We start from the raw sequence: 131,995 nt of genomic DNA, 5'->3' as shown, positions 1-131,995 counted from the left end.
TTCCACCACCCGCCTCACCCCCCCCCTTCCACCACCCACCTCACCCCCCCTTCCACCACCCACCTCACCCTCCCTCCCTTCCACCACCCACCTCACCCCCCCCTTCCACCACCCACCTCACCCCCCCTTCCACCACCCACCTTACTCCCCTTTCCACCACCCACCTCACCCCCCCCTTTCCACCACCCACCTCACCCACCTCATCTCCCCCCTTTTATCACCCACCTCATCTCCCCCCTTTTATCACCCACCTCGCCCCCCCTTCCACCGCCCCCTTGGCCCAAGAGTATATTTCTGAGGTGGGACTCAAATGTCAATCATGCCACCTTGCAGGGCTGAATTTTGTAGAAATGTATTTCCTTTTTTTCTTCTCATTTTATATAAAGCAAACATATGAAACCTCATGGCGCACATATGAACTGTAAGACGCAGGCAGCATCGGCTGGCTGGAGGCTGACAGACAGCCACAGAGCAGAGAGCACTGGACTAGTCAGCCGCCGCCGGACAACTGCCCATCTGGCACTAACAACATACAAACAAACCTACTACTACTACGACAATAAACGGCTAAGCAATCAGAGAGAGAATGAACCGAAGTGAATTTCTGAGCTGTGTTTAGAACTTGAACGTAACACAGAGTATTAAGTGGGGGGGTGTTAACAGGTGGCGAAGCTGCTACTCCATGCAGAAGACTGCCCTTTAGTGGCCGTACCCCGGTATCTTCCCCATCCCAACCCTGCTCTCAGGCACTGGGAAAGTATTGGCAGACTAGAATGCAAAATGCAATCCTGTCCTCAAAAACACTGTCAAGGGACTCCACTTCTCTCATTTGTCCCTGTGTGGGTGTGTGATTATGAGTCCCATAAGAATGCACATGGACTGTTTTTATTCTATTTATTTGGAAACCCAGTGAGGGGTGAAGAGATGTGACTTGAGGAGAAGCCATTTATGATTACCACATTGATGCTGCAGAGAATAACGGATTCAAATCCACAAAATGGTCGCCCAGCATCGGCCTGGAACTTCTATTAGCAATAATCACTATTGATTCTAAAGCTTTATGTACACCATTGTACGTGTTTTATAGACTGTGTGGATCTATTATTAAAAAAAAAAAAAACGTTTTTTTTTTTTAGTTTGGCTAAGAAAATATATATTTTTTCTCAGATATATAAATATGTATAAAACTGTGAAATTAATTGTGTATAATGGGTGAGTTTTAGGCTAGTTTTGCATGTAAACTTTTTGTTCAATTAAGGATAATTTCTTTTTTCTCTCGCTCTCAGGGTCTTTATAAAATGCATATTCAACACTTCATTTTCCTGAGTTGCAAGAAGTTCTTCCAAGTCATGATTTTATTTGTAATGCTTAACTGTCAATCACTACATTTAGCACTTGATTGTGAACTCAAATCAGGAGAACAGAGAAAATGAACTTGTGCTCAAATCCCCGTGGTTGAAAGCGTAGTCCAGACTATTTTCATCAACCCATAAACAAGGTGTTTTTCCTTTTTGTTTGTCTCCTTTTCATTCTTCATTTTTATCCCTCACTTCAAATTTCTGTCACCCTTGACCATATTATCCTCTCTCGTTTTGAAGAGGAAATCAAGTCGTGACTCTGTAAAAAAACAATTAAAGTGGCTGTCTGTGTCACTGTCTGACGTTCTGACCCGTTGTGAAAGGGAACTTTGCGTCGCTGCTACGGCCACACCAGAACTGACCCCATGAAAGGACCTGGATCAGAACCTTCAACGTTAGCTACACTGCTCCCTCCCTTCTGGTATTACGGCGCTTCAGAATCAGAAATGTAAGCTGTTCTGTATTGAAAAATTAAAGCAATAAAGATATATTAAGGAAAGGTGTGAATCAAACTGGCCTGGTGGTGTTTTTTGTCTAGCCCAAACCATCGATCACTGGTACGTGTTTCACACTGTGTGGCCCAGTACATGCTCTGCTTCGACAACACATTTGACACAACAGTTGTGATACCACAGTTTTGGCTTTACAAAAATAATGTACACAGCTGTTTTGGAGACACCTCACAATGATTTTTTTTGTATCACAACCATGGTGTCAAGTATGTGTACAACCTGATTACATGGCGTCAAGGTTCAAACCGAGTCAGGCCGAGGTACTATATGTTGGGCTGGCCTGCTTACACATCCACCATAGTTGCTGGAACAGTGTGAAAATAAAATATCCAAGCCAGCCAGCATATTACTTGATTTAGCCTTATCCTATACTGTGAATCAAGCATGTGTGTCTTGTAATCATGAATCCATGAATGTACGGCGCGAAGTGGCCATACTCAGTCAGCATTCACCCCAAAAATGTATTACTGTCTAGGGTCGTTCCACAAAATGAGTCCCTTTTTGGGTAGTGTAACTTTTTGGGGTAGGTCAACAAAAATGTTTTATTTCACCAAATTTTAACATTCATTCATGACCAGCATATGTTCAACTTAATAAAAAACATGTTTTCCTATCTCAATAGGTGAAATTATATGAAGTGCCTATTGAGGTAACAGGGTTGACGCTTTTATCTTAAATCAGTCGTGTGGAACACGGAGGGGCAAATGAATGCAAGCTTAACAATCCCATTTTTGGTGAAAACATTTCTAGCCTATCTATGGGTAACAGGGTTGACGTGATATGTTTGACCCCCTCAGTCTTTCACTACAAAACACCACGCACACCTCCAACTCAATCATCAAGTTTGCAGATGACACAACAGTAGTAGGACTGATTACCAACAATGACGAGAGCCTACAGGGAGGAGGTAAGGGCCCTGGAAGAATGGTGCCAGGAAAATAACCTCTTACTCAATGTCAACAAAACAAAGGAGCTGATTGTGGACCGCAGTGGAGAAGGTGGAAAGCTTCCCAAGTTCCTCGGCGTACACCTCACTGACGATCTGAAATGGTCCACCCACACAGACAGTGTGGTGGAGGCGCAACAGTGCCTTTTCAACCTCAGGAGGCTGAAGAAATTTGGCTTGGCCCCTAAAACCCTCACAAACTTTTACAGATGCACAATTGAGAACATCGGGCTGTATCACTGCCTGGTACGGCAACTGCACCCCTGGTCTGCCCAACGCATCACCAGGGGCAAACTACCTGCCCTTCAGGACACCTAGAGCACCCAATGTCACAAGAAGGCAAAAAGGACATCAACCACACGAGCGACGGCCTGTTCACCCCGCTATCATCCAGAAGGTGAGGACAGTACAGGTGCATCAAAACTGGGACTGTTGAGCTGAATATCAGGAGTGAGTCAATGAACTACACTTCCCAGAGTGCACCAGCAGCAGCAAACCGGCTGCTTGTCACCTGATCAATCATTTTCACTTATTTGGAGCACCTGTGAAGGCATGGAGGGCGTCAGTCATTCAGAAGAACAAACTTCAGAGGGAAAACTCCAAGTTCACTCACAGGTTCAGTCCAAAGACGCCAATGGTAAAAGGCTTAAATGATTAATTCATCTTAGTTATTTAGAATGTTACTTAAATGTTTAAACTAATTTAAGTTAATTAAAATGTTTAATTAAGATGGTAACTTTTTGTTCTATCTTTAAAGGTTTACAACCTAATTTACTGGCTAATTTACTGGATAATTTACTGGCTAATTTACTGGATAAATTACTGGACAGACCAACCAACTGAAGGCAAACTAAAAAATAAAAAAGATTGAGTTGGAAAATTGAGTTGTCCCTGTGTCCTTTGGATGGTGAACAAGAGGAGGACTTGACAGGTGTAAACCACGCAGAGCGGCCTGGCCCTGAGGATAAACGGCTTCAGATCCAGAAATAAGCTGTTGACGCAGAGGAAGTCAAGATGGCGGAAGATGCCCTGGGGAAGTCGGTCCAGCAGCTCAAAAAGGAGAGGACCACTGCAAAAAGCAGCTTCACCAGACAAGCCAACTTCATTTCAAGAGGAGCAAGCAGCATGCTTCAAGTGGAGTTAAAGGAGGAATTCGCTAAGCTTTCAGATTGTTTCAGAAAGATGCTCGATGCCAACGATGACTACAGGATTGGACTGGAGGCTGACATGACTGAGGATGAGGAACCAGGTCTTAATGAACAGCAAGAGGCTGACATTGATAGATCTGTAAATGAAGGTGAAACAAAGTTGGCGGAAATAAGAGACATTGTTCAAACAAACCTGTGGTCGAGGTATGGAAGGAGTGAACTTCTTGTGGCAATCCTGGAAGCAGAAAAAGCCAATGATAAAGCGGCTTATGTACCAGTGGAAAGTGCCAATTTAGAGGGCTATGAAGTGCACCTCGCTCTCTTGGACAAGAGGATAAAAGAGGCCATCTCAGCAATGTCATCATGGGAGCGATGGATCCCTGTAGAATTAAAGGACGAATTAGATGGAAGAGTCAAGGACGTAAGAGCATTATACTACAGGCTTGAGTTAAGGAGACCTGAATTTGCCACTGCACGGACGACCAATGAGCGAGGCACAGGAGTGAAACTACTACACCAACCGGCAACATCCACACCAATAGTGAGAATCAAGCCAATATCTCTACCTATCTTCAATGGAAGCAGGAGAGAATATCACAGATGGAGGAAAGACTGGGAAAGCCTGCAACAGCAGGGAGAGCCAACCGGATCAACTGAAGTTAAGAAAATTCAACTCCTGGAGAGTGTGGATGACAAAATCTCAAAAGACCTCAGACTTTCAACCTACACCACTGCCGATGACATGTTCAGAGTCCTGGAGAACAGGTATGGCAACAAGTCAACCATCATAGTGGAAATCCTGGAAGAGCTGGAGAAGATGCCACATGTGAAAGGGAACCAACCAAGAAAGGTCATTGATCTCATACAGTCAGTGGAGAAGGCTCTAGCAGATCTCACAGAGTTAGGAAACTCTGGAGCCATAAATAACCCACTGGTAATTAGATCCATTGAAAGCAAGTTGCCTGACTTCATTGAAAGAGACTGGGTTATGTTCATGGTTGAACCCAGAAACGATGTCACATCAGACAACCACTTTGTCATGCTCCTGAAATGTCAAGAAGGAATACTGGAGAGACTTGAACAGCTCAGAACTGAGGAGAAGGTGGAAAAATCAGATCGTTTGGACAAGAAGTATGACAGAAAGATTGCCTCAACAAAAACCACAAGGAAAGAAGAGCTTGATGAGGTATGTGGTGTATGTGGTGATAGTGGGCACAAAAACAAGATCTTCTTCTGTAGAAAGTTCAAAAGACTTAAGCTAGCGGAAAAGAAAACTGTATTAAGAAAGCTGGGAGCATGCAGAAAATGTCTCGGATGCCATGATGAAGATGGATACTGCAGAGACACTTTCCTATGCAGAAACAAAGACTGTAAAAGGGAAGGTGGTGCCCCAGACCACCATTTTTTCCTCTGCCCAAAAGGAGAAGTCAAAAGAGGGGAAGAGAGAAAGAGTGGAAGAGACGGCAAAGGTGAAAGCAAGCTAACGGAGGAACAAGAGAAGATCTTGTCTGAACTTTCCCAGGAAATGGCAGATCGATGCAGAAAGGCTTTCACCAACACCAACAAAACCGCAGTGACACTCGATGCTTCAGGCCAGTCTGAGCTACTGCAGAGAAATGGGCTCACTGAACTTCCTGTCATCATGATGTTGATGCAAGTCACGGCGAACGCAGGGCAGAAGATTGGGACTTTAATTGACCTTGCTTCAGACAAACTACATTACCCATAAGGCTGCTGAAAGACTGAGGTTAAGACATGAGAAGATAACCTTAGTTGTTCATGGGGTTGGTGGTATGACCATGAAAGTGAACACACTAAGGTATCTCCTCAAAGTCAGAGTCAAGACACCTAAAGGGACAGAGAGAGCTCATGAAATGGTCTGCTACGGCTTGGATGAAATCGCCAGAGTGCATCAAGTAATTGAACCTGAGAAGTTGAAAAAATTCTTCCCAGAAGTCAAACTTACAGAATTGGAAAGGCCAGAAGAGGTCGAACTTCTCATTAGCCACCGAGAGGGAAGACTCGCTCCCCAGAGGGTAAAAATCATGGGAGACCTCGTCTTGTGGGAGGGTCCATTGGGGAAAACAGTGGGTGGAGCACATCCAGACTTATTTGAAGAAGTGGAGGTTGCACTATATGAGTCCAAAACACACTTTGCTCGCTCCATGAGGACAGCAGCTGTCAAATATCAAGAAATCACAAGTCCAACAACTGACACAGCCCAGCTACAGCAGGAGGATGTGACTCTGACCAAATTTACAGCTGCCAGTAACCGTGAGTTCCTTGAGTGGTGGCACTGGGACAGCATCGGAGCTGCATGTGAGCCAAGATGTGGAGGATGCCGATGTGGAAACTGTCCACCGTTAGGAAAATAAATGACCCTGGCAGAGGAGAGGGAACTGGAGATCATTAAAGGAGGCCTCACCTACGAGAAGGGGGATGCTCACACACCGGCTCCACATTGGGATGCAAAGTATCCTTGGACGGTAGATCCAGCCTCTCTCCCGAATAACAAAAGTGCAGTCCAGGCTTGTTTCTTAAGGATGGAAAAACAACTAAGCAGAGAGCCAGACTGGAAAGTCGCATATGCTACCCAAATCCATGAAATGGTCGAGCGAGGCGCAGCCATAAAACTCACCAACAAAATCATGGACGAGTGGAATGGACCAGTGTGGTACGTAAGCCATCTGGTGGCACCAAACCCTCATTCGGTAACAACACCGGTTCGTATTGTATGGAATAGTAGCCAGAAATACAAAGGCGTGAGTATGAATGATCTTCTTCTGAAGGGACCAGACGTTCTCAACCCTATAAGAGCTGTCTTGCTGAGGTTCAGAGAGGGGACGTATGCATCTCTAGGAGACATCAAAAAGATGTACAACTCTGTATGGCTGAAGGAGCGTGAGATGCATCTTCACAGGTTCCTCTGGAGGGACAGCCCAGTTGAAGAGATAAGTGAATATGCAATAACCAGAGTCAACATTGGGGACAGACCTGCTGGTTGCATTGCTCAGTTGGCTATGAGAGAAACAGCACGCCTGCCCAACTTTCTTCACTTGGAGGATGAGCGCAGAGTCATTGAAGAGGACAGTTATGTGGATGACCTCTTAACCTCCCAAAATGACCTGGATAAACTTGACAAAATCACAGCAAATGTAGAAGAGATCTTGAAAGCTGGAGGGTTCTTCCTCAAACCATGGGTCCGGTCAGGGCAAAGTGGGAGGCAAGGAATGGAGGTGGAGGGTCTATCAAAGGCACAAAGTAAAACCTTAATTCTTCCAAATCAAATGAGGGACGAAGACAACAAAGCCTTGGGTATCGGCTACCGAATGGATGAAGACAAGCTCTACATGTTAACCTCAGTTAACTTTTCAAAAAGGAAAAAGAAGATATAATCTTCTCAAGGAGGAGGTGAGAACTGAGACACCTAACCCACTGACTAGGAGGGCCCTCTTAAGCCAAGTGGCTGGACTGTACGACCCAATTGGCTTAGTTACACCTGCCAAACAGAAGGGAGCAATTCTTGTTCGAAAAGCATTCCAAGAGGGAGGGGGTGGGAAACTAACCCAAGAAACCTGGGACCAACCTCTCTCAGAAAGCCTCAGGGAAGAAGCCATCCAGCTTTTTGAAGAATATGTGCAGCTTGGAGAGGTGAAATTCCACAGGAGCCTCACACCAGCTGGCTGGGAAGGGAAACCGTGGGGCATCACATTCTCTGATGGAAGTGATAAAACCTATGGAGCTGTGATGTACTTAAGATGGGAGACAAGTCAAGGCACTAAAGTTCGATTTGTTGAATCAAAAGCCAAGCTGACACCCCTGGATCAGAAGGGAAACGCTGTAAAAGCTGAAATCTGTGGTGCTGTCTTCGCAGCCAGGATCAGGAAGTATGTGGAAAAGCATGCTCGAATGAAGATCGAGAGATGGTTCCATCTACTTGACAGTCAAACGGTCTTGGGAGCCATTCAAAGAGTCAGTTATGGGTACAAAACCTTCTTTGCAAACAGAGTGGGTGAAATCCAGAAGGCTGGACAAGTGCAAGGTTGGTGGTGGATCCGTGGGGATCTAAACATAGCTGACATCATAACAAGAGGGGGTGCTCCTGAAGATTTGAAGGAGAATTCCACTTTGCAAGAGGGACCAGAGTTCCTAAAGTGGCCAGTGGAGGAGTGGCCTATAAAATCAGCTGGAGAGGTTGCAGCTCATGCCAGGGAGAGTGTAAACAAGCTCCAGAGGAAGGCATTCTCAGGTGCATTGACAAGAGCTGAAGCGAGAAGTAGTCAGCAGAAAGAAGACCTACAAGGCACTCGGGAAAGTCCAAAGAGTGAAACTCAAGAGGGAATACCTGTGGTGAACCCAACTCTTCTTAGAAGGAATCCCACTGGTTGGGTTAAAGATCTTGTGGAAGTAAGAAGATTCAGTAGCCTGTCCAAACTGGTGAGAGTCGTTGCCTGGGTTTGTCTAGCAGCCAAACAGTGGCTGAAGAGGAAGGGCCGGGCCCCTAAACAGGCAAAGAGGGAGGTAAGATCACCCAAGCAAGCTGTGCCGACTGTCAAAGAACATGAAGATGCACTCAAAGACCTTTTTCTCGCAGCTCAAGAAGGTACAGATTTTTCAGACACAACTCTAAGCAGACTGACAGTGTACAAAGATGTGAAGTCTGGGCTGCTAGTTTGTGGAGGCAGAATTCAGACATTCAACGAAGATAAGACAGCAGTGCCAGTTTTACCCTTTGACGCATGGGTGTCTACACTGCTGGTACAAGAATCCCACAAAGCAAACCACGAGGGAGTGGCAAGAACCCTTCTCCGGATGAGGAAGAAAGCCTGGGTAATAAAAGGCCGTAGACTTGCCAAGAAAATGGTTGACAGCTGTGTGGTCTGCAGGAAAAACAAGGCAAAACAGTGTCAACAAATCATGGCTGACCTGCCTCTAGAACGAACAGGCCCAGCTGCACCTTTTGAATTCACCGCCATGGACCTGTTCGGCCCTTATGAATTGAAAGATGAGGTCAAGAAGAGAACTAGACTCAAAGTATGGGGAATAGTCTTCTGCTGCATGGCTTCCCGAGCCATACACACTGAAGTGGTGAGTGACTTGTCATTCTACTACCCATTGAAGAACAAACAGAGGTGTGAAGGGCTTGTGACCTCTCTGGATTTGAAAAAAACCAGGAGCTCAAGTGGGAGGTGTTGAGCTGAATATCAGGAGTGAGTCAATGAACTACACTTCCCAGAGTGCACCAGCAGCAGCAAACCGGCTGCTTGTCACCTGATCAATCATTTTCACTTATTTGGAGCACCTGTGAAGGCATGGAGGGCGTCAGTCATTCAGAAGAACAAACTTCAGAGGGAAAACTCCAAGTTCACTCACAGGTTCAGTCCAAAGACGCCAATGGTAAAAGGCTTAAATGATTAATTCATCTTAGTTATTTAGAATGTTACTTAAATGTTTAAACTAATTTAAGTTAATTAAAATGTTTAATTAAGATAGAACAAAAAAGTTACCATCTTTAAAGGTTTACAACCTAATTTACTGGCTAATTTACTGGATAAATTACTGGACAGACCAACCAACTGAAGGCAAACTAAAAAATAAAAAAGATTGAGTTGGAAAATTGAGTTGTCCCTGTGTCCTTTGGATGGTGAACAAGAGGAGGACTTGACAGGGACAGAGAAACTGAAAAACAGCTTCTATCTCAAGGCCATCAGACTGTTAAATGGCCATCAGACTGTTAAATAGCCATCACTACTTTTAGATTTGTGTGTATTGTTGTGAATCGTTTTTAGATACTGCTGCGTTGTTAGATACTACTGCACTGTTGGAGCCAGGAAGCATTTCACTACACCCGCTAAATATGTATGTGACCAATAAAATTTGATTTGAAGAGTAGAACAGGGTTAGCCTTAGGAGGGTTTCCCAAACTCGGTCCTGGGGACCCCAAGGGGTGCATGTTTTGTTTATTGCCCTAGCACTGCACAGCTGATTTAAATAATCAACTAATCATCAAGCTTTGATCATTTGAATCAGCTTTGTAGTGTTAGAGCAAAAACCAAAATGTGCATCCCTTGGGGTCCTGAGGACTGAGTTTGGGAAACGCTGCCTTATAGGGGCAGGTTGTTTTTTTACCTTCAAATGCAACACTAATCACGTGAAATAAATAATAAACTTGTGGAATGACCTTCAAAATAACGAGGGCTTTACAATGATGGTCAAAACATGGGAGAAATCTTGGGGTAAAATGGGTTCAAAATCTTCAGAGAAGTCGGTGCACAGAGGGACACGTCAAAATGCTGAATTTTGGCACTTTAGCAAGTCTTTAATTCATATTAAAAATACGATTTATTGAATATTCCATGTGGTCTCTATATAAGGGCACTTTAATTTATAGCAGGCTTTTAAAATCCAATATTGGTGTACAATTTCTGCTTAAAATATCAAAGGGATGCAAAAGGGCCTCATTTCGTGGAACGACCCTCTCTCTAACCTGAATCGTTTGGTGATTTCTTGGACTAACAACTAAACAAAAGCGATACTCCAGGTTTTCCAACTCAGATCCTGTAAATACATAAATTATATTTGTGTGGTTTAGATATCATGCATATTAAAATGTGTAAATACACAACTCACTTTAATACACGTACACCATCCCACATGTCCAGAAAGATAAAGTACTGTTGATGATGGGCTGGGCAGAGGTGTTGCTTCTGGATGCGTTTGAGCGGATCATTTTGATCACCTTTCAAAGTGTGTTGCATTATGGGGATAAAAATTGTCCGACTTGCGTCTTCACGTCGACTGCATAAAAAAATGTGCTCAAAGGTCGAAGTTTTGACTGCAGCCGACTGCAGTTGCTCTTCATCACCTTCATCCTGCAGTCATCACCTGCATGGTGGGAGGCTCTACTGTCAACCAATCATTAGGGGGTTTTTGTTTGACCCACGCGAACATGACTTAAGACGTGACTGAAACAGGAACTTTCCCACAATTCATGTATTTTTTATTTATTTAACCTTAACTGACTTGCCTAGATAAGTAAAGAACAAATTCTTATTTATAATGACGGCCTACCAATTGTGTGCCGCCCTATGGAGCTCCCAATCATGGCCGGATATGATGCAGCCTGGATTCAAACCAGATACTGCAGTGATGCCTATGGCACTGAGATGCAGAGCCTTAGACCGCTGCGCCACTCGGGAGCCCGAGTTTTGTCTACAGTCGGTTGCTTTCACCTTACCACTCAAACAAGCCCACTCTCTCTGCCACAGTTTGAAGTGTGACCCTGCAGAGTCAGGATGATGGACAGATGCCCGGCCCCCTAACAACCAGCCTAGCAACCAACCAGAGACCAGGGCCCTAGGTGTGAAAGGACACTTTATGGCACCTAGCCTGCTAGGCTCCAGCGGGGGAAGGGTTGCCTACAGCAAAGGTTAGAAAGTTGGAGTTTCTCTCAGAGAGAGGTCTGTGAGATGGGGTGTTGAGAGTCACCGGCAGGGAATTCGTAACAATGTTCAGTGTCGGCTAGTGGGTGATGTCCTCCAGTACCCCTAGAGGTACACATTTTTGTTGTAGCCCCGGACAAACACCTCATTCGGCTTAAGGGCTTGATGATAGTTGAATCAGATAAGCTTGTACCCCCAACAGTACACCATTTTATTTTAGCCCCAGACAAGCACATCTAATTCAACAATCATCAAGCCCTTAAGTTGAATGAGGTGTTTGTGCGGGGCTCCTACTCTGACTCTTTGTGGATACGGCCCCTGCCTTTACTGTTACACTGTAGCTGATGACTGGTCCCCGATCTTGCTTGGTCCGCGAATCTATAATTTCGTTTGTTGATATTTTTTCTTCCAAAAATAATAATAGCTGGGCGTATTAATGTTATAAGCAATTTTACATTACTTTTCTCACTGCAAATTGTTTATAATAAGCCTTTAACGTTACGTAAACTAATAAAATGGACAAAATGTATACTCTGAGCCAGGCCCGGTAATCAATCAAAGATGTCGTACTTTTAAAAGTGTATTTACGTTTGAGCAATGCCAGCGCATTGCGGGTTGTTTGAATCCCGGCCCCTATGCAGTTATTACTCTACTAATTATACACTAATCAATTACTTATTTCATTGATCAAATTGGTCACACACATGGTTAGCAGATGTGATTGCGAGTATAGGGCAATGCTTTTGCTTCTAGATCCAACAGTGCAGCAGTATCTAACAGGTAATATCTAATCAATTCCACAACTAAACCTAATACACACAATCTAGTAAAGGAATGGGATGAGAATATATAAATATAAAATATATGTATGAGAGCGGCAAGATGCAATAGATAGTGAAGGTGTCCTGGAGGGCAGGTAGTTTGCCCCCGGTGATGTGTTGTGCAGACCACACCACCCTCTGGAGAGCCCTGTGGTTGTGGGCGGTGGAGTTGCCGTACCAGGAGGTGATACAGCCCGACAGGATGTTCTCAATTGTGTACCTGTCAAAGTTAGTGAGGGTTTTCAGGTGACAAGCCAAATTTTTTCTGCCTCCTGACGTTGAAGAAGCGCTGTTGTGCCTTCTTCACCACAGTGTCTGTGTGCTTGGACCATTTCAGTTTGTCGGTGATATGTACACCGAGGAACTTAACTTTCCAACTTCTCCACTGATGTCCCGTCGATGTGGATAGGGGGGTGCGCCGTTTCCTGAAGGCCACAATCATCTCTTTTGTTTTGCTGACATTGAGAGGATATTTTCCTGGCACCACACTCTGAGGGCCCTCACCTCCTCCCTGTAGGCCGTCTCGTCGTTGTTGGTAATCAAGCCTACCACTGTTGTGTCGTCTACAAACTTGATGATTGAGTTGGAGGCGTACATGGCCACGCAGTTGTGGATGAACAGGAGGGGGCTGAGAACACACCCTTGTGGGGCCCCAGTGTTGAGGATCAGCAGAGTGGAGATGTTGTTTCCTACCTTCACCACCTGGGGGCGGCCCGTCAGGAAGTCCAGGACCCAATTGCACAGGGCGGGGTCGAGACCCAGGGTCTCAAGCTTAATGACAAGTTTGGAGGGTACTATGGTGTTAAATGCTGAGCTGTAGTCAATGAACAGCATTCTTACATAGGTATTCCTCTTGTCCAGATGGGATAGGGCAGTGTGATGGTGATTGCATCGTCTGTGGACCTATTGGGGCGGTATGCAAATTGGAGTGGGTCTAGGGTGTCAGGTAGGGTGGCGGTGATATGATCCTTGACTAGTCTCTCAAAGCACTTCATGATGACGGAAGTGAGTGTTACAGGGCGGTAGTCATTTAGTTCAGTTAGTCTTCTTGGAAACAGGAACAATGGTGGCCATCTTGAAGCATGCGGGGACAGCAGACTGGGATAGGGAGAGATTGAATATGTCTGTAAACACACCAGCCAGCTGGTCTGCGCATGCTCTGAGGACGCGGCTGGGGATGCCGTCTGGGCCGGCAGCCTTGCGAGGGTTAACACGTTTAAATGTTTTACTCACGTCGGCCATGGAGAGCCCAGTCTTTGGTAGCGGGCCGTGTCAGTAGCAATGTATTGTCCTCAAAGCGCGCAAAGAAGTTAATTTGTCTGGGAGCAAGACATAACATATGTATTAGTTCACACTGTAGTAAATAAAAACAGACAGCATATTCTCATCTCCACTTTAATTTTTCTGTTTTCTACATCAAGATGTACCAGTCTCCAAATTGAACACTTCACTTACATACTCGGCAGAGGAAAAACAAATAATCATTCAAGTTTGCGACAATATCACAGAGAAAAGAATCTCCTTGAGATCCATCCATTCTCAAATGTTCATTAAAAAGCTCAGTGAAAGATGTCATGACTCAAACAATAGAAGGATATTAAACAGTAAATACATTTTTTTTTGGGGGGGGGGGGGGGGCGATTTAATTGGGAAAATGTTGTTTACATAAATTTGACAGTCCAGAGAACATTTAATTGCCTAACTGAGTCAGTGCCTAACAGTTAGCCCAAAGTCCCTCTCATAAGTTACTATGAACAGGCTATGGTACAGTAGTAAATGTACTGTGCCTCTAAAATGCACAAGTAGAAATGCAGTATAAAAACCCATTAGCCAGTTCACTCATATATATTCCCCAGTAGATACTATACACCAGTGTGCTGGAGCTTTATTCAGATTGCGGTCTTACAAAAGTAAAAAAATCTAATCCTGAATTCATACTTGTACTTGACGTAAATCGATTTTGGGAATATGAAGAATGCAAATGTCAAAAAAATAAATAAATAAAAAGGCACATTGAGGGAAAACTATGACAGTTCACCATATCCTCATTATGTTCACAGAATCATCAAAGATGGTCGAACGTTGCAGTGCATTACCAATAACAAGACTTGAAGCCAGGCCTCCTCTGTACCACCATGCAGAGGACAACAACGTGACAGAAACCCAAATGTGCAGATATTAAACGGTGCAAAACATAAAACAAATAAAAAGGGGTGTGTTATGGTTTTCCAGGACACCAAAATGAACAATCACTATTCTGCCTCAAAAGATATTCATAGGTGAAAAATGATGACAAGGCAGTCGCAACAAAACAGAAACCTAGAAGAAAAACCCTGAACTGTATCATCTCCCACTATCATTTACCCAGCTCTAAAACCAACCACTTCTGTCCACCATCCCCATCTCAATCCTCCCTATGCTTCAAGACATGCATCTTCGCAAAAACACACTCAAACTGCATTAAATGTTTCTTCATCACAACACCTCTGTGATAACGCTTCTTTTGACAGAATAATTAACAAATGGGACCGTTTGTTGTAATGTTTTATCTAGCTTAGCGGTAGAAACCAGTCTCTTGTGAAGAGGACGGCACTTGGTTCCGTGGTGAAAGAAGACTGTTGCCTTTCCACGGCTGGCAAGGGGAGGTATGGCTGTGTCAGGTGCCAAGCGCGAGTGAGAACTGGGCAGGGGCCTGGTCACTCGTCCGAACCAGCCGTGCGTTTTTGTGTCCTCTTGCGGGGAGACCGTTTGGGGGAGGCCTTGTCTAGGGAAACGAGAGGAGAGTTTTAGGAAATGTTTGCAGGTGATGTCCTTTTTAGATGTCACCCTTTGGATCAGACAAGCAGATCAACAAATACTTTGTTCATAGGCCAAGTCTAAAATAAACAACTAGCCGCACCTTGTAGATCTTTATAGATCGGATGAATTTAAGCAATATGGTTGAAGCTCCACAGACCTCGTTGCTATTACCCTGTTGCTTATATCCAACGGATCCTTTCAGATCTATGAGGAGTATCTCAGGGTAGGAGCTAGGGACTGAAGTCAGTGACCACAGCTGTTACACCCAAGGCTAACATGAACCAATGATTGAGATTGCATATTCAGAAGCGCTAATAATTACATTCACTGATGATTCAGAGGAAACATAAGAATTTTGCTCAACCACTACTCTACTGCTGCTCGCTCCTGAGAGAAACGGAAGCCTCACCTCGCCGACTCTGCACTGAAGACGCAAGGAAAAAGAGGGAGAGAGAGAGAAAAGTGTGAATGACCCCATGCACAGAAAGAGAACAGGTAGTTTCGAAACACGAGCCAAACACAGAAAACTCAAGAAGAGCCTTTAGCTAAATACACCCAGAGAAGACAACAGGCATCTATGAAACACTGCAATGTTATACAGCTATAGAGAGGAACATAGCAAGGAGGGGGCATCGCAGCTAGGATGTGTGTCACTTCTGTCCTCTTAAACACACATTTCATGAGACACTGTCACTTAAACAGATTTTGAACTTGTACTCAAGCAGACCAATTTAAGTTAGACCCATATATTTAACTTTACACTATTAGTAACCTAGGCAGAGCTGTTGAAGGTGCTGGCACCCCTGGAGCTAATGGCTAGCATAAACAGCTAGCTCCCCGTGGCCACTAGGTAGTATAACGTTGAGTGGTGTAGTGAGGACTTACTGATCTGATTGAGGGTCTCCTGGGGAATCCAGCTCATGTCCACGTCGTTGTGGCTGGATGTGCCCATCTCCACCTTGGCAGCTGGTCTCCTCCTCTGCACGGGGGGGACACAAGAGGAAGTTACTAAATTGACTTCCACTAGACTTCTACAGAAACCAAACCCTAAAACGATCTTGTATACCATAAACCCTTTTTCAGCATTTTCCCCTCAGTCTTCTGAAATGCTCTAGTGTGGGTTAGAGACTTGAACTTCCTCCATTCAACATTGAAACACAATCCTCAAAACTATCCACCACCCCATAACCTTTTTTTTCTTCATTTTTGACCCAGTAGTAGTAGTAGCGGAGCACGAAATGGCTGAAACTGAACTCGCCAAAAGTCGTAAATTGGCACTTAGTCTCCCTCTTTCCCCATCTACCTCGATGTTCATCAGAAAAGTGCTGTATTATCTCATATCCTTTTCTGGCACTCATTGTGCTCATCCTGAAAGAACATCAACTCATCAAATAATATCCATCTGAACTGAGAGAATCCCACCGTTGAATATGAACAGGCATCTCCTAATTAATTTCTCTCTGGACTGCTATCTACTGTCATCTCTGTATTAGGTGACACTTAGTGCTGGCTGAATGTTCTATGTAAATCTTGTCATGGAGCATTGCCTCAGCAGTAGTACATCTCTCTCTTTCGGTCTTCGTATCATTCTCGAGAAAATAACACAAACAAAGGAATGATATGCTTAATTCATTGTCTTTCCGTCTCCTGGATCCAGTGGCGTCGGCATTGTAGCTTTACCTTTCTGGACTCCAGCAGCTGATGAAGGCCTACCACCAGTAGCAGGCCCAGACCAGACAGGAACACATACATGAAGATCCTGAGGGTAGAGGAGAGAGAGAAAAGTTAAGACACGCTGCACCAACAGACCCCTGGTATGGCCGCCATCTCCAATAGAATGGTTTCATTTAGCACTTCTGAATGTTTTCCAACACAGGGCTAGTTCATATGGCCTCACGTCTCTCCATCCAGTCCATCCTCTCTCTCGGTGATGGTCACTGTCTGGTTGAACACAGCATCCTGGAACGTGTTACCCTGAGAGAGAGCGAGAGGATCAGATATCACCTCCAGCTGGTGAACTACGACCCCCCTTTATCTTCTCCGGGTTAATCTGAAAGTTTAACCTCGCATGCAAATAGTGGGAAGACTTCAACCACACACCATGAGTTAAACTAATTTCCTAATATAAAAACAATTGCCTAATGAAATATAGATAAGGAAACAGATAAGGAAACTGAGAAACCAAACCCATGACCATTCTTGATATGCAATCATTTGTGAAAAAGACAAAATGGCTGACTAAGCTGAGGCCCACTCACGTTGCTGTCTTTGTAGTTGAGGTTGATGACCAGGCCGAAGGGTCGCCCGCCCATGGGCTCGGCTGGGATGAAGGAGTACTCGAAGGTGGCCTGGCGCCCAGCTGGCACCACTATGCCCAGCTGCAGGGCTGTGAAGTTCTGGATGTAGAACTGGAAGTCCTGTGGGTAGCGAAAGGATGCATCCAGGGACTCCACCACAAAGTTGTCACTGCCCTTGTTGGTGAAGCCCATCAGGAACTTCACAATGTCGTTGGCTGGGAAGTCTGGAGGCAAACGCCAGGAGGAAGAGCAACAAAAGACTATAGTGGTGGCGTGATGGGGAATTTGAAGCATACACAGGCTTGTCGGAATATTAAGAATTCCTTTTCATTCAAGTCATTTAGCAATAAATGCACTCAAATATGGAGGTTGAAACAACATATTATAGACTATGCATCGTAGCTAAGTAAATCCATCTCCAAATACAAGTCAGTCTTAGCATTAAGTGAAAAAACACAGTTCATAACAATCATAATGACAAAAATGAAGTGCAAATTCAGATAGATATGTTGAGACGAGCCCCAATCTGTTCCCGTACCCCTACCGTCTCCCTTGACAAAGAGGATGGTGGTGTCAGCATTGGGGGAGGCATTCACTTCTCCTCCTACGGCTTCCTCCTCCTCTTCTTCTTTTTCTTCCGTCTAAAATATACAAATTAGACACTATTTTTTAGATGAAAAAAGCTAGGACAGATAGGGCCCATGTTAAAAAAACTAGGGAGGCGGCCAAAAGTAGCCTAATCTCTTACCAATTCGGTATTTTCATCATCTTCAACTTCGGCCTCATCATCCTCATCCTCTGTGTTCACGTCAACATCATCCACAGCATCTTCATCAGCTGCCTCCTCATCCTCTGTAGCATCCTGGGCTGCCACCAATGGCCCTGGATTGATTGTAAGGAAGTACATTGATTAAAATCTCACCAAATACATTTTATTATTATTTTCACACCAGGGCGCTTAGTTACATAGTTAATATTGTATCAAGGGTTAACAAATATTGTATTCATTACAGTTACAGGCCCTAGGCCTAACAAACGTAATTACATTTTCTTTCCTTTTCTGTTTCATTTCGTAAGCTTCTAAGACACTAAAGCAAAACACTGATATGATTGCCAGGCTTTGCCAACAATAGAGGGCTTCTGTGGCCAAGTTCTGAGGCTGCTTCTCCTAGACCAATAATGGACGTAAAGGAGCCTAACGTTACTCCCTATTGTCCAAGGAACTTACATGATCTGTTTATAGGCGAAATGCCCTGGAAGCCAAATCAGCCAAAAACTCCATCTAAACGTAAATCGCGTCTTAATTACGGTTCTAGAAAGCAAGTAGGCTGGTAAGGAAGGACACGTCAGTCTAGTTAGATAGCACACCGTTACGGATAAGCAAGACTAACTATTAAATAATATTTGCAAGGAATAGTTACTAAAAAAACGTGTAGCCAGTATCAACATCAATAAAACTACTAATTGACAAAGGCAGTAGCTACAATGTCCTACTAGCAGAAAATACAATTTGCACAAGAGCATGGAGTGGCCTTCCAAAGCTAACTTAACTAGCTACTGTAGCTAACTGTGACTGATGGCCAATGCTGTTTCTCTTCATCTAGTTAACTTAAGTCCAGTTCGATACTCACCTTTCATGATAATCGTTGCCGGGAAAGCTAGTAATACCAGCAAAAGCAGTTTAGGTAGAAATTGTACCATTTTGAAGCGAAATCCGTAAGCCTCCTTCCCGGTGAAATATTGCTTCACTAAATCTTACAGCTCCTTCCGACTGCTAAATTGAAATGCGCATGTCCACATCCGGGTAGTGCTAGATTCAAAATATACGTGCTCCGTCAGAGACATTAGAAAAGGAGGAGATAAGAATCCCGGCTGGTCATCATTTTATCTCCCTGAATTTACAAGCTGCTAAAAAAATCAAAAGGTACTCGATGATATTGGATATTAAACAACACCGTTCTTAAAGATCCTATTCTCATTGGAAACATGAGAAAGATATTTTTGCAAGAAAAGACTTGGGTCATGGAAGTAGATGGGATTTGAGTAGCCATTAAACGTGCCAAAGAGCTGATGCACCTAAAGAACCTTAGAGAAAAACTGTTGATGATCTTTTCTTTAGAAAACTGTCAAGCTATCTCAAGAAGAAGTCTGTATTTAAATCTTGACAACTAGAATTAGAACAGCTTTACACAGATCTGACAAAGATCAAGAGCGAAATGGATTGAAGAAGAGGGAAGAAACACTCATAATTTTTTTAGCACTTGAAAGAGAAACTACAAAAGAAAATCTATAACTGTACTCAAAATGAATGATGTGTTATGCAAAGAACCCATTACAATATCAACAATATCAACATATCAATTCCTTTTATGAAAACCTTTACAATTCACAGTTTCAGGAAGATGGTTGTGAAAGCTACATTTGCCACATTCAGAATTATGTCCCTGTAATTGAGGGTGATTTCCACTCAGTTTGCGATTCACCTGTGTCTATTGAAGAAATTAGAGAGGCTCTGAATTCAATGATAAAAGGGAAATCCCCAGGCCCTGATGGCCTGTCAGTTGAATTCTATAGACAGTTTTCGGAGTTACTAGAAGACCCGATTTTTAATATGTTTCAAGATTGCATTGAAAATGGTGAAATGGTCTCCACTATGAAACAGGTCCTTATTTCACTGATTCCGAAGCCTAATAAAGTCATTGACAATTGGAGACCAATTACTTTATTAAATATTGATTACAAATTGATTGCTCTGGTTTATGCCAAAAGATTAAAGAAAGGAATAGATGCCATTATAAATGAGACTCAAACAGGATTTATGAAGGGCCGTCACATATAAGCTCTAACATTCATTTAGTCTTGGACCTTCTAGATTATTCAGATGCAATTGACTGAGATGCGGTTGTCTTATTTCTGTAAAGCCTTTGACACAATTGAACATTCATTTCTCTTTCAGTCTCTTAAACTTTTTGGTTTCGGTGAACATTTTATCAAAGTCATTTGCATGTTTTACAAATATGTAAATAGTTCTGTGTTACTAAACCTTAATACATCCAAAAGATTCAGTATCAACAGAAGTGTACGACAGGAATGCCCAATTTCGGCATTTTATTCATTTTGGCTGTGGAACTTCTATCTCTTGATATTCTGAATAATGCAAATCTGCATGGCTTAACCATTTTTAACAAAGAAATACACATTTCCCAACTGGCTGATGATATTACTCTTTTTTTAAGAGACAAAGACCAGGTCGCCCTTAATGCGATCACTGCATTCTCTATTGCATCAGGATTAAAACGGAATGTTTCTAAATGTCAAATCTTATGACTCTGTTGACAAAGAAATAGAAAATATACAACTGCACTCTTTTCAGTCCTGACTTCAATTTGCTTGAAAATCAGAAACAAAGTTGGAAGGTCCCTTTCATCGATGATTCCCAACCAAATTTACTGAGCTTGAGCAGTTTTGACAAAACAATGGATATACACTGAGTGTACAAAACATTAGGAACACCTTTCTAATATTGAGTTTCACCTCCTTTTGCCCTCAGAACAGCCTCAGTTTATCGGGGCATGGACTCTACAAGGTGTCGAATGCATTTCACAGGGATGCTGGCCCACGTTGCCTCCAATTCTTCCCACAGTTGTGTCAAGTTGGATGTCCTTTGGGTGGTATACTTTTCTTGGTACACACGCCAAGCTGTTGAGCGTGACAATTCCAGCAGCGTCGCAGTTCTTGACACACTCAAACCGGTGTGTCTGTCACCTACTACCATACCTTGGTTCAAATGCACTTAAATCTTTTGTCTTGCCCAATCATGCTCTGAATAGCACATATTCACAATTCATGTCTCAATTGTCTCAAGGCTTAAAAATCCTTCTTTCTCCTCCACTTCATCTACAATGGTTGAAGTGGATTTAAAACTTCTTATGGATCAAATCCTGTTAACGGGATAGATTTGACAATATCTGGTGAAATTGCAGAGCGCAAAATTCAAATTACATTATTAGAAATATTTAACTTTCATGAAAATACAAGTGTTATACATCAAAATAAAGCTTAACTTCTTGTTATTCCAGCCGCTGTGTCAAATTTCAAAAAGGCTTTACGGCAAAAGCACACCATGCGATTATCTGAGGATAGCGCCCCGTATACAAACACATGAAAAACATTTTCCAACCAAACAGATGCATAACGAAAGTCAGAAATAGCAATAAAATAAATCACTTACCTTTGAAAATCTTCATTTTATTGCAATCCCAAATGTCTCAGTGACACAATGAATGGTCATTTTGTTCGATAAATTCCTTCTTTATATCCCCAAAATGTCCATTTATTTGGCGCTTTTGATTCAGAAATACACCGGTTCCAACTCGCCCAACATGACTACAATGTATCTAATAAGTTACCTGTAAACTTGGTCCAAACATTTCAAACAACGTTTGTAATCCAACCTCAGGTACCCTAAAATGTAAATAATCGATAAAATTTAAGATGGAATAAACTGTTTACAATACCGGAGAAAAACAACACAGAGCGCGCAGTCGTTCATGCACACCAAAAGACTAGAGTCCACCTGAGTGACACTTACAAAGAATAGGACTACTTCTTCATTTAAAAAAAAAACATTGAACAATTTCTAAAGACTGTTGACATCTAGTGGAAACCATAGGAACTGCAGCCTGGGCCCTAAAAAAAAAAATCAGGTTTCCCATAGAAAAGCATTGGAAAACACAATGACCTCAAAAAAAATGTTCCCTGGATGGATTGTGCTCGGGGTTTCGCCTGCCAAATCAGTTCTGTTATACTCACAGACATTATTTTAACAGTTTTAGAAACTTTAGAGTGTTTTCTATCCAATACTACCATGCATATGCATATCCTAGTCTCTGGGCCTGAGTAACAGGCAGTTTACTTTGGGCACCTCAGACATCCAAACTTCCAAATATTGCCCCCTAGCCTTAAGAAGTTTTAACAAGTGACATCAATAAGGAATCATAGCTTTCACCTGGATTCACCTGGTCAGTCTATGTCATGTTGCTAATGTTTTGTACACTCAGTGTATGTTGCCCTAAGAGTTGTGCAAAGTTCATAGAATCTTATTCAAAATTATTCAAAACTAATGACTGCCAAAGGTGCTTCCAACTCTGGGATGTGAACACATATGCAATCAAGACATTCATTTGGAAAATGTTATAATTGTTCCTTCACTTTAAAAATGTGTAGTAGGTTGTGTAGATCGGTAGGAAAGAAAATCAAATGTTTTCCCTTTATAGATGTAATTTTAAGGCAGCAAAATATGAAGTGCAAAGGGTGTGTAGCCTTACTAGCGAATATAATAAGCTTTTTAATAAGTCATGCTATTACCAACATACAAGCTCAATAACCTTAGACAAATGGTGGTCTTGTCAATTCAGTAATATTGTACATTTATGCACTGACCATGTATAATCCTTTGTAACACCTTTCAAAGGGTGTTTGAATTAACCAAATACAAAATCATTGTTGACAAAGCGTTTTTATTTTTCACACATGACACTGCAGTTAATGACAAAAAAATAAAACAAATGGTTAACTCAGGAAAAAGTGACATCTCACTAAAACTCAGTGATGGTGTACAAACTGAGTAAAACATTTTCTTTTATAGAGACATTTCAAAACGAAACTACTCGAAGCAATAAACCACTGGACAAAACAAATCTATGATGTTTCTTGCTGTCCCATTATTTTCTCTTCAAGGCCAATAAATATTACCATTTTATAAGTTAGCCATTTCTGTTTATTAGCTACCACATTCCATGATAACATGTAATCTACAATAACATGTTAAAGAGATCCCCAGCTACCATGTATCCAGAAACTATATCATTGAATGGCCACAGTAGGCCTAGTATTCAATAATCTTTGCACCCCTCAAGATATTACAGTATAAACCATTTATAACATGCACCAATACATGTACTGTTATTAGTGTCTGCAATCCTGAAGAGTAAAATAGGATAATCTGATACTTTATAGAAGCTTATACATCACAATACTGTTCACAATAGTTCAGAAATGTCAAGATTTGCAATCCAAATTCATACACCATTCTTGGGTGTTACTTGAAACTGTGCACATAGCAAAATATGACAACCATGTTGCCAGTTAGCTCTAAATTATGTGGACATAATCTAATCAAAGCCTGTGTGCGGCTTAACTGGTATATGAGATGTAAATAATCCACTAAACTCACAGAAACAGGTGAGATTGTGTGACTCGTTGACTATAGATTGCATCAACTATATTTATTTGTGGAGCTGGTTTAAACCAAACCCTTATGTCATCAGACAGAAACAGTACGAAGCGACGTGTTAATGAGATAACAAAAGCTAAACAGCTAACTTTCTGGCAATCACTGTCAGGATTTTATTGAAACATACATTTCTCCTCAACTCCCTCTCCCTTTCCCTCCTTTGTACATAAAACACAGTTAGTGTGGATGTCTAAATGCGAAACATAATAATAGAAATGAAATACAAAGGAGTATATGAAGAAGGCCCCATTCTGGTCCTGGAGGACTATGTTGGGCTCTATTCAAGCAAACCCGCTAAGCACTTTTCCAGGATAAGTCGAAAACATTATTGTTCTTGTGCTGCAAAACTGCACTTTTGGAATCATGAAGTCAACACAACACTGTTTACTGTGTGAAACGAACAGAAACTGCACTGCCTAACAAATTCAAATGGGCTTTCTATTGTGTGAAACATGATGTTTTCGACTGCATTCCATTGAATATGTATTTTTGTCGGCTAATGTTGTCTATTTGAGGGTTGCAATTCTCTGATTGAATTATATAAACAATTTTAATGAACTCTGATCACGTGGGGCAAGCCACCAATGCCTTAAATGAAACCAAAAGCAAAACGTATTACATGATTACTTTAAACATCATTTTCAGCGGATATTGTGGCTATGATAGTTTGTGCCTGTAGTCTAGACAAGGCAAATCGAACAACTCCATTCAATTAATGTATCTTACTGATGCAGCTCTCCAGGACCAAACTTAAAACAGACACTTGCGGAATGGACTCTGCCTACACCATGGTAAGGCTAGCCCTTGGGTCCATCTCAATAATCTAGAGTAGCCTCCTTTCCTCATCTCCTCTCCTTCATCTGTACTGACATGAAAAGAACTGGACTGGTGAAAGTCAATTTCCTAGTAGTCATGCAATCCACCTTATCCCTTCCACCTATTCAATCAGTGCAGATGGAGGAAAGGAGACAAGGGGAGAGGAAAGAAAACCACTTGAAGACTATTGAGATGCATCCCTTAGTTGAAGCACTCCACATAGTTGGCGGGGAGCATGCCTGATTTGCCGGTCCTCTGCACGGTGCCGTACATCCAGCCCTCGTCGATGGGCTGAGCGTTGACGATGACGTCACCGTCGCGGAAGGACACCTCGTCGTGGTCCTGCGCTGCGTAGTCGTACAACGCCCGGTACACTCTCTGAACGGGAGGAGTGGGAACAATGTTAATCATGTGGGTTTGTGTCTACAACGTTAATAGTACAACATAAATATCACGGCACACAAGTAGTGGATTGTGTGAATACGTTTTTGTTTCTTTTTGTTAACAAATATTTGACTGACATATTTCGGATAATTTCCTAATTGAATTGACCATGGCATACAAATAAGATCCTGTAGGAATTTAAAAAAATGACAATAATAGACTGCTTGCATTGGAACTCACCATGGTGACAGATGGGGGGGACTGCACAGACCTCACAGAGGACATGCTGGTCTGGTGCATGTAGCCATACCCATGCTGCTGCTGCTGAGCACTCTGATGGTATGCCCCAGGTAGCACAGGAGCTTGTAGTCAAAGACATACAGGTAGACACATAGACATTGATAACAACATTTTGAGACCTTTCATTTAGTACTCAAAACAGTTTTTTTGAGCAGGAATACCATCTCCTTTGAGTCGCACTGCGCATACTAGGTGATTGTTAGAACATCCCAAAGAAATCTAAATGGATCCATGCCATCCCCAGTTGACCTGGAAATCAATCAAATAGTTACTGACTGTTAAGTATGTCTGTGGGCAGGGAAGAGAACTGTGAGAGAGTTAGAATTAAAACAGTTAAACATCCCAACCATCGTCAAAACCCTAGGAGGCTTTCAAGCATTGGATTAGGGACTCCTGTGTACCTCATGTCAGTGGGCTGTTGGTCAGGTTGTATAGAGAAGGGCGAGGGAGGCATTCTATTGGTCAGACACGTGCTGGGAGAGGAGTTAGGTAAGAGGGGAATCAGGAGTCACACTGATAGTCAATGGGTGAATGAATCATGTCTACTTCTTCCACCGTATGTGTGTGTGTGTGTGTGTGTGTGTGTGTGTGTGTGTGTGTGTGTGTGTGTGTGTGTATATGTGTGTGTGTGTGTGTGTATGTGTGTGTGTGTGTGTGTATGTGTGTGTGTGTACACACGTGCTTGTTATTGGTGTGTTGACTCACAAGTTCAAGCATCTGTATGACCTAATATTTCAAAAATCAAATTTCTAAGTGTCTATATGTTTACATTTTTCTGACTGAGCTCTGACTACCTCTGTCCTGGGACTGCAGTGCGGAGCTGCTGCTGCAGACAGACAGGCTTTTGTCCCACAGGTCAGAGGCAGAGGCCAGTGAACTCACTGACTGGGCCTGCGAGTGTACCGACTGCTGAGACTGCTGCCGGGTGAGGCGGCTCGCACGCTCTGATGCACAGCCACAAGAGGGCGACAGAGACAGTAGGAAAAACAACAGTGAGGAAAATAACAGAACGAGGCAATGGAAAGAAAATAAACAGAGAACGTAAGGAGGAGGAAATGAATGTAGAATGTAGAAGAGATGAGTGGAGCAGGAGGAGGATACAGGAAAGTGTGGAGGGAGATGAAAGCATGTTGTAGGGTTTTGTAGTACCAGACAGTCTGTGAAGACTTTTAGACTGAATGTTATCCTCCACAGGGTCAAAGTCAAAGATGGAGCCTGGGTCTGTTCGCCACACCTTAAGGTCTTTGACAGGGGAAAGGTCAGGTAAAGGTAATTTAGACTTACAGAGAAAAGACCGGAAGAAAACAGGAATACAAAGGAACGGAAAACAGAAATCCACAGCTTAAGTCATGTAGATTACAGAGAGTAAACACATACAGTTTCGGGCCAGGTGAGTAGAGTCCAATGTGGAGCTTCCGTCTGCAGAGTGAGAAACTTGTCACAATGGATCTTTTCTGTTTCCACAAATGTAACGTGGACACATCTGGGCTTGGATCCTTGTTGTCACTGACACTAAACAACCCCTAATTGCTAGACACTAGACAGCAAATGTAATTGAAAAACGTTGTTCAAAGGACATCACAAATTCCCCTGACTCTTCAAAGATTAGATTAATTAATTTCCCTGACTTTAAGGTCAAATCCTTTTTGAGGACGTGTGGTGCCTGCCATTTTGTGTGCTGCTCACCTACGATGATGCCGCCGGGTCTCCTGTCCATCTCCACCACCTGTGGGTGCACTCCCTTGTAGGCTGCCTCGCTCATCATCAGCTTGTTCCGGTGGTGCATTCGCTCCATGCTTTGGTCCTCCATCACTGGGGTGCAGCCTCGGCCCCTAGTCCGCTCAAAGTCCTCGTGGTATTTCGCCTGTCAAAGCAAATATGGGTGGCACATTTTCAGCTTCACGATAACAAGTCAGAGTTTTATGTGGCAGCTTAATAAGAGGAATATTATTGATGTACATTGACACATTTGTGAAATCGTGTCACACCAGGCAAATCGTCTGTCAAACGCACAAAAACACATGTGCCGATGCCCACACACACACACACACACACACACACACACACACACACACACACACACACACACACACACACACACACACACACACACACACACACACACACACACACACACACACACACACACACACACACACACACACACACACACACACACACAAACAAACAACCAGTGTGCATTTTGGTCAGACAGAAAAGGGTGCATTTTGGTCAGTATGCAAAAAAACTACACACAAGTAACCATGTAAAAATATTTTTATTAGTAAAACACACACTCACAGACACGCTCACAAACACACGCTCATTAGGGCTCCCTCATGAATGGTAACAGCCATGCTGTTAACTCTTTAGCTCCGTGGGTTAAAAGTGCAGCAGTCCCACCCGCCGTGTGCTTGACACGTGTTAACTCGCTCCATGGTCTGCGCAACCGCCATGGTAACCTGAGCTCTACCATGGAGATATCGTTCTGGGACTTCCTGACACGCCTCAGTTCGGGCGTGTCCAACTCGTTGCAGGACCGGCCCTTCATCTCTTTCATCCCGCGCTGGTACTGCACCTGGAACACACAAAAGATAAGCATGGTCATCCTCACCAGCACACTCCCACCTGGGTTTGGTTCAATCTCTAATGTAGTGCCATTTCCACGACATAGGGCACTGCTTGCAGTCAGAGCCCACATACATGTTGCACAGGAGGTTACTGAACGATTTTAAGTGTGGCCCCCACGGACCTCGGTGAAGACCTGATGCGGCCCACGGGCCAAAATGAGTTTGATGCCCCTGATATGAAAGCTCATCTGACCAGAATCAGTGGTAATGACTGGAGTGGAATTTGTGGAATGGTTTGTCGTCATTCCATTCGCTCCGTTTCAGTCATTATTATATCCTCCCCTGATAGGTTGTCATTTCAGGTGCATCCTATGTGACTTGCCGAGCTGATGTTCTCCTGGTTCTGACGGACTCTCTCCAACTCTGGGGTGACTCCCACACTGGTGGCCTGCAGCTGCTTTTTATACTTCACCTGTGGTCACACGACATTCACACAACATTAAAACAACATTCACAAGTCAGAGTTTATCTGTCTCCACAACCAGAAAACCAGTTTGCAACCAGAATATTACATTATTATGACGTCCCATGCCAGATTTTGCCTCCAGGGTATCATTAGTGATTGGCAGCTGGGTGAAAACAGTGTCCCGGTTCAGTTGCCATGGCTCCAGAGGTCCTGGGCTGCCTGGCTGGGACCCTGTGTCCCTCCCGTCTGCTCTGCTCCCTCAATGGGGGATTGTTCAGCAAGGTCCACTAATGTCTGTAATGACTTAGACCAGGGCCAGTGTGAAAGGCTGTCTGTGTCAGGCGGGACAGGACAGAGTTTCAGACCAAAATAATGTTCAATAACAAACCAAGGGCTTTTGAGGAGTTTAAATGTAATGCCAGGAGCAAATTCAATGGTAGGCATTGTATCAGTAACTAAATGGTTGTTCAGTGTGTCTGCCGTTTGTCATTTTTAGTTTGCAGCAATGAAGCTGTAGAAAACCCAAACAAAACCAGATGAAACCAGATTTCAAAACAAGCCCTTCCTGTGAGGTCAAAGGTCAGACAAGGTTCTCACCGAGCTGATGTTCTCCTGGTTCCTGCGGACCCTCTCCGTGTCAAGGGTTTCCATGACTGCCGTCCCGCTCCCCACCCCCTCTCTGTATTTCACCTGGACATGGAACAGAGCCGTCACACAATCTTACAGTGGCACTGTTAACTTGCTCACCGTACAAATGTCATAAAAATTATTCCCATCAACACTCATCATAATATTGAAGACCTTGTTATAATAAGAAAGCCAAGTACATAAGAGATCTAGGTACAGATCTAGGTACAGATCTAGGTTCAGATCTAGGTACAGATCTAGGTACAGATCTAGGTACAGATCTAGGTTCAGATCTAGGTACAGATCTAGGTACAGATCTAGGTTCAGATCTAGGTTCAGATCTAGGTTCAGATCTAGGTTCAGATCTAGGTTCAGATCTAGGTACAGATCTAGGTACAGATCTAGGTACAGATCTAGGTTCAGATCTAGGTACAGATCTAGGTATAGATCTAGGTACAGATCTAGGTACAGTCTAACTTACAGCAACATACTGTAGTTCATAAGGTCCAAGGACTATATGTACAGTACATGGTTGTGTAGAACAAAGGATTACATCTTACATCACTGATTTTCTTTGTGTTCTCTCTTGCGAGGATGATTTCTGGCGTGTCGGTGACAGAAGACATCAGGCTTCTGTGCAGCTTTGAGTCCCAAGCGTACCGACACTGGAGGTTTAGAGCAAAAGGGCAACTGTGTGGACAGATAATACTGCATGTTATAAAAGTGTGTGTGTGTGCGTGTGTGTGCGTGTGTGTGTGTGTGTGTGTACTGTGTCCCTCACTGAGCTGATGTTTCTCTGGTTGTTCTTCACTCTCTCCATCTCGGGGGTGTCGAACCCATATGAACCCTTCAGCTTCTCTGCTTCATCCTTGTACTTCTTCTGCATAAAGCCGAGAGATTGACACTCCATTAAAGCACATATCCCATTCATTAGTGTAACATAAAGGGCTACTCATGGTGGCATGCAGTACTGAGAGGTAGCCCTACCTGACTGTAGACATCTTTCATGTAGGCGGCGTGCAGTAGTTCTGGTGTGTCCGTCACGGTACCGTACGAGCTCTCCCTCAGCTGGGCTGTCTGCTTGTAGGAGGCCTGAAAAAGTCAAACACAGACTAACACTTACAGTACACTAACAGACTTAGGTTAGCTTAGCAACAACAGGATATTAAAAGCATCATGACAGAAACACTGGTTTTCGTTTCCTGTTGCATAACATTTTGCTACTCTGTGCCCCAATGAACACGATCAAGGTCTCAAATGAAGGTTTTGTTTTAGAGTGAAACAAAATAGACGCAATATAGTCTCTAAAATGAATGTTTTATGAGGTGGTTTCATAAGACAGCGATGCAGACCGGCGATGCTTAGGCCCATCTATAAGTGATGAGGGAGGACCATACGTTGTCTGTGTGAGTTGCGGTTATGTAATGGAGCCCTGAGGCTGGACGGGTCCATCTGCTGCCTGTTATTTTACCTGATTATAATGACTGTGAAGCTGATTAGTATTACTGTGGGCAGGTCTGTAAAAGAGAGCAGGTGTTCTCAGATGGAACAAATTGCCACAAAGCAGATGTGATACTTTACTGCTGCGTCACATTTGAAATATTGAGAATTTAAAATATGACAAATGTGACTGGTTCCATTTCCGCCTCTAACCCTTTGGGGGCTCCTGTCTAGTTCAGAAGAGGCTGGTGGGAGCAGTTATAGGAGGAGAAGCTCATTGTAATGGCTGGAAAGGAATGAATGGAACGGGGGTCATGTGTTTGATGCGTTTGATGCCATTCCATTTATAACATTCCAGCCATTACAATGAACCCATCCTCCTATAACTCACCCCACCAGCCTCCTAGGGTCTACATATACCAAAGGCTTTGGATAGTTGTAAGCAATATGATGATGGCTCTACTTGGACAAAGTTGTAGGGGCTAAGTAGAGAAATGGAGCTGGGCCTAACTAGTGGTATGGGTTGGGCCCTACCTGGCTGGTTAACTAGTGGTATGGGTTGGGCCCTACCTGGCTGGTTAACTAGTGGTATGGGTTGGGCCCTACCTGGCTGGTTAACTAGTGGTATGGGTTGGGCCCTACCTGGCTGGTTAACTAGTGGTATGGGTTGGGCCCTACCTGGCTGGTTAACTAGTGGTATGGGTTGGGCCCTACCTGGCTGGTTAACTAGTGGTATGGGTTGGGCCCTACCTGGCTGGTTAACTAGTGGTAAGGGTTGGGCCCTACCTGGCTGGTTAACTAGTGGTATGGGTTGGGCCCTACCTGGCTGGTTAACTAGTGGTATGGGATGGGCCCTACCTGGCTGGTTAACAAGCGGTAAGGGTTGGGCTCTACCTGGCTGGTTAACTAGCGGTATGGGTTGGGCCCTACCTGGCTGGTTAACTAGTGGTATGGGTTGGGCTCTACCTGGCTGGTTAACTAGTGGTATGGGAAGGGCCCTACCTGGCTGGTTAACTAGTGGTATGGGAAGGGCCCTACCTGGCTGGTTAACTAGTGGTATGGGTTGGGCCCTACCTGGCTGGTTAACTAGTGGTATGGGTTGGGCTCTACCTGGCTGGTTAACTAGTGGTATGGGAAGGGCCCTACCTGGCTGGTTAACTAGTGGTAAGGGTTGGGCCCTACCTGGCTGGTTAACTAGTGGTAAGGGTTGGGCCCTACCTGGCTGGTTAACTAGTGGTAGGGGTTGGGCCCTACCTGGCTGGTTAACTCTGTGGCTTTCTTGGCCCTCTGCATCTCCAACACGTCACCACTGATCTCCATGCCTTTACCCATGATGTCATTCTCCAGGTCCTTGCGGTACTCTTTCTAGAGGGACAGATTCAACACTGCTTAATTCTCACATAATGTAATGATGGTGTGATATTGTGCATCACAAAGGTGTGTGTGTGTGTGTGTGTGTGTGTGTGTGTGTGTGTGTGTGTGTGTGTGTGTGTGTGTGTGAAATTCCAAGAAGTAAAAAAACTGTGAAAGTGAAAGATGAGTATAGAAGCAAAACTGTACCTCATTGAGGATGTGGCTGGCGTTTTTAGCCCGTATGAGGTCTGGTGTATCCTCCAATCCCAGCCCTGAGAGCCCCCTCCCCTTCACCTCCAGTCCTTCCCTCCTGTACTCCTTCTGTAGGCACCAGACATAGAAAAATCATTACTAGAATGGACATTCTCAATCAAGCAAATGTTTTTCAATTCTAACTGAATGTATGTGTAGATGGTGCATATCAGCAGATGGCAAAATGGACTCAGACCATAGACTTAAGACCACATTCGAAGTAGAGAGACATTTGATTTTGAGATGAACTATCCCTTTAACATATCATAGAGGGCTATGTTGGCACAGACCTCACTCAGGACGTTGCTGGCGTGGCGGGCAGTCAGGTATCCAGGGGTCAGGTCAACGTCCACTAGGGCCTTGCCCCGGATGTGGTCATCATATTCCTTCCTGTACTCTCTCTGATGTCAGTGGGAAGGAAAAGGCACGCCATCACCCTTCTGTCATTACCACGCACGCACGCACGCACGCACACACACTTCAGCATGTTACATCATTACAGTAAAGGCAGGTGTGTCACCCACCTCACTTTGCATTTTCTGAGCCTCCTTGGACACTCTGTAAGACTGTGTGTCCACAAACTCCATCTGGGACTTGCCTTTGTTTCTCTCATACTCTTCCTTGTATTTCACCTGTTAGGGAAGCACATCCATTAAACCACAAGAGGCAGAAACATCGACGATCAATAACGTGTGTGGGAGTAATAATATACAGTATAATATATGTACCTTACAGTACAGTGAGTGCATACATTTTTTGTGTGTGTATGTGATCACTGCAGGTGGTGAACCTACAACCTTGCAGCTAACGCCACGCTTATCCAACAGAGCCACACAGCCCAGTTATCTTTAAAAAAAACATCCGGGAGGTCATACTGGAGATCCACGCCGTTCCACCTCAGGCTCATTTAGATGTTTTGACCCTCAGCGTTGAAACATTGTTTCAGTAAACCCCATGGTAGTATAGACCACAGCGTGAGGAATCTCTTACTATTCCCACCTGGCTGTGCAGTACCGCATTCTCCCTGTGGTGGAGCTGTTCTGCTGTGTCCAGTGCTATATGGTAGTGTCCCTTAGACTGCTCGTACTTCTTCTTGTACTCTACCTGAACAGACAGAGGACAGGTGTTGGTTAGAGCAGGGTTGGATCAAAAGCCTGCACAGTGCACAGCTCTCTAGGAGGGTTACTAGACGTTCTGATCTGTATCAGGGAGAGGGAGAGGGAAACATTACGTTGCTCTGCAGCTTGCTGGCGTGTAGAGCGTGTTTCAGCTGTAGTAGGTTGGACAGGTCCATGGATCCCTCGATCACCTGGTTCTGGTTGGTCTTATACTTCACCTGTAGAAAACAAACAAACACAGATAGAAACCTTTCTGAAATTAGTGTTGTCCTTCACATGCGGGGGGTGCAAGGCATGGACGAGGAAGCAATGTGAGGATTCTATGAGGTAAACAACAGAGGATTCACCTCACTCATCCCCACGGGAGTGGTACAACTGGCTTGGGGTCAATTCCTGTTTTAATTCAAGTCAACAAAAATGGCCCATTGTTTTTACTGAGGATGCTTTCAATGTCAATTCACCTCCTGAATTGACTGAACTGAGATGACATTAACACCAACCCTGGTAAATACACAGGAAATCTGTTCTCAAATCCTAAGACGTCTGACATGGGAACTTTCATCCTCACAGCACAGGCTACAGCTTCTCATCCAAAGGGCCCCACTCTCTTTAGTTTCAACCAAACCCTCCATTTGCCTTTAAAAGGTTCCCATGGAAACTGCTAACACAGCAGCATGAATTTTAGCTAAGTGCACGTTGAAAGCAATAAAACATAGGAACCTCAATGGAACAAACCCAGGAGACGGGAGAGGAGCTGAGGGGGGTGTCCCATTGAGGTTCCATTTACAGGTTGTTTCTGAAGAGACATTTGAGGAGTGTACTATAATACCCCACTACCGAGCCGAGCACAGCTGAGCTGCCACATTCAGTAGCCAAACGTTGTTGAAAGTTGCAGATAGAAATGCTACAAATAGAGCCGGTGTGATTCCTTATTCTACATGTCAGAGAGGCATGTAGAAAAACATGACTGTTCTACATAGCTTATTTCTATCTGAAAGTTGCATCCTGCTGAACATGCCCCAGGTTACGCATCCACCATAATGGCCGGAACTGTGTTGGAAAAGACAATGTGGGAAGAAAATCAGAGACAGCACTGTACAGTTTGGGCCGGTGCAATAGTGTGTAAAGGGTATACAGTTGAAGTCGGAAGTTTACATACACTTAGGTTGGAGTCATTAAAACTCGTTTTTCAAACACTCCACAAATTTCTTGTTAACAAACTATAGTTTTGGCAAGTCGGTTAGGACATCTACTTCGTGCATGACACAAGTAATTTTTCCAACAATTGTTTACAGACAGATTATTTCACTTATTATTCACTGTATCACAATTCCAGTGGGTCAGAAGTTTACATACACTAAGTTGACTGTGCCTTTAAACAGCTTGGAAAATTCCAGAAAATGATGTCATGGCTTTAGAAGCTTCTGATAGGCTAATTGACATAATTTGAGTCAATTGGAGGTGTACCTGTGGATGTATTTCAAGGCCTACCTTTAAACTCAGTGCCTCTTTGCTTGACATCATTGGAAAATCAAAAGAAATCAGCCAAGACCTCAGAAAAAAATTGTAGACCTCCACAAGTCTGGTTCATCATTGGGAGCAATTTCCAAATGCCTGAAGGTACCACGTTCATCTGTGCAAACAATAGCACGCAAGTATAAACATCATGGGACCACTCAGCCATCATACTGCTCAGGAAGGAGATGTGTTCTGTCTCCTAGAGATGAACGTACTTTCGTGCGAATAGTGCAAGTCAATCCCAGAACAACAGCAAAGGACCTTGTGAAGATGCTGGAGGATACAAGTACAAACGTATCTATAGCCACAGTAAAACGAGTCCTATATCGACATAACCTGAAAGGCCACTCAGCAAGGAAGAAGCCACTGTTCCAAAACCGCCATAAAAAAGCCAGACTACGGTTTGCAACTGCACATGGGGACAAAGATCGTACTTTTTGGAGAAATGGCCTCTGGTCTGATGAAACAAAAATAGAACTGCTTGGCCATAATGACCATTGTTATGTTTGGAGGAAAAGGGGGGAGGCCTGCAAGCCGAAGAACACCATCCCAACCATGAAGCACGGGGGTGGCAGCATCATGTTGTGGGGGTGCTTTGCTGCAGGAGGGACTGGTGCACTTCACAAAATAGATGGCATCATGAGGGAGGAAAATTATGTGGATATATTGAAGCAACATCTCAAGACATCAGTCAGGAAGTTAAAGCTTGGTCGCAAATGGGTCTTCCAAATGGACAATGACCCCAAGCATACTTCCAAAGTTGTGGCAAAACGGCTTAAGGACAACAAAGTCAAGGTATTGGAGTGGCCATCACAAAGCCCTGACCTCAAGCCTATAGAACATTTGTGGGCAGAACTGAAAAAGCGTGTGTGAGCAAGGAGGCCTACAAACTTGACTCAGTTACACCAGCTATGTCAGGAGAAATGGGCCAAAATTCATCCAACTTATTGTGGGAAGCTTGTGGAAGGCTACCCAAAACGTTTGACCCAAGTTAAACAATTTAAAGGCAATGCTACTAAATACTAATTGAGTGTATGTAAACTTCTGACCCACTGGGAATGTGATGAAAGAAATAAAATCTGAAATAAATCATTCTCTCTACTATTATTCTGTCATTTCACATTCTCACAATAAAGTGGTGATCCTAACTGACCTAAGACCAGGAATTCTTACTCGGATTAAATGTCAGGAATTGTGAAAAACTGAGTTTAAATGTATTTGGCCAAGGTGTATGTAAACTTCCGACTTTAACTGTAAGTGCACCACGTGACTGGGGTATGTGTGGGGACGGACAGGGCGCTTTGGAGACCAACCTGGCTGGTGAGGGCGTGGGCAGCCTGTGTGTGTTTGAAGGACACACAGTTGCTGGGGTTGTACTGGGGCCTCTGACCCTTGAACTCCCTCTCAAACTTCTCCTTGTAGTGCACCTGATGTGTGTTATGAGTGTGTGTATGAGAGAGAGTGAGATAGAGATAGAGATATGTGAGTACACACAGCGACAGCAGAAATTATGAGGCACACACACCATTACCCCCTTATCCACCCATCTTTCTTCCCCTCAGCAATCCACCTCCCCCTCCTCCCCCTTCATCTCCCCGTCCAGCAGTCATGACAAAGCACGTCTGTGGTGCTAAACCAGGGGACCCAGCAGGTCTGGGACCAGGCAAGGCATGAATGTCCTTTCATTAAACAGTGGCCGAAGGACAGAACACTAAACACTGTAAAACAGTAGTAGACACACACACACACACATACATACACACATATATATATATATATATATACATGTATATATGTGTGTATGTGTGTCTACTACTGTTTCACATTTTATAACCAGGTATTGTACCATTGACTGGAGAATTAGTTTGTCTCCAACCATGAAGGGAAGGAGCTAAGGAAAGGATACAATGAAAGGAGATGGTTTAAGTGTATTGCGACAAAACCATGCATCTCGATACTGTTCTGACATACCCTTCTGCCACTGTTAATGAGACGAGGGAAGGAGACAATATATATACATATATACATACATATGGAATGTTTTATTATCTTACCAGGCTAGCGAGTTTGGAGGCCACTTTGGCATGCTCGATATCAGATCTTCCCAGGACATCATTGTAGATTTCATGCTTAGTTTTACTCCTATAGGACACCTGTGAACCAGAGGAACCAGAGAAACAAGGGCAAGCAAAGACACACTATGAAAAGGCTAACTTTGCTATTCAGTATGTATTGTCTCCGTGTTATGTACATGGGCTTCTCCCTAAATGATGCAGGCTGTGTGTATGAGAGAGAGAGATCTCAGCTAGGGACCAGGACTGGGACTGTTGATGTGGTGGTAGAGCATTGGAGGTGCTGAATATTTGATGAGTGCTACTACCCACACACACTGCCACACCTACACTGCACAAGCAAAGTTGTGTGTCCCACTGTAAACGAACTGCCACTTTGAAGGCTTAATGAAGCCTTCATAAACCCTTTATAAGACCTATAAAAATGTTTCAGACATTATTCACAAGCAGTTATCATATGCTATATAAAGGGTGGCAATAAAGTTTATGGCAGAACACATGATGTAAGGTCCTTTTATCACCATTATGTAGTCGGACTTTGCTTAGACATGAATTGTTAACATCTATCTAGTTCTGAATCTAAAGTTAATTTAGAGCGTGACCCTCGTCTAGTCTTGGGACTAGAGTGAGGTAAATCAACACCATGTCCAACACCTTTTCATAAAAAAAAACTAAAGACTAAACAATAGAATATTGTACAGTATTGTACAGAATATATACAGTTGAAGTCAGAAGTTTACATACACCTTAGCCAAATACATTTAAACTCAGTTTTTCACAATTCCTGACATTTAATCAGAGTAAAAATTCCCTGTCTTAGGTCAGTTAGGATCACCACTTTATTTTAAGAATGTGAAATGTCAGAATAATAGTCGAGAGAATGATCTATTTCAGCTTTTATTTCTTTCATCACATTCCCACTGGGTCAGAAGATTACATACACTCAATTAGTATTTGGTAGCATTGCCTTTAAATTGTTTAACTTGGGTCAAACGTTTTGGGTAGCCTTCCACAAGCTTCCCACAATAAGTTGGGTGAATTTTGGCCCATTACTCCTGGCAGAGCTGGTGTAACTGAGTCAGGTTTGTAGGCCACCTTGCTCGCACACACTTTTTCAGTTCTGCCCACAACTTTTCTATAGGATTGAGGTCAGCACTTTGTGATGGACCCTCCAAAACCTTGACTTTGTTGTCCTTAAGCCATTTTGCCACAACTTTGGAAGTATGTTTGGGGTCATTGTCCATTTGGAAGACCCATTTGCGACCAGGCTTTAACTTCCTGACTGATGTCTTGAGATGTTGCTTCAATATATCCACATAATTTTCCTCCCTCATGATGCCATCTATTTTGTGAAGTGCACCAGTCCCTCCTACAGCAAAGCACTCCCACAACATGATGCTGCCACCCCCGTGCTTCACGGTTAGGATGGTGTTCTTCAGCTTGCAAGTCTCCCCCTTTTCCTCCAAACATAACAATGGTCATTATGGCCAACCAATTCTATTTTTGTTTCATCAGAGCAGAGGACATTTCTCCAAAATGTACGATCTTCGTCCTTGTGTAGTTGCAAACCGTAGTCTGCCTTTTATATGGCAGTTTTGGAGCAGTGGCTTCTTCCTTGCTGAGCGGCCTTTCAGGCTATGTCAATATAGGACTCGTTTAACTGTGGATATAGATACGTTTGTACCTGTTTCCTCCAGCATCTTCACAAGGTCCTTTGCTGTTGTTCTGGGATTGATTTGCACTTTTTGCACAAAGTACGTTCATCTCTAGGAGACAGAACGCGTCTCCTTCCTGAGCGGTATAACCTCTGAGTGGTCCCATGGTGTTTATACTTGTGTACTATTGTTTGTACAGATGAACGCGGTACCTTCAGGCATTTGGAAATTGCTCCCAAGGATGAACCAGACTTGTGGAGGTCTACAATTATTTTCTGAGGTCTTGGCTGATTTCTTTTGATTTTCCCATGATGTCAAGCAAAGAGGCACTGAGTTTGAAGGTAGATCTTGAAATACATCTACAGGTACACCTCCAATTGACTCAAATTATGTCAATTAGCCTATCAGAAGCTTCTAAAGCCATGACATCATTTTCTGGAATTTTACAAGCTGTTTAAAGGCACAGTCAACTTAGTGTATGTAAACTTCTGACCCACTGGAATTGTGATACAGTGAATAATAAGTGAAATAATCTGTCTGTAAACAATTGTTGGAAAAATTACTTGTGTCATGCACAAAGTAGATGTCCTAACTGACTTAACAAGAATTGTGTGGAGTGGTTGAAAACCAAGTTTTAATGACTACAACCTAAGTGTATGTAGACTTCCCACTTCAACTGTATATATTATATTGTATTTACTGTAAATGCACTTCAGAAACAGTTTGATTTGACATGAACTCACATCGCTGGCCAGTTCAGTGGCCTGTTTGGCATTCAGGATATCAGGTCTGTCCGCCAACGTGGTGAAATTGTGGTGTTCCTGTTTCCCTGTCCTGTAGTTTACCTGAAGGCAGGGAGGAGGGAAGGAAGTGTTAGGATTATTTGCAGAGCGATTCATTTTTTGCATTTCAGGGGCATTCATTCAATCATCATCATTTGTGTACTGTAACATTGTGTCAAAATGCAATGTCTCCTCACTGGCTGATATTTCTGTAACAGAGAGATTAAGCATAGTGATAGACATTAGAACGATCAATGGGAACGATCAGTCGGATCCTTTGGCCCACTTTTCCCTGGGTGATGTTGATGCATACTGACAACTCTCAAATGAGCAATGTGGCCAGAGGGCCCTCAGAATCCATTATGGGATATTGGCACACAAAAATCCCTGACCTCAACCAAGCATGCAGAATGTGGATAAAATGTGCATTTGTGTGCACTTAATTTTTCCATGGATTTATATCCATGTTGACTAAAACTTCAGACAAATGTATTTTATACAGCACAAGTGACAACAACTAGCTAGCCTAAACCAGAACATTTCCCATGATTGTAGCTTGTGTGACCTACAGCGGTTTAACAGTTACCGCTGCTGCCTTAGAGTACATGTAAGCCAGGTTCAAATCTGGCCAACTCCCTTCTAACAACCCACCTCCTTACTGTCCTGTCTCTCTTATTCACTATTTCTGCATTATAAACATAAAACAGTTTGTATCAGGGGAAATGCATTGTGGGTAATTACTTCACTCTGCTGTTTGTTGACTTCCATAGCGTGGGAGACCTCTGGTAAGGTCTCCATGGTGGTGTAACTGGACTGGCCTTTCTCCGCGTTGTACTTCTCCTTGTACAGTTTCTGGAGAGGACGACAGACCAGAGAGAAGGGCAAGAAAACCATTACATATTCAACGTGCTGACTACACGAGACCCTGGAAAGGATACATCACCCACCCACACACAGTACACGAGATTCCCATCTGAGCGTGAATCATTTAGCAGGAGGGTGAACGTTAACAATATGCAGCTAATGAATAACTGCTCGTTATCCAGGTATGATACCTCTGGTATGAACCAGTCACAGGGCACTGAGAGGTGATGGGCGCCAGTGTTATAGCTCTTTGGGAAATGGAGTGATGGAAGAATAGATCAAGTGGGTTGTGTAGAAATACAAATTTGAATAATACACTAAGCATAGGTTGATCACCTCAAACCTCTGATCGGTGTTAGGGAGAGAGATACAGACAGAGACAGAGAGCGGACTGAGAGACAGAGACAGAGAGCGGACTGAGCCAGACAGAGACTGGGACAGAGAGAGACTGAGACAGACAGAGACAGAGAGAGACTGAGCCAGACAGAGATAGACAGAGACAGACAGAGACAGAGAGTGGACTGAGACAGAGACAGAGAGTGGACTGAGACAGAGACAGAGAAAGACTGAGCCAATGAGAGAGAGACAGAGAGACAGAGACCAGACTGAGCCAGACAGAGACAAACAGAGACTGAGACAGACTGAGCCAATCAGAGAGAGACAGAGACAGTGGACTGAGACAGAGAAAGACTGAGCCAATGAGAGAGAGACAGAGACCAGACTGAGCCAGACTGAGCCAGACTGAGCCAGACAGAGACTGAGACTGAGACAGACTGAGCCAATCAGAGAGAGACAGAGACCAGACTGAGCCAGACAGAGACAGAGACAGACAGAGACAGACAGACTGAGACTGAGACAGACTGAGCCAATCAGAGAGAGACAGAGCCAGACAGAGACTGAGACAGACTGAGCCAATCAGAGAGCGACAGAGACAGACAGAGACAGAGACTGAGCCCGACAGAGAGTGGACTGAGAAAGACAGAGACAGAGATAGAGCGAGAGAGAGAGACAGAGACAGACTGAGCCCGACAGAGAGTGGACTGAGACAGACAGAGACAGAGATAGAGCGAGAGAGAGAGACAGACTGAGCCCGACAGAGAGTGGACTGAGACAGACAGAGGGGGTGTGTCTGGGTCTGGGCCAGTGGGTCTGCCTGCAGAACAGTAGACATCACAGCTGTTCCCCTCAGCCTCACGCCTGGTTGGGCACCTTGATACCCACTCCCCTGTCTAATCCATTGGCACTGAAGAGTATTAGGGGTAAGGGATTGGTTGGGCGGTGTGTTCCACTCAAATTTCAGGGCATTCCACCTGGACTTCTGTATGAGCACTGATCCAGCACATAGTTATGCTATCCTCCTTTAGCAGGTGTCTCAGACTTGATGATATTCAGGTATATCATAGCATCAAGCTGGACACAAATAAACCAGACAGAAACATGGACTACAGCTGTGGACCAGATACTGGCATGCTTACATCACTCTGGTGCTTTGCCACCTCTTTAGCAAATGCAGTCTCAATGGTCTGGGGCATCTGTGAGTACAGACTGTGGCCCGTGTCCTTCCTACCCTCTTCTTTGTAGCTTTTCTGAAACAAGAAGGGAACCTCGTTGCACATACTGTTTGACAATATTTATTATAAACAACGCACCCACCCACCCACACAATATACCTGGCTGTAGAGCTGGGAGAGCTCTTTGGCATGCTGGATCTCACTGGTCTGGGGCATGAGGGAGTACAGAGAGTTGCCCATCTCCTTTTTCCCAGCTTCTTTGTATTTCCTCTGAAAACAACAACAACATTGTGAACTCTTCGTGGCTCTGATGATCCTTCCTCTCAACTCCACCAAGAACCCATCTAGAATCAATCAGCTTGAGAGAAAACTCAAGAGCATAGAAGCAACAACTGGAATATTTTAGCTATTTGATGCTGGCTGCAGTAGTTGATATGGTAAGTCTATGACTAACATAGAGCCATTCTGCAGGAGTGTGATGGAAGCTGCTGATTTGTCATCACACAGTTAGTAGAACAACACTGTGAGCCCCACCTGAGACATCTCTTGAGACATTTCTTTAGCGAACTTAGTCTCCATGGTTTCAGGCAGTAGTGCGTACAAGCAATTGGAATGTTCCTGTGTGTCACTTTTGTAATTTTGCTGAAAATCAAAAAGGATACCCCCCAAAAACCCAACAAGAATGTTTGAAAAATATATACCATTCTATGTACAGTTGAAGTCGGAAGTTAACATACACCTTAGCCAAATACATTTAAACTCAATTTTTCACAATTCCTGACATTTAATCAGAGTAAAAATTCCCTGTCTTAGGTCAGTTAAGATCACCACTTTATTTTAAGAATGAGAAATGTCAGAATAATAGCAGGGAGAATTATTTTTATCTTTTATTTCTTTCATCACATTCCCAGTGGGTCAGAAGTTTACATACACTCAATTAGTATTTGGTAGCATTGCCTTTAAATTGTTTAACTTGGTTCAAACGTTTCAGGTAGCCTTCAACAAGCTACCCACAATAAGTTGGGTGAATTTTGGCCCATTACTCCTGACAGAGCTGGTGTAACTGAGTCAGGTTTGTAGGCCTCCTTGCTCGCACACGCCTTTTCAGTTCTGCCCACATATTTTCTATGGGATTGAGGTCAGGGCTTTGTGATAGCCACTCCAATACCTTGACTTTGTTGTCCTTAAGCCATTTTGCCACAACTTTGGAAATATGCTTGGGGTCATTGTCCATTTGGAAGACCCATTTGAGACCAAGCTTTAACTTCCTGACTGATGTCTTGAGATGTTGCTTCAATATATCCACATAATTTTCCTCCCTCATGATGCCATCTATTTTGTGAAGTGCACCAGTCCCTCCTGCAGCACAGCACCCCCACAACATGATGCTGCCACCCCCGTGCTTCACAGTTGGGATGGTGTTTTTCAGCTTGCAAGCCTCCCCCTTTTTCCTCCAAACATAACAATGGTCATTATGGCCAAACAGTTCTATTTTTGTTTCATCTGACCAGAGAACATTTCTCCAAAAAATACGATCTTTGTTCCCATGTGCAGTTGCAAACTGTAGTCTTTTAGGGGTTTTTATGGCGGTTTTGGAGCAGTGGCTTCTTCCTTGCTGAGCGGCCTTTCAGGTTATGTCGATATAGGACTCGTTTTACTGTGGATATAGACACTTTTGTACCTGTTTCCTCCAGCATCTTCACAAGGTACTTTGCTGTTGTTCTGGGATTGATTTGCACTATTCGCACGAAAGTACGTTCATCTCTAGGAGACAGAACGCGTCTCCTTCCTGAGCGGTATGACGACTGAGTGGTCCCATGGTGTTTATACTTGCGTACTATTGTTTGTACAGATGAACGCGGTACCTTCAGGCATTTGGAAATTACTCCCAAGGATGAACCAGACTTGTGGTCTACAATGTTTTTTCTGAGGTCTTGGCTGATTTCTTTTGATTTAACCATGATGTCAAGCAAAAAGGAACTGAGTTTGAAGGTAGGCCTTGAAATACATCCACAGGTACACCTCCAATTGACTCAAATTATGTCAATTAGCCTATCAGAAGCTTCTAAAGCCACGACATCATTTTCTGGAATTTTACAAACTGTTTAAAGGCACAGTCAACTTAGTGTATGTAAACTTCTGACCCACTGGAATTGTGATACAGTGAATTATAAGTGAAATAATCTGTCTGTAAACAATTGTTGGGAAAATTACTTGTGTCATGCACAAAGTAGATGTCCTAACCGACTTGCCAAAACTATAGTTTGTTAACAAGAAATTTGTGGAGTGGTTGAAAAACGAGTTTTAATGACTCCAAGCTAAGTGTATGTAAACTTCCCACTTCAACTGTATATCTTTTTCAAGAACACATACATTAAAATCTACAGTACATATGATCTGAAAATGCATATATTACACAGCATATATTTTCTTCCTAAAATGTTTTGTAAAATATACCATGTATTTATTTTCACACAAATAGAAATATAGAGTACATTTGATTTTTAAATGCACGTACAAAACGTATACTGCATACACTTAGAGTCAAGTCATATTGACACTCGTGTGTGCCTAGTTTACCTCGCTCTGCATTTCTGAAATATGTTTGGAAAACTCTATCTCCTTTGTCCCCGGCAGCTGGGAGAAAATGCTGCTGGATATCTCCTGTTTCCCTTTCTGTTTGTATTTATTCTGAAAGACACAACAAGACTAAGCAGGTCAGAACAAAACTGCCATTTTGATCTTGTATCAGTCCATTATCATAGCCTGTTGTATTACAGTAACATCCATCCATCCACCCACCTCACTCTGCAGTTCTGTCACTGTTTTAGCAAACTGAATCTCAGTGGTTTCTGGAAGCTGAGAGTACAAGCAGGTCAAACTCTCCTTTTTACCGCCTTCTTTGTACTTATTCTGGAGAAGAAGAGGTGTGTGTATGCTTCAATTTCAATGAAAAATGATTAAGAAATGCTGTTTTATTGGGAATGCTAATTTTGTACAACGGAGGACACCTGAGACTGATAACATTGTTGACTTGTCTACCTCACTCTGTAACAGAGAAGCCTCTTTAGCGTGCTGGGTCTCCATAGTCTCTGGTAACAGGGCGTAGAGACATCTGGAGGCCTCTTTCTGCCCTGCTTCCTTATATTTAGTCTGCGACGCAATGAAAACAATCATGTCATTTCTGAATTTCCTTGTCAGCACACTAACTGTTATCAAATAGAGATGATATCTACCATATCTATTTATCAGCTGTGTTTTCCAACTCCGGTCCTCCAGTAACCCCAACAGCACACATTTTTGTTGTAGCCCAGGACAAACTCACCTGATTCAACTAATTGAAGGCTTGATGATTAGTTGACAAGTTGAATCAGGTGTGCTTGTCCTGGGCTACAACAAAAACATGTGTACTGTTGGGGTTACTGGAGGACTGGAGTTGGTAAATACTGCCATACAGTGTAATCATTGGAACTTGCCTGAACATAACTTTTGTCTGTAATTATTATTGTTCAGTGTACTTGAGACAGCAACTAAATAGAAAGGAAGTGGCAAAACAATCAAGAGCGTCCAAGTCTAACCTCACTCTGAAGTTCGGTCACAGCCTTCACAAACTGGGTCTGTTTGGTCTCTGGTAGTTGAGAGTAAATACAGGTAGAGATACTCTTCTTACCTTCCTCTTTGTACTTGTTCTAGGACACCAATGGGAAGAAACACAGAATTGGACTCAGTTTGACTTTTGGATTTAGACACTGGGGATCTGTAGAGAGTGTTGTTAGTCAGATGTTATTGGGGGTGACTTAGAAATAATCAATAATATAATCAATAATAAAAACTTTCACTGTCACTAGTGTTAAGCCGAAGCTTTGGCTGTTTGTTCTTTACCTCGCTCTGTAGGTCAGAGACTTTGGCAGCAAACTGGGTCTCTGTAGTCTGGGGGAGCTGAGAGTACAGACTACTGGACTGGGTCAGTTTCACATTCTCCTTGTACTTGTTCTGGAAAGACAACAAATTGGAACCCTCATTAAGCCCTAGGATGATATTTTCACTCAGCACAGCATTTATTTCAAAATGAGTAAGTACGGTTAAAAACACCGCCTTTATGTGTATCTTAGAATTGGTGGAATATAGTATGAGGCACATAGACCATTACCTCACTCTGTAACAGAGAAGCCTCTTTGGCGTGCTGGGTCTCCAAAGTCTCTGCTAAGGTGGAGTAGAGAGAAGTGGAGGCCTCTTTCTTCCCTGCCTCCTTGTATTTAGACTAGAAGACAAAATACGACATGATATTATCTCACATAATAGGTAACGAGTCATTTCTTATTTCAACATTGACATACAACTTATGAATTATAATGTGCTGAATAAAATGTTCCTCTTTTCAACGACTTGCTGAATGCGCTTCCCGCAATAAACATTGTCACTGTATCTTATCACCGTCTCTTTCACCACTTAAGAAGAGAGCGTAGAGAGACATGCTTATCAATAAGGCAGGTTGTCTACGTCTATTTAAGAGAGGAGATAGAGGACGCATCTGCTGTGATACCATGCAGGAGTGTGATGGAAGCTGCTGGTTTGTCATCACACAGTTAGTAGAACAACACTGTGAGCCCCACCTGAGAGATTTCTTGAGACATTTCTTTAGCGAACTTAGTCCCCATGGTTTCAGGCAGTAGTGCGTACAAGCAATTGGACAGTTCCTGGGTGTCACTTTTGTAATTTTTCTGAAAGGTACAGAAAGTGTTGACAAAAATGAATAAAGTATTTTTGTCAGGATTGAAAATCAAGATGAAACTGTTTCAGTTGGTAATGAGTGAATGCAAAGAGACACAAACAAATGATTCCTATAGTAACATGATCAAAATGAAGAACATGCACACACATATTTTTTTCTTTATGTTTCAGCTAGACATTAGAAGGAATATTTTACAACACATGTGGAACAGGTATAGATAGACATTCTACATTGACTGATCAAAGTGAAACAGTAAAGGAATCTGAGAAAAAACTAAAAACAACTTTACCTCACTTCGGAATTCTGATTGCTGCTTGGCAAATTGTGTGTCCGCTGTTTCTGGCAGCAAGGAATACAGGCTGTTGGAACGCTTCTGTTTACCATCCTCTTTGTATTTCACCTGAAAAACACATCTCTTTGATTTCTGTGGATCCAGGTAATGTGTCTTTTAAATGGATGTTTTTGCAAAAGGCCTGTTGGCATAAGTTTTTCATGATGCCTTACCTCACTATAAATATCACGGTGCTCTTTGGCTAGTTGGGTCTCTGTCGTTTCTGGAAGCAGGGAGTACAGAGAACTGGAGGCATCCTTTTTGCCACATTGCTTGTATTTCAGCTAGAGAAGGAAAAACAACGTCTATGGTGATCATGATGATTACGATCAGAAAACATATTTATTCTGAGGGATACTAGAGGATCTGAATAGCTGAATATATCTATATGAGGCATAACGTCTTAATGTATGGAATACTGTATCAGTGTACTAAACTATACCTTAAACATATTTGTACACTACATATTAAAGTATACTGTATATAAGTGTATATGTGACGGTAGATGTGTAAAAGTACACTGTTAATCTACCTCACTCTGTAGTAGAGAAGCCTCTTTGGCGTGCTGGGTCTCCAAAGTCTCCGGTAAGGTGGCATAGAGAGATACTTGCTTCTTTACTGCCTCTCTATACTTTTTCTAAAATACAAAGTTATGTTTTTTTTGTTTAGTTTCCAAGGTCTACAACATCTTTACGTGCTCCCTAAAAGTTTCCCACTCAAAATCTTGAAAAAGTCGGTTACATTTTACGTAGACCATCCGTCGTGGTCTACATACAATTGTCATAATCATGACATAACAGACGTCTTAAACAATCATGACAGTTGATTTCAGTTTATTAAAACGAACTTTACACTGTCATTACACAATACATTCGTTTACTACACCATTTAGCTGGTATACACATCGTTGGTGTAATAACAGTGTAAAGTCAGTTGTCATAAGCCGACACCAGCTGTCACGAATGTATTAATAATCTGTTGGGCTACATAAAACATGACACTGTTGTTTCGCCCATGATGAAGGGTTCAAGTAGTGTCACCAAAGTCTGTTATCTAAAGTCTTACCTCACTCTGGAGTTGGGAAACGGCTTTCAAAAACTGCGTCTCCTTGGTCTCTGCTAGTTGAGAATAAACGCTTGTCGAAAGACTCCTTTTCCCATCTTCTTTATACTTGTTCTGATGGACATAAAAAACATTACACTTGTTCCTTTAGATGATGTAACCAAATGATGACATGGATTGCATTGGTGCAAATAAGCCTAGTAGACAGAATCACAGTAAGATGATTTGAAGTGTTCTAGCTAGCTACCTCACTTTGGAGCTCTGTAAGCTCTCGGGCAAACTGGATCTCTATTGTGTCAGGAAGTTGAGAATACAAGGAAGTTGACATGTCCTTTTTGCCTCCCTCTTTATAGTTATTCTGTAAAAAAAAAGAAGTACTGAATGTTGTAAAAGCTCATTATCAGCCAGACATGAGGCAAAAAAGCACTGGTAGCATATAAAGCACTTGAATACAGACCCCATGAATTATGTGTGTGTGACTCACCTTGCTCTGTAGCTGGGAGGCCTCTTTGGCGTGCTGGGTCTCCAAAGTCTCTGGTAAGGTGGAGTAGAGTGAAATGGAGACCTGCTGCTTGCCTGCCTCCTTGTACTTGGCCTGCCACCCACAGACACACATTCATTTGCAAATCTCAGTTCTAGAGTCAGTGGCAATTATTGTCACCAATGACATTTACTGTCATTGGTGGTTGTTATCAGTTCCATACACATGGGCCTCGACTGTCCATCCTCCCTCTAAGTGTCTCCTCTTATCTCTCGACCTGCCTGTCTTTAAACTGACCCCACAGCCCAAGCCAATACCCTACCACCAAAATAGACCGTTCAACTTAGTCTCTGTTTAAAGTCTATGTTTTCACAAGGTCTCCATTTATGGCTATATTTCTTCCCCTATCCAAACTTCACCATGACATTCTAATAGCCTACAACTCCTTTATTAACTGTTTGCAATGCAGTAGTTTTGACTTAGCTACAACCAGCACAGTAAAGGCTTTCAGAAGAAATCAAGAAGAGGAATAATTCCACAAGTCACAAGCTACCCAATCAAATCTAAAAGGTACATTTTTATAGATATTTATTTTACCAAGATGGAGCAAGCTGTTACTGTTGGCCATGAAAGCAAACGACATTTCAGGACAACAGCTTAGCTTGTGTGAAGTGAAGTCGCTTTTTTTAATCACACATTTTAAAAACAACCCTGTGAGCCCCACCTGAGACGTTTCTTTAGTCATTTCTTTTGCGAACTTGGTCTCCATGGTTTCAGGCAGTAGTGCGTACAAGGTATCGGGCAGTTCCTCAATGTCTCTTTTGTACTTTAACTGGAAAAGTACAAAACATATCCCCAAAAGTTTAAGAGCAAGTCATTTTTGGTATTGAGAAATTGAAAGGTTGTTAATGAACACAACTTGACATGGAAATACATGAAAGAAATTACTAAATCATTTCAGAATAGTAACTTTTTTTGTGACATTCGTAAAGAGAGGAAACAAATTCACAAGAACCTGACAACAACACAAGCAATAACATTTTTTTGCAAATGAGACTAAACTAGAAATAGTCAAATAGTTGATTTAGTGGTAAAACAGATGCTGTACCTCACTCTGTATTTCTGACATCTGTTTGGCAAACTGAGTGTCTGCAGTTTCCGGGAGTAGAGAATAAAGGCTTGAGGAAATGCCTTCTTTACCCTCCTTTTTATACTTCACCTAGAACAAAGTCATAATGCATGTTTCATGTCCCTATTTCAGTAGGCACATAGGAAAACTATATTTAAATGCTTCTGTCTAATCAATAAATGTAATTGTTGATGAGTAAAATGGAGGACATGAGAGGAGGCAGAATCCACTGTATTTGGCTGTTGTGTTGGCATGACTATACTATTTTGTACCTCGCTCAGCATCTCAGAGTGCTCTTTGGCTAAATGAGTCTCTGCCGTCTCGGGGAGAACAGAGTAAAGAGAACTGGACATCTCCCTTTTCCCGGCATCCTTGTATTTGAGCTGGAAAAGAGGAAGCAAAATCAAAGATGTTTTATAGCACCTGATTAAAAGCTAGCATTTCTAGCTACAACACAATATTGAATTACCAGAATTTAAATGTAATTAAACCTTATAATTTTCACTTACTTAGTCATTAGAAAGAGTGTAGGACTAAATGGCGAATCCTAACTTCTCCTGAAGTAAAATGTTCACTTAGTCTCCCATTGATGGGTTAGCTGACAACACCATGAAAATGATGCGCAAGATTCAAATGGGGCAGAAGTTCATATGTTGTCGTGATTCTGGATGGCCGGATATCTCGCAACAATGACAAGAAACTGTCATGTGGGGAATCATAAGTGGCTCATTTCAGCTTGTTTCATCTTGTTCTTGACACCATGTCTTATTTTGAGGTGTTTTAACTGATGCCATGTTAATGCTAATAATATTAATATTAGCATTGACATGAAATGAGTCAAAACATCTCTAAATAAGACATGGTATCAAGAACAAGATATTATGACCAAAATTCGTTAGCTAGCTAACCAACAACTGTAACGATGTATCTGAGAGACAAGTGCTCAACGTGCTAATACAATTATGTTTTCAATAAACATTGGAGATAAAATATGGTTTACATGTTGTCAACAAAATTAGACAACCCCGTCTGTTTTGCTCCATAGTTGCACATGCGTCGGTTTTGTTGCTAAACAACCAACCCATTTATAGACATCAATGCATGAATAAGATAAAATAATTGGAAGTTAGGGTTCGCCCCTACAGAGTGTGCTTATTTCATTAGCCGTGCTACTGATGAAGCAGAGATGTCCTATAAGTGTGGTGAGGGGACGTCAGTGTTCGTGCTGTAGGCCTACTGTACTGTACCTGGCTCTGAAGCTGGGAGACCTGCTTGGCATGTTGGATCTCCAGAGTCTCTGGCAACACAGAGTAGAGAGACTTTGCCTTATTCTTCCCTGCCTTCTTGTACTTAGTCTGAAAGAAAATCATTCAAACCAATGCAGATAAACAACATATACTGTAATTGACTTACCTCCATATCAGAGGTTTATCTTCGGCAAGAGCCATAAAATCTGGAAATTGCTTCTCTCACAAATATTGTCATTGAAGTACGAAAATCTATGTGAACCGGCTGCTCTTCTCACCTGACTTTGCAGTTCAGAAACATTTTTGACAAATTGGGTCTCCATGGTATCTGCTAGTACGGAATAGACGCTTTGGGACATACCCTTCTTCCCACTCTGTTTGTACTTGAGCTAAAGAAAAGACAATGAATCCATGACGGATTTTAACATTAACTTAAAATTATACTTCCACAAATGACACGATTAAGTCGTATTTAGTTACTCTGCGGATAACGCTGATATATTCATAAAGATTTCTAAGTAGTCCTATAAAATTTGCAATGTTCCTATTAGCATTAATATTCATGTCTTTGAGGAAAATCTGTGCTCACCTCACTCTGCATCTCTGTGAGCTCTCGAGCTCTCTCTGTCTCCATCGTCTCAGGGAGTTGAGAGTAAGCCGAACCAGAGAAGACTTTCTCACCTTTGTATTTGAGCTGGAAAACAAAGTAATGGATGTGATTTGAGGTAGTCCTCCGTGCTTCAGCAAACAAAGTAAAGTAGGAGAGCTGCTGCTCAACAACAGAGACAGGAATAAAAAACTATGGCTTACCCTAAAGAAACTTCCAATAGTGTAGTTATTTATGGTAAAGGCATTGAGGCACTCAAATAACACAGGCAGAGATTTGCTTCATCTTAGAACGCTCAGGCTTTATTCCATTAGATGGACAGGTACACTGATGTTTGAAACTGATGTAATGGATGTTTGTCAGTAACAGGAAGGGTTTCCTCTGAATTTCTTATGACGAAAAATGTAATGTACAGACATCAGATGGGCCGCCCATGTTCTTACCTCACTCTGTAGCTGGGAAGCCTCTTTGGCGTGCTGGGTCTCCAAAGTCTCTGGTAAGGTGGAGTAGAGAGAAGTGGAGGCCTCTTTCTTCCCTGCTTCTTTGTATTTTGTCTGGAAAACAACAGCAACAAAAGACACAGTGGTGGAAAAAGTACCCAATTGTCATACTTGAATAAAAGTAAAGATACCTTAATAGAAAATGACTCAAGTAAAAGTGAAAGTTATCCGGTAAAATACTACTTGAGTAAAAGTATTTGGTTTTAAATATACTTAAGTATCAAAAGTAAATGATCAAATATACTTAAGTATCAAAAGTAAAAATCATTTCGAAATCCTTATATTAAGCAAACCAGACAGCATCATTTTCTTGTTTTTTTTATTTATTTACAGATAGCCAGCAAGACACTCCAACACTCAGACATCACTTACAAACAAAGCATGTGTTTAGTGAGTCCACCAGATAAGAGGCTGCAGAGATGACCAGTTATGTTCTTTTGATAAGTGTGTGAATTAGACAATTTTATTGTCCTGCTCAGCATTCAAAATGTAATGAGTATTTTTGGCTGTCAGGGAAAATGTATGGAGTAAAAAGTACCACATTTTCTTTAGGAATGTAGTGAAGTAAAAGTTGTCAAAAACATAAATAATAAAGTAAAGTACAGATACCCAAAAAACCTACCTAAGTAGTTCTTCCAAGTATTTTTACTTTACACCACCGCTATTTTGTAGACATAATAAAAATATACAGGTATTCTCTGACTAAAATACATATTTTGTACATGAAGATTGATAAAGTAAAAGGATAAATGTTTTGTGTTTCTCTTGGAAAGGGAATTCCTTATTCTCTGGCTTCAGTTATTGACAAAAGGCAACATCCAATTTTGAGAATCACATTTTGTATAATTCAATGAATTTATGTTCATGGAGGATTTACAGTAAAATAACTAAAGTTAGTACTGTATTCAGCCCATGTTGATGTTTGGTGATTTTAACCAGATATTTACCTTGCTCTGCATTTCAGACATCTGCTTTGCAAACTGTGTTTCTGCTGTCTCGGGGAGCAGAGAGTAGAGGTTTATAGAGTTCTCCTCAGTATCTTCTTTATACTTGATCTGGTATAGTAGAAATGAAGATGACAGCTTATGAACCAGAGATAGTTGAGACCAAGCCTACAAAAGCATTATTTATTTGTTTAACTAGGCAAGTCAGTTAAGAACAAATTCTTATTTACAATGACGGCCTAACCCGGACGCCCTATGGGACTCCCAATCATGGCCAGTTGTGATACAGCCTGGAATCGAACCAGGGTCTGTCGTTTCGCCTCGAGCACTGCGATGCAGTGCCTTAGACCACTGCGCCATTCGAGAGCCCGAGTGGCGCATTACCAAACAGCAGTAAGAAAACCTTGGTATAGAATGTGTTTGCTTCCCTTTTAGTTATTTAGATATATTGGATATGAAGAGGCAACATGAAACATTTACCAGCGCTGACCCACAAACCAAAATACGTAATAGCCTGAATGAAATGATTAATGCAAATTTTTTGGGGGAGAATGCACATTGTGTATTCGTACAGCATATACACACAGCATTTACCTCACTTCGCATTGCTGATTGTCGTTTCGCAAAATTAGTCTCAATTGTTTCGGGCAGCGTAGAATAAAAACTGGGGGAGGCGTCCTTTTTCAGTCCTTCCTTGTACTTTAGCTGGAATAAAGGAAACATCACATGAAAACATTGGTTTGAGACAAATGTAATAGTACACAAATAGCATTAATAAAGCACCTGGTCTCCACTGGTTTCCCTTTTCATTCAACCTGGACTCATGGGTAGATATAATGTACTGCAGTAAAAGTAAATTTGGGACAGTCAAATTAGTATGATATGTTACAGTTCGTATGGTAGGTATTCATTTGTGGATGTCCATCAGCCATTTCATATGGTATGTATTCATTTGTGGATGTCCATCAGCCATTTCGTATGGTATGTATTCATTTGTGAATGTCCATCAGCCATTTCGTATGGCATGTATTCATTTGTGGATGTCCATCAGCCATTTCGTATGGCATGTATTCATTTGTGGATGTCCATCAGCCATTTCATATGGTATGTATTCATTTGTGGATGCCCATCAGCCATTTCGTATGGTATGTATTCATTTGTGGATGTCCATCAGCCATTTCGTATGATATGTTATGAATTGCAATTTGTACAATATGTTACGAATTGCAATTTGTAAAATATGTTACGGATTTGCAAAACATATGATATGTTACGAATTCCAATTTTTTTGTGGCTAAAGTTAGCGAGGTAACTAGGCGGCTAATGTTAGCTAGGTGGCTAACGTTAGCTAGGGTAGGGGTTAGGGTTTGGGGTTAAGGTTCGGTTTAAGGTTAGGGTTATGAGTTAGGTTAAAGGGTTAAGGTTATGTTTAGGGGAAGGGTTAGCTTACATGCTAAGTAGTACGTGCTAAAGTTAACCGTGATGAGATTAGAACAAGCAACCTATGGGTTGCTAGACGTTTGCATTATACACTCATCCCACCCACCTGCTTTTGTTTTTGCCTTAATTAAGTAACCTTCTGTCTTATGCAACCATACCAAACATATCACACTAATTTGAGTGTCTTGAATATACACTGAGTGTACAAAACATTAGGAACACCTTCCTAATATTGAGTTGCACCCCCCTTTGCCCTCAGAACAGCCTCAATTCTTCAGGGCATTGACTCAACAATGTGTCGAAAGAGTTCCACAGGGATGCTGGCCCATGTTGACTCCAATGCTTCCCACAGTTGTGCCACCTTTGAGTGGTTGACCATTCTTGATACACAAAGGAAACTGTTGAACGTGAAAAACCCAGCAGCGTTGCAGTTTTTGACACTCAAACCGGTGCGTCTGGTACCTACTACCATAGGTAGTTCAAAAACACTCAATGGCACACATACACAATCCATGTCTCAATTGTCTCACGGCTTCAAAATCCTTTTTTAACCTGTCTCCTCCCCTTCATCTACATTGATTGAAGTGGATTTAACAAGTGACATCAATAAGGAATCATAGCTTTCACCTGGATTCACCTGGTCAGTCTATGTCATGGAAAGAGCAGGTGTTCTTGATGTTTTGTATACTCAGTGTACATTTACTATGTATGTTACATCTCTTCTATGAAATCAGGCTGTTTCATTGTACCACCACCATTCTTTTCGACATGCTAAATAGTCTGCAGATATACTATATGTGTGAGATTATATGCAGGTAATTGTGAATACAGTATGTCTTTATACTCTACCTCACTCTGTAGCTGGGAAGCCTCTTTGGCATGCTGGGTCTCCATTGTTTCTGGTAAGGTGGAGTAAAGAGAACTAGAAACTCCCTTCCTCCCTGCTTCTTTGTACTTCATCTAAATTGAGGAAAAACAGATACAGCATTTTAATCAGTATTTATTTCCAATGACTTTATTCAAGGATCTGTATAATTTTAATGGGCATCGCCACACCGTAAAGAGGTTACTATGAATTTGACAGAAACTTACAGGCACCTCAGTGGCAAGTAAAATTCTGTATTTCATATTTCAGTACACTTACTGTAATATAAATATGGTATCAAAGCAAGTACTGTGTAATGACACTAAGTACAATACCGTAAAATTGACTATATTATACTGTAAAATAGTAAATGCTGCCTTAATCGGAATGAATAAATAAATGAATGGATGAATGACATTCATTGAGGGTAGGGATTGTATTTCACAGTATTTTACTGTAATTACAAGGGATTGGTGCAAGCAGAATGGCTGCTAGGTAAAGTGTTTACACATTACAGCATTTGAATTCATATATGGTGTTTTATATCACTTACACTCCTAGAGGCCTTAAAAAAGGCTTCCAAACTAGCAGCGAAACAGACCAAAAGCTCATGGCAAAATGCTTAACCATTTAAGGTTGCATCCACCCCAATCTGTCCCCCATACATTTTAAATGAATGGGGCACTATAAACACATAGGAGTTAAATTGGTACAGTATTCTCACTCACGGGTGCAACAAATAGCCTCTTACAAGGCACACCTCAAAATATGTTAATGAGCCAGAAAAACAATACCATGCACCCACTAATGGTCAAAAGGTTTTTGGAGCTTCAAAGATACGGTACGGTACTTTATTCTGTGGGGTGGAATTACAGTACCATTCGAAATACAGCAATTATTTCCTCACCCACAACATTTTCAGAGTAATTTACTGTTGATAATTCCCCCAAATACTGCATAAATTACAGTTTTCCATCACAGTGCATCATTCCAAATGGAACAAACATGTAAGAACAATTTCCCTATGCTGTAAGGGATAATAGTTGCTAACCTCACTCTGAAGTTCAGATACAGCTTTCGCAAACTGTGTCTCGGTGGTTTCTGGAAGCTGAGAGTACACACTTGTGGAGATACGCCTTTTTCCTTCTTCTTTGTATTTATTCTGGAAAAAAGGAAAGTATTGTGATATATAATCGTTCTACTTTTTTGGTTAATTCTCAATCATTATACAGAAAAGCGCCCAAAACAGAAGTTATGAACTAAATGTCCAGCCACCTCGCTCTGCATCTCTGTCATTTCTCTGGCAAACTGGATCTCTGTGGTCTCTGGGAGTAGAGAGTAGAGGGAGGTTGACATGTCCTTCTTTCCACTCTCTTTGTATTTGATCTGAGAAACAGAGAGAGATGAGTAAGTATTAACACTTATTTAATGATCACAATCCAGGCACTTGTGTAGATATGAAAGTATTGGATACAATGCCTTCAGAAAGTATTCATACCCCTTGACCTATTCCACATTTTGAATTCAAAAGGGATTCAATATATTCTTTTCTCTCACCAATCTACAAACAAACCCCATAGTAACACAGTGAAAACATGTTTTTAGAAAATGTTAGCAAATGTTTTGAAAATGAAAATGAAATATCTAATTTACATAAGTATTCACACCCGAGTCAATACTTTGCAGAAGTACCTTTGGCAGCGATTACAGCTGTGAGTCTTTCTGGCAATGTTCCCTCTAATGTTTGGGGCTCTGAGCAAATTTTTGGTCTTGTGAGCGGAAACGTGAATGTTACGAGAATTTTGTGCAAGTTCCGGCTTGCGTTTAGAGTGAACACTGAGGCTGTACCATTACAGTTTTAGACAGTAGCCAATAGGCTATTGTGGCTATTTGAGCATAATGTAGGCCTACCAACAAAACGAATGGTGCAAATCCCATAACATTTTCACATGGAAATAGCTTTTTATTTCTATGATATAGCCCACAGTAGCCTATACATTTTTACATTATGAAGGGCTTGACATTAATTAATGATTTTTTACTTAGTCTGTAACACCATGGGCCAAATAGGTGACTGTAAATTGCATTGTATTGTGTTGTATGATGCAAGAAACCACTTTACAAAATAAAATGCATTATTATTACCATAGAGAGAATTAGACTATGTAGGCTACCCCTCTGACTATTGGCTTATTTGCATATTCAAGCCTGTCTCAAAATACAACACTGCCCATTTAATTAAGACAAACGTTTTTTACCTGACTCCCTTTTCAAAGACAGCTTGAAATGTAGCTTACACATTTTGTGCTCTTGTAGGAAGCAGTAACTCCCCATTGCTGCCCTAAACGTATCTATAACTGGGCTAATAACTAGCTAACTAGCAAAGAATATCAACAAACGTTCACACGCGGCTCTGATCTGAAAAAAGTGCATTCATTCGCTCGTGGTGATTGAAAGACCCCTCATGGGCTACCTGCCCAAATTTGACTTTGTTGTGCTCTGGCTCTGCCTACAACAAAATCACAGACTCAATCTTGCAAAGTTAGATTTGTTTTGGTTTGTTGCATTGAAAAGGGGCTGATATAATGTCGATTCGATCACACAAAACATTGATCTATATAGTGCAAACTAATGGGGTGAACTCAGTGAAGTTTAATCTCTTGCGTCTCTTCGCGTGGCCTGGCACAGCTTAGATGAAACTTTGATTTCTGGGTCTTGAACTCTTCAAGACCCAGAAAGCAATGTTCCCTCACCTGGATTGTGCAACATTTGCCCATTATTCTTTTCGAAATTCTTAAAGCTCTCTCAAATTGGTTGTTGATCATTGCTAGACAACCATTTTCAGGTATTTCCCTAGATTTTCAGGTAGATTTAAGTCAAAATTGTAATTTCGCCACTCAGGAACATTCCCTGTATTCTTGCCCCAAACATAACACTTTGTATTCAGGACAAAAAGTGAATTGCTTTGCCACAATTTTTTTGCAGTATTACCTTAGTGCCTTATTGCAAACAGGATGCATGTTTTGGAATATTTGTATTCTGTAAAGGCTTCCTTCTTTTTACTCTGTCAATTAGTTTAGTATTGTGGAGTAACTACAGTGTTGTTGATCCATCCTCAGTTTTTCTCCCATCACAGCCATTAAACTCTGTTGTTGTTTTAAAGTCATGGTGAAAACCCTGAGCGGTTTCCTTCCTTTCCAGCAATCCAGCAACCGAGTTAGGAAGGACGCCTGCATCTTTGTAGTGACTGGGTGTATTGATACACCATCCGAAGTCTAATTGATAACTTCACCATGCTCATAGGGATATTCAGTGTCTGCTTTTTGTTTTCTTTCAACAATCTACCAAATGTTGCCCTTTTTTTGCGAGGCATTGGAAACCCACCCTGGTCTTTGTGGTTGAATCTGTGCTTGAAATTCACTTTGACTGAGGGACCTAATTGTACTCTATGTGTGTGGTACAGAGATGGGGTAGTCATTCGAAAATTATGTTAAACACTATTATTGCACACTGAGTCCAACTTATTATTTAGGCTTGCCAGAACAAAGGGGTTGAACGCATATTGCCTCAAGGCATTTCAGCTTTTCATTTTTTTTAAATTTCTCTAAAAACAAAATTCCACTGTGACATTATGGGGTACTGTGTGTAGATCAGTGACACAAAATCTGCATTTAATACATTTTAAATTCAGGGTGTAACACAACAAAATGTGGAAAAAGTAAAGAGGTGTGAATTCCTTCTGAAGGCACTGTACTCAGGAGAATTGTTTCTGAACCCGGATTATGTCTGAAGACATCTGGAGTTGCTAGCAGAATGACTATAACGCAAATATATTAATGCCAGGAGCATTTATGCTCACCTCGCTCTGCATCTCTGTGAGCTCCCGAGCTCTCTCTGTCTCCATCGTCTCAGGGAGTTGAGAGTAAGCCGAACCAGAGAAGACTTTCTCACCTTTGTATTTGAGCTGGAAAACAAAGTAATGGATGTGAGTTGAGGTCGGCCTCCGTGCTTCAGCAAACAAAGTAAAGTAGGAGAGCTGCTGCTCAACAACAGAGACAGGAATAAAAAACTATGGCTTACCCTAAAGAAACTTCCAATAGTGTAGTTATTTATGGTAAAGGCATTGGAGCACTCAAATAACACAGGCAGAGATTTGCTTCATCTTAGAACGCTCAGGCTTTATTCCATTAGATGGACAGGTACACTGATGTTTGAAACTGATGTAATGGATGTTTGTCAGTAACAGGAAGGGTTTCCTCTGAATTTCTTATGACAAAAAATGTAATGTACAGACATCAGATGGGCCGCCCATGTTCTTACCTCACTCTGTAGCTGGGAAGCCTCTTTGGCGTGCTGGGTCTCCAAAGTCTCTGGTAAGGTGGAGTAGAGAGAAGTGGAGGCCTCTTTCTTCCCTGCTTCTTTGTATTTTGTCTGGAAAACAACAGCAACAAAAGACACTGCTACTTTTCGAGACATAAAAATATACAGGTATTCTCTGACTAAAACACATTTTTTGTACATGAAAATTGATAAAGTAAAAGGATAAATGTTTCTGTGTTTCTCTTGGAAAGGGAATTCCTCATTCTCTGGCTTCAGTTATTGACAAAAAAGGCAACATCCAATTTTGAGAATCACATTTTGTACGAATCAATCAATTGATGGTAATTGGAGATTTACGGTAATATAACTCAAGTTAGTACTGTATTCAGCCCATGTTGATGTTTGGTGATTTTAACCAGATATTTACCTTGCTCTGCATTTCAGACATCTGCTTTGCAAACTGTGTTTCTGCTGTCTCGGGGAGCAGAGAGTAGAGGTTTATAGAGTTCTCCTCAGTATCTTCTTTATACTTGATCTGGTATAGTAGAAATGGAGAGACCCCTTATGAACCAGAGATAGTTGAGACCAAGCCTACAAAATCATTGCCAAATACCAGTGAGAATAACTTGTGTGTTTACTTCCCACACAAAAGCCTCCCCAAAGGTTAATTTATAGTTGTTTTAGATAAATTGGTTATGAAGCAACATTAACAATTTTAATCACTAACCCACAAACCAAAATATGTGATAAAATTATTCATGATTTCTCTGAGATAGTAATTTTCTTGTAGTTATTTTGCAAGAATGCACATTGTATATACATGCTGTGTATTTTAACAGGATATACACATAAACACACATATATACCTGGCTCTGCATTGCTGATTGTCGTTTCGCAAAATTAGTCTCAATTGTTTCGGGCAGCGTAGAATAAAAACTGGGGGAGGCGTCCTTTTTCAGTCCTTCCTTGTACTTTAGCTGGAATAAAGGAAACATCACATGAAAACATTGTTTTCAGACACATTTCATTGCCAACTAATAGCCAATAATAAAGCACACTTTAACCTGCATATCTACCACAGCATTCTGCAGCGATACGCCGTCCCATCTGGTTTGCGCTTACTGGGACTATCATTTGTTTTTCAACAGGACAATGACCCAAAACACACCTCCAGGCTGTGCAATGGCTATTTGACCAAGAAGGTGAGTGATGGAGTGCTGCATCAGATGACCTGGCCTCCACAATCACCTGACCTCAACCCAATCGAGATTGTTTGGGATGAGTTGGACCGCAGAGTGAAGGAAAAGCAGCCAACAAGTGCTCAGCATATGTGGGAACTCCTTCAAGACTGTTGGAAAAGCATTCCTCATGAAGCTGGTTGAGAGAATGCCAAGAGTGTGGAAATCTGTCATCAAGGCAAAGTGTGGCTACTTTGAAGAATCTCAAATATAAAATATATTTTGATTTGTTTAACACTTTTTTGGTTACTACCTCATTCCATATGTGTTGTTTCATAGTTTTGATGTCTTCACTATTATTCTACAATGTAGAAAATAGTAAAAATAACGAAAAACCCTGGAATGAGTAGGTGTGTCCAAACTTTTGACTGGTACTATATTTATATATATACAGGATATTTTTATTGTACCATTTTTCTGTACAGGCTAAATAGTCAATAATACTGACTAATAGATATATGTGTGAGATTGCAAGTATGTGTGAGTACAGTATAGCTTTATACCAGTGTTGGGAAAGCTACTCTGAAAATATAATTTACCAAGCTACACTAAAGCTACCCTTAAGGAAAATATACTTTACTTAACTAAAGTTACTTTGAAAAAGTAGTTCACTAAATCCGACGTCAAAATTATTATATGAAAATCTGAAATGTCATAAACAAAAAATTGCAAGAACAGATCACTTTGAGGTCATACTTTAGCAGAATGTGTAATTTAGCCTATTAGAATAAAAAACATGAGTTGGTGAACACCCAGAAAAATGATTTGGAGTGGAGGTGCTGACTAACGGCGAATAAACTATAAACTATAAAAATAAAGAGAGTCATACACTCCATATATAAACTCCTGTATATAAACTCCCATTACCGTGCTGAGAGAAGGACAGTCTACCGTCTAGCCATACTCCCAAGTACTTGTATGAGGTGACTGCCTCAAGCTCTAAACCCTCAGAGGTAGTAATCACACATGTGGAGAGAGGGGCATTTTTCTTACCAAACCAAATTACCTTTGTTTTGGAGGTGTTTAGAACAAGGTTAAGGCCAGAGAAAGCTTGTTGGACACTAAGAAAGCTTTGTTGAGAGCGTTTAACACAAAATCTGGGAGGGGCCAGCTGAGCATAAGACTGCATCATCTGCATATAAATGAATGAGAGAGCTTCCTACTGCTTGAGCTATGTTGTTGATGTAAATTGAGAAGAGCGTGGGGCCTAGGATCGAGCCTTGGGTACTCCCTCGGTGACAGGCATTGGCTGAGACAGCAGATGTTCTGACTGTATACACTACACTCTTTGAGAGAGGTAGCTAGCAAACCAGGCCAAAGACCGCTCAGAGACACCAATACTCCCTAACCAGCCCACAAGATTGGAATGGTCTACCGTATCAAAAGCCTTGGCCAAGTCAATAAAAATAGCAGCACGCCATTGCTTAGAATCAAAGGCAATGGTGACATAATTTAGGACCATTAAGGTTGCAGTGACACATCCTTAACCTGAGCAGAAACCAGATTGCATACCAGAGAGAATACTATAGACATCAAGAAAGCCAGTCAGTTGATTATTGACAAGTTTTTCCAACACTTTTGATAAACAGAGCAAAATAGAAATAGGCCTTTAACAGTTAGGATCAGCTTGATCTCCCCCTTTAAATAAAGGACAAACTGTGGCTTCCAAGTAATGGGAACCTCCCCAGAGAGGAGAGACAGGTTAAACAGGTCAGAGATACGCTTGGCGATGATAGGGGCAGCAACCTTAAAGAAGAAAGGGTCTAAACCATCTGACCCAGAGGGTTTTTTGGGGTCAAGTTTAAGGAGCTCCTTTAGCACCTCGGACTCAGTGACCGCCTGCAGGGAGAAACTTTGTAGCATGGCAGGGTAAAAAGAGGGAGGAGCATTAGAAGTAGTGGGAGATGAGAAAATGTTGGACGGGCAAGGAGGCATGGCTGAGTCAAATAGGAATCCTGACTTAATGAAGTGGTGATTAAAGAGCTCAGCCATGTGCTTCTTGTCAGTAAGAACCACATCATCAACATTAAGGGACTTGTCAAGCTGTTAGGAGGGTTTATTCTCCAGGTCTTTAACCGTTTTCCATAACTTCTTGGGGTTAGATGCACAGAGAGAGAACTGCTCCTTAAAGTAACTAACTTTGGCTTTCTGGATAACCTGAGTGCACTTACTTCTCATTTGCCTGAACGAGAGCCAGTCAGCCTGAATATGCGTGTGCCGAGCGTTTCGCCAAATGGAATTCTTGAAGTGAAGTAACTCTGCCAGATCACGGTCGAACCAGGGGCTGAACCTTTTTTTAATTCTCATTTTATTTATGGGGGCGTGTTTGTTAACAATACCACTGAAAATATCAAAAAAGAAGTTCCGTGTGTCTTCGTCAGAGGGGATCAAGCTGATTCTATGCCAATTTACAGAGGCTAGGTCATGAAGGAGGGCTTACTCATAAAAGTGTTTTAGCAAGTGTCTATGACAACTCAGGACAGGTCATTTCACCCTGCAGGCATTATGAACACAGGCTGTAAAACAGTGATCACTAAGGTCATTACAGAAAACACCAGACTGATACCTATCAGGATTACTGGTGAGGATAACATCAAGGAGAGTACCCTTTTCTGGGTGTTTAGAGTCATACCTTGTGGGATTGGTGATATTCTGAGAAAGATTTAGGGGGTCCCATTGCTTAGGACTTGGTCAGGTGGTTTAAGCATGTCCCAGTTTAGGTCAACTAGCAGGACAAATTCAGACTTAGTGTAAGGGGCCAGGAGAGAGCTTAGGGCAGGTAGGGTACAGGCATGTGCTGATGGAGGACGATAGCACCCAGCAACAGTCAGCAAAAAGCTATTTGAAAGTTTAATGCTTAAAACCAGCAAATCAAATTGTTTGGGGACAGACTTGGAGACAACCAAGCCCTGAAGGTGATCCTTGGTAAAGATTGCCACTCCCCCACCTTTGAAAGATCTGTCTTGCCGAAAAGGTTATAACCAGAAAGGCTAACATCAGTGTTCAAAACACTCTTTCTTAAACACGTCTCAGAAATGACCAACACAACTAGATTGGAGCTGTGTGCAATAAATATACAGTATATATTAAGTATTAAAGCACAATTGTACTGTATGCTAGCATGTTTTTCACACTGGCTTAAGCCATGGAGGGAGCAGGCCAGCCAAGGCAACTGTTGCCTAGCAACAACTGCCTCGCACAACCACTGCCACAATTCAGTCCCTTCATATTTCACCCAATCACTTCTCATTGCACTTTCAGTTCATACCCAACAACTGTAGTTTAGACATTGACCACAACAACACAACTACTTACCACAACCACACAACTACTGACCACATATATTGACCAGAACAACACAGCTACAGGTCATAACTACTGAACACAACTCCTGACCATTACTGACCACAACTACTGTTCACAACCACACAACTACTGAACCACACAACTACTGAACTAAAGTACTGACCAAAACGACTGACCAAAGCCACACAACTACTGACCACAACCACAGAACCACAACTACTGACTACAACTGTTGACCACAACCATGCAACTACTGAACCACATAACTACTGACGACAGCTACTGAACTAAAGTACTGACCAAAACTACTGATCACAACTACACAACTACTGACCACAACCACACAACTACTGACCACACAACTACTGAACCACACAATTACCATCTACAACTACTGAACACAACTACTGGCCACAAATACTGACCACAACCATACAACTACTGACCACAACTAATGACCAAAACTACTCACCGCAACATCACAATTACTGACCACAACTACTCACCACAACAACACAACTACTGACCAAAACAACTGACCAAAATTACTGACCACAACCACACAACTACTGAACCAATCAATTACCATCCACAACTACTGAAGACAACTACTGGCCACAAATACTGACCACAACCATACAACTACTGACCACAACTAATGACCAAAACTACTGACCACAACCACACAACTACTGACCACAACCACAACTTCCATTATCACAAAAATACTTGTAAAAAGCTAAAGCCAGCCCCACAACTTTACTTGTAATGTTACCATCTCGTTAACGACTGAAAACACTACCAAGAGACTCAACCAGAGGGGACTGCTCAACTCAGTTCAGGTCCACCAAATTTGGCCAGACAGCTTTTTCGGTCAGTGGTGTCTGGATTATGGAACACCCTGCCAACCAGTGTGAGAGAGTGCAGTACCTTTGTTAGCTTCAAGGCAAATCTGAAAAAGTGGCTAAAGGCAAACCAGTCATGTGAACATTAAAACATTCAGACTCTTAAGAAGGCACATTTAAACTCTGATGTAATATTATCATTATATTGTCTATTGTATTTTTCAATGTTTTATATATAGAGATATATTTGAATGTTTTGTATTGTAGCATTGTAATGATGTAGTGATGTTGTTTTCTGCCCAGGGACTACAGATGGAAACTTGCTATCTATCTAAATCTGGTGCAATGGCATATTGTACATGGCCCCTGACAAATAAACACATTTTCATTTAGTTCAACTACCACCAAGCTACTGCAAAATGCATTTCAATTACTAGTTGAACTACATGTAGTTCAGTACTCCCCATTACTGTTTATACTCTACCTCACTCTGTAGCTGGGAAGCCACTTTGGCATGCTGGGTCTCCATTGTTTCTGGTAAGGTGGAGTAGAGAGAACTAGAAACTCCCTTCCTCCCTGCTTCTTTGTACTTCATCTAAATTGAGGAAAAACAGATTCAGCATTTTATTCAGTGTTCACTTCCAATTACTTTGCTCAAGGATCTATACAATTTTGATGGGCATCGCCATAATTCCAAATGGAACAAATATGTACGAAAATTGTCCCTTAACTGTAAGGGATAATAGTTGCTAACCTCACTCTGAAGTTCAGATACAGCTTTCGCAAACTGTGTCTCGGTGGTTTCTGGAAGCTGAGAGTGCACACTCGTGGAGATACGCCTTTTTCCTTCTTCTTTGTATTTATTCTGGAAAAAAGGAAAAGCAGCCTATTATGATATGTAATACATGACCAAAAGTATGTGGACACCTGCTAATCGAACATCTCATTCCAAAATCATTGGCATTAATATGGAGTTGGTCCCCCCTTTACTGCTATAACAGCCTCTACTCTTCTGGGAAGGCTTTCCACGATGTTGGAACATTTCTGCAGGGACTAGCTTCCATTCAGCCACAAGAGCATTAGTGAGTTCAGGCACTGATGTTGGGCGATTAGGCCTGGCTTGCAATCGGCGTTCCAATTCATCCCAAAGGTGTTCAATGGGGTTGAGGTTGGGGCTCTGTGAAACCAGTCAAGTTCTTCCACACCGATCTCGACGAACCATTTCTGTATGGACCTCGCTTTGTACAAAGGGGCATTGTCATGCTGAAACAGGAAAGGGCCTACCCCAAACTGTTGCCACAAAGTTGGAAGCACAGAATCGTCTAGAATGTAATTGTATGCTGTAGCGTTAAGATTCACTGGAACTAAGGGGCCTAGCATGAACCATGAAAAATAGCCCCAGACCATTATTCCTCCTCCACCAAACTTTACAGTTGGCACTATGCATTGGGGCAGGTAGCGTTCTCCTGACATCCGCCAAACCCAGATTTGTCTGTCGGGCTGCCAGATGATGAAGCGTGATTCATCACTCTAGAGTACGCATTTCCACTGCTCCAGAGTCCAATGGCAGGGAGCTTTACACCACTCCAGCCGATGCTTGGCATTGCGCATGGTAATCTTAGGCTTGTGTGCGGCTGCTCGGCCATGGAAACCCATTTCATGAAGCTCCCAACAAACAGTTCTTGTGCTGACGTTGCTTCCAGAGGCAGTTTGGAACTTAGTAGTAAGTGTTGCAACCGCGGACAGACGATTTTTACCCGCTACGCACTTCAGCATTTGACGGTCCAGTTCTGTGAGCTTATGTGGCCTACCAGCCGTTGTTGCTCCTAGAAGTTTCCACTTCACAATAACAGCACTTACAGCTGACCGGGGCAGCTCTAGCAGGGCAGAAATGAGAAACTGAATTGTTGGAAAAGTGGCATCCTATGACGGTGCTACGTTGAAAGTCACTGAGCTCTTCAGTAAGGCCATTCTACTGGCAATGTTTGTCTATGGAGATTGCATGGGTGTGTGCTCGATTTTATACACCTGTCAGCAACGGGTGTGGCTGAAAAAGCCGAATCCACTAACTTGAAGGGCTGTCCACATACTTTTGATTATATAGTGTATAATCTTTCTACTTTTTGGGGTGATTCTCCATCATTATACAGAAAAGTGCCCAAAACAGAAGTTATTAACTATATGTCCAGCCACCTCACTCTGCATCTCTGTCATTTCTCTGGCAAACTGGATCTCTGTGGTCTCTGGGAGTAGAGAGTAGAGGGAGGTTGACATGTCCTTCTTTCCACTCTCTTTGTATTTGATCTGAGAAACAGAGAGAGATGAGTAAGTATTAACACTCATTTAATGATCTCAAGCTAGGCACTTGTGTAGATACGAAAGTATTGGATAGGTATAAGAAATATGGTATAAAATACACCTAGAAAGAGGTGCTTATACTTAGCTATTTATTTTAGAGCTACATTAAGTACCCAGGGGAATTGTTTCTGAACCTGGTTTATGTCTGAAGAAATGTGGAGTGCCAATGGAAGTTGCAAACAGAATGTCTATAACAACATTATGTTAATGCCAGGAGCATTCGTGCTCACCTGGCTCTGCATCTCTGTGAGCTCCCGAGCTCTCTCTGTCTCCATCGTCTCAGGGAGTTGAGAGTAAGCCGAACCAGAGAAGACTTTCTCACCTTTGTATTTGAGCTGGAAAACAAAGTAATGGATGTGAGTTGAGGTAGTCCTCCGTGCTTCAGCAAACAAAGTAAAGTAGAAGAGGTGCTGCTCAACAACAGAGACAGGAATAAAAAACTATGGATTACCCTAAAGAAACTTCCAATAGTGTAGTTATTTATGGTAAAGGCATTGGAGCACTCAAATAACACAGGCAGAGATTTGCATCATCTTAGAACGCTCAGGCTTTATTCCATTAGATGGACAGGTACACTGATGTTTGAAACTGATGTAATGGATGTTTGTCAGTAACAGGAAGGGTTTCCTCTGAATTTCTTATGACAAAAAATGTAATGTACAGACATCAGATGGGCCGCCCATGTTCTTACCTCACTCTGTAGCTGGGAAGCCTCTTTGGCGTGCTGGGTCTCCAAAGTCTCTGGTAAGGTGGAGTAGAGAGAAGTGGAGGCCTCTTTCTTCCCTGCTTCTTTGTATTTTGTCTGGAAAACAACAGCAACAAAAGACACTGTGGTGGAAAAAGTACCCAATTGTCATACTTGTACTTAAGTACTTTACACCACTAAAAATACTTTTGTAGACATAATAAAAACGTACAGGTATTCTCTGACTAAAAGGCTTTTTTTTTGTCAGACGGATAAAAGTTTTTCTGTGTTTCTCTATGAAAGGGAATTCCTCATTCTCTGGCTTCAGTTATTGACAAAAGAAAATATCACATTTTGAGAATCATATTTTGCACAAATCAATGAATTGATGTCTACCGGAGATTTTCACGGTAAAATAACTGAAGTTTGAACTGTATTCAGCCCATGTTGATGTTTGGTGATTTTAACCAGATATTTACCTCGCTCTGCATTTCAGACATCTGCTTTGCAAACTGTGTCTCTGCTGTCTCGGGGAGCAGAGAGTAGAGGTTTATAGAGTTCTCCTCAGTATCTTCTTTATACTTGATCTGGTAAAATAGAAATGGAGAGACCCCTTATGAACCAGAGATAGTTGAGACCAGCCTACAAAATCATTGCCAAACACCAGTGAGAATAACTTGTGTGTTTACTTCCCACACAAAAGCCTCCCCAAAGGTTCACTTATACATGTAGATGTTTGGATAAATTGGATATGAAGCGACAAGAAAGATTTCTAATCACTGACCAACAAAGTAAAATATTTGATAACCTGAAATCAAAATATTCATGACTTCTCTGTGATCGTATTCAGAGCAAATTTAAATAAACAATCAAAGAACTATTTTACTCGTAGTCATTCTGCGAGAATGCACATTGTACATGTATTTTATTTACATATCTTTTTTATTTATTTAACCAGGCAAGTCAGTTAATAACAAATTCTTAATTGCAATGACGGCATACACCGGCCAAACCCAGACGACGCTGAGCCAATTGTGCGCCACCCTATGGGACTCCCAATCACGCCCGGTTGTGATACAGCTTGGATTCGAACCAGAGTGTCTGTAGTGACGCATCTAGCACTTACATGCAGTACCATAGACTGCTGCGCAACTCGGGAGCCCATACTGCATACTGTGTATTCTAACAGCATATACATGTATATGTATTCTTTACCTGGCTCCGCATTGCTGATTGTCGTTTCGCAAAATTTGTCTCAATTGTTTCGGGCAGCGTAGAATAAAAACTGGGGGAGGTATCCTTTTTCAGTACTTCCTTGTACTTTAGCTGGAATAAAGGAAACATAAGATGAAAACATTGTTTTGAGACTAATTTAATTGTACTCATATAGCCAATAATAAGGCAATAGCGGTTAGAGCGTTGGGCCAGTAACCGAAAGGTCCCTGGTTCGAATTCCCAAGCCGACAAACTGAAAAATCTGTCGATGTGCCCTTGAGCAAAGCACTTAACCCTAATTTGCTCCAGGGGTGCTGTACTACTATGGCTGAAACTGTAAAACAACACATTTCACTGCACCTATCCAGTCAGTGTTGTTGACAATAAAAAACATATGTACTGTATATTTATAGATATGTTTTTTCTGTACCATTTTTCTGTACAAGCTAAATAGTCAAAAATACTGAGCAATAGATAGCATATGTGTGAGATTGCAAGTATGTGTGAGTACAGCTTTATACCAGTGTTGAAAAAGAAACTCTGAAAATATAATTTACCAAGCTTGCAAGTACAGTACCAGTGTAATGTTTGGACACACCTACTCATTCCAAGGTTTTTCTTTATTTTTACTATTTTCTACATTGTAGAATAATAGTGAAGACATCAAAACTATGAAATAACACATATGGAATAATGTAGTAACGAAAAAAGTGTTAAACAAATCAAAATATTTTTTATATTTGAGATTCTTCAAAGTAGCCACCCTTTGCCTTGATGACAGCTTTGCACACTCTTGGCATTTTCTCAACCAGCTTCATGAGGTAGTCACCTGGCATGCATTTCAATTAACAGGTGTGCCTTGTTTAAAGTTAATTTCTGGAATTTCTTTCCTCCTTAATGCGTTTGAGCCAATCAGTTGTGTTGTGACAAGGTAGGGAGGGTATACAGAAGATAGCCTTATTTGGTAAAACACCAAGTCCATATTATGGCAAGAACAGCTCAAATAAGCAAAGAGAAACGACAGTCCCATCATTACTTTAAGACATGAAATGCAGTTAATCCGGAAAATATCAAGAACTTTGAAAGTTTCTTCAAGTGCTGTCACAAAAACCATCAAGTGCTATGATGAAACTGGCTCTAATGAGGACCGCCACAGGAAAGGAAGAGCCAGAGTTACCTCTGCTGCAGAGGATATGTTCATTAGAGTTACCATCCTCAGAAATTGCAGCTCAAATAACTGCTTCACAGAGTTCAAGTAACAAACACATCTCAACATCAACTGTTCAGAGGAGACTGCGTGAATCAGGCCTTCATGGTCGAATTGCTGCAAAGAAACCACTACTAAAGGACACCAATAAGAACAAACGACTTGCTTGGGCCAAGAAACACGAGTAATGGACATTAGACCAGTGGACATTTGTCCTTTCGTCTGGAGTGCAAACTCTTGAATGAATAGGTGTTCTAAAACTTTCGACCGGTAGTGTACATGTAGTTTAGTACTCCCCATTACTGTTTATACTCTACCTCACTCTGTAGCTGGGAAGCCACTTTGGCATGCTGGGTCTCCATTGTTTCTGGTAAGGTGGAGTAGAGAGAACTAGAAACTTCCTTCCTCCCTGCTTCTTTGTACTTCATCTAAATTGAGGAAAAAAGACTCAGAATTGTTTTCATGTATTTATTTCCAATGAATTTAGTCAAGGATCTGTATAATTTTGATGGGCATCGCCATAATTCCTAATGGAACAAATATGTATGAAAATTGTCCCTTAACTGTAAGGGATAATAGTTGCTAACCTCACTCTGAAGTTCAGATACAGCTTTCGCAAACTGTGTCTCGGTGGTTTCTGGAAGCTGAGAGTACACACTCGTGGAGATACGCCTTTTTCCTTCTTCTTTGTATTTATTCTGGAAAAAAGGAAAGTATTGTGATATATAATCGTTCTACTTTTTTGGTTAATTCTCAATCATTATACAGAAAAGCGCCCAAAACAGAAGTTATGAACTAAATGTCCAGCCACCTCGCTCTGCATCTCTGTCATTTCTCTGGCAAACTGGATCTCTGTGGTCTCTGGAAGTAGAGAGTAGAGGGAGGTTGACATGTCCTTCTTTCCACTCTCTTTGTATTTGATCTGAGAAACAGAGGGAGATGAGTAAGTATTAACACTCATTCAATGATCTCAAGCTAGGCACTTGTGTAGATATGAAAGTATTGGATAGGTAAAATAAATATGGTGAAAATTCAATTTAAATGCTATATAGTACCTCACTCCGTAACTGGGACGCTTCCTGGGCGTGCTGGATGTCCTTGGTCTCAGGGAGTAGAGAGTACAAAGAAGTGACCACCTCCCTCTTGCCCACTTCCTTGTACTTGGTCTGCAACACCACAAGAAAAAACTATCAATTCACATTGCAGGGCCCTTGTGTAGACAAGTGTTTACTGAACTTTAACGAAAGTTAGATTTTGTTTGGAATTAATGTTCACCTCGCTCTGCATTTCAGACATCTGCTTGGCCAACTGGGTCTCTGTGGTCTCGGGAAGCAGAGAATACAGGCTTGTCGAGATCTTCTGCTTCCCCCCCTCTGTATACTTGAGCTGAAGGAGGAGACACAGAGACATGTGTTTCTTGATCCTGAATCTTCTTAAACCTTCTCTGAAGTTCATGATACATTTCTGTAATACTTTCTAATAACTTTAATGACTTAACATTTAAGTATTTATAAACTATAAATAAGAATTTCATTATTTGTAAAACATGTACAATGAACAAGCATAATTATGTATAAGCATTTACAATGGCTTATTCATGAAAGGTATTATGAAGTTTTACCCCAAATTCTTCTAATCATTCATTGACTCATATGTATGAGTCATAGGCCTTCTGTGCTGTGAAATTACCTCGCTCTGTAAGTCGGAGACCTCTTTTGCAAACTGGGTCTCTGGTGTCTCCGGGAGCAGAGAGTAGAGGCTAAAGGAGTTCTCCTTCCTGTCCTCTTTATACTTTTTCTACAAAATGGTGGAAAATTATTTGAGTCAACATGATTGAATTTAAAAAGATTGGAGGATAAATCAATAACATTTATTTATAAATCCCTTTTTACATCAGCCGATGCCACAAAGTGCTACAAATCCTTGTGAATCATCAAGAAATATACTCCTCCTGTTTTTTTGTTGTTGATAAATTGGATAATGAAGAGGCGACATGAAACATTTCCAAGCGCTGATTCACAAATTACAATACGTGATAGATTGAATTAAATTATTCATGATTTATCTGAGATTCTATTCAGGGCAATTATTTTTTGAAAGAACCTTCCCTTTTTTATGTAGTCATTCTGTGAGAATGCACATTGTACTCCCTGTGTATTCGTACAGCATATACACACAGCATTTACCTCACTTCGCATTGCTGATTGTCGTTTCGCAAAATTAGTCTCAATTGTTTCGGGCAGCGTAGAATAAAAACTGGGGGAGGTGTCCTTTTTCAGTCCTTCCCTGTACTTTAGCTGAAATAAAGGAAACATTACATGAAAACATTGGTTACCTCAAATGAGAACTAGAGAAAACTTGAAACTCCCTTCTTGACTGCCTTCTTGTACTTTATCTGACACGAAAACAATAACAGACATCTAAGGACAAGCTAGAAAGACTTCCCTTTAAAAGGACCAATTATACAATGAAAAAAATTGGACAATTGAAATGGCCCTACATAAGGCTTTCATAACACACCTACCACAAGTATATAAGTATTTCATAAACGCCGACGTCAAATGCCAACAACCGCAAGTTGATATTTTTTTATTATACCCTTTTTGACATATACAATTATGAAAGGCTTATGTCATTTCTTATGATATGTATGGGTTATGACGTCCTTATGTTCAAGTAAAGTGTTACCTGACATTTGGCTTTGATTTTTGTGTTGTTGATGTCCATACCTCACTCTGGAGTTCTGACACAGCTTTAGCAAAATGGGTCTCAGGGGTCTCTGCTAGTTGAGAGTAAATGCAACTGGAGGAATTCCTTTTGCCACTTTCTTTGTATTTGTTCTGAAGGATGACAATGCAAAAATACTCAATTCATTAAACCCAGGCATAGACAATAAGCAAGCTTCAATCTGCACAACATGTAATATTGACTGAGGCTGAGCTTAACTTTAGACCACTTCTGAGGTACACAAAACATCTCACAAACTTTTATTTTGGGGGTGTTCTAAACCTTGAAATAGCTGAGACTATAGTTGCAGTAAATGCTTCCCTGACTTTACAAATGAATACACACCTCGCTCTGCATTTCTGTCATTTCTCTGGCAAACTGGATCTCTGTGGTCTCTGGGAGTAGAGAGTAGAGGGAGGACGGAGAACCTTTGCTTAACTCTTTGTATTTCATCTGAAAAGGAAGACAGAGAACAGCAACTAATGACAATGTTCTAATTGAATTCAGGCTCAACACTTCAACAGTTGGCACATTTTCTTTCAAATGTACTGAGTAGAGGGCAGTGACCGTCTTGGGTTTAGGCGGGTATCACACTAAACACACTTTTTAAAGGGATAGTGCCTTTAATTCCATTATTTTCAAAGGTGCGGACGCACTAGGAATGATCCTACACAGTAACACGCCTCCCCTCGCCTCACACTTTCACTGTTGTCTATGGCTGTTGGTGTGACCTTGTGACGTCATCAATGTCCATGTTGTCTGTAAATGTTGATTATAGATGATGATTGTCTTCACACTTAAGACACGTTCCTGAATAAGGCCAATGAAGTGAAGTGGACTGAAGTTAGAATACCTCACTCTGTAGCAGAGAAGCCTCTTTGGCGTGTTGAATCTCCATGGTCTCTGGTAGCAGGGAATACATGGAGGTAGACAGCCTTCTCTTCCCTGCCTCCCTGTACTTGTTCTGCAACACAAGAGAAATAGTGTCAGTTGCTTTTTACTGCTTGACTCATTGTATTCTGGTCACACCACTCTAGGCTGTGTTTAATACTGACAGTGGTATATTGATCATGCCTGGGGTCATGGGATTTGAGCGGTAGCTAACATAGTCTGACTGGGAAGTAGACTCAGTTCATTGCCCATCAGACCATGGAGGCTAGGTACCCGGAAGTCTTCGCCACTGGCCATCTCGGGTTGGCCAATCAGTAAAGGGAGAATATTAAAGAATGTTAATACAGTGACCCCATGTGCGTAACACTAAAGCTACCGTACGGTCGTTAAATCTTTCCTCCTCATGATGAGAAGAGGAAGCGGAGGAAGAGGAGGGTGGTATTACCTCACTCTGGAACTCTTTCACTGTTTTAGAGAGCTGCATCTCAGCGGTGTCTGGAAGCAGGGAGTACAGGCTGCTGGAGATCTCCCTTTTCCCCTCCTCTCTGTACTTGCTCTGGAAAAGAAACAAGCACATTCCAAAAACGCTGCCATTCCTAGGCATATTGTGAGACCAGTGCTAAGTGAATACATGTTCTTGCCACTGTGGTTGATGCGTCAGCCACTCAAGTGGATGATATCCGATTTGAATGTCGTTCATTCTCAATTTTACCAAATGGTGTCAGAAGTGGGAAAAGCTCTCACCTCACTCAGTATGTCCGAATGCTCCTTCGCAAACTGAGTCTCAAGGGTCTCCGGGAGCAGTGAGTAGAGGGAAGTGGATATCTCCGTCTTCACATTCCCTTTGTACTTGATCTGGAAAAAGACCAAGTTAGTATTGTATTAATATCTCCTGTAATCCTTGTTATTTATCTGATGCCAAAGTGTTTCAGTGGCATTTAACATATTTATCGACTGAACGTATTCAACCTTAAGCCAGGTAAGTCTTCGAGCACACATTATCTTTTACAATAACAACCGTTTCAGAATTACTGTGAAGGGTGACTTCAAGCTCAAGATGATCAGGCTGGACATATGCAGCCAAGCAATTACACTCTATAACGCTTCTTGTGTAGCTAAGTCAGAGAGGCTGAAATAACAAGGAGGTTTGGCGTGATGTCACTACCTCACTCTGTAGCTCGGAGGCCTCTCTGGCGTGTTGGGTCGCCATTGTTTCTGGAAGCACTGAGTAGAGAGACATGGCTGTTTCCAACTTTCCTTCCTCCTTGTACTTGGTCTAAAACATAACAGAGATGGAAAGACAATACAAATAATCCCTACTAGCATCCATGCTAAGACAAATGCACAAACACAAAACATACCTGTGTCATAGTTTATGAAGATAGTCTAAAATGACAAAGTGCTTATGAGAAAAACGACTTAAAATGATAAGGAAATAACCAGAGGAAAGGATGCACTACTGTTTTTATGCTTTTAGGATGTTGGGCCATATGTTAAAAAAAAAACTTTGCTTCTATCGACACACATGTTTAAAAGACTTAAAAGACCAGCCAAGCCTTTTTCACAGTGAAAGGTCACATTATCTGAATCTATTAAGCTTGTGAGAGCTTCAGGTGAAGCATCTGTGTTGAATATTGATGTGAGTTTTATTCAGTCAACTGTTCGTCTTGTTTGTCTGCTTACGTGCATAATGTATGTGTGTAGGTGCGTATATGTGTGTTATGAATGTGTGTGTTGACAGGAGCGGAATGCACTTTAAAAGTGCAACTAGGGCCTGTTGACAATCGACAGGACAGTCTATCCACAAGCAGAGCACCAAAACAGTACCTTTCTATCACAGGGCTGACAGACACTGTGACTGGAATGACAAAGCTCAGAGCTGAGGAATGTGTTGTGTCTCTGTGGTTTGCCAAGGTGCCAAGGACAGGGGAGAGGGAGAGAGAGAGCGAGATAGGGGAGAGCGAGAGAGACAGAGAATGACGTCAGCAACACACAACTCACCTCAGAGATGAAAGCGTTGATGTTCTTGGAATGCTGAAACTCTACATCGGGGATGAAGAGGTTCTGGGCCTTGGATTTCTCATAACCCTCCTTGTACTTCACCTACAGGGTAGCAGGTAGCAGGGTTATGTTTGTTCTTTTGTCTTTCTTAGGCCCACCACCACCCACAATATTTGAAGGACAACTTTATTATTTTAATAACATGGTCATGACAAACAGTAAAATACAGGTCGATACAAAGCATACCATTTTCAGCATATCGCTATCTACACAGGCTGCTTTTCCTCCAAAACCTTTACAGGTGGCTACACCCCATTACTGGACACTGAGCCAATCCTGCCACATCCTCCCACAAAAACAACAGGCTGTATTAAAGAACAAAGAGGATGAATCCTACTTACGTCACTTGCCAGAACACTGCATCTCCTGGCAAAACCGGGTTCGGGCAAGACGGGCTTAGCAGCCGAGGCCTGACAGGAGTCAAAGCACATAGTTACAGTCTGCAAAGGGTTAAAACCTGTAGGATGACAGCTGATATGTTGGGCCTCATAATGGTTGAAAATAAGCTTATTGCAAGCTACAGTAATTAGGTAATGACACATTTATTTTACCAGGTAAATTGACTGATAACACATTCTCATTTACAGCAACGACCTGGGGAATAGTTACAAGGGAGAGGAGAGTGGATGAATGAGCCAGTTGGAAGCTAATAAACTAATAAGGCACTTTATATGGGTGGCCGTGCACTAAGAGCTCATTACTAATGAATACAGTAACTTAAGTGTATGGGTCTGCTTGGCACGTTGTCTGACTGTACCGGTTGTGTTACAGTGTCTATTGTAGCTACAGCATGAAGCAGACAAAAGCTCAGCTAGACAATTGTTCCTCTGGCTGATACTGCTTATCAATGCTTTTCCATTTGGACACTGTACCAACCACTAGCATGGCATTACAATGGGGGCATATATTTGACCTTCTACATTTCACCAGAAAAAAGTCAGGCAAAAAAAATCTGCATCTCCAGAACAGGGGGGAATAGAGATGGTCTTTCCATTTATTCAACTAGGGGACTCAGACACTGAAGAGAGAGGAAAAGAGAACACGAAATATAATAAAACTACGCGGAAGTAATATACTGTAGTGTCAGAATGTTAATTATTTATGTCCTGTAATCATGTTTCAACAATTTATTTTTCCTGCCAAAAGTATTCAAATAGCCAGAGTGCTTCTCCGCTCGTGTGAAATTGTATGGCCAGCAGTTGCTAAAAGTTTTATCTCCACTAAGTGGTGGGTGTCATAATTAAAGAGCACTTTGAGACATGTCGGAATTATTCTACATCACAGATGGTTAATAAGTAATTATGCAGCTTCATGGTGCAAAATAATTAGTTTATTATGTTGACGGACAACAAGGAAACATTCAAATGGCCAATCGCAAACCTCTCTAACCAGTCATCCCGCCCTCACTTTTTTTCTCCATATGACCAAAGGAAAAATGAGGGGGCGGGGGCTTCTGAATGATAAGCAGCTGAAATCCAAAATAGTTGCTACGTTCTTCTTTACTAGATATGGCTTCTTATCTAATGGGCAGGCAGCACAAACTGTACTTCCCTCCTTTTGAAAGCCATAAAGAACTAATTTCATTTGAGGGATCGTATCACCATGGTTACTCAAAAGTAAAGTTATCTTCTGAGTTGGAGCAGAGGGAGGGAGTTCTGATCTAATCTATACATTTCTAGGCTTGTTTGGTTCCCATGTGCCTTTCCTGTCTAGTAATAGAAGTACTATTTTAGGACACCTTCAGACGCCAGACTCAACTCTCTTTGAGTTTAGCTTCCATAGTAATCTCTATCTCCTAGGGGTGTTGAGCACAAAAAAGGGTCCACCCTCTCATTTCAGTCCAGATTAATTATCCCCAGATTGGCCAACAAGCCTCTTCATCTGTGGTGCTGTGGTGTAGGCATGACTAAATCCCTCAAGGGCTTTCCTCCAAATCCTTTACAGGTGGCTATCACCCATTACTGGACACTGCAGTGAATCCTGCCACAACTTCGCACAATTACAACAGGCTGTATTAGAGAACACAGAGGATGAATCCTACTTACGTCACTTGCTAGAACACTGCACCTCCTGGCGACATGCACACTGGGTCTGCGCAAGACGGGCTTAGCAGTCAAGGCCTGATAGGAGAACAAAGCACATAGCTACAGTAGGTATAAATCCCCCCGCAGCTTTAGAAAAGCGTGCCAGTCTGTGCCAAGGTCATCAGAAAGACACAGGCCAGGGCAATGCCAACTGGCATTCTCACCTCGACTGCCCCTTCTGTGCCATGCTCGTCCACCGCTGCTTCTCCCAGCACCGTTTCCTCCGATGGTTCTTCCATCCAGGTGACTCGTCCTGTAGCACGCTTGCCCACCACTGCTTCTCCCGACACGGTTTCCTCCGACGTTCCTTCCATCAAGGTGACCATTTCCTCCGATGTTCCATCCATCAAGGTGACCGTTTCTTCTGACGTTCCCGCCATCAAGGTGACCGTTTCCTCTGACGTTCCATCCATCAAGGTGACCGTTTCTTCTGACGTTCCATCCATCAAGGTGACCGTTTCTTCCATCAAGGTGACCGTTTCCTCCGACGTTTCATCCATCAAGGTGACCATTTCCTCCAACGTTCCATCCATCAAGGTGACCGTTTCTTCCATCAAGGTGACTGTTTCCTCCAATTTTCCTTCCATCGAGGTGAGAGCTTTTTCCGACGTTTCTTCCATCAAGCTGCCTGTTTCCTCTGACGTTTCTTCCATCTAGGTGACTTCTGGGTAAAGAAAACAGTAAAACACACAAAATAGATGGTTTTGAGGCAGGTAATGTAAATGTGGCCAGCCTAAGAGTCAAAACGCTGTTCTGCAAGGATTTCGTTTTCTGGCTCAACTCTCCCTCTCGACTCTATGTTGGGTACTCCTTATCATCACCGCTTTCCCGATTTAGACCCCACTTAGGGCGTTATCAATGGTGATGCCGTACATGTGAATCAGAGGGCCAGTCTTAAGGGTGGGAGGGTGAGGAGGTTCAGGAAAGGTGTCGCACACTGAATGGAATGTCCCAATCCAGACATGTCCTCTAATAACCAAAGTATTTTAGTTATTTGAGATAACAAGTGCAAGTCCAAAAAGGAAACACCCTCCTTAACCTTCAACCTTACAAAAAACCTTCACTGGCCTGACCTTAAGGGTAACCATGACAGAATGAAGAGATCAGTGGAGGGGAGTGCAAAGTTGAGGCCAATAAAGCAGATATGGAGGAGTTGGCATGAGAATAATATTACCAGAGCGCTTTACACTCCCATCCTCCCACTCAGTCTCCAAACAAGCTGATTGGATGCAGGACACAATTAATTTGCATTAACATTCAATATCCCTAATTTAGACCTGACTATTACCATAATTGACCCCTAAATATACAGTGAGGGGGAAAAAGTATTTGATCCCCTGCTGATTTTGTATGTTTGCCCACTGACAAAGAAATTATCAGTCTATAATTTTAATGGTAGGTTTATTTGAACAGTGAGAGACAGAATAACAACAAAACAATCCTGAAAAACGCATGTCAAAAATGTTATAAATTGATTTGCATTTTAATGAGGGAAATAAGTATTTGACCCCCTCTCAATCAGAAAGATTTCTGGCTCCCAGGTGTCTTCTATACAGGTAACGAGGTGAAGGGAGTGCTCTTAAAGGGAGTGCTCCTAATCTCAGCTTGTTACCTGTATAAAAGACACCTGTCCACAGAAGCAATCAATCAATCAGATTCCAAACTCTCCACCATGGCCAAGACCAAAGAGCTCTCCAAGGATGTCAGGGACAAGATTGTAGACCTACACAAGACTGGAATGGGCTACAAGACCATCGCCAAGCAGCTTGGTGAGAAGGTGACAACAGTTGGTGCGATTATTGGCAAATGGAAGAAACACAAAAGAACTGTCAATCTCCCTCGGCCTGGGGCTCCATGCAAGATCTCACCTCGTGGAGTTGCAATGATCATGAGAACGGTGAGGAATCAGCCCAGAACTACACGGGAGGATCTTGTCAATGATCTCAAGGCAGCTGGGACCATAGTCACCAAGAAAACAATTGGTAACACACTACGCCGTGAAGGACTGAAATCCTGCAGCGCCCGCAAGGTCCCCCTGCTCAAGAAAGCACATATACATGCCCGTCTGAAGTTTGCCAATGAACATCTGAATGATTCAGAGGACAACTGGGTGAAAGTGTTGTGGTCAGATGAGACCAAAATGGAGCTCTTTGGCATCAACTCAACTCGCCGTGTTTGGAGGAGGAGGAATGCTGCCTATGACCCCAAGAACATCATCCCCACCGTCAAACATGGAGGTGGAAACATTATGCTTTGGGGGTGTTTTTCTGCTAAGGGACAGGACAACTTCACCGCATCAAAGGGACGATGGACGGGGCCATGTACCATCAAATCTTGGGCGAGAACATCCTTCCCTCAGTCAGGGCATTGAAAATGGATCGTGGATGGGTATTCCAGCATGACAATGACCCAAAACACACGGCCAAGGCAACAAAGGAGTGGCTCAAGAAGAAGCACATTAAGGTCCTGGAGTGGCCTAGCCAGTCTCCAGACCTTAATCCCATAGAAAATCTGTGGAGGGAGCTGAAGGTTCGAGTTGTCAAACGTCAGCCTCGAAACCTTAATGACTTGGAGAAGATCTGCAAAGAGGAGTGGGACAAAATCCCTCCTGAGATGTGTGCAAACCTGGTGGCCAACTACAAGAAACGTCTGACCTCTGATTGCCAACAAGGGTTTTGCCACCAAGTACTAAGTCATGTTTTGCAGAGGGGTCAAATACGTATTTCCCTCATTAAAATGCAAATTAATTTATAATATTTTTGACATGCGTTTTTCAGGATTTTTTTGTTGTTGTTCTGTCTCTCACATTTTTCCCTCACTGTAGGGCTTTAGGCACCAATCCTGTGGGAGGTTTTCTCCTCTTATTATATGTAGTGGAATAGGGTAGCATTGGGTTTGTTTGGCACAAAGAAAGCTAGATAGCTTTAACTGGATGACAGACCCATTTGGAACCAAATCTTGATACCAGTGAGTCTACAGTGAGGAAAGTCAATTTGGCCCAGTGACTCATGTTGCAACAAGCAGCACTTGTTGTTATTATGTATCCTGCCAAGATGGAATATGAGGAAATTCACTTGCAGGTGCAAAGTTGTCAGCATACAGTAAATTACAGTTCTCTAAAAGACAAAGAAATGCCCTGGCTTCTATCCATTGAAATTACACAGAAACGTCAAAGAGATGGCAAATAAATATAACACATTGACATTCTAATCTGAAGAATGCCTGTGTTTCAAAACTAGATCCTGTAGAACCGCAGTGTGCCAGTCAATAGCTCTAGCAACATGTCTGCACTCCCTATTAGCAGAGAGGTCGTCCATGGGCAGTCAGGTAAAGAAGGCCCTATTCTTCCTGCATGCGGTCATGTGCCTTGGCTCTTATCTCAAAGGCACTGAGCAGAGCTGTGGTAGCAGAGCCCTCACCTTTTATCAGCCTCAACACAATAGAGCCCTCACCTTTTAGCTCAAACCACCCGCGGGCCGTATGTTTGACACCCCTGAGTTATATAATACTTGTTTCGCTGTGTAGATGAATATGTGAATTTCAGGCTTGCTATACAGTACTTCTCTTTCTCTGGTTTACCTGAGAGGAACTGAAACCAATGTGTTTACTTCTGAGTAAATGTGTTAGGGGAAAAAATTGTTAGGGATTTTGAAGACACAAAAAGGACAAAACAATTTAATATTGTTTGTAGAGCATGCAAGGGCTATTAGTAAAATTGTTGTGTGGTGGTATTATACATTTTGTATTTTAAACATGTCATGGTGTAATAATGTTATATGATGTACTGTTTTATATGTAATGTAAGTGCCTTAATGTGTTTGGACCTCAGGAAGAGTAGCTGCTTGGCAGGAACTAATGGGGATTCATAATAAACCCCCAGGAAGAGGGTTTTATTGTTAATTTATAGGATACTGTGAAGGGTTAAGCTTTTCTGACTGAAATCAGTCATCACCCTCATTACCTCATGTCCACCCACCCTTCTACTCTGCAATCAGTACAGTCTAGAGTCTAGGAAACAGCAAAAAATGTGCATGTTTTGGGGTACTGAACACAGTCGAGGCTATTACAGTGGAAAACATAATCACTGACAGCCATGTGTCATCCCTGGCCACTGTCTAATCTAATAGAAACATACTTTTACAATTCTGCCACGACTACCAGCAAAGGTAAACTGGGATGATATTGCCAGCTCATCAATATAATTTACAGTTGAGAGTACTGTCAGTGACCTAAACCCTTCTCCATCGCTGACAGAGTTATTCATACGGCCCAGGGAAGCCAAGGGTGTGGACTGTAGCAATTCAACCATCAATTAGTGTCAATCAATTCGAGTTCATTGAATTGTAGTACTATGGAGCAAATAACATCTTAGCAGTCCTTTAGGTTTGGAGAGGAGAAGCCTTGTAGGTCTCTGGTTGGGTTCTCCTGTGACACACGACATTCCCGAGATAGATGAGCACCACATTGACTGTGAAAGTCATTCATTAGGCTTCTCGCCTAAATAGCACTGCAGGTCACTATGGCAGATTATATGCTGGAGGTAGTGAGGCTTCAGTAATGTGGTTCACAATATGCACTGCTCTTTAGAGGGTCATTTTTGAAGACAATGATGTTGCACGAGAACTGGGTTCAATCTGTATTTGTTTTCTTTTAAACACTTTAGCTTGGCCAGATTGAGCTGGAATCAATGGAATGGTCCCAAATGTGCAACCCCCTACCATCTGGCACTCCAGGCAGGCTTAATTAAAATGCTCAAAGTATTTGGAAGAAAACAAAACCTCTGGTTTGGACTTTACATTGTGGAGTGAGGTTTGGGCTGCAAGAATAGTGCGCCCGTCCATACAGTAGCATGAACAGGCCCGTCCATGCAGTAGAATGAACAGGCCCGTCCATGCAGTAGCATGAACAGGCCCGTCAATACAGTAGCATGAACAGGCCCGTCCATACAGTAGCATGAACAGGCCCGTCCATACAGTCGCATGAACAGGCCCGTCCATACAGTAGCATGAACAGGCCCGTCCATACAGTAGCATGAACAGGCCCGTCCATACAGTAGCATGAACAGGCCCGTCCATACAGTAGCATGAACAGGCCCGTCCATACAGTAGCATGAACAGGCCCGTCCATATAGTAGCATGAACAGGGTGGCATGAGCCAAAATTATTTGTACTAGTTTTTTTCGCAGGGTGTCAGATGCTGGCTTAATAGGGCAGCCATCTGGCCGCTAAGTTCACTCAACCATTTCAAAGGGGAACCAAACTGCCAAAATCGAGAGATAAAATGTAACATTTTCGACCCATCATTGTCTCCTTTGAAGCTCTGTCAACATCGCTTGCAGAAAAATCCAAAACAAAGATCCCTGAGGGCCAATCATGTGGTCACTGCTGCACTTCACCTCGTGTGAACACTATCGCTACTTTCCATTTAGTCACATTTTACATCAGAGCCACAAAAGCCTGTGCTTTTGACACATCAAGTCAGCACTATTTATAAAGTACTGATTGTAACTCCACTACCTCGGTCCGTTAGCAGGGGATGCATTATGAAAACTAAAATCCTTGATTTACAGTAAGTCACCTTATGTTTGTTTCTTAACATGATCATGACAATAGCTAAAATGTATTTATTCAGAATTTACTCATCCTGTATTCACACAGGTGGGGTGGCAGGTAGCCTAGTGGTTAGAGCGTTGGACTAGTAACCGGAAGGTTGCTAGATCAAATCCCCGAGCTGACAAGGTAAAAATCTGTTGTTAATCCACTGTTCCTAGGCTGTCATTGTAAATAATAATTTGTTCTTAACTGACTTGCCTAGTTAAATAAAGGTTAAATAAGAAAATATAACAGGTAATCCTACTCTTTTAGAAGGGGCACAAGTTCTAAATGCCACAGTGCAACACAGTGGCTGGGGGTATCAGGAGAGTAAGGGCTAAGGAATGCTTTAGATTGGCCATGGAGATCACAGAGGGGGGAAACAGGGATGGGACAGCCTTTAGAGTGGGACTAGCACCCCTCCTATGGACAGCATTAACATAAACAACAAATCCCAAATAAAAATGTATTTTCTGGTTAGATTAAAAGGAAAATGAGTCCCATAATCACCGCAACACAAAAGGGATTTCTATCCAGTAATGTTCAAATTAAGGATAATTCAAAACAGCTACTGCATGTCCGTGTGCAGTTGAAGTCAGAAGTGTACATACACTTTAGTCAAATACATTTAAACTCAGTTTTTCACAATTCCTGACATTTAATCAGGTAAAAATTCTTAGGTCTGTCTTAGGTCAGTTAGGATCACCACTTTATTTTAAGAATGTGAAATGTCAGAATAATAGCAGAAATAATTATTTCTTTCAGCTTTTATATCTTTCATCACATTCCCAGTGGGTCATAAGTTTACATACACTCAATTAGTATTTGGTAGCATTGCCTTTAAAATGTTTAACTTGGGTCAAACTTTTCAGGTAACCTTCCACAAGCTTCCCACAATACGTTGAGTGAATTTTGTCCCATTCCTCCTGACAGAGCTGGTGTAACTGAGTCAGGTTGGTAAGCCTCCTTGCTCGCACACGCTTTTTCAGTTCTGCCCACAAATTTTCTATGGGATTGAGGTCAGGGCTTTGTGATAGCCACTCCAATACCTTGACTTTGTTGTCCTTAAGCCATTTTGACACAACATTGGAAGTATGCTTGGGGTCATTATCCATTTGGAAGACCCATTTGCAACCAAGCTTTAACTTCCTGACTGATGTCTTGAGATGTTCCTTCAATATATCCACATAATATTCCATCCTCATGATGCCATCTATTTTGTGAAGTGCACCAGTCCCTCTTGCAGCAAAGCACCCTGAAAACATGATGCTGCCACTCCGCTGCTTAACAGTTGAGATGGTGTTCTTTTGCTTGCAAGCCTCCCCCTTTTTCCTCCAAACATAACGATTGTCGTTAAGGCCAAACAGTTCTATTTTTGTTTCATCAGACCAGAGGACATTTCTCCAAAAAGTACGATCTTATGTCAATATAGGACTTGTTGTACTGTGGATATAGATACTTTTGTACCTGTTTCCTCCAGCATCTTCACAAGGTTCTTTGCTGTTGTTCTGGGATTGACTTGCACTATTCGCACCAAAGTACATTCATCTCTAGGAGACAGAACGCGTCTCCTTCCTGAGCGGTATGACGGCTGCATGGTCCCATGGTGATTATACTTGTGTACTATTGTTTGTACAGATGAACGTGGTACCTTCAGGTGCTTGAAAATTGTTCCCAAGGATGAACCAGACTTGTGGAGGTCTACAGTTTTTTTCAAAGGTCTTGGCTGATTTCTTTTGATTTAACCATGATGTCAAACAAAGAGGCACTGAGTTTGAAGGTAGGCCTTGAAATACATCCACAGGTACACCTCCAATTGACTCAAATTATGTCAATTAGCCTATCAGAAGCTTCTAAAGCCATGACATCATTTTCTGGAATTTTCCAAGCTGGTTAAAGGCACAGTCAACTTAGTGTATGTAAACTTCTGACCCACTGGAATTGTGATACAGTGAATTATAAGTGAAATAATCTGTCTGTAAACAATTGTTTGAAAAATTACTTGTGTTATGCACAAAGTAGATGTCCTCATCGACTTGCCAAAACTATAGTTTGTTAACAAGAAATTTGTGGAGTGGTTTTAATGACTCCAAGCTAAGTGTATGTAAACTTCCGACTTCAACTGTATATCTTTTTCAAGAACACATACATTAAAATCTACAGTACATATGATCTGAAAATGCATATATTACACAGCATATATTCTCTTCATAAAACTTCTGACTTCAACTGTATGTATGATGAAGTTGCTGATGCATATGGGAAGACTGTTTGTATAAATAACCCCATGCATGTTTTTCCATGTTGTTTGGGATTTGATAACAGGGTAAGACTGGTAGGCGTGGTGCAGCTCAAAAGAGCCCGTAACAACCCAGATGTGGTTGAAAACCACACCAGAGGATTCTGGGCCAGTGTGGTAGAAGTGGGGGAGTGGATGTGTATTTTGGGGGGCCACCGCTCTGTATTCTTTGCGTCATACTAGCCATGATGCAGAAACAGAAGGCATTCAACCCTGTCTCAGTACTATAGCATTCATATACAAGTCAACCGTGTACGTGTTGTTCTGAGGCTAATGTAGCATTAGTTGCTAACTAGCATTAGCAGCTAAACCTAAGGATATTGTAGCATTAGCTGCTAACTAGCTTTAGCAGCTAAACCTGATGATATTGTAGCATTAGCTGCTAACTAGCTTTAGCAGCTAAACCTGAGGGTAATGTAGCATTAGCCACTAACTAGCATTAGCAGCTAAACCTGAGGATATTGTAGCATTAGCAGAAGGATAGATGTCTCATGCTCTGGCACGCTGGTTTTAGGCCCTGAAAACCTGCCAAAAGTGCTAGATGACACACACAGGCATTTAATGGATGTTGTATAATAAATATTTATTAAACTGGTATTTGGATTAGACTAGCAGCATTGATATGCTCCTATCTGATAGCACTTTTTAGAGTAAAAAACAACAGAACAACAAAGAATTTCCTATAGGTTTCAGTGTCCTCCTGGTAACAGAACCAAGCGTTGGTTTCAGAGTGCCCTCCACGTGTGCTCTGATGTGTTAGTTAATGAAGGAGGTAGATGTATCCACAGTAATACTCTCCGGGTGGGTTTACACAGCGGAATAATGCAATCACACGGTCAGGCGAGTTGGCCCTGGGCAGTGAGTGGGGCTCGCTTACCTGGATCAGCAGTGGGTCAATGTGGAACATCTGGGACGATGGCGCCCGTAACCCTATCCTCCCCCTGGAGGACCTGCGGGCACTAAAATCAGATATGGTGAGAGCACATACAACAGGGGTGACAAACTCATTCCATGGAGGGCTGAGTGTCTGCTGGTTTTTGGTTTCTCCTTTCAGTGTGTCCAGTTAAGACCTAGTCAACCAGGTGAGGAGAGTTCCTAACTGATCAGTGACCTTATTTCATCAATATAGTACAAGGGAGGAGCGAAAACCCGGAGACACTCGGCCCTCCGTGGAATTAGTTAGACACATAACATACAGTAGAGTAAGGGCTGGATTCAATCCGTATCACTTTAGTATCGCGGAAGACCTGCATTAAAATGTAAAGGTAATTCCTGACATATGCAGCGTTTACCATGAGTGAAGTCTCAGCGATGGTGGGAACATTGCCTTTAATTGTTAATCGTGCTATGAAGCGGATCTTCAGCGCCAAGGACTGAATAGAGCCCCTAGTGTGTTGTATTGATGGGGACCCAAGACAAGAGACAATGTCATCAGTCTAAAGCAGTGTCCTTTCCTTTTCTCCTTTCCTTTGAACTGATTTGAAAACACTTGACAGCAGGACCTCCCTAGTAGGAATCCCCCATGTGGATTCACCCACACTGTCTTATGTAGCAGATAAGGGAAACGAGACGAGGAGAGGAAGCCAAATTAGACTATTGAGATGCACCCGAGGTAGATTTCTCACCTGATAGGAGTGTTGAATTCGTTTGGTGGCACATTTGGTCTCAGCATACTCTTGAGTCGAGGGGTTGGGACAGGGATGTTCACTGGCACCGCTTAACTGTTATATGTCATCTACATAAACTGAGGCTGGCCGTGTGAAGGCCCCTCGTGCACTTACCAGTTCTGTAGTGTGTGCATGTGTGGGTGTCATTATGAAAAGGTAGACATTCTGTACGTGTATTATTTCAATGTAGTCTGTGATACAGAAGAGAGATAAGGAGTTGATAAGACCAGATAAGAAGAAAGAGAGAGAAAGGAGCATACTGTATGTTGAGTGTGTATGTTTGTGTGTTGTGCAAACCCGTGATTTCGCTCAGTGACCAAAATGCACCCTCTGATTCACACACTCGTCCAGCTTTCACGCTCCACTTCTCTCTCTCTCTCTCTCTCTCTCTCTCTCTCTCTCTCTCTCTCTCTCTCTCTCTCTCTCTCTCTCTCTCTCTCTCTCTCTCTCTCTCTCTCTCTCTCTCTCTCTCTCTCTCTCTCTCTCTCTCTCTCTCTCTCTCTCTCTCTCTCTCTCTCTCTCTCTCTCTCTCTCTCTCTCTCTCTCTCTCTCTCTCTCTCTCTCTCTCTCTCTCTCTCTCTCTCTCTCTCTCTCTCTCACACACACTTTCCTCTCCTCCATTCCTCCACATTACGTAACATTGACAGACTCCCCACAACAGTACAAACAGGACACCCACACTAAGGTCAGGGGTGTGATGAGGTAACAAGGACAGGAAGAGGAAGGAGGGGAAAGAGGGGTAACCATGGAGACCAGAGGATATAGAGGAAGTGACCACACAGAAGCATACATTACTGATCTGCTCCTGTGTCTTCCTCAGTCTCTGTTGCTCTGGTGTGTCAGATACAATGCTGAAGCCTCTGCCTTTGCTATCCTCAAAGTCCTTTTTGTATTTCACCTGAAACAAGAGACAGCGATGAGATTTGAAAAACGACTTAGTCATAAAACTTTGCTATATGAAAATCCTTCCTTTCGACGGTGGTTCTAAGCTGCAACACAATAGTCTGACAAGTGTTGTGATGGGAAAGAGAGCCTGCTGTTTTGAACTGAAGATACCGGGGTAAAAAGAGGCTGGTCTAAATCAAATTAAGTGTTTTGTTTGGAAATAAGCCGGTTAGTTTAGGTGTTTTCTTGGTGCCATTTAATCTCTGAAAATATTTAAAATGACAGTTGTTTTGTAGTCCCTCTCATCGCTAAAGAGCAAGACAACAATTCCGACAAAATGATTCTTGATTCAAAGCCGTTCATCTTGTAGATACCCACACTATACAATAGCTTTGTGTAGGGAACATAGTAAATGCAAATTAGAATTAGAATTAAACCTTCATCTTTGACTATTGGAGTTTTGAGAGCATTATTCTCCAACACTTTGAAGTCTCATATCATGACATAAGCTTTTACATAAAGTATGATCGTTATCACCTGATCGTTATCTTATTGTGTGGAATAATTATACTTTGTCAAGGGCACACTAGGAATAATTCATACATCACTAGACTGCTAGCTATATAGGATAGTAAAGAAAAGCAAAGGGAAAGGGGGATACCTAGTCAGTTGTACAACTGAATACATTCAACTGAAAATGTGTCTTCCGCATTTAACCCAACCCCTCTGAATCAGAGAGGTGCTGCTTTAATCGACATCCACGTCATCGGCATAAATTATTACATATTCAACAAAATCTCTTTCTCTGAGCAATTGTATTAGTATAAAATAATATAATTTCAACAACAAAAAAGTGCATACAGTATAGCTCAGTATTTGAATAATTTATTTTATAGAGTCATTATTACTCATCATTATCAAGGGTGTCAATCATTTTACACCCTACTGTATAATTCATACAAACACGAACAGACAGAGCTAGGCTACTGAGGCCTACAATAATGAAGAGTGTAAACCTCATGGACAGAATGGGTTATTCATTTATCAGTCTACCCAAATGGCTTTAATGTACACGTTTCAGCTGATTTCTCTCAAAGTAGCCTATCAGTGGCGATATTCTGTCCTTCAGTATTAATAGTCTATTATTGCTACTGTTATGTAAGGCTCAACCTGTGATTTATGACTCATATCATTAGCATGTCAAATTAAAGCTAGAAAAACACAGGTTGATAAATATCCCAGACATTCATGTTTCTGGCTGAGGGACTGGCTGAGGTTCTCAGACAGCACAAGGGAATGGCTGGGACGAGGGGCAGTACGTTCCACTAAGCTTGCATACTCAGCAGGGCTAGAGAAAATGCCTGCATACCTACTACACGTAGCTAGAAGCTCACCAAGAGCTAGGGTTGGCCACCCTGTTACACATCAAGAACCATATGAATTAAATCCAGCAGTCTTCTCAGCTCTGGGATCTGCTGGGTGACTCACTGAAAAGTGTGAGATGTACAGCAGTGGAGGCTGCTGAGGAGAGGACGGCTCATAATAATGGCTGGAATGGAGCGGCATCAAACACAAACCATATGTTTTATGTATTTGACACCATTCCTGTCCTCGCCAATTAAGGTGCCACCAACCTCCTGTGATGTACAGATGTACATTACATAATAGATCCATTATGCAGACGTTTCATAGTGTACCAGTGTGCTTTGATGGAAACAGTCAGGTAGATACGTTAACAGAGCATCTCAATTGGTGTAAAAAAGGCTTGTGTTTATTTGTGGCTCTAGGGCAGGTGCTGTACGTGGTAAACAACAGTAGAATGGATGTGGTGAGAAAGGCATTGCTTTGCTCCTCCGTGATAGTCGATAAGCACAGTCCCTCACTCACACTGACCGCCAGAGAGACAGAGAGAAAGAGAGACACCGGTGTAAATTACTCTAGTAAATCTCTGATGGTAAATTATACTGTCAGGTAATAACAGTTCCTTTTATTACAGCATCCATGGCTGGTGCCAAGAGAGACGGCAATAATACACACAGATCTGGCTGTTGCTCTACACTGAGGATGTCCTCAGTCGGGTTTGAGGACAGGGATCGATATGAGTAGGCATCACCGACTGGGTTTGCAAAGAATTGTGGGCTGATTATAGAGGGGGGCATGGCCACCTCACATGGTTTCTCTGACACATAGCATCTCAGACCATCTGGTAACAGAGGGGGAAACTGCACGGCCATTGTCGGGGTGCTTGGCCGCCAGACAATAATGAGCAGGGGCCAACATGATCTCAGTGACTGTGTCAGGGTCACTCAGCCAGTTAGGACAGCACTCTGAGGGGACAGAGAGGGAGGATTATCCCAGGCCAGTTAACAGACAAAAGCTGTAAGTGCATCAGGAGTGAAGGCACCGATGCCACCACACACTCATAGGACAAAACACAAATGAGGATGAACACTCAATGTGCAAGAGCTAGTTCTGTCAGTGAGAGACTGGAGTGTTGGATAGACATCTGTATTTCGTGTGCGTGTGTGTGTGTGTGTGTGTGTGTGTGTGTGTGTGTGTGTGTGTGTGTGTGTGTGTGTGTGTGTGTGTGTGTGTGTGTATGTGTGTGAGAGAGAGATGCCCCTCTCCCTGGCCTGGGACATAGCCTGACTCCTTCTGGAGACCACTGAGTGGAAAGCTGTCCCTCAGTGAACCAACAATCTGCTGCCAAAACATGCTACCAAACATGACAGCTTCAGACAATGGTGATTTATAGTACGTTTTTTTGAAAATATTCAGTTGCCAGACATGCCCCAAAATGTGGTCTATTTTGTACAGTATGTCTGCATTGTTGTTCGGGCTACAACAAAGGAGAAGAAGGAGAAAAAAAAACAAGGGAAATCAGGCGTGAAAGGTGACATAAGAGTCAGACATTGTTGACCGACTCCTCTAGGGCATGGGCGGGGCGTTGCACCAGAAAGACTGACATGTTGTGTCTAGAAATTACCCAGATGTGAGCCAGTTTCAGGCTAAAAGCTAACAGCCATACCTAGAGAGCCTAGTTTAGAGGGAGTGAGTACAGTATGACTGTCCCCCTGACATAGAAGACAACTTGTTCTGACAATGTCCTCTATACTACTTCATCTCTCCACCCTCACTTAACAGGCTGTCTGATTTTCTAGTGTAGGCCCAAGTTACAGCAAATATCACACCAAATGTTAGTCACCGAATTAAGGTTGTAATATAGCATATCCTTCACATGACCCATCAATTTAGACAAGTGTGTCAGGTAAGCTTCATCTAATAATTATACAATATTTATACTATATTTTTATCTGGGCACTTCCTGTTTTTGATAGTGCTACTGTGCAGGTAACCATTTCACTGTACCATTTACACCTTCTGTATCCTGTGCATGTGACAAATAAACTTCAATTTACTTGATATAGTGTGTGTTTACCAGACAGGTTAATGTGAAGAACAACATGATTTGCACCAAAGTCAGATTAGGATATAGGCCAAGGTCTAGACTCGTATCTTTACCTGGAGTTTTTCCTTATTGTAGGCTACTACTTTTACCACTTTAGTCTTAATCTTTGGTTGTTTACTAAACTACTCACTCTGTTTAGCACATGGCCTCATATGTAAATCCTTAAAGAGATGGGTGGGGCTAAGGCGTGTGAACGATACCGATTGGGTTTAGACAAAGAAGAGCTCTCCAGTAGGTGTACCAAACATTCAAGGGCCATTTTCTCAAAAGTGGGGTTAAAATTGTATCAACTTTCAAAAGCAGAATTACTTTCCCATTGTTCCTCAACTGCAGTGTATGATATACCATTTTCTAGCTCAGAGTCTCTACTGGTCACATAGAGACTGATATACAATTTTCAATCTCAGAGTCTCTACCGATCCCCGCATTAGCCTCATGCTCCCTCTACTTTGTCTCCCTGCTTCTGCTCATATCCTGTCATCAAAATAATAAAAATACCTAAGGAGATCGGAATTCTGTTCTCCTTAAAAAAATACTTTAAAAAAGATTGTGATGCACCGAAAAGAAACAGGTAGAAACAATTACTGGTGTAGTTCGAAATTAGGAGTAGGAATGTTAAAATAGATACTCCAACAACAATTTTTTAAACACTTGATCCTATCTCTTTGGGGCCATGTAAATAGAACCAGTGGAGCCAGAGCCCTATCGGCCCCTTAGATTAGTTACCTCAAGCTTAAATAACCAAATTACTGACGCGCCACCGCCTTTGAGAATGTGCTCCAAAAAACAGGCCAAAGAATGGATTGCTTGTGTGCGAAGCAGAGACAAGATGGTATTTTCCTATCCACTGGTTGTTACAGTGTGTGTGCAATAAACCCTAATCCACTGATACAGTTGGATGAATGTTGACATACAGTAAAGTGATTGTGTGTGGCTCAGTTGCATGGCAATGCCAATATCAGGATTGTAGGTTCGATTCTCACTGGGGCCACCTACACAAAAATGTATGCACGCACTACTGTAAGAATAAAAAACCTCTGCTAAATGGCACGTATAAGTAACTAACAATCAAATGTTCTGTAATTATAGAGTACATCATTTGATCAGTGGCTATGGATACATGAGCCTATGTGAGAGTGGGGGAATGGAAGCTGCTGATGATTAATAAAAGTTATACAATCCCATAATCTGTATGAAGAGGATGATGAGAGTACCTTGATGATTCTGATAGTCAGAAGCTCATCATTACAGAGGAATCGCTGAGAGTCTTGCTTGTGAATACATATAAAGCTATCCGTGTCTCCAGGCACATGATTGATGCCTTTAGATGATCCGCAGTGTTTATGACTGCAGAATGAAAGCAATACAGCTCTCTGTAGACTGGAGATTCAGGGTAAACTAAATCAGACAGATCCTGTGACCTCCTTCCTTCCTTCCTTCCTTCCTTCCTTCCTTCCTTCCTTCCTTCCTTCCTTCCTTCCTTCCTTCCTTCCTTCCTTCCTTCCTTCCTTCCTTCCCTCTCCTCCCTCCTCCCTCCCCTCCCTCCCACCCTCCCTTCCTTCCTTCCTTCCCTTCCCTCCCCCACCTCCTTCTCCCTCCCTCCTTCTCTTTGACGTTCCTGTCTCTTCCTTTTGGCTGTGTTCTGAGCCAAAGGACTGGCACGTGGACAGACACCCAGTGTGTCTGTGTTTCTTTGACAGATGGGCCCTGGCTGTGTGTCCCAGTACAGGCAAGTTAGGGATCTGACAGCCAGATACAGGCAGAAAGGGAGGTCTAGTAAAGGAGCAAAACATGGGAGTGGCGTTTCACTGGTGTGGCTACATATTACACCTTTGTGACGACATAGAAGTTTGGATCCTCTAGTTCCTTCATTATTACGATGTGTTTTCCAGCCCAGCACCTGAAAGTGATGTGAATTTGACAACATACACAAAAATTGAAGGCCATCTCACCTGGCTCTGCAATTCACTCTGATGTCTCAGTCTCAAGTTCTCTGGGGTGTCAGTCACAATGGTGAAGGACTGCTTGGGGTAGTGCCTGGAGAGAGAGAGGGTAGGGAGGTACATATGTGAATATTGAACTACTACTATGAGAAGACGATTCCTCTCCTTTGCACACATTATTTTCTCTAATAATCTAATGGCAAAGAATGGAGACATTTTCATGTTTACCGTCCTTAACATTAAAGTAGGAAGTCAGCTAATTGATTCCCAAAAGTTGAAGTGTCATGTATATTTGAGTGCAAGGTTGTCTCCTAGATTTTGGTTTTTCACAAAGGATCTAGCTTTTCAGACCCACAATTACAACAACTGGGTCCTATTGGCATATGGGCAACTTTTAAGAACAATCATCAAGTAAAATGCTCCCAATAAACATCCCCCAAAATCCCAGATATACACTGTGCTGAGAATAGAACATGTAAAATGTGAATAGAACTTAACAGGCACAGGCAATACTTGCTAAAACAATTGCCTATTGAAAAGTCTAAAAGCGGAAAGTTCAGCTATGACCTGATGACAACATTGAAAAAGGAGACTTTGAATGACCTGAACAAAGGTAACAAACATATCACTGTTACCTGGGAAACCCTTGGCTCTGCCCACAGCCTTTTGGTTTGAATGATGGCTGGCAGGCAGGCAGGCGCACACACACACACACACACACACACACACACACACACACACACACACACACACACACACACACACTGGTCTTCTTGAGCTTCAAGATTGCATGTTTGGTCCAAGTAAAGTGCAAATTGGTTCAATAAAGCTTATTGTTAAATTAGTGTATGAAGAAAATATAAAGTAAAAGTCTATGGTTGGATAGGGTTCATGGAAATCACACCTAAACTATCCCTCTGATGTCCAGTGAGGAAATAGGAGGCTGGATCTGTGTCTGTGTTTGAAAGGGTGCTGGAAGGGGATGAAGGGCCCTTGAATGTGTTTGCCTGGGAGGGATAGAGGGACAGGGGTAGGAAAGAATGGAGGGATGAAGGGATGAAGTGGTTGACTAAGGATGCCAGGGGGAGCTGGCAGAAGTCCCAGACTGTACACATGGGAGTCTAGAGAGAACATCAAAAACAGAGAGATGGACAGAGTACTGAGAGAGAGAGAAGGCCAGATAGTGAGAGATGGACAGAGGACTGAGAGAGAGAGAGAAAGAGAGAGAGAGAGAGGGGCCAGATAGTGAGTGAAATGGACAAAGTACTGAGAGAGGGCCAGATAGTGAGAGAGATGGACAGAATACTGAGAGAGGGCCAGATAGTGAGAGAGATGGACAGAGTACTGAGAGAGAGAGCCAGATAGTGAGTGAAATGGACAGAGTACTAAGAGAGAGAGAGCCAGATAGTGAGAGAGATGGACAGAGTACTAAGAGAGAGAGAGAGCTAGATAGTGAGAGAGATGGACAGAGTACTAAGAGAGAAAGAGAGACAGATAGTGAGAGAGATGTACAGAGTACTGAGAGAGGGCCAGAGAATGAGCGAGATGGACAGAGTACTGAGAGAGAGAGGGACAGATAGTGAGAGATATGGACAGAGTACTGAGAGAGAGAGAGGGACAGATAGTGAGAGATATGGACAGAGTACTGAGAGAGAGAGGGACAGATAGTGAGAGAGATCAGTTGATTGTTGTAGATGACTGAGAAAGTGATAGAGGCTGAACGAGAGAGATGGAGGAGATCTCTTTCAGCACAGTTCCAACAGCTATGATGGATGTGTAACCAGGCCAGCTCCGCTCAGTGGTGTGAAAAGCTCTTAGTAGTAGCTAAAGTTGTTGAGTATACATGTTGATGAGTTTATTGTATGAATAATATTGGGTTAATTTCTCTTTCATATTTCTGCAGGTTTTGCGATTTCCACAAATAAACTTAAAATAATATTTGTTCTAAGACATCAAAAACCTACAATGGTAGATTGTAAACAACCATTCTCTTAACAATAACCACAAGGCTGGGGTTACATAGACCAGGTTTTTCACACTGAATGCTTGTTACTACTGTTGTAGGCCCCATCTGTCTAACTTTCCTTATTTAAAACAGTCTGGCAGAACACCAAGCAAACACTTGTGTAAACATTTTAAGTATTGGAATGAAGCTTGTGAACGGGAAGGTAAAAAGCGGCTTATTTAAGTTGAACATGCAAAGTACTGGAACATCGCTCACTAAATGTAGGGGTAAAGAGAGGTACTGGAAGTAAGGGGTTGGTGCCCACAGGTTCTTTACAGACGGGTTTCCCAGGTCTAAAAACAGTAGAGCGACATAGTCTCAATGGTCTAGCGATCAGTGGCGCTGCCCTCAGAACGCACACGTAACAGTGCTGGGGTGGGTTCAAATCTGACCCACTGCCTACACTCCCTACTCCAGTCTTCAACTGGCTGTCCAATTGATAAAATACCAACTCCTTAAAAGGCTGGAGAGCTGTCATTCAGAACAGTGCTGAGAGGATCCACTAAACTGGAGCTCTTGTTGTTTCAGGGGCTCTGCTTCCCATTCTCTTTCAGTCTCATTCCCTGCCATCTTTCTCGAAGAGTTTTGCTGCCAATATACCCATCAACCTTTCTTTTGTGGTTTTCCTTTCTTACACGGTACAGAATTTGATCAATGTGTTTTCCTGCTACCTGTCTAAAATACCCGACCCCTCAGTATGACCTCAGTATGACCCTAACGACAGCACAGAACACTCACTTAGCAAGAGCTAACTTGTGTTGTAATGAAACAAAACAGGCTTTGTCACTTTTCATAAGATTTCCCAACTGGAGAGCAGCGAGCAGCTATAGGATGGGAGAGGGAATTTGAATAGATGTCTGTTAACAATGACGTTGTGGAAGCAATCATTTGGGGCATTATTCTACCACTACAGTACAAATTAAAGCCCCTGACTATTAGCTTATCCATGTGGCTCAATGGGTTAGACATTAAACAGCGATTGTGGGTGTGATAAGGGGTACATTGTAAGTTGTTCTGAGTAAGAAAGAACATTTGCTAAAATGGTCATCTCGTTGTATTTTAAATTTGTGTTACTGTTCTTGTCTATCAGTGTATCAGTGTTTTGCTATATGACATGTTTTTTGTTTTTGTGTGGACCCCAGGAAGAATAGCTGCTGTTTTGGCAAAAGCTAACTGGGATTCGAATAAACCATTGAACCATTTCCCCTCTCATAAGATCCTCTGAACAACAAAGGGAGCAATGTTAGATGATGAGTCAAGACCTTCAGAGTACAGTATATTGACCATACACTAACATTACAGAGCTTCACTGGAGTACAGTAGACTGACCTCCCACTAACATTACAGAGATTCACTAGAGTACAGTAGACTGACCTCCCACTAACATTACAGAGATTCACTAGAGTACAGTAGACTGACCTCCCACTAACATTACAGAGATTCACTAGAGTACAATATACTGACCTCCCACTAACATTACAGAGCTTCACTAGAGTACAGTATACTGACCTCACACTAACATTACAGAGATTCACTAGAGTACAGTATACTGACCTCACACTAACAGAGCTTCACTAGAGTACAGTATACTGACCTCACACTAACATTACAGAGCTTCACTAGAGTACAGTATACTGACCTCACACTAACATTACAGAGCTTCACTAGAGTACAGTATACTGACCTCACACTAACATTACAGAGCTTCACTGGAGTACAGTATACTGACCTCACACTAATAGAGCTTCACTAGAGTACAGTATACTGACCTCACACTAACATTACAGAGCTTCACTAGAGTACAGTATACTGACCTCACACTAACATTACAGAGCTTTACTGGAGTACAGTAGACTGACATCACACTAACATTACAGAGCTTCACTAGAGTACAGTAGACTGACCTCACACTAACATTACAGAGCTTCACTAGAGTATAGTATACTGACCTCACACTAACATTACAGTACTTCAATGGAGTACAGTAGACTGACCTCACACTAACATTACAGAGCTTCACTAGAGTACAGTAGACTGACCTCACACTAACATTACAGAGCTTCACTAGAGTCCAGTATACTGACCTCACACTAACAATACAGAGCTTCACTAGAGTACAGTATACTGACCTCACACTAATAGAGCTTCACTAGAGTCCAGTATACTGACCTCACACTAATAGAGCTTCACTAGAGTCCAGTATACTGACCTCACACTAATAGAGCTTCACCAGAGTACAGTATACTGACCTCACACTAATAGAGCTTCACCAGAGTACAGTATACTGACCTCACACTAACAGAGCTTCACTAGAGTACAGTATACTGACCTCACACTAACAGAGCTGCACTAGAGTACAGTATACTGACCTCACACTAACAGAGCTTCACTAGAGTACAGTATACTGACCTCACACTAATAGAGCTTCACTAGAGTCCAGTATACTGACCTCACACTAATAGAGCTTCACCAGAGTACAGTATACTGACCTCACACTAACAGAGCTTCACTAGAGTACAGTATACTGACCTCCCACTAACATTACAGAGATTCACTAGAGTACAGTATACTGACCTCACACTAACATTACAGAGCTTCACTAGAGTACAGTATACTGACCTCCACACACACATTACAGAGATTCACTAGAGTACAGCATACTGACCTCACACTAACATTACAGAGCTTCACTAGAGTACAGTAGACTGACCTCCCACTAACATTACAGAGATTCACTAGAGTACAGTATACTGACCTCACACTAACAGAGCTTCACTAGAGTACAGTATACTGACCTCCCACTAAAATTACAGAGATTCACTAGAGTACAGTATACTGACCTCACACTAACAGAGCTTCACTAGAGTACAGTATACTGACCTCCCACTAACATTACAGAGATTCACTAGAGTACAGTATACTGACCTCACACTAACAGAGCTTCACTAGAGTACAGTATACTGACCTCCCACTAACATTACAGAGATTCACTAGAGTACAGTATACTGACCTCACACTAACATTACAGAGCTTCACTAGAGTACAGTATACTGACCTCACACTAACAGAGCTTCACTAGAGTACAGTATACTGACCTCACACTAATAGAGCTTCACTAGAGTCCAGTATACTGACCTCACACTAATAGAGCTTCACTAGAGTACAGTATACTGACCTCACACTAACATTACAGAGCTTCACTAGAGTACAGTATACTGACCTCACACTAACATTACAGAGCTTCACTAGAGTACAGTATACTGACCTCACACTAACATTACAGAGCTTCACTGGAGTACAGTATACTGACCTCACACTAACAATACAGAGCTTCACTAGAGTACAGTATACTGACCTAACACTAACATTACAGAGCTTCACTGGAGTACAGTAGACAGACCTCACACTAACATTACAGAGCTTCACTAGAGTACAGTAGACTGACCTCACACTAACATTACAGAGCTTCACTAGAGTCCAGTATACTGACCTCACACTAACAATACAGAGTTTCACTAGAGTACAGTATACTGACCTCACACTAATAGAGCTTCACTAGAGTCCAGTATACTGACCTCACACTAATAGAGCTTCACTAGAGTACAGTATACTGACCTCACAATAACATTACAGAGCTTCACTAGAGTCCAGTATACTGACCTCACACTAACATTAGAGCTTCACTAGAGTACAGTATACTGACCTCACACTAATAGAGCTTCACTAGAGTCCAGTATACTGACCTCACACTAACATTACAGAGCTTCACTAGAGTACAGTATACTGACCTCACACTAACAATACAGCACTTCACTAGAGTCCAGTATACTGACCTCACACTAATAGAGCTTCACTAGAGTCCAGTATACTGACCTCACACTAATAGAGCTTCACTAGAGTACAGTATACTGACCTCACACTAACATTACAGAGCTTCACTAGAGTACAGTATACTGATCTCACACTAACAATACAGAGCTTCACTAGAGTACAGTATACTGACCTCACACTAATAGAGCTTCACCAGAGTACAGTATACTGACCTCACACTAATAGAGCTTCACCAGAGTACAGTATACTGACCTCACACTAACATTACAGAGCTTTACCAGAGTACAGTATACTGACCTCACACCAGCATTACAGAGCTTCACTAGAGTACAGTATACTGACCTCACACTAATAGAGCGTCACTAGAGTACAGTATACTGACCTCACACTAACAATACAGAGCTTCACTAGAGCACAGTATACTGACCTCACACTAACAATACAGAGCTTCACTAGAGCACAGTATACTGACCTCACACCAACATTACAGAGCTTCACTAGAGTACAGTATACTGACCTCACACTAATAGAGCTTCACTAGAGTACAGTATACTGACCTCACACTAACAATACAGAGCTTCACTAGAGCACAGTATACTGACCTCACACCAACATTACAGAGCTTCACTAGAGTACAGTATACTGACCTCACACTAATAGAGCTTCACTAGAGTACAGTATACTGACCTCACACTAACAATACAGAGCTTCACTAGAGCACAGTATAATGACCTCACACTAACAATACAGAGCTTCACTAGAGCACAGTATACTGACCTCACACTAATAGAGCTTCACTAGAGTACAGTATACTGACCTCACACTAACATTACAGAGCTTCACCAGAGTACAGTATACTGACCTCACACTAACATTACAGAGCTTCACTAGAGTCCAGTATACTGACCTCACACTAATAGAGCTTAGCTAGAGTCCAGTATACTGACCTCACACTAACATTACAGAGCTTCACCAGAGTCCAGTATACTGACCTCACACTAACATTACAGAGCTTCACTAGAGTCCAGTATACTGACCTCCCACTAACATTACAGAGCTTCACTAGAGTCCAGTATACTGACCTCACACTAATAGAGCTTCACCAGAGTACAGTATACTGACCTCACACTAACATTACAGAGCTTTACCAGAGTACAGTATACTGACCTCACACTAACATTACAGAGCTTCACTAGAGTCCAGTATACTGACCTCACACTAACATTACAGAGCTTCACTAGAGTCCAGTATACTGACCTCACACTAATAGAGCTTCACTAGAGTACAGTATACTGACCTCACACTAATAGAGCTTCACTAGAGTACAGTACATTGACCTCACACTAATAGAGATTCACTAGAGTACAGTACATTGACCTCACACTAACATTATAGAGCTTCACTAGAGTACAGTATACTGACCTCACACTAATAGAGCTTCACTAGAGTACAGTACATTGAACTCACACTAACATTACAGAGCTTCACTAGAGTACAGTATACTGACCTCACACTAATAGAGCTTCACCAGAGTACAGTATACTGACCTCACACTAACATTACAGAGCTTCACTAGAGTCCAGTATACTGACCTCACACTAACATTACAGAGCTTCACTAGAGTACAGTATACTGACCTCACACTAATAGAGCTTCACTAGAGTACAGTACATTGACCTCACACTAACATTACAGAGCTTCACTAGAGTACAGTATACTGACCTCACACTAATAGAGCTTCACTAGAGTCCAGTATACTGACCATACACTAACAATACAGAGCTTCACTAGAGTACAGTATACTGACCTCACACTAACATTACAGAGCTTTACCAGAGTACAGTATACTGACCTCACACTAACAATACAGAGCTTCACTAGAGTACAGTATACTGACCTCACACTAACAATACAGAGCTTCACTAGAGTACAGTATACTGACCTCACACTAACATTACAGAGCTTCACTAGAGTACAGTATACTGACCTCACACTAATAGAGCTTCACTAGAGTCCAGTATACTGACCTCAAACTAACATTACAGAATCTTCATTGTCTGAAAAGACACAGACAGGCAGCCCCATGGGAGTACACAGTTAACCACAGCCTAGGTCAACTCAAACCATAGAAAGCCACCCAAAAGACCCACTACTTTTCAGTGTGTTGTTGCGGATAAGACATATCTATGGAAGGCTTTACCACTGTTATTGTGTATTGGTGACCCTAATAAAGTCTGTCAATATGTAACATCACTTTCCACACAGCAATTACTTCCTGTTGAGATCCCTCAACACGTCTCTAGAGGACGAGCTACACAATACGGGGAGGATGAGAAACAAGAGGACCAATGAAGTGCATCGACTCTTCTGTTTCTCTTCCTCTATTTCAAGCTCATTTTCACCTAGCCTAGAGGTTCCAAGTACTGCTGCTTGTTTTTTTTATCACCACACACCTGGTGTCCCAGGTCTGAACCAGTCACTACACCACTCTGTTTATGTCACGGCTCTCAAACAGTTCCTCATTAGAGGTTTGGCCCCTCAGGCCAGGAGTTCAATAGTCCTGCCACAGGGCATCTAAAAGACGTCAAGAAAGACAGGCAAACAACTTGGTCCTAGTGGTACTATTCCGGAAAACCAAACCTGTAGGTAGAGTGCCTTCAAAACAAGCATTCTCTCTCTCTGTCACAGGAGCGGAGGCTCAGAGAAAGGTTTCATGTGGGGCTTTGGTTACCGTCTCTTGGGCATGGACAGCTAAAAGACCTGGGGAGAGGAGAGAGTGTATGTGTGGGTGGCCTCTGTGTATAAATGAGTATGTGTGGGAGCTCTGTCCTCTACAGGTCCTCTGTTTAGCTGCCTCTACCTCCCCCTCTCCAGGCCTAGAGTTACACATCAGTGGCCCCAGTCTCCATTGACAACGCTGGACACTTTGTTTGGGCGGCGCAACCCAATCCCCTGAAACAAAGGCCCACTCAGTGGGATGTCAAACACTTGCTCGGCAGCCAAGGTACCTCTTCCTTGGCCAGAACAAAAAAGAAAGGTACAATAAGCTATTTATCCCTGGACTACAGAATTAAAAAACCTCCTTGAATGTGAGATCCCCCATTTTTTTTTCTTCCTGTTTGTATTTCATTTACTTTGAGGTTCTTACCATGTCCATTTTTTTCCATCTGGTACGAATATTGCTATATTGGAGCAGAATGGAGACAACAATCAGTTTGACCTTGAAAGAAATATGTGAATGCCACAACAAAATGAGCACAAATAACCTCTGTTATATACGTGTTGCCACAACAGCTAAACACAAGTAACCTCTTAATAAGAACCAACCTGGGTATACAGACAGGAATATACAGGCCAAAGCACATCCACTCGCTATGGTAACAATGTTTTTACTTTATCCGAGCCCATCTGATTCAACCAATTCATGACTTGATGACCAGGGGAATCTAGTGTGTTAGTTCTGCAATAGATCAAATAAGTCTAACAACTGGGGGTAGTTGAGGAGAGGTTTGGGACACACTACAGTATCTAATATAGGTATTTCAGTGAAAATACCTATATTTTCTGTCACTTTCTCCTGCCTCGTAACACAAGTTTCCAATTGGCTTATTCCACCCCTCTCCTCTCCACTGTGACTCTTTCCCAGGTTGTTATTCAGAAAGAGAACGTTCTCAAACTGACCTTGTAAAATAAAGTTGAATGCATAATGTGTTGGCTCAGGACAGATCCAGAGAAATGGGATCGTTAAGAGGAGGGAAATATACGATGACTTGGCTTGATGCCCTTTACTGTGGGAGGGATTCTTAACCCAGGAAACAGAGCAAAAGTCAGTTCAAACGAAGCATGAGGGCACACTGCTCACACACACACACACACACACACTTTTCATGCTGACTTGAACACAGACATACTATATAACCATCCAAATATGCACTAACTAGCATGACCTCTATCAAAAATGGACCCCCACACCAACGCCCGCACAGACACACACAGTATTCTTCTGAGTGCTGCAGCCTGCATTACAGTGCATTCAGAAAGTATTCAGACCCCTTCCCTTTTTTCACATTTTGTTACGTTACAGCCTTATTCAAAAATTGATCAAATAAAACATTTTCCTCATCAATCTGCACACAATACCCCATAATGACAAATCGAAAACAGAAATACCTTATTCACATACAGTTGAAGTCGGAAGTTTACTTACACCTTCGCCAAATACATTTAAACTCAGTTTTTCACAATTCCTGACATTTAATCCTAGCAAAAAAATCCCTGTTTTAGGTCAGTTAGGATCAAGACTTTATTTTAAGAATGTGAAATGTCAGAATAATAGTTGAGAGAATGATTTATTTCAGCTTTTATTTCTTTCATCACATTCCCAGTGGGACAGAAGTTTACATACATTGAATTTGGTAGCATTGCCTTTAAATTGTTTAACTTGGTTCAAACGTTTCGGGTAGCCTTCCACAAGCTTCCCACAATAAGTTGGGTGAATTCCTCCTGACAGAGCTGGTGTAACTGAGTCAGGTTTGTAGGCCTCCTTGCTCGCACATGCTTTTTCAGTTCTGCCCACAAATTTTCTATAGGATTGAGGTCAGGGCTTTGTGATGGCCACTCCAATACCTTGACTTTGTTGTCCATAAGCCATTTTGCAACAACTTTGGAAGTATACTTGGGGTCATTGTCCATTTGGAAGACCCATTTGCGACCAAGCTTTAACTTCCCGACTGATGTCTTGAGATGTTGCTTCAATATATTCACAATTTTCCTCCCTCATGATGCCATCTATTTTGTGAAGTGCGCCAGTCCCTCCTGCAGCAAAGCACCCTCGGAACATGATGCTGCCACCCCCGTGCTTCACAGTTGGGATGGTGTTCTTCAGCTTGCAAGCCTCCCCCTCTTTTCTCCAAACATAATGGTGGTCATTATGGCCAAACAGTTCTATTTTTGTTTCATCAGACCAGAGGACATTTCTCCAAATAGTACGATCTTTATTCCTATGTGCAGTTGCAAACTGTATGTAGTCTGGCTTTTTATTGGCGGTTTTGGAGCAGTGGCTTCTTCCTTGCTGAGCGGACTTCCAGGTTATGTTGATATAGGACTCTCAGACTTGTGGAGGTCTACAATTTTTTTTCTGAGGTCTTGGTTGATTTCTTTTGATTTTCCAATGATGTCAAGCAAAGAGGCAGGTACATCAGGTACATCTCCAATTGACTCAAATTATGTCAATTAGCCTTGTGATACAGAATTGTGATACAGTGAATTATAAGTGAAATAATCTGTCTGTAAACAATTGTTGGAAAAATTACTTGTGTCATGCACAAAGTAGATGTCCTAACCAACTTGCCAAAACTATAGTTTGTTAACAAGAAATTTGTGGAGTGGTTGAATAACGAGTTTTAATGACTCCAACATAAGTGTATGTAAACTTCCGACTTCAAATGTAACTATTTGTTCAGCACATTTGAAATGTACAGCGACAGAATTCAGAATATGGGCCGTTCTTACAGTGTTCTCCCTGTACACCAAGTCAGAACTGTAGGATAAATAAAGAGGGCATATAAGCAGACAATGAATGCTCTTCCAATATTCAATGATTACATTTCTCTAAAACAGGCTATAGGCTACATGTGCACCACCAAGTCAAAACAGTAGGTGAAATTAAGAGGGGAAAAGGTACCAAATTATTAGGGTGAGGCATATGGGCTACTAACAGCTTACTACAAAACATACACTTAGTATTACTTTCTTAGCTACAGTATACATATCTCCCTGGCATATTACATCATTTATGCAGCAGCATACAATACATTTTTGGACTTGTTGTGCTGTGCTCACTTGAACAGGAAGGTGGCGCGGCGGTCCTTCGTGGGCAAATTGGGCCATCAAATTTTGTCAACAAAGTCTGGCATTCTCTGGATTTATGGTGCTTTCAAGACAACTGGGAACTCTGAAAAAAACAAGGTTGAATCATGATGCCGTCAGTGATCTTCAGGTCGTAGCTCTAGAAAGAGGCCCGAATTGCCGACTTGCAATTCTGAGTTGGATGACCGTTTAAAATGTATTTTCCCAGTCAGAGCTCGTTTTTTCCCCAAGTTTCCAGTTGTCTTGAAATCACTGAAGTCAGATTTCCCAGTTCCGAGTTTCCAGTTGTTTTGAGCACGGCAGAAGTCATGCTGGATGTTTATTCTTTTAAGCTTGGAAAAGAGACCCTTAAACCCAGACTTGGGACCACACACCCACCTCACTGAATAGCAGGCTAGTGATTGCTTTGCAATGCTTGCAGTTAGCCACTGATTCCTTCCAAACCACTCATTGTTGAATTTGCGATTTCCAACTTGTTGTGTAATGTTTATGTCCAATGGCCGATGAGCACAGATACATTTTAGCTATAATTTATCTTCATTATTTTCCTGAATGATGGGTCACCAATGGTTGATTGCCATTGTACATAAACACTGGGAACACACTAGTTGAATCAACGTTGTTTCAACTTCATTTCAATATAATTACGTTGCACCAATGTGGAATAGAAGTTCCTTTGACATCTGTGCACAGTGGGTAGTCCCTGTAGAACTAAAGTATACTTTCAAATAAACACTAAGTGACAAACGATTGGGATGAAAATGGTCTCCCGTAGCAACGGCTCACACATACACGTCTCTTTCAACCCTGAGAATTCACTGGTGTATATACTGAATGGGACTATTTTAGAAACAAGTTTATTAGGCAGGGTAGGTGTGGAGTGGGTCTTGTAAGTCTCTCTTGTACCTCTGCACACACAATAACACTTTTGCTCCTCACAGCAGGGCAGAAAAACATGGCTGCCAACCAGGTGTGCGTGGTCTAATTAGAAGAGTCAGGGTCAATGTGGGGAGCTGTTGTTGACATCGGTACAGCTCACCCCCCCCTTTCTCTCTCTCTCTCTCTCTCTCCCTCACTGTCTGTCTTTCCCTCTGTCTCCAGATCATCCATCTATCAGGGATGGCTCATTACTCACCTCTCTCTCTCTGTGTTTTGGATGAATAAGTGAGGAGAGTCTATGGGATACCAAGCTTCAGTCATGAATCAGCTTGCTACTCACTGTAAACAAATCTGGCAACCCATCTACCTCTGCCTTGAACCCAACACCTTGGGTTTGCGTCTCTCAATTGTCTAAGGTGTCTTCCTCTTTCCATATTTCCTCCTTCTTCTGCTTCATCAAATGACTGATAGAAAGATGTCTAGAATTAGATTTTCACTTGTCCAGTTCTTAAAGGAGCAGTAGGCAGCTTTTTGGGCGACCCTACCAAATTCACGTAGAAATGCGAACCATTTTCATTTTAGCAACCAGGAAATGGCGGAGTGATTTCAGCCTATTGTACCTTAAAATATCAATGTACAGTAGATGGATGGAAGGAGACAAGGAGCAGAGGCTACTGTCAAATGGAACCCCATTACTGATGAAGAGCCAAACTAACCTAGCTAAAGAGGACCCAACAATGGGCATTTTGACATTTGACCTTTAGCAATGTGCATATTTCTCATCTCCAACATGCATTACTCTCTGTCGTAATCTAAAAATGCATTACTCTCTGTCGTAATCTAACAATGCATTACTCTCTGTCGTGATCTAACAATGCATTACTCTCTGTCGTGATCTAACAATGCATTACTCTCTGTCGTGATCTAACAATGCATTACTCTCTGAAGTAATCTAACAATGCATTACTCTCTGTCGTAATCTAACAATGCATTACTCTCTGTCGTAATCTAACAATGCATTACTCTCTGTCGTAATCTAACAATGCATTACTCTCTGTCGTGATCTAACAATGCATTACTCTCTGTCGTAAACAAACAATGCATTACTCTCTGTCGTAATCTAACAATGCATTACTCTCTGTTGTGATCTAACAATGCATTACTCTCTGTCGTGATCTAACAATGCATTACTCTCTGTCGTAATCTAACAATGCATTACTCTCTGTCGTAAACAAACAATGCATTACTCTCTGTCGTAATCTAACAATGCATTACTCTCTGTCGTAATCTAACAACGCATTACTCTCGTTGATAATTGGCACTGGAGAAGTGTTATAGCTAATTACACATAACGCATCACTTCCGTTTGATAATGTTATCAATTTCTACTTCAAGGCTTTGCGTGAGTGTGCGCTCATAACCCCTGGCGAATAAATAAATAAAAACAGCACTGAGTAAATTACAAAACGCTAAATGGGTCTTTGCATCCCCCTGGTAAGACAGAAACCGATCCCAAACTGCTTGATTTACATGACTGAAGCATTTTGTTCTCACATGCGTGTCAGACCTAAATATAACCCCTCGTGTCCTTTCAGACACCGTTTCCAATAATACACTCAGAGACATCCTGTTCACATCGAAAGTTTGCTTATTATTCGGGTGAAACGGCAGAGATTTACAATGCTCTGACGCTGGCGTATTGTGAGGACCGATGTGGAGGGCATTGTTTAAATGTTACTGTGGCATTATCATGCGGTCTGTGGGTGACCCTCCCAGTCTGCAGTAGCACTAGGTTGGTCCTATTCTGCGTTGTTTTGGTTTGGTTTCCTGAGCGAGAGAGAAGAAAATGGTTGCTTTGATGTCCGGCGGCGGGGGTTGGTGGGGGTTCCAACTTCCTGTTACCTTGGCCTGGTGGGATATAACAAAGGGAGCCACAGACGGCCATCCCCGTCAATGTTCTTTTTTTGAACACACACAAAGACAAATGCATGTCCACGACACCACTGTCCATACCTTGTTAAACAATGCTGAGTGAATTATCACCGACAGGGTGAATCTGATGTTCTCCCTCTCTTGGCGGTTCTATGACTGCACTCTGAGACAACTTATTTCAATCCTAATGCTGTTATCTCCCATGTATGGAATATGACTTTCACATTCATCATTCAAAATGCCATGTCAGTGAAGCAACATTTTTCCACTGACCAGTCACCCTCTATAGGCACCTGATGGGAGAGGTGTTGATAAAACTGTGTGACTTCTAGAAGCTGAAATAAAACCTTCCAAGTACGTGTCATCTAGTCCAGGTAAATCCATCTGTACAAGATGGTCTCTTTGTACTCTTCTCACAAGCAAACCCTTCTCGTCAGTTGTGTGATGCTCAGCCAAGCGGAAATAAACATGGTTTCAGCTCCAAGTGTTGTTATACAGGTTGCTGCACAAAGTATCGAAAGAATAGCATTGTCTGGACTTTTAAACCGGCAGCCATGTTCCTAACTGCCACCCAAAAACATGGACACTACAGCGAGTATTCTTCCTGCCTTGTTACACTGCCTGTGTGGTATTTCACCAAGCAGGAGTGCAGACTTACTCTTGAAAACACTGTATTGTGAAACAACTCTACATTGTCTGCTGTGATTGTACTTTATACAGTTGGAGCCATAATATAATGGACCTTAGTTATGTTTCAGCCTCACTGTAGTGTATATTACACATAACATTTATTATCTTCCCTCAGGTTTACAGCCAAAAAACATGTGTCCCCCAAATCAGGGTGGATCCATGGCGCCTGTGTCAGACTGTGTATCTCCCCCTCTGTGTAAATGGTGTGGCACATGTCCACCCAAGGGGCCCTTTCCCCACAACAGGCCTGTTCTGGAGCTATACTCTGTGCGAGTCCATATGTTCTAGAACAGCCTCTCATCCCGGCAGTGACCCCAAAAACAGGCAGATCTCAGGACCTCCACTTATACAAATGAAGAAGAAGAAAGTCGCATACACTAGTTTGTCCTTGCTGTGGATTTACAGTATATAACTGAGCTGTCAGCTAAAGAGCCTTCATCCGGGTATGAACATACACTGAAATATCTTTATAGATACAGTGCCTTGCGAAAGTATTCGGCCCCCTTGAACTTTTCGACCTTTTGCCACATTTCAGGCTTCAAACATAAAGATATAAAACTGTAATTTTTTGTGAAGAATCAACAACAAGTGGGACACAATTATGAAGTGGAACGAAATTTATTGGATATTTCAAACGTTTTTTAACAAATAAAAAACTGAAAAATTGGCCGTGCAAAATTATTCAGCCCCTTTACTTTCAGTGCAGCAAACTCTCTCCAGAAGTTCAGTGAGGATCTCTGAATGATCCAATGTTGACCTAAATAACTAATGATGATAAATAGAATCCACCTGTGTGTAATCAAGTCTCCGTATAAATGCACCTGCTCTGTGATAGTCTCAGAGGTCCGTTTAAAGCGCAGAGAGCATCATGAAGAACAAGGAACACACCAGGCAGGTCCGAGATACTGTTGTGGAGAAGTTTAAAGCCGGATTTGGATACAAAAAGATTTCCCAAGCTTTAAACATCCCAAGAAGCACCGTACAAGCGATAATATTGAAATGGAAGGAGTATCAGACCACTGCAAATCTACGAAGACCCGGCCGTCCCTCTAAACTTTCAGCTCATACAAGGAGAAGACTGATCAGAGATGCAGCCAAGAGGCCCATGATCACTCTGGATGAACTGCAGAGATCTACAGCTGAGGTGGGAGACTCTGTCCATAGGACAACAATCAGTCGTATACTGCACAAATCTGGCCTTTATGGAAGAGTGGCAAGAAGAAAGCCATTTCTTAAAGATATCCATAAAAAGTGTTGTTTAAAGTTTGCCACTAGCCACCTGGGAGACACACCAAACATGTGGAAGAAGGTGCTCTGGTCAGATGAAACCAAAATTGAACTTTTTGGCAACAATGTTTGGCGTAAAAGCAACACAGCTCATCACCCTGAACACACCATCCCCACTGTCAAACATGGTGGTGGCAGCATCATGGTTTGGGCCTGCTTTTCTTCAGCAGGGGCAGGGAAGATGGTTAAAATTGATGGGAAGATGGATGGAGCCAAATACAGGACCATTCTGGAAGAAAACCTGATGGAGTCTGCAAAAGACCTGAGACTGGGACGGAGATTTGTCTTCCAACAAGACAATGATCCAAAACATAAAGCAAAATCTACAATGGAATGGTTCACAAATAAACATATCCAGGTGTTAGAATGGCCAAGTCAAAGTCCAGACCTGAATCCAATCGAGAATCTGTGGAAAGAACTGAAAACTGCTGTTCACAAACGCTCTCCATCCAACCTCACTGAGCTCGAGCTGTTTTGCAAGGAGGAATGGGCAAAAATTTCAGTCTCTCGATGTGCAAAACTGATAGAGACATACCCCAAGCGACTTACAGCTGTAATCGCAGCAAAAGGTGGCGCTACAAAGTATTAACTTAAGGGGGCTGAATAATTTTGCACGCCCAATTTTTCAGTTTTTTATTTGTTAAAAAACTTTTGAAATATCCAATAAATTTCGTTCCACTTCATGATTGTGTCCCACTTGTTGTTGATTCTTCACAAAAAATTACAGTTTTATATCTTTATGTTTGAAGCCTGAAATGTGGCAAAAGGTCGAAAAGTTCAAGGGGGCCGAATACTTTCGCAAGGCACTGTATACTCAGTGGCGACACGTCATTCAGGGCATTCTGTTTTGAGCCTCATATTTTTAGCAGAGCCTGTTTTGCATGTTATTTTGGCATTAATACGTGTCACATATCAGCTTGAAAACAATACAAATACATATATATCATTGAGTTAATAAAGCCACATACATACATGGTATCTTTATTGTTTTCTTGAGTAGGGCAGCTCCAAAATGCAGGTGTTTCAGCTTAGCTCAATGCTTTCTGTGGTGGTGGGACAAGCCAGCAGAAAATACGGAGCGTTGCGCCGTGATTGGCTCAGTGTTCTGTCACTCATGGGGGCAATACGTCACCGCCAAGTCTAAGTGTAGAGCTCGAAAATTCAAGCCCCTTGGGTGCTGCCATTCTAACTACATTAGAAGTGCCCATCCAAGAAGGCTCAAGGTCATTGGCCACAGATAAAATGACGTCAAATCACATTATATCTACAGTAGCTTTGATTGGACTGAACATCATACTTTCAAAATCATAGCTAGCAGTCATCATCATGAATCAAGTCGACAATCTACTGGCAAATCCTTTTTAATCCTTGTCATATGAAGAGAAATAATGAGTATCGTTGCTCATCGGCCATAAACATTACACAACAAGTTGGAAATCGCAAATTCAACAATGAGTTGTTTGGAAGGAATCCGTGGCTAACTGCAAGCATTGCAAAGCAATCATTAACCTGCTATTCAGTGGAGTGGCTGTGTGGTCCCAAGTCTAAGATTAAGGGTCTCTTTTCCTAGTTTAAAATTATAAACATTCAACATTGACCATGCCGTCAATGAAGCATGATCTGTTCCGCGCTCAAAACGACTGCTAACTCGGAACTGCAAAATCTGACTTTTGTGTGTTCAAGACAACTGGGAAATCAGGAAAACTTTTTGAACTTTCATCCAACTCGGAATTGTAAATCGGGAACTCGGGCCTCTTTCTAGAGCTACGACCTGAATATCACTGACGTCATCATGATTCAACCTTTTTTTTCTTCCGAGTTCCCAGTTGTCTTGAAAGCACCATAAATCCAGAGAATGACAGACTTTGATGACAAAATTTGCCCACGAAGGACTGCCGCGCCACCTTCCTGTTCAAGTGAGCACAGCACAACAAGGTGAGTCCAAAAATGTATTGTATACTGCTGCATAAATGTTTATGTTGTGTATGTTGTGTAGTAAGATGTTAGTAGCCCATGTGTCTCACCCTAATAATTTGGTCTATTTTCCCCTCTTAATTTTGCCTACTGTTCTGACTTGGTGGTGCACATGTAGCATACAGTATAACCATTTTTTGAGAAATGTAATCATTGAATATTGTAAGAACTTTCATTGTCTGCTTATATGCCCTCGTGATTTATGCGACGGTTCTGACTTGGTCTACAGGGAGAACACTGTAAGAACGGCACATGACAAGGCGCCGCTGATAGCCAGGTGTAGATGTTATATAGTGCAATTAATGTATTATTTAGTGTTGTGTAGTGTCTTTGCTGGCATGCATTCCACATTTTAATTTTTTTGCCCCACCTAGATTTACATGTAAAATCGCAACTGGATATACTCTATCTATAGACTTTGTTTATGGCCAGTACATAAAACATATATTCCCACAGATTAAATGAGAACCTATGGTGCATTTGGAGAAGGCATATGTCGTTTTTCAATTTCCTTTAAACAAATATTTTCTTAGGCTACCCGGATTGACTATTTTCACTCTTCTTGAGGGAAACCAGGTAGAGTAACTCAAAATGAAAAATATATGGCAAATAGAAATCAAAACTGGATGGTGTTTAGAGATAGATGGGAGGGGTTGAGTGAAGCTAAAGGATGGGACTAAAAACAAAAGAAAGAAGTCGAAGTCGAAGTGTTGTTGTCCATTAGTTTACTCCAATTAGGGGAGGGGTGTTAGGGTTAGGGGAAAATAATAAAGGAAAATGTATTAAAATATATATTTTTTTAAATTGGAAATTACGTAGGCAATTTCATTGATGGAAGCCACAATATATGTGCAATATTAAAGCTGATCTACCCCCTAAAAAAAACAAATAATCAAATAATAATCAAATCAAAAAGAACAACAACAAAAAACAGTTTAAGATAATTACTTTACGGCAAAGTTTTAGAGAGCCAGGGAGATCTATTATCGTCTACACGGCTGTCGAGGTGATTAAAAGCTGTTTTGGCCTTTTTTTACTCAGCGATAATACGTTAAAACTAAGACATTCACTGAATAATCCATCTTGCCCTTGCTGCTGGCTGAGCAGATCCTTTCCCTTAAAGCACAATACAACCTCAGCAGTTGTAGAGTGAGAGTGAGAGTGAGAGAGAGAGAGAGAATGAGAGAGAGAGAGAGAGAGAGAGAGAGAGAGAGAGAGAGAGAGAGAGAGAGAGAAAGAGGGAATGAGAGAGGTTCCATGCAGGGTTCTTGTCACTTAGCAATAACACTGATGGGAATTACATGAGAAATCTCTTTTAAGCCTTATAAGCATAATGCAGGGGTCAAATTAAATTGGTCAAATATAAATTGGTGTGTCATTCGCTATTAAGGCTGCATCCTCATCATTGAAAGCGCCGTAGCAATTATATTAACTGAGAATAATTTGACCAAAAAATTATATTCTATATACTTTCTATATGATGGAATTTAACATTCCACATTGTTTATATGATTGTCTATGTTCTCCTTTGAAAGCCACAGAGGAGGATTTCATTTATTCATATAGGCCTCCCTGAGCAGTCTTATTCTAAATTACACCACTAGGTCTACCTGAGCAGCTGGTAAGGATGATGACCTGATGATTTAGCTTGGCCAAATCTTATCTTCAGATCTGCACTACAGATGTAGGCTCTTCATTTGATCACCCTGTTGTGGGAGAACTTTCCTGTAATGTAGCAAATGTAAAACGTGTAGTGTATTTGAGGTTCAAAAAGGCTTATGAAGTTTGAAATTTCCACTTTGAAATTTCAAACTTGATTTTCCTTCACAAAAAATTTTGCCTGGAGATCACAACATAAAATTAACCAACCTTTCCCATCAGAAAGAAGCTGCAATGTTAAAGCCAGTGGTGGAAAATGTACCCAATTGACATACATAAGTAAAGATACCTTAATTGAAAATGAGTCAAGTGAAAGTGAAAGTCACCCAGTAAAATACTACTTGAGTAAAAGTCTTTGGTTTTAAATATACTTAAGAATCAAAAGTATATGTAATTGCTAAAAGATACTTAAGTATCAAAAGTAAAAACACAAATCATTTCAAATTCCTTATATTAAGCAAACCAGACGGCGCCATTTTCTTGTTTTTTATTTATTTATGGATAGCCAGGACATCATTTACAAATGAAGCATGTGTGTTTAGTGAGTCCGCCAGATCAGAGGCAGTAGGGATGACCAGGGATGTTCTCTTGATAAGCGCGTGAATTGGACCATTTTCCTGTCCTGCTAAGCATTCAAAATGTAACGAGTACTTTTGGGTGTCAGGGAAAATGTATGGAGTTAAAAGTACATTATTTTCTTTAGGAACGTAGTGAAGTAAAAGTTGTCAAAAATATATAAAAAGTAAAAGTACCAATACCCACAAAAACTACCTAAGTAGTTGAGGTCGGCCGATTATGATTTTTCAACGCCGATACCGATACCAATTATTGGAGGACCAAAAAAAGCCGATATCGATTAATCGGACGATTTTTTTTTTTTTTTGTAATAATGACAATTACAACAATACTGAATGAACACTTATTTTGACTTAATATAATACATCAATAAAATCTATTTAGCCTCAAATAAATAATGAAACATGTTCAATTTGGTTTAAATAATGCAAAACAAAGTGTTGGAGAAGAAAGTAAAAGTGCAATATGTGCCACGTAAATAAATAAACAAACAACAAACAAAAAGATTGTCCGATTAATCGTATCGGCTTTTTTTTGGTCCTCCAATAATCGATATCGGTATCGGCGTTGAAAAAAATCATAAATCGGTCGACCTCTAATGTGTAGTTAACTTGTGATTATGATTGATTGATTGTTTTTATAAGATAAGTTTAATGCTAGCTAGCAACTTACCTTGGCTTCTTACTGCATTGCGTAACAGGCAGCCTCCTCGTGGAGTACAATGTAAAGCAGGTGGTTAGAGCGTTGGACTAGTTAACCATAAGGTTGCATCCCCAAGCTGACAAGGTAAAAATCTGTCGTTCTGCCCCTAAACAAGGCAGTTAACCCACCGTTCCTAGGCCGTCATTGAAAATAAGAATGTGTTCTTAACTGACTTGCCTAGTTAAAAAATATTTATATAAAAAAAATAAAAAAAAAATTATTGGCAAATCAGTGGCAAAAAAATACCGATTACCGATTGTTCTGAAAACTTGAAATCGGCCCTAATTAATCGGCCATTCCGATTAATCGGTCGACCTCTACTAAGAAGTACTTTAAAGTACTTTACACCAATGGTTAAAACCCATCACATTGAAAGTACCGTACATAAAGTCATTTTCAACACATTGCACCAACGCATGTAATTTCAATTTCCTTTCAATGGCTCGCTCGTCATACCTGTTTTCTCACATTTCACACTGATGATAGAGCTCTGTGGCTGTGTTTTTGCTGTTCTCACGGCGACTGTTGGACGGTTTGCATTAGCTGTTGCTTTTAACCCTGTGAGAACCAAGCATTTTTGAAAATGCATTTTTATACTTATAAAAATACCTCTAGCTCTGGCTTATGTTTGTTTCTCAATTTCCTTTTTTCTACATAATCACTACACCTTAAGACAGGACACACAACAAATGTTACTAAGAGATACATCTGGCTTTAAGGAGATTAACTATGTAGTGCTTGACATTAAATTAGGACCTGTTGCATTTTTGGAACCGAGGGTCTCACAGATGATTTCAGGCCTCAATAATCCAAATGAGCATGATAAAGCAGTCTATAGCGAAGCTCTGATCATTGATCTCAGGCTCAGCCATCAAGTGAGCCACTTCACTGGTACTTCCGTTAGTCCCCAGGTGTTTCTCAATTGACTTAACCTGTTAGGGCTAGGGGGCAGTATTGACACGGCCGGATAAAAAACATACCCGATTTAATCTGGTTACTACTCCTGCCCAGTAACTAGAATATGCATATAATTATTGGCTTTGGATAGAAAACACCCTAAAGTTTCTAAAACTGTTTGAATGGTGTCTGTGAGTATAACAGAACTCATGTGGCAGGCCAAAACCTGAGAAGATTCCATGCAGGAAGTGGCCTGTCTGACAAGTTGTTGTTCATCTTGGCTCTTTTTATTGAAGACTGAGGATCTTTGCTATAACGTGACACTTCCTACGGCTCCCATAGGCTCTCAGAGCCCGGGAAAAAGCTGAACGATATCGAGGCAGCCTCTGGCTGAAACACATTATCGCGTTTGGCAAGTGGCCGATCAGAGTACTATGGGCTTAGGCGCGTGCCCGAGTCGACCGAATGCTTTATTTTCTTTTGTCTGTTTACCTAAACGCAGATTCCCGGTCGGAATATTATCGCTTTTTTTATGAGAAAAATGGCATAAAAATGTATTTTAAACAGCGGTTGACATGCTTCGAAGTACGGTAATGGAATATTTAGATTTTTTTTGTCACGAATTGCGCCATGCTCGTCACCCTTATTTACCCTTTCGGATAGTGTCTTGAACGCATGAACAAAACGCCACTATTTGGATATAACAATGGATTATTTGGGACCAAACCAACATTTGTTATTGAAGTAGAAGTCCTGGGAGTGCATTCTGACGAAGACAGCAAAGGTAATAACATTTTTCTTATAGTAAATGTGACTTTTCTGAGTGCTAAACTTGCTGGGTGTCTAAATAGCTAGCCCTGTGATGCCAGGCTATCTACTGAGAATATTGCAAAATGTGCTTTCACCGAAAAGCTATTTTAAAATCGGACATATCGAGTGCATAGAGGAGTTTTGTATCTATAATTGTTAAAATAATTGTTATGCTTTTTGTGAACGTTTATCGTGAGTAATTTAGTAAATTCACCGGCAGTGTTCGGTGGGAATGCTAGTCACATGCTAGTCACATGCTAATGTAAAAAGCTGGTTTTTGATATAAATATGAACTTGATTGAACAAAACATGCATGTATTGTATAACATAATGTCCTAGGGTTGTCATCTGATGAAGATCATCAAAGGTTAGTGCTGCATTTAGCTGTAGTTTGGGTTTATGTGACATTATATGCTAGCTTGAAAAATGGGTGTTTGATTATTTCTGGCTGGGTACTCTGCTGACATAATCTAATGTTTTGCTTTCGTTGTAAAGCCTTTTTGAAATCGGACAGTGTGGTTAGATTAACGAGAGTCTTGTCTTTAAAATGGTGTAAAATAGTCATATGTTTGAAAAAGTTTTTGCATTTTTGAGGTTTTTGAATATCGCGCCACGGGATTACACTGGCTGTTACGTAGGTGGGACGCAAGCGTCCCACCTAGCCCATAGAGGTTAAGTGGCATCCTCTCCTCGTCTCCTTTCCTTCATCATCCCCCCTTCGTAAAATCAGATCATGACTCCATACTTCTGCTTCCTGTTGATGCCTGCGAGTCCACTTCCTGACTGGCTGAGGCCGTAGGCACGCCACACTCCGGGTATCTCTCCTTCTGGTCTCCCTCCCACTTCTCCGGGCCAGTTTGGCACGGCCCAACTGGAGGATCTCAGTTTGGCCAGCACTCTCTAGCAAGTGACCGTAGTGGACGGAAAGCCCGTGGAGGGGGTAAGTCAAATAACCTATGCCCATTTCACTATAAAGAAGAAGTTGCTATGTCAGGTCGTGAAGAAGAATGACGAATGTTTGGAGTTGTTGTTGGTGCCCCGTCCCTTTGCACGATTTTACTGGCCAGGGGTGCAGAAAGCAGTAGAAGAACACTGCCGCAGTTGCCCAGAGTGCCAGCAAGTGACTACAAAACCCAATTTTCGCAGTCTCTTAATTCCCCTACCCATTATTACAGTTCCTTTCAGCAGGATCGCAATGGACCTGGTGGGACCTCTACCCAAGAGCAACCGAGGGCACCAATACATAATGGTGATCCTGGATTATGCCAACAGGTACCCGGAAGCCATTCCCCTGCACACCATAGCCACCAAGGAAATCGCGCGTGAGTTGGTCATGCTGTTCTCCCGAGTAGGCATTCCCGACGAGATATTGACCGACCAGGGCACCCCGTTCATGTCACGAATCATGAAGGACCTATGCAAGCTAATGAAAATAACCCAGTTGCGCACCTCATTGTATCACCCTCAGACCGATGGATTGGTGGAAAGATTCAAACAAACCCTGAAGCAGCTGATAAAGAAGGTGATGGAGACTGATGGAAAGAATTGGGACCAGATGCTACCCTACCTGATGTTCTCAACCTGAGAAGTGCCCCAAGCTTCAACAGGATTCTCTCCCTTCGAACTCCTGTACGGGAGACAACCCCGAGGACTGCTGGACGTGGCTAAAGAAGCCTGGGAACAGCAACCGTCGCCCCACCAAACCTTGGTGAAGCACGTGGGAGACATGAGAGATCGGATGGCAACCCTTCGGCCCCTGGTACGGGAACACATGCTGGAGACACAGGAGGACCATGCGAGAGTGTACAACAGAGGGGCACAACAAAGAGACTTTCAGCCAGGAGACAAAGTGTTGGTGTTGGTCCCCACCTCAGAATGTACGTTTTTGGCCCAATGGTACGGGCCATACGAAGTCATTGAGAAGGTGCGTGAAGTTAACTATAGGGTCAGACAGCCGGGACAAATGCATCGGACACAGATTTACCATGTGAATCTGCTAAAGAAATGGAATGCAGGTGATATACTCTACTCTATGTCCCAGAAGGAGGCTACCACAGAGACCGAGCCGGCAGAGGTGCCAACAGGGGAGCAGCTGAGCCAAGCCCAGAAGCAGGAGCTGAGGGAGTTGGTCGGCCGAAACCAGGATGTGTTCTCCAGTGAACCAGGACACACCGATCTGGTACAGCACAGCATCATCACCGAAACTGGGAAAAAGGCAGGGAGAGGCAGATGGCAGGGAGAGGTGAGGGGAGTGGTTATTGAGGGGAGATATCTTGCAGCCCGCTGGCTCCACCCCCGAGCCTTATATGGACTTCCTGCCCCAACGAGGTGAGGCTGTGGGTTGTTAAACCAGGGAATGCTTGGGGATAAAGGAGGAAGCAGCCTGCACAAAGGGGTAGAGTAAGGAGAGAACAAAGTGTGTTATGAAGGGTGGGAGAAGAGAGAACAATATCTGTGTGATTACCCATTGTGACCTGGACTGTCAGACTACCCTCCCCCCTTGTGTACCGAACCGGATTGGCTGAGGACCCGAGTGTGAGGATTACCCCTGGAGAACGGAACGGACAATGAGAACGGCGTGTGGACTGGGAAGTAATTGGTGAATTCCCCTTCTTCCCCAGTGTACCATAATTCCTATTAAACTCCCCATTTGCATTCTAGTTGTGCTCCTGGTGCATGTTTTGTTATTGAACTTGGTGACGTGGAAACCCCACACCCTTGAGCCTGCTACAATATTTATTATGGTATTGGCACTGACCCTGGAACTGATCCTGTATATAGCTTACTTACTTGTGTTGTTCTTATTTATTTTTCTCGTGTTTTTTTGTCCTACTTTACTTGATTTTATAGTACTATACTGTATATTGATATTGATTATTGCATTGTTGGGAAAATAACTTGCAAGAAAGGTATTTCACCCCTACTCGTGCACTTGACAATAAAAACGTAAAACTTGAAATCTTTACTGATCTGAAAAGACAGTTTAGGTGATAGCAATATGGAAGACGATGGAACTGAATGACCTGGAAATCACTTTCGCCTGTCCCGTTCTTTGATGTTACTGTAGAAGAGGCAAGGGGATGAAGAGAAGATGCAGCGCTTTTGACTATTAAGATGTACCCTTTGTGTTAAGACAGCAGGTAAACCTTTGTGACAGAGAAGCTTATCAAATGACATGCTTTGATGCAACACATAACTAATGGTTTTGCTTTTGTTTGTTCAACTATTCATGCATAACATTCTTCTTCCATAAAATATACTCTGCTTTAGATCTATGCCTTTTCACAGCTTTTCAGTTCTGGGTCATCTCATAAAAGATTCGTCAGAGAGTTACATAAGTTTCCCTCATATTTATTGTCTGCATGACAAATGACGTTGTCTCTGTCTCTGTCAGACAAAAGAACATTGTCAACCCCTGTATGCGTTTCGTACAATGAAACGTCCTCTTATCTTGTGTGTTGGAAATGCTACTTAGCTTTTGGGGCATTTATCATGTCCCTCAATAGCAGTAGTTACAAAATGGCACTACATGAAAGGCTCAAAAATGGGGTACATCTTTGCATCATCACTTTCTAATGAGCTGTCAGACATTAGATAACATACTGTTAATTATTCTAACTTAAAAATAAATATGAATATAAATATTCTACAGAGAAATGTATATTTAAAAGATGGAAATGGCATGACTGAATATAAGCCTTCCTCTACACTGCAATACAAGAGCGGTCTATTAAAAGGTGGCAATTTGCAGTTGCAACATCCATTTTTGGACTTATAAATGAATGATATGTACGCATTGATTCTTGAAGAATATAACTTATAAATGGCTCATGAGCTTAGTTTAACCATCATACTATATAGCCTCAAAAATGTAAAACATTGTTAAAGGTTAGGAACCTGTGGGGGTGGGCTTAATAAGAATGCACCACCCCAACACATTAAGGAACACCATTTCAGGGATACTGAATATCACCAGGACAAAGTGTGTGTGTGAGTTTTCAACCATGTGCATCCAGACACAAACTTGTGTTAATTTGGGTTAATTTGTTTTCAGGCACAGTTTAACATCCGTTGAATTTATCTTTGTATTGGCTCCATCAATTTAAATAATTAATTTGCAATGACCTTGTGGGACATCCCACGAAGAGAACACTTAAGGAATTTGGGGAATTCCACATAGGGAATATAGTCAGAACACTAAGGTCTTCTAGAGGCTATGGAGAGGTGTAGTATCATAATGAAATAGGTGGCCTATTCTACAAGTCTATTAGCCAGTGAGAGGAAATGGTTTTATGGCCCTAAGGGGTCAGAGGTCATTTTCACCCAAAGGAGACATTAATTAAATGCTATTGGGTGTGTGACAAAGGGTAGGACAAAGTGTGTTCTGTTTGTAGACTTAGAGGCTGTGCTTCGGTAGGCTTTCCTGTATACATTTATAATGCAGTCTTTTCTTGGGGATTACTCTAAACAAATGTGTTGAAGCAGCATGCAACAGACAAACAAGATATTTGCTGAAAACATTATTTGGGCATTTCTACTGTGTGTGTGCGTGCTGATAATACAGCAAAATAGATAGTGTCTATGCTTTATATATTGTTCAAATGAAGGCTACATTGAAACCCTATCAATAACAACACAAGGACAGCAGATTAAATATATTTAAAATGCTGTTGTTGAAATGCTGGAGGTGTTCCTCTTCAACAAACTGCACTATACTTCCACACTAGCATCAGACCCTTGAACAGACCCACACTTGTTCAGGTAAGTGGGCTTACACACACCCCTTCCCTGCAGATCTGAACAAGAGCTCGGTAGAGGTAACCAAGCACATGAGCTGTGGTTCACCACACAAACAGTCCTTGCTTGCTATTATGAAAATCAAATTCAACAATAACAAAACTGTTTTCAATTCGACTTTTGCTTTCAAAAGCAGCTCAAATAAAACTTCTAAAAAGGAACTATAGCCATAAAATTCTACCATGCAAATACACTGTGTGTTATAAGGAAATAATGATCGCTCTAGAATGCCTTTCAAGCCAATCAGAAAAGAGTATTCAACAATGCCATGGTATAAATAGAACGAAGAATGTATTATGTCCTGTGCTCTTAAATGTAAATGACAGTAATTGCACTCCTGTAATTGTGTGTGTGTGTGTGTGTGTGTGTCTGTGTGTGTGTGTGTGTGTGCGCGTGTACGTGTGTGTGTCCGTCCACGTGAATTAATCTTCTGTGCGCTACTGCAAGAGCATCTAACTCACACACAAGGGCCGTTTATCTGAGATGTAAAGAGAAACGCAAAGCAGAAAACCAGGCAAAAGCGTTGGCCCTCCATCTGCTTCCATGCTGGGGGACAGAAATAGACTTGTTGTGCTCTCTGATAGAAGGCCCTACTTGCCATGTTGCTCTATGCATCAGGCCAGTCTCCAGCCTACACTTCAGATTTCTCATCTGAAAGCTTTGCCAGACACATCTGGATGTCATGAGTGTGTTTCAGATGTAACAAGCCTGACATTACTAGTAGATTAACCAGGCTTTGGAGACGAGGACAGACATGGGCCTCTCCTGTACTGTAACACTGACTTGTCAGGAAATTCTCATCTGGACTCAACTCCATTTTTCTATGTTCATGTGGAACTGGTGGGAATCGAACCTGGGTCTTGCGCACACCAGCCCAACAACTTAACCATTAAACCAAGAAGATATCCTCATGGCCAAGAGCGAAACAGTGTCAGGAAGGTCCACCTTATCACAAGAGCGGGATTCCAAATCACCTCCACTATAAATGCATTGCCCATTAATGCCCACTAATGCCCACTGCCCATACTCTACTTCTGCCACTTCATCAACAAAACTGTTTGAGACCACTGACTTAAGCCCTAAAACCAAAGCATATAAATAACTGAAGCAACAAATGTACTCACGCATTGCAGTAGGGCTTCTTATCGTAGCCTTTGTAGTTCTTCATGTTCAGGGTCATCTTACACACCTCGCAGTGGAAGCATCCTTTATGCCAATTCTGGAAAGGAAAACACAAATGATATTTCAATTCAGTTTGACCTTCTGCTGGTGCTCAAATTTGAGAATTGTGAATGAATAAGTGCCTTTATTAGTTGAAAGGCATCCGAGACATGACTAATATTCCAGATTTCTATTACCACAACCAAGAGAAGTGATTCTAAACAATTAAGTGAAAAAGAAGAAAATAAGAAAGGTTTCTGAATTAAACAAAGGTTACAGTATCAAAACAAATCAAATGCGCCGAATACAACAGGTGAAGACCTTACAGTGAAATGCTTACTTACAAGCCCTTAACCAACAATGCAGTTAAGAAAAATTATTGTTAAGTAAAAAAAAAAGTAAAACATTCAAAAAATAAAAAAATAAAGAATTAAAGAGGAGCAGTAAAATAACAGTAGCGAGGATATTTACAGGGAGTACCGGTACAGAGTCAATGTGCAGGGGCACAGGTTAGTCAAGGTAATTGAGGTAATATGTACATGTAGGTTGAGGTAAAGTGACTATGCATAGATAATACACAGAGTAGCAGCAGCATAAAAGAGGGTGTGTGTGGGGGGGACAATGCAAATAGTCCGGGTAGACAATTGATAAGCTGTTCAGGAGTCTTATGGCTTGGGGGTAGAAGCTGTTAAGAAGCCTTTTGGACCTCCTTTTCAATCTCCTGAGGGGTAATAGGCTTTGTCGTGCCCTCTTCACGGCTGTCTTGGTGTGTTTGGACCATGACAGTTTGTTGGTGATGTGGACACCAAGGAACTTGAAGCTCTCAATCTGCTCCACTACAGCCCCGTCGATGAGAAATGGGGGCGTGCTCGTTCCTCCTTTTCCTGTAGCCCACAATCATTACCTTTGTCTTGATCACGTTGAGGGAGAGGTTGTTATCCTGGCACCACACGGCCAGGTCTCTGACCTCCTCCCTACAGGTTGTCTCATCGTTGTCGGATGATCAGGGCTACCACTGTTGAGTCTTCAGCAAACTTAATGATGGTGTTGTTGTCGTTCCTGGCCATGCAGTCATGGGTGAACAGGGAGTACAGGAGGGGGCTGAGCATGCACCCCTGATGGGCCCCCGTGTTGAGGATCGGCATGGCAGATGTGTTGTTACCTACTCTTACCACCTGGGGGGAAGTCCAGGAAGTCCAGGATCCAGTTGCAAAGGAAGGTGTTTAGTCCCAGGGTCCTTAGCTTAGTGATGAGCTTTGAGGGCACTATGGTGTTGAACGCTGAGCTGTTATCAATGAATAGCATTCTCACGTAGGTGTTCCTTTTGTCCTGGTGGGAAAGGGCAGTGTGGAGTGCAATAGAGATTGCATCATCTGTGGATCTTTTGGGGCGGTATGTAAATTGGATGGGGTCTAGGGTTTCTGGGAAAAAGGTTTTGATGTGAGCCATGACCAGCCTTTCAAAGCACTTCATGGCTACATATGTGAGTGCTACAGGTCGGTAGTGATTTAGGCAGGTTACCTTAGTGTTCTTGGACACAGGGACTATGGTAGTCTGCTTGAAACATGTTGGTATTACAGACTCAGTCAGGGACAGGTTGAAAATGTCAGTGAAGACACTTGCCAGTTGGTCAGCGCATAGTGCATGCTCGGAGTACATGTCCTGGTAATCCGTCTGGCCCTGCGACCTTGTGAATGTTGACCTGTTTAAAGGACTTACTCACATCGGCTACGGAGAGCGTGATCATACAGTCGTCCGGAAAAGCTGATGCTCTCATGCATGCTTCAGTCTTGCTTGTTTCGAAGTGAGTATAGAATTAATTTAGCTCTTCTGGTAGGCTTGAGTCACTGGGCAGCTCGCGGCTGTGCTTCCCTTTGTAGTCTGTAATAGTTTGCAAGCTCTGCCACATCCGACGAGTGTTGGAGCCGGTGTAGTACAATTCAATCTCAGTCCTGTACTGTCACTTTGCCTGTTTGATGGTTCGTCGGAGGGCATAGAGAGTCCTGCTCCTTGAAAGTGGCAGTGCTACCCTTAAGCTCAGTGCAGATGTTGCCTGTAATCCATGGCTTCTGGTTGGGGTATGTACGTTTGGTCACTGTGGGGACCATGTGATTGATACACATGACTCTGTGAAACATAAGATATTACAGTTTTTAATGTCCCGTTGGTAGGAAATTCGTAATCGCAGCTCGTCCATTTTGTTGTTTAACTTTTTAGGGTATAGGGGGCAGTATTTTCGATTTCAGATGAAAAGCGTGCCCAGAGTAAACTGCCTAATACTCGGGCCCAGAGTCAAATATTTGCATAGTATTAGTAGATTTGGATAGAAAACACTGCAGTTTCTAAAACTGTTTGAATGATGTCTGTGAGTATAACAGAACTCATATGGTAGGCATAAACCTGAGAAAAATCCAACCAGGAAGTGTGGAAATCTGAGAATTGTAGTTCTTCTTTTGAATCCCTATCGAAACTACAGTGTCTGTGGGGTCACGTTGCACTTCCTAAGGCTTCCATTGGCTGTCAACAGCCTTCAGAAAGTTTTTCCATCATTCTCCTGTTACTGGGCAGAGAATAATAGCTCAGTCAATGAGTGGACTGCCTATGGACAAAGGACTTTTTCTTCTTGAATGAATACACTATTGTCCGGTTGGAATATTATCTACGTTTTATGTTAAAAATACCCTAAGGATTGATTGTAAACGATGTTTGACATGTTTCTACGAACGGTAATGGAACTATTTGACTTTGTCTCTGGTACTGGGCTCGCGCATAATGCTTTTGGATAGTGATCGAAACGCATGAACAAAACGGAGGTATTTGGACATAAATATGGATTATTTCGAACAAAAATAACATTTGTTGTGGAAGTAGGAGTCCTCGGAGTGCATTCTGACGAAGCTCAGCAAAGGTAAGAGAATATTTATAATACTAATTCAGAGTTTTGTTGATGCCAGAACTTGGCGGGTAGCTGTATAGCTTGCTTCGATGGCTGAGCTATGTACTCAAAATATTGAACAATGTGCTTTCTCCGTAAAGTTATTTTGAAATCTGACAAAGCGGTTGCGTCAAGGAGTAGTGTATCTATAATTCTTTCAATAACTGTTGTACATTTTATCAATGTTTATGATGAGTATTTTTGTAAATTGATGTGCACATTCACCGGAGGGTTTGGTGGGAATACATTTTCTGAACATCACTCGCCAATGTAAAATGCTGTTTTTGGATATAAATATGAACTTTATCGAACAAAACATACATGTATTGTATAACATGAAGTCCTATGAGTGCCATCTGATGAAGATCATCAAAGGTTAGTGAATATTTTAGCTATACTTTTGTTTTTTTTAATGCATGTCCTCACTTGGAAAATGGCTGTGTGGATTTTCTTGTGAAGTTTATGTCCTAACAATCTAATTTTATGCTTTCGCCGTAAAGCCTTTTTGAATTCGGACAATGTGGTTAGATTAACGAGAGTCTTATCTTTAAAATGGTGTAAAATAGTTGATTGTTTGAGAAAATGAAATGATGAGATTTTTGCTGTTTTGTATTTCGTGCCATGCTATTTCAATGGCTGTTGAATAGTGTGAGACGGTCACGTCCCACCTAGCCCAGAGAAGTTAATGATTGTACGTTGGCTAATAGGACTGATGGTAGAGGCAGATTACCCACTCGGCGTCAGATCCTTACAAGGCACCCGACCTACAGTTGAAGTCAGATGTTTACATACAGTTAGGTTGGAGTCATTAAAACTCGTTTTTCAACCACTCCACAAATGTATGGTCGGTTAGGACATCCACTTTGTGCATGACACAAGTAATTTTTCCAACAATTGTTTACAGACAGATTATTTCACTTATAACTCAGTGTATCACAATGCCAGTGGATCAGAAGTTTATATACACTAAGTTGACTGTGCCTTTAAACAGCTTGGAAAATTCCAGAAAATTATGTCATGGCTTTAGAAGCTTCTGATAGGCTAATTGACATCATTTGAGTCAATTGGAGGTGTACCTGTGGATGTATTTCAAGGCCTACCTTCAAACTCAGTGCCTCTTTGCTTGACATCATGGGAAACTCAAAAGAAATCAGCCAAGACCTCAGAAAATAAATTGTAGACCTCCACAGGGTTGGTCATCCTTGGGAGCAATTTCCAAACGCCTGAAGGTACCACGTTCATCTGTACAAACAATACTACGCAAGTATAAACACCATGGGACCACGCGCCGTTATACCGCTCAGGAAGGAGACGCATTCTGTCTCCTAGAGATGAACGTACTTTGGTGAGAAAAGTGCAAATCAATCCCAGAACAACACAAGGTCCTTTGCTGAAGATGCTGGAGGAAACAGGTACAAAAGTATCTATATCCACAGTAAAATGAGTCGACATATAACGACATATCCTGAAAGGCCACTCAGCAAGGATGAAGCCACTGCTTCAAAACCGCCATAAAAAAGCCAGACTACGGTCTGCAACTGCACATGGGGACAAAGATCGTACTTTTTGGAGAAATGTCCTCTGGTCTGATGAAACAAAAATAGAACTGTTTGACCATAATAACCATCTTTATGTTTAGAGGAAAAAGGGGGAGGCTTGCAAGCTGAAGAACACCATCCCAACCGTGAAGCACAGGGGTGGCAGCATCATGTTGTGGGGGTGCTTTGCTGTAGGAGGGACTGGTGCACTTCACAAAATAGATGGCTTCACGAGGAAGGAAAAGTATGTGGATATATTGAAGCAACATCTCAAGACATCAGTCAGGAAGTTAAAGCTTGGTCGCAAATGGGTCTTCCAAATGGACAACGACCCCAAGCATACTTCCAAAGTTGTGGCAAAATGGCTTAAGGACAACAAAGTCAAGGTATTGGAGTGGCCATCACAAAGCCCTAACCTCAAACCTATAGAACATTTGTGGGCAGAACTGAAAAAGGGTGTGCGAGCAAGGAGGCCTACAAACCTGACTCAGTTACACTAGCTCTGTCAGGAGGAATGGGACAAAATTCACACAAGTTATTGTGGGAAGCTTGTGGAAGGCTACCTGAAACGCTTGACCCGAGTTTAACAATTTAAAGGCAATGCTACCAAATACTAATTGAGTATATGTAAAGTTCTGACCCACTGGGAATGTGATGAAAGAAATAAAAGCTGAAGTAAATCATTCTCTCTACTATTATTCTGACATTTCACATTCTTAAAATAAAGTGGTGATACTAACTGACCTAAGACAGGGAATTTTTACTTGGATTAAACGTCAGGAATTGTGAAAAACGTAGTTTAAATGTATTTGGCTAAGGTGTATGTAACCTTCCGACTTCAACTGTACGCCCCCGATATCGCCGTCTCTTCTTCATGCGAATGATTTGGGTGTCTGAACTAAATCCTTTGCGTCCAACTCGTTAAAGAAGAAATCTTCATCCAGTACGAGGTGAGTAATCGCTGTTCTGATATCCAGAAGCTATTTTCGGTCATAAGAGATGGTGGCAGAAACATTATGTACAAAATAAGTTACAAATAACACACACAATAGCACAATTGGTTAGGCACCCGTAAAACGGCAGCCATCTCCTCCGGGCATTGCCCTGAGGTAATTGCTGATTCTAAATTGAGCAAATAATTTAACTAAGAATATGTCTCTGTATGTGGTAGGTGTCAGAGCTGTACAATAGGCCATGCATTTGGTTGCAGATACGCCTGTGCTACAACTGTCCACTGGCGTTTCGGCCACAGATTTGCTTGGATAGGTGACAGAAACTAGTCAATGCCCGTGATGTGTTCCCTTTGATTGCATGTGCATGATGTGATGTCCTTAGAAAGTGGGCCACATTAATATCATATGGCCATAAAGCAGGACCAGGGTTTGTGGTTTAGATAATGGGTAGGCCTGCAGGAAACGCAGGGCCCAGGGCTGAGTGGTCAAGAAAAAGGCTATAGCGTTTGTTTAGCAGACATAAGATGCTCACTTCTAAGTTACATTTTTACTATTAACCTGTAGTAGTAATTGTATCCTAGTATAGACCTAGGTCTGATTTAGACATCAATAATACAAAGGCGCTATTAAACAATAATGAACTAGTATTATTATATTCCACCATAAATCAGCATTCATATTTTGATCTAGTGAAAAGAAGATCACACTCAAGAAAATGCCAGTCATTCCCTATTGAGCAAATCTGAATAGCCTATGTCCTTCAGGGGATAAAGGCTAAACTTGCAGGCTATTCCATCCCCTTGTCATGTCAATATGATTCATAGGCCTACACTCATAGCAACTTTTTTTCTATCTATAACCTATCATAAGCTAAAAGGGTTGTTTGAATGTCCCCATAGGAGAACCCCTTATGGTTCCATGTAGAACTCCTTTTGTTACATGTAGAACCCTTTTGGGTTCCATTTAGAACCCTTTCCACAAGGGGATCTACATGGAACCCAAAAGGGTTATTCAACAAGGAAAGCCAAAGAACCCTGTTGGAACGCTTTTTTCTTAGAGTGTATGCTACAACAGATAGGCTACTATAATACACCTATAAACTTTTGGCATAATCTGGGTTTGTGTGTAGCAGTGCACTCACTCTTTCGTGACATTAGGCTATGTGGCCAAAGATAAGTTTGAATCGAAGTTTAAAAATCCACCAACAGACTCCTGAAATACAGCGCAGTCAATTCTGATATAGACAACTGCCTAACAGTGCATTAAAATTGTGATCTGACCTTATCAAGGCAGTTGACTTTCTCTGTCGGATAGACAATTTTCCCACAGCGCGCGCACGGCGGGTTCATTTTCAAATATGCGTCTTTATTCCACACGACAATAAATCCAATATATTCGTGCGCAATAGTTGTTCAAAACCTGGTAACAGCTCTGTATCATATCCCGAGGTCAAGTCGGTAAAAATAAAGTAGCGAGTCTCTCTCTGAGCGGTGCGTCTCGCAAGTGCGTTCGCACAGTCACTATGCTGTCCTGAGTGGATGCCGCATTAAAATTGCACAGACGTAAATTGTGGCTGCTTGTGTGACACAGCACCCACCACGATCCAAGCTGTTTGATTCAGCAACGAGACGACAGCGCCAAGCCAGGACCGCATGATGTTCGTGATTCGTAAAGAGCGAGCGAGAGAGAGAAATGGGGATGGATGGAGAGAGAAAGACAGAGAGAGACGGAGAGAGATATCCCTTAGACCAAAATCCCATTCATTTAAAATGCATGCTTCCTTTTGCCTGCTTTTTCGTACACCTGAAAAGCGTAGGGGATAAAAAAAAAAACACTGCAAATTAGAATACACCTAAAGACCTTGTCATGATTCAGGCATTTTCACAGACCACATAACCAACATACAGGTAGCATGTCTGTGTAAATGGTTCTCTGCTTTTTTGCAGGTAAATTCATGAACACTTCCATTGTTTAACACCTCCCTAATTTGAAAGGCAAACATCCCCCAGAGCAGGGTTGGGGTGGGTGTGGGGGGGCATAGCTACCAGATCAGACAAAACTAACTTAACCAACTCTGGACCCTAGTTGTATGGTATGACATGGTAATTCATCAGCTGTAAAAGTCAGTTTTATATGGGCTATGATGGGACCAGATTATTTTTCTAATCAGGTCATGTTTGTTTTTTGTTTTTTAACTCCTGGCCAATGGAGGATGAACACATTAAAACCCTGTCAAACTGCAGCAGCCTTGTACTTGTTCATACACTACATGACCAAAAGTATGTGGACACCTATTCATCGAACATCTCATTCCAAAATCATGGGCACTAATATGGAGTTGGTCGCCCCTTTGCCGCTATAACAGCCTCCACGATTTTGGGAAGGTTTTCCACTAGATGTTGGAACATTGCTGCAGGGACTTGCTTCCATTCCATTCAGGCGCAAGAGCATTAGTGGCTGATGTTGGGCGATTAGGCCTGGCTCACAGTCGGCGTTCAATTCATCCCAAAGGTGTTCGATAGAGTTGAGGTCAGGGCTCTGTGCAGGCCAGTCAAGTTCTTCCACACCGATCTTGACAAACCATTTCTGTATGGACCTCACTTTGCGCACGGGGGCATTGTCAGGGCCTTCCCCAAACTGTTGCCGCAAAGTTGGAAGCACAGAATCGTCTAGAATGTCATTGTATGCTGTAGCATTAAGATCTCTCTTCACTGGAACTAAGGGGCCTAGCCCGAACCATGAAAAACAGCCCTAGATCATTATTCCTCATCCACCAAACTTTACAGTTGGCACTATGCATTGGGGCAGGTAGCGTTCTCCTGGCATCCGCCAAACCAGATTCGTCTGTCGGACTGCCCGACGGTGAAGCGTGATATACCTGAATGCACTAATTTGAAGGGGTGTGCACATACTTTTGTATAGATAGTGTATGAATTATATTGTAAAACTTACGTGTAGACCTTTGCATCTGTAATTAAAAAGTTATTCGTACAGTATGTCATCACTATTGTGTTAAATTATTAATTCCACTCAGTTATTTTGGATTCAAAAGGCCTAGGTGTTCCTGTGTTTAATTGCTATATTGTAATTACTTCGCCACCATGGCCTATTTATTGTCTTAACTTACCTCATTTGCACTCACTGTATATAGACTTTTTGTTTTATTTTGTTCTACTGTATGTTTTGTTTATTCCATGTGTAACTCTATGTTGTTGTATATGTCGAATTGCTTTGCTTTATCTTGGCCAGGTCGCAGTTGCAAATGAGAACTTGTTCTCAACTAGCCTACCTGGTGAAAAAAAAAAAGGTAATCACCCAAAGTGTGAATATAAACCAAATTTGACCACATTAACATTTCCTCAGAACACAAATAAATGTGCTTATATTAGTCTATAAATACATAGCTTAGGCTATAAATACATGACGTTATTGCTTTGTTTCCCCTGACCAGGCCCAGATCGGATCAGAAGGAATTTAGGCCTACCTGCAGCTGTGGTTGTTATAGGCTGCAGTTGATCAGACTAAGGCACAGATTAATTGTGCATGCATCGACAAATCATGAGGCATTTCAATGTATACATTTTTTGGGGGTGGCGGGTATGAACTTTCATATAAAATAGCTTGTTGTAACTCCCCAGTGAATTCACTTATATACTATACCAACGTTTTCAGTCGCAATTTGATTTTACCACATGTAGGCTGAATGATTTGCAAGGATATTGATAAAAAATGAAGCCTGACTTGCTGTAATGTTGTAAGTGAGGCTTACTGTACTTTTATATTTGTATAAGAGGGGTAGTAGGCCTAACTGTTCATTTTTTATAGGCTAACGTTACTTGATAAACACATGATGTTAGCAACTCAGTGCTTTTGTCCTGAAGCTAAAATGTAATGAGTGTAGCAGCCTACAGACGAGAAAATAAACCCTTTATTGTCTGCACATGCTTGTGAATTATTGCATTATTCCAAATCGGCAGGTAGCCTAGCGGTTAAGACGATTGGGCCAGAAACCGAGCAGGTAAGGTG

General features: G+C 41.9%; 3 protein-coding genes across 8 annotated transcripts; all 3 read right to left on the bottom strand.

Annotated features, from left to right (window-relative positions):
* Window positions 1-13,608: 13,608 nt before the first annotated feature.
* Window positions 13,609-19,132, bottom strand: ssr1 (signal sequence receptor, alpha). Of its 4 annotated transcripts, none has more exons than XM_014181427.3 (9): window positions 18,955-19,132; window positions 18,072-18,205; window positions 17,862-17,964; window positions 17,285-17,547; window positions 16,924-17,000; window positions 16,707-16,785; window positions 15,912-16,005; window positions 15,436-15,450; window positions 14,755-14,991 (listed from the first exon to the last, which is right to left on the bottom strand). In XM_014181427.3, exons 1-9 carry the CDS (start codon window positions 19,022-19,024, stop codon window positions 14,924-14,926), a joined length of 903 nt encoding a protein of 300 aa, XP_014036902.1. In that variant the 5' UTR covers window positions 19,025-19,132; the 3' UTR covers window positions 14,755-14,923. The 4 variants fall into 4 exon arrangements, with proteins under 4 accessions (XP_014036905.1, XP_014036902.1, XP_014036903.1 ...); XM_014181428.3 differs by having other exon boundaries at window positions 17,868-17,964; XM_014181430.3 differs by lacking the exon at window positions 15,436-15,450 and having other exon boundaries at window positions 13,609-14,991; window positions 17,868-17,964.
* A 3,690-nt stretch (window positions 19,133-22,822) lies between these two features.
* On the bottom strand, window positions 22,823-86,491 carry LOC106590420 (uncharacterized). 3 transcript variants are annotated; one of them, XM_045710534.2, is made up of 79 exons: window positions 86,389-86,491; window positions 77,786-78,285; window positions 77,583-77,657; window positions 75,879-75,947; window positions 75,478-75,579; window positions 74,642-74,752; window positions 74,221-74,331; window positions 73,922-74,032; window positions 73,439-73,549; window positions 72,931-73,038; window positions 72,588-72,698; window positions 72,045-72,155; window positions 71,548-71,655; window positions 71,134-71,244; window positions 70,914-71,024; window positions 70,670-70,780; window positions 70,446-70,556; window positions 70,176-70,286; window positions 68,652-68,762; window positions 67,916-68,023; window positions 67,443-67,553; window positions 66,982-67,086; window positions 66,587-66,697; window positions 65,148-65,258; window positions 64,878-64,988; window positions 59,871-59,981; window positions 59,432-59,539; window positions 59,005-59,115; window positions 58,544-58,648; window positions 55,960-56,070; window positions 55,736-55,846; window positions 54,669-54,779; window positions 52,974-53,084; window positions 52,383-52,490; window positions 51,379-51,489; window positions 50,918-51,022; window positions 50,607-50,717; window positions 50,329-50,436; window positions 49,354-49,464; window positions 49,061-49,171; window positions 48,677-48,784; window positions 47,956-48,066; window positions 47,719-47,829; window positions 47,475-47,585; window positions 46,942-47,046; window positions 46,583-46,693; window positions 46,368-46,478; window positions 45,960-46,067; window positions 45,497-45,607; window positions 45,229-45,339; window positions 44,925-45,035; window positions 44,389-44,499; window positions 44,149-44,259; window positions 43,927-44,037; window positions 41,881-41,988; window positions 41,506-41,616; window positions 41,311-41,421; window positions 39,713-39,823; window positions 38,933-39,034; window positions 36,517-36,615; window positions 35,776-35,889; window positions 33,058-33,162; window positions 32,826-32,930; window positions 32,351-32,458; window positions 32,117-32,227; window positions 31,782-31,895; window positions 31,476-31,586; window positions 29,769-29,873; window positions 29,563-29,661; window positions 29,342-29,446; window positions 28,752-28,844; window positions 28,071-28,160; window positions 27,592-27,696; window positions 26,805-26,982; window positions 26,496-26,537; window positions 26,268-26,360; window positions 25,913-26,062; window positions 25,059-25,180; window positions 22,823-24,812 (listed from the first exon to the last, which is right to left on the bottom strand). In XM_045710534.2, the coding sequence occupies exons 2-79, from the start codon at window positions 78,272-78,274 to the stop codon at window positions 24,636-24,638; spliced, it is 8,895 nt and encodes a 2,964-aa protein (XP_045566490.1). In that variant the 5' UTR covers window positions 78,275-78,285; window positions 86,389-86,491; the 3' UTR covers window positions 22,823-24,635. The 3 variants fall into 3 exon arrangements, with proteins under 3 accessions (XP_045566490.1, XP_045566492.1, XP_045566494.1); XM_045710536.2 differs by lacking the exon at window positions 41,881-41,988; XM_045710538.2 differs by lacking the exons at window positions 25,913-26,062; window positions 26,268-26,360; window positions 26,496-26,537.
* Window positions 86,492-87,353: 862 nt separating this feature from the next.
* On the bottom strand, window positions 87,354-129,739 carry LOC145850282 (uncharacterized). Its single transcript, XM_082970753.1, has 4 exons — window positions 129,250-129,739; window positions 122,507-122,601; window positions 93,485-93,569; window positions 87,354-88,076 (listed from the first exon to the last, which is right to left on the bottom strand). The coding sequence occupies exons 1-4, from the start codon at window positions 129,316-129,318 to the stop codon at window positions 87,360-87,362; spliced, it is 966 nt and encodes a 321-aa protein (XP_082826879.1). The 5' UTR covers window positions 129,319-129,739; the 3' UTR covers window positions 87,354-87,359.
* Window positions 129,740-131,995: the final 2,256 nt, after the last annotated feature.

The sequence above is a fragment of the Salmo salar genome, chromosome 29 (assembly GCF_965601325.2).
Source record: "Salmo salar chromosome 29, fSalSal1, whole genome shotgun sequence".
In the NCBI taxonomy this organism is placed as follows: domain Eukaryota; kingdom Metazoa; phylum Chordata; class Actinopteri; order Salmoniformes; family Salmonidae; genus Salmo; species Salmo salar.
The sequence above is the reverse complement of the archived record's forward strand: the minus strand, read 5'-3'. Positions and strand labels throughout refer to the sequence as shown.

Bases quoted from the DNA above. Each gene is read 5' to 3' on its own strand.
- ssr1 (XM_014181427.3), bottom strand. From the start codon at position 19,024: ATGGTACAATTTCTACCTAAACTGCTTTTGCTGGTATTACTAGCTTTC. The intron at 18,206-18,954 runs GTGAGTATCGAA...CAATCAATCCAG, and splicing joins GGCAACGATTATCATGAAAG to GGCCATTGGTGGCAGCCCAG. The intron at 17,001-17,284 runs GTGAGTGGGCCT...GCTCTCTCTCAG, and splicing joins TCAACTACAAAGACAGCAAC to GGTAACACGTTCCAGGATGC.
- LOC106590420 (XM_045710534.2), bottom strand. From the start codon at position 78,274: ATGGAAGAAACGTCAGAGGAAACAGGCAGCTTGATGGAAGAAACGTCG. The intron at 45,340-45,496 runs GTAATGGTCTAT...TTGTCTTTCCAG, and splicing joins CTTCTCTGTTACAGAGTGAG to AACAAGTACAAGGAGAATGT. The intron at 33,163-35,775 runs GTTGGTCTCCAA...TGTTTTCTACAG, and splicing joins CCCACGCCCTCACCAGCCAG to GTGAAGTATAAGACCAACCA.
- LOC145850282 (XM_082970753.1), bottom strand. From the start codon at position 129,318: ATGAACCCGCCGTGCGCGCGCTGTGGGAAAATTGTCTATCCGACAGAG. The intron at 122,602-129,249 runs GTCAGATCACAA...TTTCCTTTCCAG, and splicing joins AAGTCAACTGCCTTGATAAG to AATTGGCATAAAGGATGCTT. The intron at 93,570-122,506 runs GTGAGTACATTT...CTCTCTCTCCAG, and splicing joins AAGAAGCCCTACTGCAATGC to GCACTACCCCAAGCAGTCCT.